This window comes from Syzygium oleosum, unplaced genomic scaffold, assembly GCF_021117445.2.
Source record: "Syzygium oleosum isolate NSW1041296 unplaced genomic scaffold, Sole_v2.1 Sole_v2.05, whole genome shotgun sequence".
Taxonomy (NCBI): Eukaryota; Viridiplantae; Streptophyta; class Magnoliopsida; order Myrtales; family Myrtaceae; genus Syzygium; species Syzygium oleosum.
This window is the reverse complement of record NW_026607489.1, coordinates 5455104-5598985: the sequence shown is the minus strand read 5'-3', so window position 1 is coordinate 5598985 and position 143882 is coordinate 5455104. Positions and strand designations below refer to the sequence as shown.

Below are 143882 nucleotides of genomic sequence, written 5' to 3'. Positions count from 1 at the left end.
TTAAATAATTTGGAAGTGGATTATTGTCAAAAGATTTTGTGAAATGCTTTTTAAAATGTATTCTTCTTGATGGAAGGAATTGCGAAAGGTTATCTATATATTGATGGATGAACCTGCTTTATAAAATAAATTATGAAATGTTTTGTGACTGATTGGTGGATTGTGGTGATGATTTTATGCTCTTGTCGTCATGACATGTGCTTATTTAAAGGTTGCGAGCATGCATATTGTTTTCAAGACATTTTACTTGGGTTGAGCCACCGATTGATATAGATGAAGAACTACACCACGAGGAATCTTGCAAGTATTGAGCGCTAGATTGATCAATAGATTGGATTATTTATGTTTGCTTTGATGTTATTGATTGAATGAGTATTTATGATATGTATAAAACTTTGTTAAAGTGATATAACTCATATCCGTTCTTGTTCATACAATATATACTAGATCTGGATAAATGTACTCTTGATACTATTATAAAAGTACATAGTGAATGTTCGATTTGCTTAAAAGAGATTTGTATTACTCACTAAGCGACAATAATTTGGTCTACAACTAACGGTGATTAGCAGAAGAGCGGAATCGGTGGGGGATTTTTGGAAGTTGAATTTTGGAGAGTCCGACCTCTTGGTGATCTTTACTCTTTAATGTAAGCACGTCCCATTTATGAGGATTACTAAACGTAATGAATTAGATGAATTATATGAATAATTCATAAACCTTACATTTAGATAGTAGAAAAAAGAGGGGGAAAGAGAGAGAACCGAACTTGATTGTTGCACAAACTGTAAAAACCCACAAATGATGTGCATGCTAAAGGACCAACTGCAATGTTAGTCCTCTGAAATTCTTAGGATTATAGATGTGAATTCGAAGAACCTAAAACAAAACCACCAATTGCCAATGTAATAGTAAATCATTAATGTACCTCATTAATTGTCAAAAACCCCTTTTATATTTATGCAAATTATATATAAACACGCACACACACACACACATATATTATATATATAACATGCTTAAACCTCTTCCTTTTTTGAGGGGGGTATGGTTTGCAGCCATTTAAGGCGTGGAATTATTACTTTAATGAAGGGGAAAAGGCCATAACATGTTGTCAAAAAAAAATGTAAATGAATATCGTAAATGAATATCGATTGGTTTCACGAGAATTACATGTAAGAATATTACTAGATGTGCACCCTCGATGGGGAGAGCATCTAATTTTTTTACATTGTAACTATTAAGCATTGTTGATTACTTCACGGTACCTGTAAATATTCAACCACCGTAGTTAGCTTATTCCACACGTGTCATGAGACTGGCCGATTAAGTATAAAGTTACGCATCGGTGACAATGGACTTGGTAAAAATTCTAAACGGAATGTGGAATATTTTCTCACTATCGAAGACTTGGAGCGGTCCGTGTATGATTTCAAATGCACATTACGCTCTTCCTTATCACATTCTACTACTCCTTTCTTTTTATTTTATTTTCATACATAGTAGTAAGAGACCTAAATGCTCCTGCTCTTGGAAATTTGACTTGAAACGAACTGGACAAAAACACAAAATGCAAACGCCCCAATAAATGTTCTTTGAATTGATGGAGTTGAAGTTGGGCTTTACGGACTAAACTGACACTGCATGCAACATACACTTGGGCTGAATTTTGTCGATGCATTCATTTGTTTCTAGCTTGTCATTGCTTAACCAGGCTCTTGGGCTTAATGACCAAGAAAATCTAACCCCTATAATCGGCCCAAAGCATTTTGACTGGAGCTTAAAGCTTAGAGCACCAAGGGAGTATAAGCTACAGAAGACACAGGAGAAGAAGTGTACAGAATTCGGCACTCAAAGAGGGGTAGCCTAGAGGGAAGAACGAATCTTGAAATTCCTTTCGATGGGGATCAATGATTATTTCAGTAATTAATATGGTGATCTTACACTTCAAAGCATGATAAAAGTCAATATCATGTAGGTTTTGTTTGTTGTCAAATAGTGTGGAAACTAACGGATCTTACAACTTAAGTTTAACATGAGAAGAAGAAATCACTAGAGGAATCGATGAAAAACGACAAGGGTATAGGAGATTTATGTGGCTCGGGAGCGACGGTACCTACTCCATGAGGAGAGTCAACTGCATAGAATTTCATTATGAATACGGAGAATTACAAATTATAATCACTCAAGTGTTTTCCGGTCTTAGATTACACTTAAAGCAAAAACCCATTAGTCTTATTTCAGAATCTCTCACGAAGCACTTACCGAAAAAAATAGACATAGAGAAACCCAATATTCCTCATGTTTGTTTTAATTTGTAATAGCTGAGCAAAATTCCGATTTTATTTGTTATTTGCTTTGTAATCAAGTTGTGCTGTTAAGCCCGTCAAATTTGACAAGTGAAAAATGTTGATCTGCCTTTTTTTTAATTACTTTCTCTCTCTATGTGACTGTTAATGTTAATTAACGTGTGCAACAATGCCCAAAATGATGTTCCCCCAAACCTTCATTGTTAACTAAACTGCTAATGTTAACTAAAGGCGGATGAGACTCATTCTTTTCACGCACTTCAATATTCTGAGGTATAAAAAGAATCTCGACGTGGTTGAAGATGTCATGATTCCCCTATTCCAATGCCCTTGCTTACATCCACCAACGGCGAACGACACCACACATTCCTTGTTACGCTGACTTCAAAAAAGGGAACACACTACGTGTTGGGAATACGCAGCAGAAGCCCGATACCTTCGTTCGGAGAGATCGTCAAGAGGGAGCTCAAGTCCGAGCCCGTTAATATATCCAGTTGGACCAATTTTCATTCAAAAGCTTAAGCCAAAGAGTTATGAGTCAACTGGGATATATTAACTCCTCAATACCACATTAATTATCCGATGTGAGACTTTTCTAACACAACTCATACGTGCATATTTAATAGTCTCCCCCTTGCGTGTGAGCTTAGTATTAGGTTTGCTCCCCTTTAATTTAGGTATTCTTCTGCATTAACTTGAATTTCCAAGTAATTGCAATGCACCCGCAACTATGCATAACAACCATCATCAACTGCTAACTTGGGATTGCATCGCTCATGATTTTTATCTCGCGTTACCAGACCAACTGTCCATGGTCACTTCTCGCCAGACCAACCATGATGACAATTTCCACCCGAAACAAGCGTTGATCATGAGATTTCTTTGTTGAGATATTAACCAAACACCTGAACAGATTGGAGGCCCACCAATCAATCATCGGCTCTGACACCAATTGTTGTGGAAGCCAACCGATCGAACAATAAAATTGACAAAATAAGAAAATAAATCGGACACCAGATTTACGTGGTTCGGTCGTAGTGACCTATATCCACGGCGAGAGCAGCATGGAATTCCACTATAGATCAAGCGATACAACGGAGATTACAACCACACTCAAGTTACTCAAACACTCTAAGTGTTTCTCAAGCCCCAATTATACCAAAAAACTCACGCAGTGTTTAGTTCCGCAATTCCTCACGAAATAATCTCTCAATCTCACGAAGAAATTATACACAAATTTTAACATAAAATTTTATGACTCGAACACTGACTTCATGAATGTAATTCACGAATTTCCTCTGCACGTCTTCGAATACCAAGCACTCGCAAGCAAGTGGCGCTTCAGGAAGTCTTCTTTGTATTCATCAACCAAGGCTTGCCCAAAGAGCCCACAACTGAATATATTTATAGCTAAAAATAAAAACCTTCAAAAGCCAACGCCAACAGGATTAGGAAATAATAGGATTCGGTCAACAAGTCCATTTTGTGGACTTTCCTCTTTTGACTTTTCATTGGCCGACTTCAAGTAGGTGTTTCCTTTTTCTAACACAATTGGACTTTCCTTTTTCAGCAGGCGAAAACTCCAACTCACATTCGAAAAGCTAATTTTCGAAACTTGCCTTGGATTCTTTTTTTTTTTTTTTTTTTGAAATTCAGATTCTCGCTTTAAACTCAAATTCGAGATATATTTTAACACTTCGTTTCTTAGTCATCAACACGCGAGAGATAAGGAGCAGAAAGGTTTCTTGGAGATTGTGCTTTTACCCTTTTCATCGAACAATGTGATGCAATTGAATCGATGATCTTGACATATGTCCACCAACTATTTTTCCAAGGGTAGAAAACCCTATCCCACCATTTGGAAGGATGCTGATGGGCCACACTGCATCTGAGGTTTCGCAATCCCGTGAAGTTATCGCATGAAACTGCACAAAAACTTTTGTATTTGGGCGCGATCCCCACATATTCTTAGAATGCGATTGAACTGGTGCTGATAAGCTTGATCTATGAAAAACTTACTCTTCACGTATAAGGATTTTTCTCAATTTCTCCGGCACGGTTGGTTCATGCCACGGAACGAAGAGGGGTGGAAATCTAAGCAAGAAAAAGGAATGATACGAAAAGGGAAAGGAAATGAGATGGCGGATTATATAGTTTTAGACGTTCACTTATGATAAAAAGGAAGATAATATTAGGTATCAAACTCGTTTATGTCAAGTATGAACTAATGTGATTGCATCAATAAGCGACCTAACCTAATCATCGACGACTCAGTTCGTTGCAAGGTTCATAAACCATGTAATACCAGCTCATTCAATTGATGCTTAGGTGGTCTCAGGTGGCCATGTATCTGCATTTGATAAGGATATTCACAAACGGTATCAGAACAAAATGAATAAGCTCTTAACTGGGTCTTGGCTCTCTCTTGGCGCCATCGAGGAGAACTACAAGGACAACACCTTAGTGTCTTCATGGTTTATGCTATCCGTCGAACTTTGCGATCGTTGCCATCAATTTGGTTGTCTCAACTGTGAACAAAATTAACTTGTTGACAATGTCCTTGTCCACGCCCAAGCTCATCTCTCCATCAAGGCATCAAACCTCGTTAAATGATTTTGCTTATGTCAAATTCCTCTCTTCAGACTTCGCAATAGTCGATGATATATAACACCTCATCATTAGAATGCGATCAATTCTTGACAGCTCTGCATTCTCTGACCCATGCCTGTACCCGATGGTATGCATGGTGTGCACAATATAAGCCCTTGCATGCGTACGGCCCAAGTTCGAAATGCACCGAAGGTAAATGTGATCTTTGATCACAAATCGAACGGAGCCCAGGATACCAACAAGAATGGAATTAAATAATGGATCCGAGTCCTCCATATCGTACTCACATATTGCGGTAGGTGTACATTGCATATCGAGAGTATTACATGTATATAACGAGTACCACAAGAAAAATATTTTTCGAATTGATTGATCTTTGAATTGGAAGGAAAGAGCCCTACTTCTCTTTTCCTATCTTTACCTTTCCTTTTGGCGAAAACAATTAAGGAGATCACATAGGCGAATGCTTACAGCGTGCAGTACTCATCAAGCCTTTCCACATTCCCCATGCTATGGGATTGAGTTTGAGTAAGTCATGCCACAATATACAACTCGTACAGCTTCTTTGGTCAACCAATCACTCCTTTCCTGGATCCATATGAATACGTACGCTATTCTCGATGATGCAGGCGCGTGCCAGTTATGAATTGACATTTCAATCTTATCCTAATGGAAAGAGTTTGATGCCATTTGAGAAAAAGCTTATTTTTTAGCCCTCTCTTTGTGGGTGGTCCAAAACAGAGAATTCATAGAGACGACTACTTAACCCTAGCTAACAACTTTCTCGAGGAAGCAGGAAAAAAATAAGTATATAAACCATCATTTCTAAAGTCATCTTTAGCACAGTCCTAGCTTTGTGTCTCGTGCCTATCTGACCAAATTGCATAATTTTCCATACGCACATGACTTTATTAGCGAAACTAGCAAAAGGAGTGAGTTGAGGCCCAAAAAAGTGGGCTGGAAAATAAGGGAGTGACGGAGCTACATAATTGATGTCATTGAGGATCTTTTTTAGGTGTGTCAACACATAATAAAAAGGAGAAGTTCGTAAAAAGTTCTTTCTTGACGACGTGTTAACAACGACTTCCGATTGGACCGACAAGTACGCTATATATGCCATTGTATCATAATCATATTTAGCCAGACATAATATATATTTTGACACTCTTTCTTTGTACATACGCTAAGGTGGATGTTCAACAATCCAATTGCTTATTAGGCAGTTGGACATTTCAGTTGAGCAATTCTTTTTAGGTTAAAGTTCGTGTCGAAGACAAATGAGAGGAGAGAACTATATGACGTGGATTGTGATGGGGCTTCAAAACAAACAAGGTGGACCCCGTTGTCTACATATTTGTGACTTGTTTGACAATGTGAATCTACACTCGCCGACAAATAGTAAATAACTGGTACAAAATGATCACTTGTCACCTGTCTTTTTAACGCTATCTTATAAAATATTTTATGTGACGACAACTCGAATACATAAAAAAATCATATTGTTTCTTCAAATCGAATAATTTTCTAACAAGGGGGCCGACAACCTGATTCGGAGCTGAGTGAGAGGCCAAGCATAAGATGCGGATGAGATAATTTAAAATAACCTCGACACTCAGAATTCTATGTGCCACTTTAGCTAAACTATCACGTTCATCGGTGTTCACAAAGTGAGATTAGATAACTCGACTTGACCTAACTTGCGACATTATTAACTGTCGACAGAGCGTTGAATGAACCTTTTCTCAGTTAACCGACCTACTTTTCTTAACAAGTTGCTTGTTAAACGAAGAATTAGGGTTTGAAGGTGGGTTCGCAAGACCTACTGGTACAATTTTATGTAGGCTCGAGGAGTACATCACGCATGATTTAGTGTGTGTCAAAGACTAGATAAATGGAGGAGGGACGAGGTCTCGTTTTGTGGGTTTCCTTACCAAAATTGAGGACTAACGTGCGAGCACGCTGAGCTCGTTACCTCATGTGGAAACCTGAAAAAGCTGAAAATCAAGGGCAAATCTTTCCCATTATTGACCGACACGTGGGTGCGCTGAGACGTGCTCTTTCGGGGTCTCCGAGGAACCCAAAGGATTCCTGTGTTGAATCTGTTGGACGAGTCATGGACCCACGTGATTTTGCTTCTTGTGGTGGTACCAAAATTGAACCCATAATAGTATTTATAATCTACATTGCCAGCTCGTCCCCCTTGCGTGTTATTTGCTTTAGTTATATGGGATTTTGACTCCTAGAGTCCGTTTGGTTGACGGGAAGTATTTTCTAGGAATCCGTTTTCCGGACTTTGATCCGTTTGATTCGCTGAGAATGATAAGTCAACTGAAAATACTTTCTGATTAAGGAAAACATTAATGTATAAAATTAGGAAAGTGAATTCCCTAACATAAGAAGGTGAAAATACTTTCCGAAATTGCTCATCTTAAATTTGTTAATATTTTATTTTTTATTTTATTTCCTTTTCTTTTTCCTTCTTCCTCCCTCCATCGGTCGCTGGCCTCGGTGACGGCCACCAATCAGCAACAAGTGCGGACCGGCCTCAGGCGAGGTCGAGCTTGCCAAATTCCGACGAGCTTGAGCCTCGCCAGCCTTGCCACAACGAGGTTGAGTATCGCCGGCCTCGGGCGAGGCTCAACCTCGCCATGTTTGGCGAGCTCGTGCCTCGACCTTGCCTCGATCTTGCCGCCTTGCAACCTGGCCCTCGACCTCGTGCCTCGACCTCGCCTGAGGTTGGTGAGGTCGGAGCTCGCTCAAGGCTTGCCATATCCTGGCGAGCTTGAGCTCGTTTGTGGCCGTCGCCGGTCGATCGCGGCAAAGGAAGGAGGAAAAAAAGAAAAGGAAAGAAAAGAAAAAAAGAAAAAGGAAAAAATAAAAAAGAAAATTTAAAAATTTGAATTTTTAAAAAAAGAAAAGAAAAAAGAAAAATAATTAAAAATTCTAATTTTTTTTTGCCTGAGATGAAGTCATGAGATTGAAATCATTTTCAAATAAGATCCAAACATCAGAAATCATTTTCGATCATATGTTACCAAACAAAGGAACATTAATCGTATTCCTAGGAAACAAAGGGAGCCTAAGGGTACATTTATTTCTTGGGAAATGAATAATTTGGAAAACGCTTTTCAAAAAATGATTGCTTGTATAGCTTAAAATAATTAGTCAATGAAAAATGTCTTCTTTATCGACAACAATTTATGTGTACATATTTTCGTGGATCTTGAAAATATTTTTCATTTATTTATTTTTGTGGGCGATACAATCAATCATTTTTGAGAAAGAAAAATTTTAAGGTGAAAATACTCACAATTCACTCCCCTTGACTCTAATCAAGAGAAGAAGATGAGAGGCCCCCTTTTTTTCTTTTTTTAATTTCACCTTATGAATTAATCACGAGACTTACTTTTATATATGCTCGTTACATGACTCTTACTCTTAAATAACTCAAATCTATCTAGTATTTCAAGGAGATAGATTCCATGAATTTACAAAACTTTTAACTAGACATAGAAACATAACAGTCATGATCCATGCATGTAGGATATTCATGAATTTGATTTAATTACTAACAATCCTTAAACCAAATTCTTTTCCATCAATAATTTCAAGCAGACTCCCGAACTTCCAAAAAGCATCAATCTTGAGAGGTTTAGTAAAAATATCTGCTACTTGATCTCCTGTCTTCACATGTGAACTTCAATTTTCTTCACTCTCACTTGTTCTTGAATGAAGTGATAACGAACATTGATATGTTTGCATTGTCATGAAAAATTGGATCTTTTGCCAAATCAATGGCATAAATATTATCAACAAAATTCTCGTTGCTTTCATCACCACAAACACATGAATATGCTACCACATATTCAACTTCACATGTTGAAACAGTAATGGTGGATTGCTTCTTTGATGACCACGTGAAAGCATTGTCACACGAGAAAAATACGAAGCCTGTTGTGCATTTTTTATCATCAATGTCTCCGCCATAATCATTATCTGAAGAGGATCTAAGCTGGAAGGATTTAGACTGATAGTAGTGTAAGTCATGAGCAACAATCCCTTTGATATAGCGAAGTATCTTTTTTGTAGCTTTAAGATGAGATGACTTTTGTTTCTCTATATATTGACTCACAATTCCAATAGTGTACATGATATCTAGTCTAGTACATGTCAAATATCTCAAGCTCTCTATCAAGCTTCTATAGTACGTCGAATCAACGTCAACATCATGTCAAACAAGGCGAACTCTAGTGTCCACATATTCATGATCTGTTCGATATTGTAGAGCCACGCCCTTGGTGACACTACCAATGAACAACTGTTACAAACGGATTATTTGTCACCTGTCTTTCTAACGCTATCTCATAAAATATTTTCCGTGGTGACAGTTCAAATTCATAAAGAATCATATTGTTTCGTGTCAGACCAGATAATTTTCTTACAAGGGGGCTAGCGAACTGAATTAGAGCCGAATGGGAAATTTGGCATAAGATGCCGATGAGATAATTTAAAATAACTGCTGCACTCAGTATTCTTCATACCACTCTAGCTAAACCGTCATGCTCGTCGATGTACACAAGATGAGATTTAACACAAGACCTGATGCGCTACATTATTATCTGCCGACGGAGGGTTGAAGGCGTGCCATTATTATCTGTCAAACTAGATAATTTTCTAACAAGGAAGCCAGCGAACTGATTCGGAGCCAAGTGAGAGGCTAGACATAAGATGTGGATGAGACAATTTAAAATAACCGCGACACTCAAAATTCTTTGTGCCACTACAGCTAAGCTATCACGCTCATCGGTGTTCACAAAACGAGATTAGATAACTTGACTTGACCTAACGCGCAACATTATTAACTGTTGACAGACCGGTAAACGAGTCTTTTTTTTTTCTAGTTGATCGACCTACTCTTGTTTTTTCCTAACAAGTTGCTCGTTAAATGAAGAATTAGGGTTTGAAGGTGGGTTCCAAAGACCTACTAGTACAATTTTATGGAGGCTTGAGAAGTAGTACATCACGCATGATTTAGGGTGTCAAAGACTAGCTAAGTGGAGGAGGGACAAGGTCTCGTTTTGTGGTTTCCTACCAAAATTGAGGACTAAACGTGCGTGCACGCTGAGCTCGTTACCTTATGTGGAATCCTCAAAAAACTGAAAATCAAGGGCAAATCTTTCCCATTATTGACGTGCTGACCGACGCGTGGATGCACCGAGATGTGCTCTTTCGGGGTCTCCGAGGAACCAAGGGAGTCCTATGTTGAATCTCTGGGGTGAGTTGATTTTGTTTTTACGGGTAGTACCAACCTGAACATACAATACTATATATAATCTATATGGCCATGTCATATCCCCCTTTTCCGTCATTTCTCTCACTATTTCCATGATAAAATAATAGCACGATGAACTTAGAATGACTAGGAGACAAGGAAGGAGAGGAAAAATCATAGGCTTATTACTACGAAAAATTTCAAATTGGTATATCTATGATAAATTTATCCCAAACTAATTTTTTAACTACAAAAATCTCCAAACTGATATACTTGTGACAGATTTACCCTAAACTAATTTTTTAACAACACAAAAACCCCAAACTGGTACATTTGTAACAAATTTACCCTCCGTTAAATTGACTTAATATCACGAAAAATCATAAAATGGTATACTTATGATAGATGGAGGGTAAATCCCCAAACTGGTACATCCGTCAATTGCCATGTGTTATTTAACTCAGAAATTTGATGGTAAAATCTAACGGAAACTAACAGAGAGTAAAATTGTCACAGGTGTACCGGTATAGGGTTTTTGGTGGTCAAAAAATTAGTTTGGGGTAAATTTATCACAAATGTACCGGTTTGGGGTTTTTTGTGGTATTGACTCAAAATCATAAATGCTTCTTATTTCCAATCTCTCAAAAAATGGAAAAAAATGGACTAATTAATATGATAAGCGTAGATCTAGTACGATCCTGAAGTGGGATATATCTTAATAGAATTGCTTCTTGTGGTAGTACGAAGTTGAACCCATAGAAGTTTTTATAATCTACATGGCCATCTCGTCCCCTTATCGTCATTTCTCTCAACTATTTCCAGAACTTCTCGACTAATCTTCGAGCTCTCAAGTGAAGTTAAAGCTAATTAGCATAGAACATGTAGACGCATTTGCGTGTTATCTGCTTTATTTACATAGGATTTTGACGCTTAGGCTCCGTTTGGTTTCCGGAAAACGAATGATTTGAAATACATTTTCCTAAAAATGATTGCTTGTATTGCTTAAAATAATTAATTAGTTAATGAAAAATGTTTTCACTTTTATCAACAATTTATGTCTAAATATTTTCGTGGATTGTGAAAATATTTTTCATTTATGCATTTTTGTAAATGATACAAGTAATCAATTTTTAGAAAATATTGATAGAAAAATTTGAAGGGGGAAACACTCACAATTCATTCAACTCGACTCTAATCAAGAGAGGGAGATGAATATGCCCTTTTTTTCTTTTTTTTATTTCACTTTATGAATTGATTACAAGACTTACCTTTATATAGGCTTGTTAAATGACTCTTACTCTTATATAACTTATAAATGTATCTAGCATTTCAATAAGATAAATTCATTGAATTTACAAAACATTTAACTAGACATAAAAACATAAACAGTCACGATGCATGCACGTAGGACATTCATGAATTTGGTTTAATTACTAACAAATATTGTTCAAATAATTCTTTTTTCGCGAAACAAAGGCAACTTTAATCAGATAATGATATACGTGGAAGAATAGATTAATGGCTTTGCAATAGTGTGTTATTATTATTTCTCAGCAAATAATTTATGAATTTCTTTTTCTCTCTCTCACCCTCTTAAATATGAGGTTATGAGTGCCCTTTATTTAATTTAAATATAATTTAATGGGGTATATTGACATTAAATATCTTTTAGTTCCGGTCTCATCACTTCTTGTATTTTTTGTTCACTTTTGTTCATGGGGTAGTTATAAAAGTACCTAACATAATCTTATCGGTATTATTTGCTAGAATATATTCTACATATGTCATAGCATTTTACCTATCCCACTTGTCGCCTCATGGACCATCTTTCATCCGATCTTCTGATTGGTGAGTCATAAGTATGAACACCACTTATAGTCAGTGACGTCCAATATTTGTGAGCTTGTAACCCATCAATCTAATCTCCAACGGCTCAATAATTAAGCACATTACATCGGGTTCATCTATTATTTTTCTCCACACGAACTCTCAGATGGAAAAACAACTCGATCGATATTCAACCCACTTTAATCCATTGATCTGTATGCTTTGTCAAGTCATTTTGTTATGACCAATGCAGAAAACTACAATGAAATTAAAACTAAGAGAAATAAAAGAACACACACACTTACGTGGAAAACCCTTGTAGAAAAATCCATGGGGAGAGGAGAAGAAAAATCCATTATGGAAATTCAAGGATTATAAAAGGTGGCTCAAAAAATCTTAAAACTCATTCTATCTCCACTTAAAATCTAATTACTTGAGAAAAACAATATTCATACTGCTTAATACCGCAGGGAAACAACTCCTGCACTAATCGGCCCAAGCCTGTAGCCCAACACTAAACCCTTTTTTTTTTTCAAGTCGGGTTGCCACAAATTTCAATTCGGGTATCATAACTCAATTTGAGTCGAATATCCGAAACATAATTCAAGACATACTCAACACATTTGTTCGATTCTATCCTCTTTTCTGCTCAACCCTACCTCTTGGGGTGCATCTTACCAATTTTACTCTTCGTATCTAGGATAACACTTGACGAATTTTTTCATCATAATTATGTCTTTGGAATGGTTATCCACATTCTGTCATCAGAGTGGATATGTCGTGGGTATGTTTCTCAATTGATTATCCCCTCCACCACAAGGTAATTAGGAAAACTTGCAACTTTGGGACGAGCTTCATCAACAGTCATATCCACTAATCGATCTCCCCCTTGCTCAATAATCTAATCCAACTTGACATTTATCCTCTCACATTGAACAAAGAATCGTGCCCATTTGGAGCTTGTTTTGTCAGTGCATGTCCTTAACCGAAAATGGAGAACGACAATAGTGTTGTCGTCAAACTTGTGGTTTTTCCTTTTTCTTTGTTTGGTCGCGCTTCCAATTTCCTCAAGTGGTTTAGTTCAAAAAAAAAATAAAATTCCTCAAGTGGTAACCTTAAACTCGTCTGGGTAGTGGCTTAATCTATCTTTTATTTAAGTCTGGTTGGTGGCGTTCCAACAATCTTATGTCAAGAACGAGCCTCTTTACGTTTGGCAGATAAATTGATATTCCCAATCTATCCTCTGAGAGGATAACGAGTTAGAATAAGTAAAACGGCACAAATCCGATAAACTACATGCAAATACTTCTGAATTGAAATCACTTATAGTTTTCAATTTGGTATAAATGGGACGGGGTTGATCTGCTTGACCCGTTTGGACATGTATTGATATGTTAACGAGTTAACGTGTCATTTATTTCGACATGACACGATTAGACGTGTTTTATTACGTTCATATCATATATAAAAACCTTTTTATCTTTAAAAGTTTACAAATATTGCACCCATATAAAAAGAATACATAGTAAAATAAATATATGTAGGGACACAAAAATCATTGAACATAACATAAAGGCAATTCTATAGTACACTGTAGATTAACATGAAGGGAAATGTGTTCTATTGTTTGGAAATTTATTAACACAAATTATCGTGTATAAACATGTTTTATGTGTTTATCTTACACCAGTTAACGAATATTTTCTAAAGAGGTAAATATGTCGTATTGTGTCAAAACCTGACATGACCACACGTTATCATGTCATGTTGCGTGACCTGCTTCATTAGATGTGTTATGTTAGTGTCGAGTTAGTTCAAAATGATTAGTAAACGTGCTGTGTTTGGGTTAGCCATATTCATGTTATACCTCATCTTAGGGATAATTGTCCAAAAGTCATAAATCTATTGTATGGCGGACAATTTGAACACGAACTTTTCAATTTGGCCAATTTAGTCATAAACCTTTTGACAAATTTTCAGTATAGTCCTTCCGGTCAATTTTGGCCTAAAATCACTGACATGAATGCCAATTGTCCTACGTGGCACGGCCAATACTGACGTGCACGATTTTTGCAATTTTATAAATATTTTATAATTTTTTTTCTTTTGCCTGTGGCCGATTGCTATGTGAACGCGTTGTAGCCCTCGTCCGCCACCCTCCGCCAAATCTAACGAGTGCAAGGGCTGTGGTCTCAACCATGAACTTTCGTTCTAGCCAAGAAAGAGAGCCATGAAAACATTCACTTGTCTACAATGCCTTTGTCCAAGCCCATCTCTCCATCAAGCATCAGACCTCGTTAAACGATTTTGCTTTGTGTAAAATTCCTCTTTTTAGACGTCGTCAGTGACATATAACACCCCATCATAGCAATGGAGCATAATTCTTGACAGCTTTGCATTCTCCAACCCATGCTTGTACCTGACGGGGGGTGTGGTGTCCACAACACGAGCCCTTGCACGAGTGTGACCCAAGTTCGAAACATGGGGAAGGCAAATTTGGTCATCTGGTCATAAATTGACCAGCGGCCGGGATATCAACTAGAACGGAATAAAACAATGGATCCGTTTCCACCATGTCGAACTCACATATTGCGGTAGGACACACTGCATATCGAGAGTATTATATGTACATAGCGATTATCCCTATCTTTACCTTTCATTTCGGTGTAGGGAATACCGCACCTTTTCTTTTCCCTACCTCTACCTTTCCTTTTGGCGAAAGCAATGAAGGAGATCATATTAAGTGATTGTTTACAACATGACAGTACTCGTCAAGCCTTTCTTTTATTCGCATAACATGGGAGCGATTTGAGTAAGTCGTGCCGCAAAATACAACTCACACAGCTTCTTTGGTCAACCAATCACTCCTTCATCGAGCCTTATCAACACGTATTCTATTCTCGAAGAGGCAGGTGCGTGCCAGTCGATGAACTGACCCTTCGATATTTTCCTAATAGAAAAAGTTCGATGCCCTTGGGAAAAAGCTTATTTTTTCCCCTCCCTTTGTGGGTGGTTCAAAGCAGAGAATTCTTATAGAGGACTATTTAATCCTAGCTGACAGCTTTCTCGAGGAAGCTGGAAAAAAGAAGTATATAAACCATCATTTCCAAAGTCATCTTTAGCAGTGTCCTAGGTTTGTGTCTCTTGCCTATCTAACCAAAATACATGATTTTTTTATAATCACATGACTCCATTAGCTACACCAGCAAAACGAGCGAGTTGGCACATAATTAATGGAGTGAGTGAGCAACATGATTGATGTCATTGAGAACTTTTTCTAGTTGAAGATAATTGTCCAAAAAGTCCTAAACATGTTATACGGAAGTCAATTTAGTCTTAAACCTTTCAATTGTACCACAATTTAGTCCTAAACATTTTTTTGTGTCAATTTAGTCCTAAACATTTTGAAAATTTGCCATGCTTAGGCTTAAATTGGCAAATCATCAAAATGTTTATGACTAAATTTGCACAATTGAAAGGTTTATGATTAAATTGGCAAATCGTCAAAATATTTAGGACTAAATTGGCACAATTGAAAGGTGTAGAACTAATTTGGCTTCCGTATAATAGGTTTATGACTTTTTGGATAATTTTTCCTTTTTAGATGTGTTAATACATATTTAAAAGGAGAAGTTCGTAAAAGTTCTTTCTTGATGACGTGCTAACTTCCGATAGGGTGATTGATGCGAAAATAAAGAAGAGAGTTTTTAGAACAAGTTTTCTATCATCCTTTTATGAACATCACATGCCAAGGCCACTCTAGAAGATGGTATAGCACACTATTCGCTGCTTAATGAGCACATCTTGTAATGGCTCAGAACAAGCGATGCATCTCTCAACTCCTTTACTAAGTCTAATGAGTAAAACTGTTTGCTTGCAATTCGAATCGGACCGACAAGTGGCATTGTAGCGCAGTCATATTCGGTAAGACTTAAAATATTTTTACCCTTTCTCTTTGTACATACGCTAAGGTGGATGTTCAACGATCCATTTCCTTATTGGGCAACTGGACATTTCAATTGAACAATTCTTTTTAGGTTAAAATTCATGTTCAAGACAAATGAGAGGAGAGAACTATACGGCGTGAATAATGGGCTGAGCCCGAGCCTTGTGGGGGGGGGGGGGGGGGGGGGTTCATGATATGTTTGGTACTCTGCAGAGCCAACACACCCAGTGACACTAACAATCAGCAACTGCTACGAATGGGTCATTCGTCGCCTGTCTTTCTGACGCCATCTTATAAACTATTTTCCATGGTGACAGTTCGTGATTTGTTCGGTATTCTGTAGAGCCACACACTCGTTGACACTAACAATGAACAGTTGTTATGACCGGGTCATCCGTCACCTGTCTTTCTGACGTCATTTTATAAACTATTTTCCGTAGTGACAATTCGAATTCATAAAGAATCATATCGTTTTGTGTCAGACCAGATAGTTTTTTGACGAACGGGACCAACGGATTGGTTCGGAGTCGATTGAGAAAATAAGCATGAGATGCCGATGAGGTAATTTAAAATAATCGCGCCACTCAGAATTCTTCGTGCCACATCAGCTAAATTGTCACGCTCGTTGGTCTACACGAGATGAGATTTGACGCTTGACCTAACGCGCTGCATTATTATCTGTCGACGAAGGGCCGAAGGCGAGCCATTTTCTGTACTAAAATCGAGCCATTTTCTAATTAACCAACCTACTTCCTTTTCTAGCAAGTTGCTCCTTAAAGGAAGAACTAGGTTTTTGAAGGTGGGTTCGAAGAACTACTACTTAATGTATGCTTGAGAAGTACATCACGCCTGATTTAGTGTGTCAAGGACTAGCTCAATAGAGGAGGGACAAGGTCTCGTTTTGTGGTTTCCTACCCAAAATGAGGACCAACGTGAGTGCACGGTGAGCTCGTTACCTTATATGGAAACCTCAAAGGCTGAAAATCAAGGGCAATCTTTCCCACTATTGACGTGTTGACCGATGCGTGGATGCACTGAGATGTGCTCTTCCGGGGTCTCCGAGTAACCCAGGGAGTCCTTTGTTGAATCTGTGGGATGAGTTGATTTTGTTTTCCGGGGTAGCACCAAGTTGAACGTACAATACTATATGTAATCTATATGGTCATGTCATCCCCTTTTTCCGTCATTTCTCTCACTATTTCCATGATGAAATAATTGCACAACGAACTTAGAATGACTAGAAGAAAAGGAAGGAGAGGAAAAAATCATATATGCTTCTTAGTTATAATCTCTCAAAGTTCAAAAATCTTATTTGAAAAATGGAAAAGATATACCACTTAATATGAGAAGCATAAATCAAGTACTTTCCTGAAGTGGGATATATCTAAATAGAATTTCATCCCACACTGTAGTTTTCACTTATTAGTATGTAATCGATACGTATTATGCGGTGTTTTTGTAATCATGTTTTTATCTGCACTCTGATCGTAGGAATAATGAAAAAGTGTTTATTGTGACTTTACCCTAATTGGGGTTGCGTAATCTGTACTTTCAAGACCAATTAATCGCCGACAAACCGATGGATTCCTGTGTTGAATCTGTTGGACAAGTCATGGACCCATGTGAATCTGTACTTTACCTCATGCTTGTTTTTTTTTTTTTTTGAATATTTCTTCATGGGCTTGCAATGAATCCAGAAGTTCATCGATCGTCATGGCATCCAAATCTTTAGACTCTTGATTGCAACGCCTATGTGATCGTACTTCTTGTTTGACGACCGAAGAATTTTCTTAACAACTCGAACATCATGAACATCTTCACCAATTCTTTTCATCTGGTTGACAATCGTGTAAACTCTTGTGAAATAATAAGCAATCACTTCAAATTCTTTTATATAAATTGCCTAAAAAAATAATTAGCAATTGATTTAGATTTTTTCATATGGATTACGTCGAATTCACCTCTTAAAGTTTGATAACGAATCTTCTTAACTTTTTGTATTTCTTGGTGAGTGTTGTAAAGGATCTAAAGCTTGATTAATGATTGACGGGGCATATTGATCTTTTTCTTGAACCTTCTCCAAGGCAGTCTTTTGATTTTGACTCAAGATGGCTATGTTCTCTGGCTCATCATAGCCTTTGTTGACAAGTTCCCATACACCATAGGCATCGAGTAGGGCTTTCATTATAACAGCCCAATTACCATAATTTTCTTTGGTAAGACAAGGGTATCGAAACAGAAGATGATTGTTTGCCGAGGCCATGACCACACATCGCAAGCTCTGATACCAATTTGATAGAATAATTTGAAGGGTGGCAACACTCACAATTCACTCAACTCGATTATAATCAAGAGAAGGAGATGAATAGGCCCTTTTTTTCATTGTTTATTTCACCTTATGAATTGATTACAAGACTTACCTTAATATAGCCTTTTTATGTGACTCTTGCTCTTAAATAACTCATAAATGTATCTAGCATTTCAAGGAGATAGATTTCTAGAATTTACAAAACATGGATCTAGACATAGAAACATAAACAGTCACGATGCATGCATGCGGCTTTCATGAATTTGGTTTAACTACTAACAAATATTATTCAAATTAACCACCGCCCGCAGCGGCTGCGTTGGCTTGCGCTCTTGTCCCCCCACGAAGGGATCGGAGTTCGAACCCCAGCCTAGTCGTTAGGGATTCTTAAGTATGGCGCCGTGGTGGTGGGTCTTGCGCTAGCATCACCCCAGGTTTACCCCTTCGGCTGTCTGCCGTGCAGGGGGTTCCTGGGTCATCAAAAAAAAATTATTATTCAAATTATTTATTTCACGAAACAAATGTGCCCTTAATCAGAAAAAGATATGCATAGAATCAATTAATGGCTTTGCAATAGTGTAATATTATTATTTCTCAGCAAATAATTTATGAATCTCTTTTTCTCTCTCTCGCCCTCTTATATATGAGATTATGAGTGCCCTTTATTTTAATTTAATTCTAATTTAATGAGGTATAATGACATTAAATATCTTTTAGTTCCGTCTCATCACTTCTTGTATTTTTTGTTCTCTTTTGTTCATGGAGCATTTATAAAGTACCTTTCATAATCTTATCGGTATTATTTGCTAGAAATATATTCTACATTTATTATAGCATTTTACATAACAAAAATTTAATCCCACTCGTTGCGTTGTGGACCATCTTTCATCCGATCTTCTAATTGATAGAGTCATAAGTATAAACACCACTTATAGTAGGTGACGTCCAATATTTGTGAGCTTGTAACTCATCAATCTAAACTCCAATGGCTAAATAATTAAGCACATTAGATCGGGTTCATCTTTTATTTTTGTCCACACGAACTCTCGGATGGATAACCAACCCAATGGATATTCTATCCACTTTAATCCATCGATCTATATCCTTCATCAACTCGTTTTGTTATGACCAACGTGGAAAATTACAATGAAATTTAAAATGAGAGAAAAAAAACACATAAATTTACGTGAAAAACCTTACAGGAAAACTGCAGGGTAAGGAGAAGAAAATTACAAAATGTTGCTCGAAAAACCTTAAGACTCTTCTGTCTCTACTTAAAACTTAATAACTTGAGAAAAACAGTATTTATACTGCTCCATATTGCGGGAGCATAGCTCCTGCACCCCTTGGCCCAAGCCTGTACCCCAAGACTAAATCTCCATTTTTTCTCAAGTCGGGCCGCCACAAATTTCAATTCAGGTATCAAAACTCAATTTGGGTCAAATATCCGAAACAGAATTTAAGACATACTCAACATATTTATTCGATTCTATCCTCTTTTCTGCTCAACCCTACCTCTTGTGGTGCATCTTACTAATTTTAATCTTCGTATCAAGGATGATGCTTGACGAATTTTTTCATCTTGATTATGTCTTTGGAATGGTTATCCACATTCTATCATCAAAGTGGATCTGTCGTGGGTATGTTTCTTAATTGACTATTCCCTCCACCACAAGGTAATCAGGAAAACTTGCAACTTTGGGACAAGCTTGTTCTCTATTCATCAACAGTCATATCCACTCATCGATCTCCCCTTGCTCAATAATCTAATCCAACTTGACATTTATCCTCGCACTTTGAAGAAAGAATCTCCATGTAGTTGCCATTTTGGAGCGTGCTTTGTCAGTGCATGTCCTTAACCCAAAATGGAGAACCACAATAGTGTTGTCATCATCCTTTTTTTAAGTCTGTTTGGTGGCGTTCCCAAAATCTTATGTCAAGAACCAGCCTCCTTCCGTTTAGCAGATAAATTGACATTCTCATTCTATTCTCTGTGAGGATAACGTGTTAGAATAAGTAAAACGGCACAGGTCTGATTAACTACATGCAAACCGTTCTGGATCGACATATGCACAGGCTAAATGCCGGAATTTAACTCATTCTCTTGTTGGCAATTGTCAACACGACCAATTACAGGACATGACAAGGTACACAATTAAATAGGATTCAATTTGGTATAAGCGGGACATGGGTTGGCCCCTTACCCCGTTTAGACACATATTGACATGTTAAGTTAACGAGTTAATGTGCCATTTATTTCAACACGACATGATTAGACACGTTTTAATACCTTCATATCATGTTTAAAGACCATTTTATCTTTAGAAGTTCACAAATATCACACCCATATAAGAAAATAATAAATAGTAAAATAAATATATACATGGACACAAAAATCATTAAACATAACATAAAGGTAATTTAATAGTACAATGTAGAATAACATGAAGGGAAATCTGTCATATTGTCTGGAAATGTATTCGCACAAATTATTGTGTATAAATGTGTTTTATGTGTTTATCTTACACCGGTTAATGAATATTTCTAAAGAGGTGAATATATCGTATCGTGTCGAAACTTGACACGACCACATGTTTGATAATCGTGTTGATCTTGTCATGTCGCATGACCTGCTTCATTAGATGTGTTATGTTAGTGTCGAGTTCGTTCAAAATGATTATTAAACGTGTTGTGTTTGTGTGAGCCATATTCATGTTATAACTCAGCTCAGGGGTAATTGTCCAAAAGTCATAAATCTATTGTACGACTGCCAATATGCACATGAACTTTTCAATTTGGCCAATTTAATCCCAAATCTTTTGACGATTTTTCAATATAGTTCTTCCAGTCAATTTTGGCTAAAAATCGCTGACATGGACATCGACTGTCCTGCATGGCACTGCCAACACTGACGTGGACGATTTTTACAATTTTAAAAACATTTTATAATTTTTTTCCTTTTGCCTGTGGCCGATTGCTGTGTGTGAGCGTTGTAGCCCTCGCCGGCCGGCCACCCTCCGCCAAATCTAGCAAGGTCGAGGGCTGTGGTCTCAACCATGAACTTTCGTTCTAGCCAAGAAAGAGAGCCATGAAAACATTCACTTGTCTACGATGCCTTTGTCCAAGCTCATCTCTCCATCAAGCATCAGACCTCATTAAACGATTTTGCTTTGTGTAAAATTCCTCTCTTTAGAGTCGTCAGTGATATATAACACCCCATCATAGCAATAGAGCCTAATTCTTGACAGCTTTGCATTCTCCGACCCATGCTTGTACCTGACGGGGCATGTGGTGTCCACAACACGAGCCCTTGCACGGGTATAACCCAAGTTCGAAACATGGGCAAGGTAAGTTTGGTCATTTCATCACAAATAGACCAGCGGCCGGGATATTAACTAGAACAGAATAAAACAATGGATCCGTGTCCACCATATCGAACTCACATATTGTGGTAGGAGACTGCATATCGAGAGTATTATATGCACATAGCGATTATCCCTATCTTTACCTTTCATTTCGGTGTAGGGCAAGAGCGCACCTTTTCTTCTCCCTACCTCTACCTTTCCTTTTGGTGAAAGCAATGGAGGAGATCATATTAAGTGATTGGTTACAACATGCAGTACTCGTCAAGCCTTTCCTATATTCGCATAACATGAGAGTGATTTGAGTAAGTCATGCCACCAAATACAACTCACACAGCTTCTTTGGTCAACCAATCACTCCTTCATTGCGCCTTATCAACACGTATTCTATTCTCGAAGAGGCAGGTGCGCGCCAGTCGATGAACTGACCCTTCAGTATTTTCCTAATAGAAAGAGTTCGATGCCCTTTGGGAAAAAGCTTATTTTTTTCCCCTCCCTTTGTGGGTGGTCCAAAACAGAGAATCATAGAGGAGTAGTTAATCCTAGCTAACAACTTTCTCGAGGAAGCAGGAAAAAAGAAGTATATAAACCATCATTTCCAAAGTCATCTTTAGCAGTGTCCTAGGTTTGTGTCTCATGCCTATCCGACCAAAATACATGACTATACACACATGACTTCATTAGCTACACTAGCAAAAGGAGTGAGTTGGTACATAATTAACGGAGATGAGTGAGCATCATGATTGATGTCATTGAGGACTTCTTTAGGTGGGGATAATTTTCCAAAAAGTCCTAAACCTATTGTACGGAGGCCAATTCAGTCCTAAATCTTTCAATTGTGCCAATTTAGTCATAAACCTTCTGACAATTTGTCAATTTAGTCATAAACCTAACATCTGGTTATTTTGCCAGAATGATTACACTGGCAAATTATCAAAAGGTTTAGGACTAAATTGGCACAATTGAAAGGTTTATGATTGAATTGGTCTCTGTATAATAGGTTTAGAATTTTTTGGACTTTTCCCTTTTTAGGTGTGTTAATGCATAATTAAAAGGAGAAATTCGTAAAAGTTCTTTCTTGATGAAGTGTTAACAACGAATTCCGATAGGGCGATCGATGCGAAAATAAAGAAGAGATGTTTTAGAACAAGTTTTCTATCATCCTTTTTTGAACATCGCATTCCAAGGCCACTCTAGAATATAGTATAGCACACTATTCCCAGCTTAATGAGCACATCATGTAATGGCTCAGAACAAGCAATGCATCTCTCAATTCCTTTAGTAAGTCTAATTGAGTAAAACTGTTTGCTTGCAATTCGAACCGGACCGACAAGTTCACTAAATGTGGCATTGTATCATAGTCATATTTAGTAAGACTTAACATGTTTTGACCCTTTCTCTTTGTACATACGCTAAGGTGGATGTTCAACAATCCATTTCCTTATTGAGCAACACTAACAATAGACAGTTGTTACGAACGGGTCATATGTCACCTGTCTTTCTGACGCCATCTTATAAATTATTTTCCATGGTGACAGTTCGCGATCTGTTTGGTACTCTATAGAGCCACACACTCGGTGACACTAAAAATGAACAATTGTTACGAATGATCACATATTCATGATCTGTTCAATACTTTGTAGAGCTACACACTCAGTGACACTAACAATAGACAGCTGTTACGAACGGGTTATATGTCACATGTCTTTCTGACGCCATCTTATAAACTATTTTCCATGGTGACAGTTCACGATCTGTTCGGTGCTCTATAGAGCCACACACTTGGTGACACTAAAAATGAACAATTGTTACGAATGGGTCATCTGTTACATGTCTTTTTGACATCATCTTATAAACTATTTTCCAAGTTGACAATTTGAATTCATAAAGAATCATATCATTTCGTGTCAGACCAGAAAATTTTCGGACAAGTGGGCTAGCAAGCTGATCCGGAGCCGAATGGCAAATAAGACATAAGATGCCAATGAGATAATTTAAAATAACCGGCACTCAGAATTCTTCGTGCCACTTCAGCTAACCTATCGCGCTCGTCGGTCTTACACGAGACGAGAATAGACACTTGACCTAATGCACTGCATTATTATATGCCGATGAAGGGCCGAAGGCAAGCCATTTTCCGTACAAAAAATGAGCCATTTTCCAATTAACCAACCTACTTCTTTTTCTAGCAAGTTGCTCCTTAAAGGAAGAACTAGGTTTTTTGAATTTGGGTTCGAAAGACCTACTATTTTATGTATGCTCGAGAAGTACAACACGGTTTAGTATGGAGGGACAATGTCTCGTTTTGTGGATTTCCTACCAAAATGAGGGCTAACGTGCGGGCACGCTCAGCTAGTTACCTTATATGGAAACCTCAAAAGGCTGAAAATCAAGGGCAATCTTTCCCATTATTGACGTGCTCACCGATGCGCGGATGCAGCACCGAGATGTGCTCTTTCGGGGCCTCCGAGGAAACCCAGGGAGTCCTATGTTGAATCTGTGGGATAAACTGACTTTGTTTTTCGGAGCAGTACCAAGTTGAACATACAATGCTATATATAATCTATGTGGTCATGTCATCCACCTTTTTCTGTCATTTCTTTCACTATTTCCATGATAAAATAATCGCACAACGAACTTAGAATGACCAGGAGAAAAGGAAGGAGAGGCAAAAATCCTATTTGAAAAATTAAATGGAAAAGATAGACCACTTAATTCGATAAGCGTAGATCAAGAACTATCCTAAAGTGAGATATATCTGAATAGAATTTCATCCCACACCTCAGTTTTCACCTATTAGTATGTACTCGATACGTATTATGGAGTCCTTCCGTAATCATGTATCTATTTGCGCTCTAATCATAAGAATAATGACAAATTGTTTATGGTGTGACTTGACCCTGATCAGAATCGCGTGATATGCACTTTCGAGAGCGATTAAATCGTGTTTAGAGCAAAGATAAAAACATAATTACAAAAAAAAAAAAAAAAAAAAAACCCCATGATACATGCCGATTAGATATTGACATTACCCATGATTGAACGGTAACCGTTACGCCATGATCGGAGTGGATATAATAATGTGGGTGTGTTCCTCAATGAATTGTTCTCCCAACCACAAAAGCAAATTAGGAAAAAACTGCAACTTTTGGGGGCAAAGCTTCTTTTGGCTGCTCATCAACAGTCCCATCCACCCATCGATGCCCCACTTTGGCCCATTATCTTAATGCAACCCCCACATTCATCCCGTCACATCGAGCAGAGAATCCCGGTATAAAAAGTTGCTGATTTGGAGCTTTGCTTTGTCAGTGCAATGTCCGTAGCTCAAAATGGGACTTCCGATTTCCTCAGGCGGCAACCTTAAAAAGAGTGGGAAAAGGGGGGGTCTTTCTCTAATCACGCTACCCTAGTACTTTCCTTCCTCCAACAGCTTTTTGACACGTGGAGGCTGAATGATTCCTCCTACGGGTCATAATGGGCTTTTTAATGTGTTTTTTTTTTGCCCCTCAGGCATGTCTAGTGGCGTTCACGCCATCTCGTTCCATTATCCTCTCGGTCAAGAAGAGCGAGACTTATTTCCGTTTGGCTGATAAATTGATGCTCCCAATCTTATTCTATGGGAGGACAACGTGTTGGAAAGTGAAGCGGCACGGCCGGTTTGTACGACACGACGAGATATGCAATTAAATAAGTTTGGGATTTGGCATAAATGGTACGCAGGTTGACCCCGCTTAACCCGTTGAGATAGGACTCGACGCGTTAAGTTGAACAAGTCGATGCGGTCATTTGTTATGGCGCAATACAATTAGATGGGGTTTAACGCGTTCAGTACTCATATTTAGAGTCCTTTTCATTTTTGGAAGTTCATCGAGATAACACCATATCAAAGAGAATAAATGGAAAAATAAAAACATATTTATGGATATAAAAGTTATGCATATGAAGAAAAACTAATTTAATCGTATACTTTGGAGTCATGTGAAGTGAAACTGGTCAAACTGTCTAGAAACATGTTAAAAGTATTAAAACAAGTCATCATGTACAAATGTGTTTTGCGAGTTACACTAGTAAACGAATAATTGTAAAAATATCAATACATCATGTCGTGTCAACACTTGACGTAGTGACGTGTTTGATAATCGTGTTAGTCATGTTGTGTCGCCCGATCTGCTTTATCAAGCATGTTGCATTCTTGTTTGGTAGTTCGACACATTTATAAAAATGTTTGTATCCAAGTTAGTGATATTCACGTTATATATCTGTTTATGAGGCTTGCTAGGTATTTCATAGACTTCCGGGTAACCAAGTCTACATGTTTGTGCCATTGGTTTATCGAAAAAGTATTTCTTTTCACAACTTTTCTTTTCTTTTCTTGTCTCCTCTTCATGCCTTCTTCCTTGATTCAGGAAAACACTCACGTCGCCACATTGTTTCTATTGTTGCTTTGTTGTCGTTATTACCGACCTCCTGTTTTACCACACAACATCATCGTTCCTATTTCTCACCTCTCTTGGCCCTATGGTTTTCCTCCATCTTTCTCTGAATGAAAGACGAAGAGAAATTGTTATCACAAGCATCGCACGACTAGCCACCTGGCCTCAGGTAACCCTAGATCAAAGACCAGCCGAGGCCGATGACCTCAGATCCGATGTCGTGAACTCAATCTTCCTAGATGACTTTATGGAGAGAGATGATGATGATAATGGCAGGTGACGGAGAATGGCGGTGAGCATAATGCGCAGGTGGAGGCAAAGGGGAGGGGGAGACGGTGTGGCGAGAGGTGTTATGGTTCCCTATATTTATTGAAAGCATCTCGATCAAATTTGAGGTGATTGATGCCCTGTCCTTCAGTCCAATCTTTTTTAAAGCATAGTTGGTAGCATGGATAATAAATTTAACAAGGCAAAAGTCATTACATTCAAATGTTTGGAGGCACTAGGTCGAACCAGCAGAGGGGTACCTTGGGCATTTCCGAATTTGTAAAATTGTACACAACAACATACTGATTTATTTAACACGCAAATTTTTTTTTTTTTTTTTGAAAGCTGGTAAGAAACCTAGCAGGACATTACCAGCAGAGGGGGGTACTTCGGGCATTTCCTAATTTGTTGGGGGCCCAAGCCAATCATTTTCTTCCCCTCCCCACCCCCAATTCCTTACTTCCCACACAGTACCTACCTATGTATTCTGAACGGTGGGTGCTTCCACGTGTCGATGATCTATACGTTTCGGCGCAGCGCCCCAAAAACCCCCTGGATTTACAACGACCCGAGCACCCGATTGGGCCACGTGTCACCCGGAAGCCAAAAACCACCGGTGGTTTTCCCAATACCACCGGTTTTTAAGGCTCTCTCCCCCTCACATGGGACTTTCCTTATATAGCATCGCATGCTCGCCTCCTCGGTACGGCCAAGGAAACGACGGCCGCGGAACCGCCATTAAAGCTCCACCTCCACACCTGTAAGTCCTCCTCTCTCCCGTCGCGCTTCCTCCTCTTCGTCTTCGTCTTCTTCTTCTTCTACCTCTTCTTCCTCTTCCTCTTCTTCTTCGTCGCCGGAGCGATTTGCCGTCGCTGTTTCCTCGCATCCGATCGCGAGCCCCGCGGCTAGAAAATCTGTCTCTCTCTCTCTCTCTCTCATGAAACGCTCGCGTAAATCGGGGAAGTCTTATCTCCATTTCTGCTTCTATTTTCGTTCGCAGTGCAAATTTAGGCTCCGATTTTTACACTTTCTCCGCGGTTCTTCGCCGGAGTTTTCCTCTCTCTCTTCGTTCCGATCGATCTTACGCGGTTTGATCTCTCTCTCTGTCTCTCTTCGGGAGCTGAAGCTCGGACGCGAGCTGGATAGGGATGGGGAGGGGGAAGATAGTGATCAGGAGGATCGACAACACGACGAGCCGGCAGGTGACTTTCTCGAAGCGGAGGAATGGATTGCTGAAGAAGGCGAAGGAGCTCTCGATCCTGTGCGACGCCGAGGTCGGGGTCGTCGTCTTCTCCAGCACCGGCAAGCTCTACGACTTCGCCAGCTCCAGGTCAGTTTTTTTTTCCGCTCTCTCCTAATTGACACGCGAACTTCTTTCTTCTCTATGCATCCGCTGATCCGTAAGGGTCTGGTTAAATTTGTTTTCTCCGGCTGTTTCGCGCGAATAATTAAGAAAGTTCTATCGAAAGAAGAACGAGAGAGGTAAGTTTTTCCATACCATTTCACTTTACCAAGCTCCAGTATGATTCGAAAGCGCGGATTTGAACGATTAGGTTTTTCTGTGGCCGTCTACGGCCGCGTGTGGTCATTCGATGCGTGTCGGTCCCCGATCGATCGCCGCAGATTAATCACTTTGGCATAGCTTTTTCCAGCTGTTAGGCGTTAACCGATCTCCGGGTGCATGGAGGTTCAGTTGGAGTGAGGTGAGAAAGAGGATGATGACGATGCTGTTGTTGCTAGGTTGCTGCACTTGACTCAGTTAGGATTTTTCTTTCCTATGCCATCTCTGATATGCTATCTTTTGGATGGTGATGTTGACATTATCACATAGAGTCACCAAAGCTAATTTCCCATTTGGTCCGGAGGATTCAAACCTAGTGAGCCAGATTTGGGTTAGTGGAGAAAATACCGGTTTGTTCGCCAAAAGTTTTGAGTACATTGTGTTACAAAATGGTAAAGGAGAACCCAATTAAGCCCTGTAACGTCGACACTAAATCCCGAGCCCATCTTTAACCTCGTGGATCAAGTAAGATGAGACGTAGATAAGTAAGCGAAACGTTTTGGGATCTTTATTGAGATTTTAGTTCGGTGGAACAACAGGCCTTCACTTTTATGTAAGGGGTGACTCCATTATCGGTTTTGATAGGACGGACCTAGTATTGATCTCCTTTAGTCCATGAATGTTAGTCATGCTAGTGTCTAAGAAAGCTTAAGATGTTTAACAGATCTTAAAAGTCCTAACCATCTCTCAATTTGAAGTCTCATTATCTATTTAGAATCTCTATCTTGCACTTTGGTATTTTATTTAGGGTACTCTTCCATATGAAATGAATCTTCTGTTCACGCTTTGCTCTTCATGTGCACCATGTGCTCTCTTATTTTCTTTCCGTACCGGCCACCATTAGGATAATAGTCCATACGACAATCTCATGTTATTTGCTGCAAAAACAGCAGTTGGGTTTCGGAAACACTTTTAAGGTGGTGTACCCAAGTCTAGCTTTGATAATCTAAGTTCATGGAAGACCATAATTAAATAGGTTATATCCTCCATCTTAGTGAATCTTTTTGCAATCTTAACCAAATCCACTATTATTTAAACTTCAAATGATATAAAGAGAGTTTTTTCAAGAGTAATTACAGCATACACAGCCAGTGTAAAAGGAAACTTCAAACAAATGTCCATATCCACTCTTGGTATTATGTATAGTGAGAGACTGAGTGTTTAAAACCCTTCAATCAAGAGTAGATAAGATGTTTGTGCAAAAATTTCTTTATACTGGCAATTTATGCCATGATTTTCCTATTTTTAGTACAATGTCTTGTATCAATATAAGTAGATCTACTCTAGCTCTTGTTTGTTGTAGGATCTTGTTCACCTCAGTTCCTCCCCTAATCTAAACAAGCGTGTTAGTAAACTCAGCCTCTACACTAAGTGAGTGATTCGCCGACTTAATAAGCTGTTCGTCACCTCGATCGGAAATCACTTATAGTAAAGTAGTACAATATTAGAGTGATTGGTTCCCGGTCTAGAAGCGATAACCGGCTCAATGACCTCCGATTCCAAAAGTTTGGAACCCAAAACGGAACCGGTCGGTTCTAGAACTGCCTGTTCCTAGTTCGACCCGGGAACCATCCATTCTTATGTTTTGGGTAAATATCAAAATTATTATCATAAAATATGAAAGTTGCACAAATCTATCATAGAAAACATTGGTTAGTCAAGTGGTTAGTTAATCATATCGAAGACCATGGTTCAAATTTTGATGGTTGCAAAAGTATTTCCTTTTCTTGAAAGAGGCTTCAAAACAAGTTCAACCCAAGAACTGGCCTGGTTGGACTGGTTCTGGCCTTTGAATAGGGAAACAAATCAGTCTAGGTTGTTTCTAGGCTTCCGGAATTGGAATCGAACCGGGGCCTTTGAATAGGGAAACAAATCATTCCTAGGCTGCTTCTAGGTTTGCGAAATCGGAACCAAACTGGTTCTCACTAGAACCAACTTGGGACTGAATTAGTTAGGTCGATTCTAGCCAGTTCCTAGGTCGAATTGGGGCCCGGTTGCACCCCCATACAACCCCGTATCTTTTGCTGTAAGACATATATATTACTTTATACAGTTCCCATCATCCAATATCCACTCATTTCCAATGAGCACCTCGATGCCACATCGTTTGTTCCATAAAGCCAATCACGTATCAAATTACCTAATGTGTCCCACATCACTCTCTAGATATGGTGTGTGATTTTCGTTCATTCTTATCCCTTTCATTCCATTAGAAGCGTGCCAGAAACCACACCTATTTATTCGGCCCAGTGTACTCTGCATGCCCTCAATGGGACAAGAAATTATAAGTCCAGTAGTGTCTGCTGGGTTTGTCATCGAAACACACACTTACTGAAGTAGACCCTGCTTGAAAAGCACGCAAGCATGACATGGGATTTCAACATAATACTAGTACATATGTCATTATACATTGAATAAAATAATGTTATATGCATAAACATACAAAGATTTTAATCATAACTGACATATTCGATCCCATGTGTGCATACTAATCTTTAACACATAACTACAACAGAAGAACAACTTACTTTTTGATGAATCCTTGAAGTTTCTTTCAACTAAACTGTTCTCCAAGTCTCCAAGCTGTCCGCAACAGCATATTTAAGTTTCAAGTAGAATAAATAGTATGACTATAAATGGAGACTTTGAGGGAAATAGGTTCCGGACATATGTGGTTTGAATAAGATTTATGTCTGTTTGCTAAGATGTTTGAAAGATGAAAAAGATCGATCAGAGATGAGTTGAAATGCATGGGTGAGCTACATTCTTGTTTTAGATGTTTTTGCTTTTGCTATTTAGACATTAAAATGATGTAAATGAAATAGAGAGGGTGGAAGTTATGCCACAGATGAAAAATGAGAGAATAAACTGGATTTTGTGAACAAATTAGGTTTCGAGTATATGTTTAAAAGAAGTCATCAATGTTGCAATCTCAGGTGATTTAATAAGGGACGAATCATATGTAGCAATAATTAGGAAGATGAGGTGTCTTGGTAAGGTGGCCATCCAATGGAAATGAATGTGCCAAAAATGTTACCTTGAGAGAAGATATTTTCAGAACAAGCCTGATGAAGAACGCAAATTCTGAAGTCATTTCTTATTCTCCACATTTCATATACCATAGAGAGAAGATTTCAGAATAGCCTGATGAAAAGTAGAAAGAAAATTCTTCCCCTTGCTAGACTCCAACACCTCTCGATCCTATAACTCATCAGTCTGTTGATGAAAACCATATAGCAAGCATCAAATGATCCCAAGCCTCTGAGAAATGATATAAGTCAAAGAATATACATGAGAATGACATCCATTTATAGCGTAATGCTTACAAAAGACGCACAAAGCATAAGCCAAACCCCCAATTTGATTACTCCATCTTTCAGTGACATTGCCGATCTAGAAGAGCAAGCCATGAAATAAGACTTTGTCTTGGGATTTTTTTTTTTTTTGGTCAAAGTCTTGGGATATTTGGTTAAAAGCAAACTGATATGTCCCGTCCAACTTCAGGCAATGACTTTTAGAGTAGCTAGAGAAGAAGCTACTGTCAGTTCACCACTTTTCCAAGGCTCTCCGCATGGCAATATCCTTTGGAGTTTTTATCATCCTCCGCTGGTGTAACAATTAGGTTCCACAGACGGCTCAATCCACCATTGATTTAGTGATTGTAACTATCCACTATTTTATTAACCACCAATACAATGGTGGATGAAGCCGCTTGTGGAACTTTTTGTTTACATTGGCGGTGTATCTTAATTAATCCACATCCTTTTAAAAACGTCCAAATATATAACACTGTAAAGGGTGCTACAGTTGACGAAATAGCGCACTAAGTGAAAGCTTAGAATTCTAAGATGAGGAATAAGACACTGTTTTACTTTGCGTACCATTTAGGTAATTAATGATTGATTTGGCCTGTTTTATGCGAGTTATATGAAGATATCCTAAAGTCACTTGTAGTCCAAAGCAAATAAAGAATATCACAATTGTCTAAATCAAGCAGAACCTCATCTCACATGGAAGAGTAAAATTTGTCTCCTTCTTGTAGTGTAGTCTCATGACTCTCTTTCACCAAATAACCGTGCAACTCTAGAAATTTCTTGACAAACTCAACTGGAGTTTTCTTTAGGAATTATACCTTGTTGGGAACTAACTTCTTGGCTTCTCCAAATCGTGTCGAACTTTTCAGGTGCTAATAGAAAATATTGAAAGATCTCTGGGTAGAATTTGAAAGATGTGTTTGCTCTTTTAAGGAAACATGTTTTTCAAAAGGGAGATCTTTCTTTAGCTGTATTTTAACTTTATCCCAAAAAGTGTGTTAAAAATATTTACATGGTTATCCTCATAAGTTGTCATTTGGAAGGATGCTATTACATAACTAACATCAAATGTACAACGTAATCTTTACTATTGTTTTCTAGTAATTTTTTTTGCAAATATATTCATTTGTTTTGAAAGTTTGGTTTGTACAAATGTCTTAGATGCGTACTATGTAAGAATCTGAATTCAAACATAGTTGATATACTTCAAAAAACGAACCTTCATAATTCACATGGCATATATTCAAATCCAAACAGTTGGTGTAAATCGAACTTTATGGAACTATTTTGAAATAACAGTTCTCTATAAATGTCAAGCTACTCTTACGTACATAAGGTTTGATTTCTATTTACGTAGACCAACTTCATCCATCATCACAAGAAAAGAACAGGCTAGAGATACACGAGAAGAATTATGTCCCTAGTTCCTTAAACCAGGAGACCAAAGTACCGAAAATGCATAAGTAGCAAGATTTGGGATATCCATGGTATTAAAATCTAATCATTCACGTCAATATTTGGGATATCCACAGATAAAAATGATCTGTTGCTTGTAACATATTGATTATCTTCTATTACGTCAAGGATAAACTGAGTTATGTTTTCCAGCTTTGGGTATGCTGTTGAATTTAAAACTATGAAACTGTAGAATAACATGGACTAGGAAATGCAGCATCATAGCTAGAATCAGACATAATACCAGTAAAAGAAAATGAACTTTTACTACATACAACCCCATGGAAATAGGCAAGCTAGAGTTGGCCTAAACCTAATGCTCACAGAAATGCAGAGAAAAAGTATATGGCAACAACATATGATGTCTTTCAATCTTAAAACCAAAGAAACAGTGCCTAGCTTTGAGCATATGTTGCCATATGCGCATTGAAGGCTCATCAAATAGGATTTTGAAACTTCTGGCCAAAGAGCTGCACTTTGAGACTTTTGTCTTATGCAAGCTTTGGTGCAGTGAAAAGCATAATAAACCATGAGCATGTTATGAGGAACATGAAAAATCTTTTAAGCACCTGTTTCTGCCTCCAGTATTTATTGACATATTGTTCATTAGTGGCAGTAATTAATAATATGCATACTCAAAAGCGTCAAATATAATAATTTTAACGCATTTTCTTCAACCAGCGTGAACCAGGTAATTGAAAGGTATGGCAAATTAAAAGAAGAGATCGATCAACCTGGGAACCCGATGGCTGAACTTAAGGTACTGTCCACTTTGCCAATTTTTAATTTGCTTGTTCAATATCATGTCATGACCTTTTCATGCGTAACTCTATTATATGGTCTCTCTCCAGAATTTTTAGTTTGTAAATATGATTCATTAGAACAAAAGGAGTCGATAGATAAAACTTTTCCTTTATCTGTGTGTAATTTACCTCGAAAATGAAGACAATTTATATTGAGACATAAAGCAAGATATTATAAAACTACAATTAGTCGAAACTTGACATATTGATTAAAAGCCTATTCTGAAGCAAGCAACATCAAAGATTAGTAAGCAAGAAGATATAAATTCGGGTGATCAATTTGAATAGTAATAGGATTCACATTTGCATCGATGTTATCTTGCTTTTGAACTCTCTATGATAAATAGATCTTTGGATATACCCCATGTTGCTACTTTGAATTGATACATATCTTATTCGTTGTGATGCTATGTTTGTCCCTTTCTAAGGGTTTGTTACTTTGAGATGTACAGTTCTGCAAATGAGAATTTAGCATCTTTTGGGAAACACTTTACTCAGAAGACCTAAGTAGCAATAGGATGTAGTCATCTTCGTGAACACCGTTTAGCTCCCTTTCTAAACTTTCTAGAATTCAACATCTCCAATATAGAATGTGTTGGGAAGTTATGAGATTTCATGTCAAGAAAAAAAGGTGAGGAAAGCTATCTTTCTGAAAACTAACTGCAGCTACCTAGTTCCTTATCTGGTACCTAAGAGTGTTAACTTTTAAAGTCTTGGAATTGGCAAAAGTATCAGATACAAGCAGGGATGAATGAAGTGGAAAGTGTATTTCGCATCATACAGCTACTTAGGCTTAAGCGTAAAGTCTATTAGACAACGATAAGGCTGACAATGTAGATGGCACGGAATGTAGGATGATCAGCCACCAAGACACACACAAAATGAATGGAGTAAAGATGAGAATGTTCTGGTGGATGTAGAGGTATTGATGAAGAAGCAGTCCATATGAGTGTGCTTCAGAATAAGATGGCATGACTTCACTTGAAAATAAGATGAGAGAAACTCTCTAAGATGGTTTGCGAATTACTAAAAGAAATACATTTGAGGCTCTAATGATGTAGAACATGAGACATTACTAACAGAGATGTAGTGTGAAGGGGGCAATGGGAGGCTATGAATGAACTTTCTGAAGTCTTGAATATAATGGAGGATATGGCAGAAGATGGAAAAAAAACAAAGTGAAAAAGAGTTCTCCGTGACCAACCCAACTTAGTGCAAAAAGGGCTTGTTCTTGTTCTTGTTTCCCTCGATGATTTAGTAGCCCTATCTATATTATCGTTCAGTAAGGTACAGCACAAGCACTCCTAAAGAACGACATGCCCACCCTTGTCGTGTTTATTACTGTTCTACTTCTACCACTTTATATGTTCCTATTCAACTGCATTTTATTAGATCAAATCCAGTCATATAGGGTCATTTGGGCATATCAGCAGACACTTCGCAAGCTACAAAATTAACGATGAACTGTTCCATCAACCAAAGTAAGTCCCAAGCACTATCCTATCCAAAGGAACTTTATTGCAAAGAAAGATCACAATACATTTCACCTAACTTATTCTCCATATAGTATAAATCGATATTTTAAAAAAAGGTTCTCCCTATTTCCACCATTCTTAATGATTATTACACTCCCTAACTTATTGAGTTCACGAAAATAACCAATGCAGAAATCACGCATTATCACGAAAACAAAAGACTGTTAGTATTAATCAAAACAATGACTTTTTATTCCATCACCTTCTGTTATTTTTCATTCGTTTTTATACAGATTCATTTCGTCTCTTCTACTTATTTATGTGCTCGAGTTGATTTCTATAAAGGTTTTATTTTTTTTGTAATGGGTTTGAACCTTGTTGATAATCTTTGTAAATAAACATGTTTTAAATGTAAATTATAATTATAAAGAGCTCATAACTTTGACCAAAGATTTCCCCTAAGAAAAAACTTGAACTAAAGAAACACAATGGGTTATTCCATATTGAATTATAGAAAAACATTGTTAATATACTTTGTTAATATTCTTTTAAATTAGAATCTCAACCATTAAATTTATGAAATTACTTGAATCTTAGATGGTTATTATAAAAAAGCAATGAACGTATAAACTTCGCCGATTTGAACATAAAGAAGAAGCGGGATAAAAAAAAAACAACATTTAGGAAAGGTTGAACAATCATTAGATTAATTTAGGGAAAAGTACCAAAAAAGTTATAAACTATTGTAATTTTGTCAATTCAGTCATAAATCTTTCAATTTTGTCAATTTAATTATAAGCCTTTTCACATTTTACCAATTGAGTCCATTCGGCCAATTTTGGCCAAAAACCACTGACGTGGATGCCGGTCATCCTACATGGCACGGGCGACGCTGACGTGGACATTATTTAATAATATTTTTTGAATTTTTTATAATTTATCTTTTCTTTCTTTTTTTTTCCTTTCATGACCCTCACCAGCCACTGGCCCTTGTCGGCCAAAGTTAAAGGAAAAAAAGGGAAAGAAAAAAAATAAAATAACAAAAAATTAGTTGTTTTTAAATTGTAAAAATTGTCAATATCAGCGATTTTCGGCCAAAAATTGATAAATTGTGAAAAGATTTATGACTAAAATTAGCACAATTGAAAGGTTTAGGACTGAATTGGCACAAATGCAATAGGTTTAGGACTTTTTGGTACTGTTCCCGATTAATTGATCTATATCAAAAGCACATTTTTCCTCTTCCATAAACCTTAACATTTATGAGGTCTTAGTGAGGGCTATTGTGGACCATTTAAATTTTAATCTAAAGCTATTTGAAAAGTAAAATAGCGTGGGCCTTTATATAATATACAATAGTTCACCATTGAACAGTAAAGGTGCTCATTGTTTGATGTACGGGAAGAAATCTTTTGTGCATAGTTTATTGTGTGGGTGATTGGAAGCCTTTCTGTATAGGGGCAGTGCTCTTTTGACACCTAATGAAATTTATTCAGAAAAAGAGGAACTTAGTTTACCCCATAGATTCGTTCAAGTATACGTTAAACACCAATCTTTAAAAAACTCCAATTTACCCCCAATCCATTTGGTCACAAGCATCAACTCGTCAATTTTTTTTTCTATTAGCATGTGCCAATGCTTGACTTTCGAGAATGTGAAGTGCATTTTTCCTTAAACTCGTCTATCATGTCCTTTTTGCCGAGTTCGAATAGATGATAGGCAAAATACGATCATAATAAATTGATTAATATGACAAATCAAGGAAAAGAAAAAACTGGGTTCGCCCCCACATTTCAACTTAGTAGAAAGCTGGGGAAATTCGTAGAAAGACCCAAAAAAGAAAAGAAAAACTAAGTTTGCCCCAGGCTGAGGATTGTTACAAAAACCGCTGTCAAAGTAATTTCTCGCCCCAAAACATGGCATGGTGGTCTTAGATGACGCAAACTCAATATCTTGAATATTTACGAGCTTTGGGTGCCAGGGAGCGAGAGAGGAATGACAATTAGTGATTCGTGCAAGTGCTATCTTGTTTGCATATGTGGAAGCAAATTATCGATCTTTCAATCATTTTCGATGGATAGATACATACTTAAGTTCTTCGCTTTAAGTCCTGTTGAGTTGACATTATTGCATTGTCATTTCATACATGAACTCACCAAAGTTTAGAAAAAGCAACAGACTTAGGAAAATCATTCTATAGTTACCTGGAGAGACTTTTTGATTGTCATGACCATGCGTTTCACATATACACTACTCCCTTCTAGTACATCGACATTGTCAGACATTTCAACCGCCCAAATCCCGGCATATCACTAGTCGTACTTGTTTATTCGGCAGTATTGGCAAAGGGAAGCAGCAATATTGAGGCAACAACTGCAGCAACTCCGAGAAAATCATCGGTACGTCTTCTCTTCTCGAGCATTTTCTTTACATTTTCTTATAGCAATGCTTCCATGGTGTGCCCGGAGATGACGATGACTTTTCTGCTAAACTTTACCAGTCACGCCTAAAAAGCATCACGCTAACACATGGTGCACCCATTAAAGGTACAAAATAAGGTGAAAACATTAATATCTGGACAAAAGAATCATACAGAAGGAAAACATATTGATGTCTCTGGCATGATAAACATAGAACACAATTTTTCAAAGCTAAATTATCGTTGATTGGAAACCCCTTTGCAACGGTTTTGATCTGTAGCAGGCCTTTCCCACATTGAATTAGAGATATTACTCTCTGTATTGACACGAAAACAGAAAAGCTAAGCACCCGGGGTCCCTCATGCTTCCTATGCAACTACTTCCTAATTGAACTTGCTAAAGAAAAGGACGTATTAGATTTTCAACCCCTTGTGCATCTCCACATCCAGAAACAAGAAAGAATAATTGGAAACAACAACTCGCTGGTTCCGTATTCCGACCCTACCGCTCTCTGGGCATTTAAAAAAGAATTAGAGTTCCAAATGAGCAAAATGCTGACCGTGCAACTTTTAGCACTAATAAACACATGGACGCCATTTTTAAAGGATAAAATCTCGTTAACATAGAACTCGGTAACAGGAAACCCATTCATACCACTAAAAGGGGTCCGAAAGTTTTTTTTTTTTTCCCTAAAAACACCATGACCTAATCTACTTTGCTATCCCAAGGTAGGTCTTCAGATCCTGGAATTCCATCTCTATTTGGAAGGATCCAGTTCAGCTAAAGGCCTCACGACTGCATTTAAAACATGGAACATTTCTTAAAGCACACAACTCCCCCCATGATTTTTGAATTACGGCAGGGCTCAACATCCTATATTCATAAGGAGAAGGTAAATGGAAAGAGAGGCAAGACATACGATAACGGAACTATAAAAGTTGCAGACGGGGCAGCAGTTTGTCATCTGCATCATGGGAAGAAAATGAGTCTGTTGCTATACGAACCATGTTTCAGAAAGAAAAGCCATTAGTGTGAGGACAGATTGAACTCAAGGGTTGTGAAATCAAGAGCTTCGTTTTGCAGACCCTGAGAAACCTCTATGTCACAGATTTGCACCTATGAGTCTTTGATTTCATTTCTTACTCCCCTCCACAAGAATCTGTGACAGTCAGATGATAGACTTGCTAGCTAAACTATACTCCCGCACGACACTGACAGGCAAATGATGGGAGAAGAACTCTCAGGCTTGGGCATCAAAGATTTGCGGAATTTGGAGAACCAATTGGAGATAAGTCTCCGTGGCGTCCGCACAAAAAAGGTTCACTTCTTACATGCTGATTCATAGGATCAATCCAACTTGCTTCTAAGGATCTTGCATAACAAGCAGACTTCATACTTTTGCAGGACCAAGTTTTAATGGAAGAAATACAAGAGCTGAACAGAAAGGTAAAGTATTTAACTCAGTCAGACCGCTAACTTTACTATTTTTCCTCATTCAGGCTGCTAAATTTCAATCACAAATCCCTGCAGGGAAACCTCCTTCACCAGGAAAATTTGGAATTGCACAAGAAAGAAAGTCTATTTAAACAAGAGAATGTGGAATTGTACAAGAAGGTATTAATCTTAACGCTACAAAGTTCTGTCAAAGTTATTTACCTCAGATTCTGTACTTGGTCTGAACAAAAAACAATCCATGTCCCAGGTTTATGGCACAAGAGATGCAAATAACGTAAATGGAGCACGCACAAGTCTTCTACCAAATGGACCGAACATTGATGAAGATGCTCAAGTACCTATCCATCTCCAACTAAGCCAGCCGCATTATCAGAACTGTGAGACATCATCAAGAACTACAAACTTACGGTATATATCTTTTTTCAACATGTATTTCAATCTTTGAAGGTCGGCATGCTTATGAAATTTTTGACCAAATTCTACTTAACCAATGTTGAAGCAGATTGCAGCTGCATTAGCAAACCGGGTGCAACGAATGTAGAAGGACATTATTGAGTCTCCATCGAGGGACCATGCAAACAAAGTAATGTTTCTTTGACTGAGATGTTGTATAAGAGCCAAAACTTATTCAGCCAGAGACATGTTCAAAATGGTCGACTAGATTAGCTTGAGCATCCATCTGATAATGATAGAAGCCCACGAGAATCGCATTAACTGTCACAAAGAAAATCAGTTCAAAATCTGAAATATCATTATGCAATGCTTAGTGAAACCAGAGTGGAAACATAGGCACATGTATTTGATCTATCATTCTCCTAGGAAATTAAGAATCGCATCGCACAAAAAACTTTTAGACGATTCAACCACATGGAAAATGTCAATATACTGAGATTTCTTTCAGCTTTACATTTGGACAATCACATGATGCAGCAATGCCCACAGATAATTTTAAAGCTTCTGCTGTTTTCAACAAACATCAAGAATGCCCAGACGAAGTTGCAGCAGCAAACAGCCATATGAGCTAAAACAGATAAAAAATTCATGAAGGTAATAAACACAACGGGCATTCAAATGTTCTCTCCTAATGACGTAAAATTTGATCATTTTTGCCAGGCGAAGAACATGACTACAAGTGTTAACTGCGAATGGCAGACTCAAGTGTCTAATGAACTAGAAGAGTTGATGAGAAAATTACAGATGCTGCTTTTCTCTAAACAAAGAGAACCTGCAGAATGAATGAATTTCAAAGTTTCTTTAAAAAAAGAAATCATCCTAGTCAGATCAGTAGCATTCTTCCTGCCATTTTATCATGGAAGGCACTAGAAAATCTCAAATTCTTCTGTCCAAAATTTTTATTTCTTCCGTACAATATGGCCGACATCATGAAATATGCAAAGTACCTTTAATGACATCTTCAGATCGCTCTTTCCAGTAAAACTTAGCCTCACATTAACTATTAATTAAAGGTTTTTAGGCCACCAGAGAGACAAATTGTTCTTGGGGAACAAAAGGCAATACACTAAGATTTTCCAAGCCAGGGGCAACAATAATGTTCACAGAATAATTTAATGATCAGAAGCTCATGAATACAAAGAATTATACTCACATATTTCTGCTTAATCTCTGTTCCAACAGTGGACAGTCCTCCCCTTTCCTTATGAGAACAGAAGTTACCTTGTATATTAAGACTTTAACATATGTTTTTCTTTATGCAGGGACAACTGGGAAGATGCTAGAGACTCTGAACGTACTATCCAACTGGAGATGAAGCACATGCCTCAACTAAAATAGCTAATGACCCAACTGCAATCCAGATGGATAACTTTAAAGTTGATGTAATCTAACAGGTGTAGTGGATGTTTCTGGGTTGAATATTAAACTTCGATCTCAGAAACAAAATGAAATCAACAATCTACACCAGAATTGTGCGAATTCATGCTCGCGAAATTATTTAATTGAAAATAAGCTGAAAATTTTATATTCAAAGGACTATCTAAATTTCTATAGAATTCATAGACACTTTGACCTTTGCATATAATGGCTTCTTTCGCCCATAGAGCCTCATTACTGTGACATGAATCTTGAATATAAATTGATTGCACTTGCTAAACCATTTTATCAATTCCCTTAAGAACGATAACAAGTTTTGCCAGAAACAGCGAAAGTAGAGAATATAGAGCGGCACCGAGATATTTTGGTATTGTGTATTTAGAAACCAAAAGCCACACCTACCATTAAGATTTGCCACCTAGTAACGTCATAATTAGAATACAATAGAATCTGCTAAATAATGTTGAAGCTGATACGCTGCAACTTACCATAACAAACAAGAACAAGTTGAAGCTTCATTTTACAATTTCAATCACAAGATTTGGTAATTTGATGTCTTTCATGGCATTGTTTATCACTTGACCCCATGATTAATTTTATATCTTTCATCAACATATGATGTAGTAAGGATCGAGTGATTTCTTGAAAACATACCAGGAAGTGAATACAATCCAACTGGGTTTGTCCATCATGCACTGCGTTCCGAACTCGGTAAGGTAGTCCTCCCTATCCAAGATCAGCATATACTGCATTTTAAGCATGCCAGTAAAGCAGTTGAAGAGAGCCTTGTCGACAGCCACAAAATATGGGAGATTTTGCTGCAAATGCATTGTTCAAGTACTAGACTCATGAGCATTGATGTGAAGCTATTTAATATTCACACAGGAAGCTATAGCAAAGAATAAGATTCTTTAATTAATGTAACCCTCCACGAGAAAGCATTCTCAACATTTTCTCAGCTATACCCAACTTGGCAGGATCCCACTTGGTAACATTTTCTGGTGGAGTGCCAAAAATATAATCCTACCTTGATACTACTAGCCCAAAGGGATCAAGATAGAAAACAAACCTATCCATCTTATAGCCCAAATAGATTTATTTGGCTTAAGCCATGCCCCAAGATAAACAATCTTGTGAGGAATTCTAGAGGCTAGAACTCATCAAAGATTTATAATTAAATAGTCCTCCCATGTTTAAATTAGTCTTCATGGTCATTCAAGTGCCATGGTAATCCCCAAAATGTAATCAATCACGAGGTTCAACCTTTACTAATAAATAAATAATACTCAAGCGTCTGAGCCCTAAAGAAATCAAAGCCATAGAAAATGACGCCAAAGACACCCTCAGGTATAGAAAGTCAATACAGAGTGGGATCCAACAGAGAGGATACAGGAGACCAACTGGAGGTTTTTCAAGTTCATCCAACATCATGCCCTCGTAAGGAACATTTAACTTCTCCAGTGGACGAATGGTGTGGAGTCAAGAGCTCTGTTCCAATAAAACCTACATGTGGATGTAATAATCAAAAAAGCATCAGTCTCCAGATAAATCCATTTGAAAAGAATACATATGTCTAACTCTACAACATAACAATGCAGGCATTAACTAATGCTACTTGTTCCAATTCGAATGCATTTTGTCACTACCTTCAAAATAGTTGAATATGCAGAGAAACCAAAAATAAAACTCATCATGATAAGGATACATAGATGATAGAAAATTGGAATTAGAAACAAATATGCTGCAGAATAAGTTAGTATAGCACCACGTGAATGTAAGATCAGAAGTTCTGAATTTATATAAGGGCACTTAGCCACATTGAAATGGCAATTTTCAGATGCTCTAGCCAGAAGATATGACTCGAGAGAGAGACTCTAAACGGGGATTGAGACAAAAAGTATACATCGTGAGGATCCTTTATCTTGGCATCTTGTACATTATATTTCTTCACAAGGATTACATGGTGGATACTTTCATGGAGGAATCTTCGTATAGGGATCAGGGATACAAATGAAGTACACATGATACAAGGACAATACAAAACGCCTTTCAGTGAAAATGACTTAGTTGCACAATTGGTCTTCCCAATGAAGTAAATGGTATTCTAATGGGCCTTCTAGAGGCCATTTCCAGTTATATTGCTTGAGATCATCGCCTTAGGTTTTTGAAAAAACAATGCAGGAAAAGAGCCGTATAGGAATAAAAAATCCCCTAAAGTGGTTGTGAAAACCAGATGAAGACTGAAAAGTAGTATGAAGTGTTTGAAACCATCTGCCACCTCCATTTTAATAAACCTGAGGAGGGTAACGACACTATTGCTAATGCCACCAAATTCACAGTCCAATCTCTCTACAGTGCCAGTCCTTGACCCCTTTTTCCTACGTGAGGCCATATAGCCATGAATGACTTTGACCTCCACGGTGTATTTGAAATCTTTGTTCATTTGCGTGCTCTTGCTTCACTCCACAAAAGGATCGCCAGCCAAATGAAGAAGTAAATAAGTAGCAAAAGCAAGCAAATTACACTAAATAGTCCAAACATTATAACGTAAGAAAATAAATAAAAAGGCTACGAAATGATAGAGTTAAAACATATTTCCCAGGTAAAAAGTTCATTCATGTGCTTCTCATCATGTACCGTCTACATTTTTTCCCCCTTGAACCTACAGTTCCATAAAGCACTACACAGTTGACTATGGGCTTTTCTTCCTCTGCTGTAACCTTCAGCTTTCACATATCTGTGTAACCTGATCCTGAATTCTTGATAAATAACATCCTCTTCATAACTACTTCAGCATCTACTTTCAAATATCATACATGTTCATTGTTTATAAGCTATCTGCATAAGACAGATTAATTTATGGTCAATAATTTTTTTTCCTATTTAAGAGGATTTGTCTTTTCTGACCAAGAATTAATGTCCTTCATTAAAACCATTGGTCTTATTTATAACGGAGGATCTTAGAACACAAAAGAAATGACATGGATGGTACAAAGATGAGATATACATGCAGTGAACAATCACCGCATGCTACTGGCATCTGGGGAACTTGCAAAGAAATTTGTTGTATACAAGTTGAATTATTGACAAAAGCATTTGTCATGAATTCTCCTAGCAGTTATTAATGGAACAATTGTTAGAATTCAAATTAAGTAGCCAACCAAATATCAAAATGCATAAGCAGCGAGAACTTTTAGTCTTTTGGCCCCCATCTTTGGCAAGAAGCAAAAGAAATAATGTGTTAAGATTGACACTCAAGTGCGAATTAAGTGATCCCACCAATTCTAACTCACACTTCTAGTATTTCCTTAAGCAAAAGCTGCAAATTCAAGATCATTCTCTAACTTCCAACAGCCAACACAGAATGGCAACATAAATGCCCTTGAGGACGACGTAAGTGGTGCCAAGCAACTCTAAAGTGAAACTGATATATGCTCCAAGGCATATGATTCCTTGAGTTGCCCAAATACAGCGAACAGATAATTAAGTCTCGTAAAGCGGTTTATACAATACTATTTACTGGGAAAGGGATTTACAGAAATCTTTTGGTGCTAGCTCACTCTTTATCTATCATACATTTCTAACCATACACCTGCCGCTAGTAGTAAATGGCCCTAAACTGACTGCTTCGAAACATATGGCGGGCAATCTCCGTTTATTTCGCGAAAAATGAATGATTTGGAAAACGTTTTCCTAAAAATGATCTCTTGTGTCGCTTGATTAGTCAATGAAAAACATTTTCAATATCATCAACAATTTATATCTAAGATCATTTTCGTGGACGACAAAAAAAATTTCATTCATTCATTTTTATAAGCAACATAGGCAATCACCTTCAAGAAAATATTTTTTCAAATCATTCATCTTCCGCGGAGCCTAAATTAGAGAACAGATATCCCATCAGTATGGTGAACAAGTGAAGTATGCAGCTGTCAGTTCCCACTACGCGAACCGTAGCCAAGATGATCCAAAGTAACTACGCACCGTACTAAAAGATCAGGATCACTCGAGCAACGACATATCTTCGTCGCGCACAAGATCGTCAAACCGCGAAAGAAAACCCTAACCGACGTAGACTTCAAAGCCATCGAACAAGGATCATCTTCCATCTTCCACTTCCAGCAATTCTCTCGCGGATTTCCGAAGCGAAATCGCGAGCTACGCATCTTACAACCAAAAGATCAGACCGCGAACAGCATCAAACCGTGCCCAAAGCCCATCTCCATCGATCCAATCGCACCGGCGAACTCAGTCGTACCTGCGCGAAGCGTCGGGACGAGCTCGAGACTGCTCCGCCGCGGCAAAGCTCAATTCCGGCGAAGAGAAGAGAGGATTCGATCGAGCTTCGTCTTCATTGCGATCGCGCTTCCTCGATGGAGACGGGGACCACATCTCTCCACCTAGCCGAACGAGATCGAGCGTGAGAGAGAGAGAGGGAAAGAGACGCAAATGACAGGCGGGAGAGAAGAGGACCGAAGTGATATGAAAGAAATGGTTTTTTTTATTTTAAAGGTTAATACCATTAAAAATCACAAACTGATACACTTATGATAAATTTACCACAAATTAATTTTTTTGATCACGAAAAACTCCAAATCGATATACTTGTGACAAATTTGCCCTCAACTAATTTTTTAACTACCAAAAACCTCAAACTAGTACACCTATAACAAACGAAGAATAAAACATAAAACCGATACATCCATCAACTGCGGCGTGTTATTTAACAAAATAATTTGATAATAAAATTTAACAGAAACAAACTAAGGGTAAATCTGTCACAGATGTACCAATTTGAAATTTTTTGTGATCAAAAAATTAATATAAGGTAAATTTGTCATAAGTATATCGATTTGAGATTTTTCGTGATATTAACTCAAATAAAAAAAAATTTGTTAATGGCGATGGTTTTGTGCCTTAACAAGGGGATTAGGGTTTGTTTGTTTTTCCCTCCCTCGCTTTGCAGCTCTGTACGATCTGACTGATCATGATTAGCGAACCAACCTGGACCTGCCGTTGCTCCCTTCTCATCTGGCACAATATTACAACGAAATGATATTGAGTTTGATTTCATGAAAATTAAATTTATTAAACAGTGTGCATGAAATTCCGGTTGAGCCCTTCGACATGGCAGATTACAATTAGATGCGCATCGAAATTATACTATAGATAGCGCATGCCTCTCTTCCGTTAATCGCGCGTATCCCTGATTCCCTGATTGATCCTCATTGATTTTGCGATATCTTGTTACTTTAAAAAGTGTCCGGTAAAGTTTGTAAATATCTTATCTACTTCTTTATTATGAAATACATGAAAAATTATACCCCGCGTATTCTTATCTTGGTATTTCTGAGGAGATTGCGAATGCACTCAAGTGCGCGCATGAAGCAGGCGTTTAATATCGCGTCGTTCTCTTTTTTCAATTACTATTGGTATCCCTCGTGACATCAATTCTCAGCATTATTCGTCTTGTTTGATTGTGAAGTTAACAGCGGCGTTAGTAACCGTGTCAGCTTATTGTCACATAGCCTACTCAAAAGCGTATGTACCACATCAATAGCCATGCTGACCTTGTTGTTGTAAATGTTGTTGTGCCTGTAGCTATGTCAGCTTGTCGCGTGGCTTGCCCATGTCAAGCTCAAACGCTTATCTATCATGTCAGCAACCATGACAATCTATTGTCGTGCAGACTATCGGATCTCTACACCATCGATTAATCGGACTCCTTATGCCTTGCCTTCACCACATTCGGGTACTTCATTCTCTTTAGACATTTCAGAGATATATAGCCGAAAAATTCTCCCTATCTCCCTTGATTCGCTCTTCCTTCTACATGTTCAATCATTTTCATCATCGAATGTGAGAGTGAGAATGCTTTGTCCTTTTCGGAAGCTCATCTTAAGGAATAGGGAAGACAGCTTTGGTACAACTGTTTCTAAAGTAAATGATATTCTAATAGAACTTTTTCTTATGGGCAAGTTAAAGTTGAATTTCCATCAATAATAACGTGGGCTGGCCAATCCCACTACAAGCCACAACAAATGGGCAATCATTCCTCAGTACTTACTAAAAACAGCTAATTGCAAAACACAATAGGAGAACGATGGAGAAAATTACCAAAAAAGTCATAAATCTATTCACTTGTGCCAATTCAGTTCTAAACATTTTCATTATGCTAATTCAGTCCTAAATATTTTGACAATTTGCCAAGTCATTCTGGCCACTTTTGATCCGAAAACGACGGTCCAATCAGCGCTGGTCGTCAACAAAGGACACCTGTTTTGCTACAAGATGTATGGAGGCAGTGCAACAGCTCGTTATCGGTTTTCCAAATAAGCTTCCATTGCAAGCAAGTTTGAGAAGAATGACCCTGAAACTAGCAGCTTGAGTGGCCTGATTTGACCATACAAAGCAGAGCAATAATTTCATTATCCCCAGCTACAAGGAAAGAGACTCCCCGATCTGATGAAAAAATCTTCCTGTAAGCTCTCTTCGTATTCTAGTCATTTTCCTAGAAAAAAAAACAACAATGGAGAGGAACAAGGGGTGTGGATTGATCGGCTGCCGGGTTATTGTAGCCTACACAGGTGACAACACCTAATTTGATGAGGTAAACTTTAAAAAAACACAAGGATACAGAGCTGTCTCCGGTAAAGTAACCTTACCTTACCACAAAGCAGAGTAATAATTTCCTTTCAAACAGGCAACGCTCGAGATGTTGATCTCGAGATTCATTTTGCTGCATGAATGACAGACAAAAAGGAGAATTTGGAGTGGATGTCTATCTAGTAGTCTTTTCTAAAGTAGGCAGCTTGCCATCCTGGGCTACAAGGGCAAATTTGGGCACATTTGGATAAAACCAAATGAGTCCATGCCAATTAACTTTTAACACATAATTCCCTACAGTAACAAGCTCTCAAGCATAAGAAGGTGTCAACGTTAGCAATTTGCGTCGTGTCACGTTAATCGTGTAATATGGAAACATAAACATGACATGAATATGGCTACTCCAAACACAACAGGATATGTTTGATAATTGTGTCAAACTGTTTGGACACGAATACGATATGCCTTATGAAAGCAAGTTACACAACATGACATGATTAACACGATTATCGAATGTCATCGTGCCAGTTGTCAGCACGATACGATACATAAACATATGTTGACCTAGGTACATGATAAACAAGTTTATATAGGATAATTTCTGTTGACACGTATAATACATTCTTAGAATACATGAGCAACGCATTTCATCTAAAGTGTTCTATGAAGTTTTTTTTTTATTTTTTTGATGTTTGATCACTTTTTTATTCCTTTCTTTATTTTGCTAGTTATTATTTTGAAATGATTGTTATTTTCATAAACTTTTCAGAATTAAAAATGCTTTGTATAGGAGCATTAAAAGTGTTGAAACATGTCTAATTGCTCTTGATTGGTCCATTTAAGATTGCATATCAATAATTGGAATTTTGATTAATATTTACTGTGATTTAAGCATATATCGAATCCATTTTGCATTCGATACAGATAAATACTAATTTAATTTAGCTCATCCAACCGATCAATATCTCTGTTCAAGTTTAATTGTTCTACCGTGAATACATCTCATAATTTAATTGGACAATTGCACTTGCAAATATTGCCGATAAGAATTATTGAAAAATGAAATATATACACAGAATTTTATATTTGGCAAATTTTCGCTGTTTACAAGTACATCAAAGAAACTACACTGAAAATAAGCCATGTTAGTCAAAATCATAAATTTTCTAATTTATCCTTTTTTTAGTTTAACTTAATAAGAAATTAAATCTTCTTATACTCTTTTTATCCGTTTTCTAACTTTTAAACACAATATAAATAGAATATAGATATCAATTAGATTATAATTAAAATCATTTTCTCTAATTCTGCATTTTTATCAGTTTAAACTCAATAAGAGATACCATCTTATAATTGAAAATGCTTTCCCAATCTATTTTTTTTCAAGTTTAAACTCAACAAAAAATAAAATCTTCATATAATTTATCTCAATATGTTTTATGAAATTTCAATCTAATAAGAGATCGAAATTGACAAATGACAAATAATTAATCTAAAAATTTAATAGTTGGATGTGCATCACGTGGCAAATGTAGAGTGCGGCGAAGCACCACGTGGCAAGCACCAGAGCGAATAATCTCTCAACTTCAATTTTAACTATATAGATAATAAATGGTTCTATTCATGTTCGTTTGATCTGTATATATAAGATAGCTTAGCATATCTTCAAATCGATCTTAAAGTCAAAGATGGACGCTGCAAATTAAAAGGTAAAAAATGGACTTCTCATCTTGGAATGAATTCTTGGTAAAAAAGGGGGTTAATAGTTAATATCACGAAAAAAAGTCAAATTGGTACATCTATAATAAATTTACTCCAAACTAATTTTTTTTTTTTTGTTGGTAACCCGGGAACCCCCGCACGGCCGACAGCCGAGGAGGTAAACCCGGGGTGACGCTAGCGCAGGACCCACCACCATGACGTCACGCTTAAGAATCCCTAACGCCAGCGCTGGGATTCGAACTCCTACCCTTCGTGGGGGGAGAGGAGCCCGAAGCCAGAGCAGCCGCTGAGGGCGGTGGTTTCCAAACTAATTTTTGAATTACAAAAAACTCAAAACTGATATATTTATGATAAATTTACCTTAAACTAATTGTTTGGACACTAAAAATTCTAAACTGGTACATGCGTGACACATGGACCCTTTGTTGGTTTCCATCAACTTTTACTGTGAAATTGCTGAGCTGGATGACAAGTGGCAATTACTCAATTGATAGCAGGTTCACGCGAAAGTCCATAACTCTCTCTATTTCTTCAATTAGCCTAATTTGAAAACAAATAGTGCACATTATCTGTCTCTCACAAAGTACAAAAAACCCTAGATCGTCTCCTAACGAACTTCATTGATAGTGCTGGAAGATGACACGCTTCTCTTTGAACCACCTCCAAGTGAAGCCATTAAACATCCTAATTTGGTGATTTGGATGAGTTAGTGAAACAAGCACGGAAAAAAAATTGAAGGCAAGAAGATTATCAGAGATAAAGGTGTGCTCGAATGAGACGAAGACGACAATGGAGCGTGCTTGATGAAGAGGAAGAGAGAGAGAGAGAGAGAGAGAGAGAGAGAGAGAGAGAGAGAGAGAGAGAGAGACCTATTTGTTTTCAAATTATGGCTAATTAAAGAAATAAAAAGAGAGAGAGTTATGAATTTTTACGTGAACTTATCATGTCAACTAAGTTATTATCATGTGTCATCCAATTTAGCAATTTCACGGTAAAATTTGATGGAAGCTAATAGAGGGTAAATGTGTCATGTGTGCACCAATTTGAGGTTTTAAGTGACCTAAAAAATTAAATTGGGGTAAATTTATCACATAAGTACTAGTTTTGGGTTTTTAGTGATCTAAAATTTAGTTTTGGGTAAATTTATGACAAGTATACCAGTTTGGATTTTTTCATGTTATAAACATTAAAATAAAATCTTGGAATGATTTTTTCAACAAAAAAATTCTGAAAATAATCTTGAAGGTGTAGGGGAGGCGGTTTATCAAAATAAAATCAGCTTTGGTTCCTCACCAACTGGTTTGGGCTCTGATTCACTTGGGCCATGCACAAAGCCTTACTTTGCCACTCCCAATCCAATCCCACGCGAGTCCTTAACCTCGCCATGAACCGCCAAATCCCCATTTGTCTCTTCGCAAGCGAGCCGAAGTTGGATAAGCACTAGCATTCCGGCAGCTCTTCGCATATGCTTCTCGAGGTCGCGCTCTTTCAAGCGGGTGAGCTCTTCTTCTTCCATCTCTAATCCCAACTTTTGTACGCCAGTCAGTTCTGAGTTCTCGGTCACTTTGTTCACGGAAAACCCACTTCAGTAGTCATTCGGAATCCGCAGTTTGGTCCGAAGTGTGGAGGTTTAGTGAAATATGCGCTTCGGCTTTTAAGAGTTTAGAGGGTTACGCATTGAGCTATGGATTTGGCAGTGCCTGCCAAGCATACCCATGAAGGGTTTTGCTCTTTTCATCAATTTCCTAGGGAAAGTAGAAGGAATAATGGTTCCAAATGGAATGTTAGGGCAGGTTCTGATTCGAACTTCGGCAGAGTTGAAGCGTTTGGCGACGGCAGGGCGCGCTTGATTGTGTTATCTGTCGATGGTGTTGGGAGTAGAAGTTTCGGAGTTTCCGAGGGATGTCGAAAACAGAGGCTTGATTGTGTTTTCGCTATTTCGAGAGTCGAAATGTTTGATTCTAATGGGACATCCTCGATTCTGGCAAAAACCCCTCGCGGGTATATAAATGGGAGGAGTTCCTCGCTGGTCAATTCATCTTCTTCCCTTGAGGAAATCGAGAGTAGCAATCATCTCCGCCGGCTGGTCCGGAACGGCGAGCTGGAAGAAGGGTTCAACTTTCTCGAGAACATGGTTTATCGTGGGGATATTCCCGATATCATTGCTTGCACCAGCTTGATTCGGGGGCTTTGTAAGCTTGGTAAGACTAGGAAGGCGACTCGTGTGATGGAAATTCTAGAAGAATCGGGGGCCGTTCCAGATGTTATCACATACAATGTATTGATCAGCGGGTATTGCAAGGCAGGGGAGATTGACAATGCTTTGCGGGTTTTGGAACGAATGAGCATTGATCCAGATGTCGTCACGTATAATACTATATTGAGGACCTTGTGTGACAGTGGGAAACTGAAACAAGCAATGCAAGTTCTAGACTTGCAACTGCAGAAGGGGTGTTATCCCGATGTAATTACATACACCATATTAATTGAAGCTACTTGTAAGGAATGCGGGGTTGAGCAAGCAATGAAGCTCTTAGATGAGATGAGGATCAAAGGATGCAAGCCTGATGTTGTTACGTATAATGTACTCATCAATGGGATATGCAAGGAGGGACGGTTGGATGAGGCGATCAAATTTTTGAATAACATGCCTTCCTACGGTTGCCAACCTAATGTCATAACTCATAATATCATCTTGCGCAGCATGTGCAGCACTGGGAGGTGGATGGATGCGGAGAGGCTTTTGGCCGATATGCTTCGAAAAGGTTGTTCTCCTAGTGTTGTTACTTTCAATATTCTGATAAATTTCTTGTGCCGAAAGGGTTTGTTGGGTCGAGCAATTGACGTTTTGGAGAAGATGCCTAATCATGGTTGCACTCCAAATTCATTGAGTTATAATCCTTTGCTTCACGGGTTCTGTAAGGAGAAGAAGATGAAAAGGGCAATTGAATACTTGGATATAATGGTGACCCGAGGCTGTTACCCTGATATTGTTACTTATAACACTCTGCTTACGGCATTATGTAAGGATGGTAAAGTTGATATTGCAGTTGAGATACTCAATCAGCTGAGCACCAAAGGTTGCTCTCCTGTTCTGATCACCTACAATACAGTCATTGATGGGTTGTCAAAGGTGGGTAAAACTGACCGTGCGATTGAGCTTTTGGATGAGATGCGCCAAAAGGGTCTTAGACCTGATATTATCACCTATTCCTCGCTCATAGGAGGTCTTAGCAGAGAAGGGAAGGTTGATGAAGCAATCAGGTTCTTTCATGAATTGGAAGCACTTGGTGTGAAACCTAATGCTATTACGTACAACTCTATTATGTTGGGACTTTGTAAGACTAGGCAAACTGACCGGGCAATTGACTTCTTGGATTATATGGTCTCCAGAAAGTGTAAACCAACCGAAGCTACCTACACCATTCTCATTGAGGGCATAGCTCATGAAGGGTTCGCCAAGGAAGCGCTTCAATTACTCAATGAGCTTTGTACCAGAGGAGTCGTAAAAAGGAGTTCTGCTGAACAGGTAGCTGTCAAGATGTAGCCCAAAACGCTCAAGTATATGGTCATTAGTGAGTTCTGGTCCTCATTTCTGCAATTTTTGGGGCACATTGTCTCTCAGGAGTCTGAATGTGTAGCCTTTTTTTACTTATCACATGAGGGAGGTTCAAACCATGTGTTGCCTTCTAAAGCAGGAGCCATTATAACATTACAGGGCGTTATCAGTACACTGAGTGGACCTTTGTTCTTTGACAGCTCATGTTGTTCCTTTGTAGCAAGTTACAGATCATCACTTTATGAAATTGCTCCCATCTGTGTTGTAATGTTTGCCTTTGCTGCTTGGTATTGTAGTCCGGTAATATAACAGATAGTCTTATTGTCCAATTCTGCTGATCGGTGGTCGAGAAAGGTTTATTGCCTTTACACAGGTCAAGCGATTTCATCTAGTTACTTAATGTAATGGCAACTTTGGTTATTTCACTCTCCACTTCATTGGAAGAAACCGACTTTAGCACAGTGGGTTGTCTGGCCTATGTGTTCTACATGATATTTATGCATTTCTGGAGGCACGGATGCTTGTTTAGTTTGCTTAACTTGACACTAGATATGTTTGATCGTTCTGTCTCCACGAGGCCTTCATCTTTCATCATTTACCAACTGATTGGGTCATCTCCTGGCTAGAGAAGAATCCTGCACACTGATGTGTCCATATGTTTAGCCTACTGTAAATTTAACCAACGAGGTATCTGTTAACAGTAAAAGCACCTGGGTTGGTTCTTCTATATGTGGTGTTGTTTTGCCCTTGTTCTTGAATAGGGTTCTTTGGCCAAAAGCTCTAGCATGTGTCTTTTTATCACTGATTTATGTAGCATTTTTAGATCTACTGAAAACACTTGCTGGATCATAAAAGATGTTGCTAGGCCTGTGGGGTTCTATTAACATCCCATATCGAGCTTCAAATTGAAGACTCTCTTTCCTTTTGATGGCACGAGGTGGACCCTTTTATTCAGCCTAACTTGAACGTTCTCTGTCTTTTATATCATCGTTTTCTGCTGCTGTGTGTGAACGAGAACTCCTGCTGGTTGGACTGCACATGGCACGCGCTCATGTCAATTTGAGCTCGACATGGCTGTGGTTTCCTTTATGTTGCCCCCCGCAAGTTATTTTGTCATTCATGGGCACTTTTGGCAATAGACTATAGCATGCCAATCAAAGCTAATCACAGGAAGCTATGACTGAATGTTCTTCGAGTCCACGTTGACAGCGTCGCGGTGTGCATGTGCCAAAGCTAATTCGACCTTTTACGAGAAGCGTCTCGACTGGATAGAACGAGAGCCCAACGAATCCAATGCTTGGTTGGGTGTGTCAAAAGTGGGAAAGGGACTCATCCCTACCTGCCAAATTGGATGAGCTTGATGAGCCATTCATGAGTCACACGGCTCAGAATTATCCTTCGTCTGGAACTTCTCTGCATAGGAATGTAAGATGTGGCTATCCCCACCACCCAAATGACCGAATGGTCCCGGATTTCATGCATTATTCTCCAGCCAAGCTTCCAAATGCTAATCATCATTTGGCTTGCTAGTCCAGGAGGAAATTATGAGCTGCAAATGATGTCGATGCCCCTGTTGCTTTTGGGTGGGTTAGCTTTAGTGATGGGTCTTTAGCTTAATGATTCTTAATTAGGTGTTACCGTCCGGTAATTATAGTTTATGATCTGGCTGCTTGATATTGCAATTCTTCGAATGTAAGTTTCGTCGAAACCTCATCCATTGATCTTATTGCTCTCTCTCTCTCTTTATCTCTCTCTCTCTCTCAAGGAAAATATAAAACGGTAGTTGTCAAACTTTAGAGTACTTGCTAAATAGTTGGATCTATGTGCTCGTCTTGCTCCTCGATCATAAAGTAGACTTGATATAAAAACGAGTAATTTGAAAAACATATTGTTAAAAATAATTACTTATATCGCTTATAAAAATGAATAAATGAAAAATATTTTCATCGTTAACGAAAATGTTTAAACATAAATTGTTGTCGATAGTGAAAACATTTTCTATTGACTAATTATATTTAACGATACAAGCGATCATTTTTAAGAAAATATTTTTCAATTTATTCATTCTCCGCGAAATAGACGGAGCCAAAATGGATAATCAGAACCGGTAGAGAAAGCCCGCCCATTGATTTTAGTTAAGGCACATATGGCCTAGATAAGTCACCATGCCAACCATGCACTCGAGAAATCCTCACGGACGAAGCAATCAGCGACGGCACAGTTAGTCTTTCTTTGACATAACACGAGAACACGACTCGAATACCATATTGGCTTAGCGATGAGCATGCGGATACAGAGGGGGCAGATCCATGTTTTCCCACCATTTTCATATTTAGGGATACGTTTTTTGTTGTCCCCCTATTTACACAAATTTCTCCCTCTACCACAAAACATAAACCCAAAAAAGCAACCCAAAAAAAAAAAAAGAAAAAAGAGTGGAGGGGGGCCTCCCTTTGGCCACCACACACTCAAAATCATTCCCACAGAAGAAGAGAGAGACAAAATATTATTCTCTTTTTATCACGTCCCTCGCTGGAAGAGAGACGGGAGAGGTTACAGACTACATTGGCCAAAGGCCAAAGTTCAATGGAAATGGAGTCCATTTCCAGCAAGAACCTCTTGTTCTCGTGCTGGGGCCGCCTCAGGCTGAAGCTCCCGTGGCCGAAGAGAAGCGGCGCCGCCGACCGGAGGAGGAGCAAGAGCACCGCCAAGAGCTTGACCACCAACCTGGAGGACTGCGGTAGCTCCGCCAAGAGCCTGGCCACCAACCTCGACTGCAAGTCCATCGCCGCCACCCTCTCCGTCGCCCAGCCCAAGCCCGTCAGCGGCTTCCGGTACGACCCCCTCAGCTACTCCCAGAACTTCGACGACGGGTCCTGGCACGCCGACGGCGACGCCCACTCCCGCGGCTTCTCCTCCCGCTACGCCGCCCCACCCCCTCCACCTCCTCCGCAGCGACACTCGAGCCGCCCCCACGAGCTGCGATGAGACGGGCGCCGGCTGCTGCATCGCGGTGGAGCCATTCTCGTGGGGTTTTCTTGAGTTGCTTTCTGTCGTTGGACTTGGAGGGTTGTGAAGAGGAGAGGAGAGGTCAGGTGTCCTGTGTTTAACCATGTGTTATGGGAAAAAGGCATATATACAATACAGCAACAGTTATTCGGCATCGGAAGGTGGTAAATCGATTCTACACTTTTGACTTTTGAATTGAATTCAAATCTATTTTTCCAAATATAGGGACCTAGGGTATATAATTCTTGGATTTTTTTTTTTCGTGAAACAAGCATGTTCTTATTATTTAGTGATTGCATATCGTTGGGCAAGTAATAAAAGGCATAATATGTATAATTTTGTTTTATTAGATATATATATATATATATTTCGGCTTTCGCCTCTTCATATTTCATTGTCTGACCAAAGAGTCAATCATTAACATGAAAAATTATGAATCGCAGTGGATCACCTAATCAAGATTCCTTGCCTAATTACTCAAATGGCATACTTTTACTTAATAGAAGCGAAAAAACAGGAGAACATCACCAATGGAATTTCCAAATTAAAAGAATTATTATAATTCAATGGCGGCACTAATTTTGCCTGGGTTGGTGGTTATCTTTGTCTTGAGCATGCTACTCGTTTCGCCGTATTTTTTTAATATTATTTTGCATAGACTTTAAGACTAAATTGATCATATTGAAAAGTTGAGAACTAAATTGACACCCGTATTGAATTCTCAATTTCCTTCTTTATCGCGAGGGCAGCTCGTCGCTGTCCCGCTTATTTCGGTTGCGGAGAACAAACCCTTCCCGAGGCGCCAGAAGAGTCCTCCTCCCTAAAGACTGGGCCGGAGTATTTGCCTACACTACCATAGTTATATTATTCTTGATGATCATTCGACGTCTTACCATCTAATATTCCGTCGTACTTAAAGCCAATCGTCATATGCCTTTTCTGATATTATGCAACGTTTTACCAAGGCATACGTCTCATGCATTATTTTAAATATCTATCATACCACCTTTTTTAAATGTGTACCACATTCGTTTCGAAGCTACGATGCTTGATCGTATTTCTGGCTAAAGTTGCGATATGCCATATTTTCAGACGACGGAGTTCTGTACTCAAGTAAAAATTGCCATACCGTAGTTTTGACACTACATGACAGATACCATGTTGATGTACATTATGTCATATCCGTCATACAAAATACCTTGGTCGTGAAGCTGGCAGCGTGAGCGACTATTATCGGTTCTACGTTTGGTTGTTTGGTACATTAGTGTAACATAGACAATCCCCTTGGGCATCATACGATTTTTGGAGTGTCACTTTTTTTAAAAGGTCGACACGTGAAATTAGACGAACTCCAATGTTTAACTTTCCTTAAATAGGGAACGGCAATGAAAAAAGCTTCCTTCACAAGCTCAAATACGGACTTTCAGCCATTTCCTCCCCACCTCCCCTCAATTTCCTTCCCTTTTACAGTTTGTTTTGTTCCAGGTTTCGGTCAAAACAAGCACATGGTTACAGAAAATGTCTACTTTAAACGTTTTAAAAGGGCACCAATAACCCTCCAGCAACGTCTGCATAATTAGTGGTTGGGACCTCAGAGGATTTCCGATTCAAGAATCGGAGGTCGTATGTTGAAATCTCACCGGCTCCGTGCGAACTGTTTGGGATAAAAGCCACCTCATAGGCTAAAACTCATGGATTTGACTAGGGGTGCGCATGACATTCATTCTGTACCCGGAAACTATTTCTACTCAGAAATGATTCTTTTTTATTCTGTGCCCGAAAATAATTTCTGAGCATTTGAAGGCGTTTGGTAACTGTCCAAAATTTCTATTCCTTGGATAGAAAAAAAGAGAAATACGTTTAGTAACTACACAAAATTTCTTTTTATTAATAATATTTTAATTATTTAATATTTTTTTTTCCTTTCTACCCTTCCCTTCTTTGGCCATGGCCGGTCGCCGGCGACCGACCACAGGCCAGGGCGTCGCGGCCCTCGCTGCCGCCCTGGCCACCTGCCTCATCGCTGGCCTCGCCCAGATCAAGCGAGGCCGAGCCTCGCCATGGGTCGCGACGGGCGAGGCTCGGCCTCGCCCGATCCGGGCGAGGCCGACCTCACCGTGGGTCGCGACGGCAAGGTCGGCCTCGCCCGGATCGGGCGAGGCCGAGCCTCGCCGTCGCGACCCACGTGAAGCCGACCTCGCCGTCAGTCGCGATGGCGAGGCCGACCTTGCCATGATCGACAGCGAGCCGCCTCGCCCAGGCGGCGAGGGCCGTGACGCCCTTGTCGGCCACAGCCTAGGGAAGAACAACACAAAGAAGAAAAGAAAAATAACTCATTCTCAAAATTGTGCCGAGAAACAAGAAGCAACTTTTTTTTACTTCTTGTTTCTCTTCCAAAACTGTTTCTGGGCACAAATTTTTGCAAAAATGTGCTCGGAAACAAAATGTTTACCAAACGCATTTCTGTTTCCAAACTATTTCTGGGAACAAAAGAATAGAAATTTTCACTGTTTGGCACGTTACCAAACGAGCCCTAGTTTGCCACTCGAGGGTGTTTTTTGGGCCTATAGGTAGCTGGGTATCTGCATACGTTCTTTAGGGTAATCCAAAAAAAAAAGGACACTGATAGAAGTAAGTTTTATACCATTTACCAACCATCCCAGATATTAAGAAGTACAATTTGCATCAAAGTGAATTGCAACAATCCAGCCTTTTCCATGTATACCAAAGACGGTGGCCTTTAGAAATTGGCTCTTACCTATCAATCATCTTATAGGACCTTTTTCACCTTTTTATGAGATCTGGAGGTGTTACATCCTCTTACTCCATAAGCATTGACATCTTCCTAAGTATTAGCTATACCGTTCTGCCAATTCACCACTTTTTAGCCTCTCTCGCTCTTGCTATTACTGCTCGCCCTCTCGCATTCTTGATCACTTCGTGCCCCCGTCGATTTGGCTGGGCCCTAGCCCATAATCAAACCCTACATCTACCAGAGGGGGGTCATACAATGATACCGTCCGTAAAAAAACCCGGCCCGTTTTACATGAGTAAAGCCCAAAAGAGTATAAGGCTGATGATCCTCGTTGGCGGCCTCCCTAAAAGTCTCCTTCAAGATTGAAAAGATTCCTAAATCCAAATTCACCCATAATGTCACTACCCGAAAAAAACTCAGGTCATAAACTCTCTTCATCTGTCGAAGCCGGCGGCCAGCACTGTTTAGACCATCGCCTCCGACATCGTTGGCTCCCCCTCATTCATTCACTCCCTCACAAGCAACCTTCGAAATGAGGTTAACATCATCAGATCAAGGTCGTCGATGTCGTGGACAACTTCAAGATGAGGTCGCAATGGCCAGGGTGATCTAGTTGACTTAGCTTTAGGTGGCATGTATGACCTCAAAAGTGGTACTAGGCAAAAGGCATGGAATGTATTCCTTAAAAGAGTCAAATGATTCAATTGTAGCCAGGGGCAAGTGACGACAATTGGAAAAGAAAAATTGCATAAATTGAGAACTGTGATGTAATACAAATTTCCGTTTTGGCCTTCTAACCATTTTCGAATCGTAAAGCATTATATCCAATATTTGTCATGATTCTCATCTCTATGAATCACAAAATTAGAAATGGTCAGTTTCAGGGTGGATAGATTCCCATCTTAGAACCTAGAACCAAATTAGGTAGGGTCAGTTCCATATTTGTGAAATCGGGAACTGGCCCACTCGATCTTGGAACCGGTTTGGTCCGGTTTCAAGATCGGTCTTGAAACCGGTGATTTCTTTTTCTTTTTTTTTAAGGTTTCTTCTACCCCTTATAAGTGGGAGTTTCTCAACATTAAAAGAAAAAAAAATTAATTTACTAATTAGGGTTTGTTTCAGAATAAAAAATAAAAAATAAAGAAATCTTAGAAGGTCCATATTGGGAACTGGATAGGTCCCCTCGAGAACCATCCAGAATCAGACGATTCGATTCTCTCCTTCTTACTCTCTCTTCTCTTGGTCCTTTCTTCGGCTTTCTTTTTGCTTTGAGGCTATGGATGACAATGGCTGGCAGACGTGGACAGTAGCGTCACCGGCTAGCCATAGACACCGGCTACCCATGCTCGCAAGTGATGCCAACACTTGTCCATGGCCGTCGTCATCATCATCCATCCATATATGGTCGACGTTTAGAGGCTGAGATGGGCGAGGCCAGATCTGGATGAGCGACATCAACGCTCTTCCATGGTCGTCGTCGGCGTCATTCGACCAAATCTAGTAGGCACGATCAGCGCCGACGACTTTGCTAGCGGCGACGGTGGGAAGGCTCAGAGGAAGGGGATGACGAGATGGGTTTTTCAAGCAAGAAGCATCGGAGGCTGATGTCAGAGGGAAAAACTGGAGGCGGCGATAGCTCGAGCGAGGGGAAGGTTGGTGTAGTTGGCATAGAGCTTTTTTGGTGACTTTTCTGGGACGTGTAGGTGGGACGCCATTGTTGTTGCAAAGCGAGCTTGAGAGAGAGAGAGAGAGAGGGCAACGGAGGAGAGCGATGGAAAGAAAAAAAAAATATGACAAGTAGGCTCATTATGGGCTCATGGTGAAAAATGAGTGGGGACTTGAACATAACCGACGTGGCACAACTGTTATACGTAATATTTTTCGATGGATCGGATGGTCAATGTCGCTCTTCTTGGTCATGTAGTTTTCACGAGTCCCGTGATACAGATGCACTAATCATACGTGATAAGATCCGGGTTTGGTTTATTTGTTTGGGATTATATGAGAATAAAAAGTACCTTTTATTACCATTTCGTGAAAATTTAAAATATCATATACAATTTTAAAAATTTATGAAAAAAATTTAAAATGGATAGCATTTACGTATTGTAAAAGTTTCAAATGTTTTAAGTTAGAAAAAAGACGGGGAAATTGTCCAATCGATCCTAAAATGATTGTGCGGATGCCAATTCGATTCTAAATTTTATAATTTTGTCCATTTATTTTTAAACCTCTGCGCGAAATTACAATGTAATCCTTCCGACAAAATTTTCTTATGAAATTGTAATGTAAAAATTGTCCAGTCGGTCTTAAAAATATTGTGCGGATGTCAATTCGGACCTAAACTTTCCAATTTTGTTGATTTAGTTTTAAATATTTGCGCGAAATTTTAATGCGATCCCCATTGCCAATGCGGCAGTTAAGACTGTCAACGATGACTGAATCATCGCGTCGGTGATTTCCAAGAACATCGACGCATTGAAATTTCACCTTAAAAGTTAGGATTAAATCGAAAAAAATTGAAAAAGTTTGGAACCGAAACTACGAAACACCGAACGGGTGTGCCAAAATTAGACAATGCCCCGCTTGCTGCTTGGGAAAGCGAGCTCGTCCGGCCTTTGTCTGTCGGGGCCCCCCACACCCGTGTCGGAATCCCACGACAACTTCAAAAGAAGTCCCCACTTTCTTATTGTTTTTTTACGAATTTTATTTATTTATTTATTTATTCATACGGAAGAAACAAATCAACCTCGCCACCAACCAACCCACCACCACCCAGCTTCTTCCTTCCCGCGACCCAACCAGATTCTCTCCTCTGCAACTGGAAGTTTGGAAGATCTCGGACTCCGTGCGCAGAGTGCGAGCGAGCGCGAGAGAGGATGGCAATGGCGTCGCTTCTCCGGCGGCTCTCCTCGCCGCCGTGCAGCCTCGCTCCCGTCCGACCCCTCGCCTGCGGCGGCGGCGGCGGTTCCCTCCGTTGCGCGGTTCGTGTCCCCCCGCCTGCTCGGTTTTTTCTCCTTGTTTTTTTCGTTGCTTTTCTTGATCGTTTGTTGTGGCGATCGAAACCCGGGGCTCTGTTCATTGATGCGTTTCCGATCTCGTGATCGTTTCCGCAGTCTTCGCTGTCGAATGAAGCGACGGTGCAGGACAAGGAGTCGGCTCGCGCCACCGTAAGCACTCTCTCTGTCGCGGTCGTTTTTGGGGTTCGGCTTCGGTTTGTCTCCTTGCGCATCCTTCTGTTCTAGATGTGATTCGCCAGATCCACGGATGAGGGGTCGAGTTGGCGGGAAAATAGTTCTGTCGATTCGGTTGGGTTGATCTTATGTTGTGAACGCGTGATTTGAAAACGAGATTGTTTTTTTTTTCTTTTTTTTTTCCAGTGGATCAAGCAACTGAATGAACCGCTGGAGGTTATCGATCCCGAAATCGCCGATATCATCGAGCTCGAGAAAGCGAGGCAATGGAAGGTGCGTCACCTCATGAAATGGGTTGCCTGTTTTTTTTTTTTTTAATCTTGGTTGAGTTGAATGTGGATTGATTTCTGTTTCAATCTTGGATGGATGCGGGTGTTGTGTATTGTACTTGGGGCGAATATAAGTACTCTAGAATATAATTTGCAGGGCCTTGAGCTTATACCTTCGGAGAATTTCACTTCGGTCTCGGTAATGCAAGCGGTTGGTTCAGTGATGACTAACAAATATAGTGAAGGGTATCCAGGTGCTCGATATTATGGAGGAAATGAGTATGTTTGGCCCCCTCACTTCTGCATATTGTGAATATTGTTTGTTTACAATTACTGTGTTTTAGATATTCATGTAAGGCATCATCAATCAGGTAGAGTCAATATTTTCCCTGTTTACATGCTAGGTATATAGACATGGCAGAAACCTTATGTCAGAAGCGTGCATTGGAGGCCTTTCGATTGGATCCTGCAAAATGGGGAGGTAACGCATTATAGCTTCGCACAACGGTTGTCGCTTGTTGTGGCCCTGAGAACAGTTAGCTTGGACTCTGAACGTTTTCCTTCTCTTGAATGAAGGGGTATCTCCATAGTCTATAATATATGATCAAATGGTATGTAGCTATAAATAATATAAAATCCAACACAGCGGATAAAATGGTGTATAGAAATCAAGGTGCAGTTTTTAGCAAGCACATGGAAGAACACTCTGTTTTCTATGCTCTTCTTTCTTTCTATTTCCCCACTTTTACTTGATTCACAATTTGGGAACACTCTGTTTTCTATGCTCTTCTTTCTTTCTATTTCCCCACTTTTACTTGATTCACAAGTTGGGCATACTGTCTCTATAGTCTATAAGACTATGCAGAGGTGAACTTAAGCATCAGACCTGTGTAAGTTAAGCCTGTATCGTCTTTCTCTGCAGTTAATGTTCAATCACTATCTGGATCACCGGCCAATTTTCAAGCTTACACTGCATTGCTGAAACCTCATGAGAGAATCATGGCACTTGACCTTCCTCATGGGGGCCATCTTTCACATGGTTACCAGGTAATTAAGAATCTTCAATGTTATCATTTTTTAATAATATCATGCTCCTGTTGTACAAAGGAATTTTATGCTGTCTCTTTATATGCTAGCTATTTTCTGTCTACTTATAAGCTTTAACTTTTTTCTCAGTGGTACATTTCCTGGGATGTTTAAACGGAGGCTTAAGCTGGGAAAAATTCTCTGTACCTGTTATATTATGAAGCTTTGCTCGATGAATTTATTCATAATTATCTCCTTCTCTTTTTTACTTGAATTTGGATACAACAACATAAAAAACCATAAATGCTGTACTCTTGCTCTTGAATCTTAGTCTAAAAAAGGCCTTGGCTTGAAAGACTGATTAAATAAGAGAAATATAGACTCCCAAAGACAGTAGTAAGTAATTCTCATACAATAATGGATGGCCCTGGCATGTGGACACGTGACATATTGTTAAGCAGTCTGAATTGTGTTTTATCTCTTTGGAACACAGTTAGTGTAACAAAGATTATTTCTATTTGAGAAGGAAGATTCTTGTACCGTTTATGGTGTTCAGAGTAGCTTCTGAAGAATTTTTGTGATGAAAACGATTTAACCAAAAAAAAAAAAAAACTGAATGGCTTGCAACTTTAACAAATTATTGCTTTTGCAAGCAGTAACAGTTTGGCCTTTAGGGTGGCTGGTTCTGATAGTCACATTCTTATTTTGCAGACAGACACGAAGAAAATATCTGCAGTTTCCATATTTTTTGAGACAATGCCGTACAGACTGAATGAAACCACCGGCTATATTGATTATGACCAGGTACTTTTGCATTTTTTTTTCATCTGTTGCTCTAATTTACGGCAGGTGAAGAAAATTTTCATTTCAGCGTGCCTTAGTTGTGTTGTACGGACTTCCACCATTAATACTTTGTAATTTTTTTTTTCTGGAAGGATATATTAATTTCAATGGGTGCACAGCTTAAAACTACATTATGTTCACCATGCACAAGTTTTTATGCATGAATGAATTGGTGATGCATTCAGTAGATTAGGTGCACTTTACATATAAGGAATCCAATGATATCCTGTACTAAAATGTGAGTCATGGTTAAGTTGTGTGGGCTCTCTGTCCTGTTGTCTTATGTCAAAATCTTCTCTTATTGATATATACTGCACGTAAATGAATACAAACATAACCAAATAATGAACACAAATGTCACAATGACATATTAGATCATTCTTTTCCTTTTTCTTTTGGCCAAGCATATATTATTAAACCACTCAACTGCAAGAATTTAACTACCTTCTGACTTCTTTATGTTTTTGGATGGTCTATTTGATGTAGCAAGCGACATCTATTTTCTTTAATATTGCAGGAAGGCTAAACATTGAATTAGCCACATTAGAGTTTTGCATTATACTTTAGAAAAGTTTCTCTTCTATTTCTCTGATAGCAATTGATGAAATTAGATTCAAGGCAATATCTGAGTATTTTTTATTTTCGAATTATGCAAATATTATGGAATCCGCTTGACATCGACTAGAAGTAAAGTTACCAAAATAGTCTAGAAAATTTAATGCTTAAAAGTGTGGTTGTGCTTTTTGTTGAATAGTTAAATGGTCTGATTTTTCAAAAAAATTCCAGATTCAACAATAACTTCGCGGAATTAGTAATTGGCTGAATTTAACTTTACTTGGCCATTACAGTTGGAGAAAAGTGCGATCCTCTATCGGCCAAAGTTGATAGTAGCTGGTGCTAGCGCCTATGCACGACTCTATGATTATGCACGTATAAGAAAGGTGAATTACCTTGACGACTTGTGTTATTCAGCTTCATAATCCTTGCCGCAATTCTCTAATACCTTTTATGCTTGCTATGCTGTTCCCTACTGGATTTCCACAGGTCTGTGACAAACAAAAAGCTATACTACTGGCAGATATGGCTCACATTAGCGGGTTGGTTGCTGCTGGAGTCATCCCATCTCCCTTTGAATATGCTGATATCGTGACAACTACCACTCACAAGTCACTTCGTGGGCCTCGTGGAGCGATGATTTTCTTCAGAAAGGGGGTGAAAGAGATCAACAAGCAAGGGAAAGAGGTGGGTTGCACATTTTCCTTATTGTGCATGCCAAACATCCAAAAGTTTGTAGCATAAATGGGCGGAAGTTAGGGTCTTGAATACTTCTGGATTGATCAATTATAAAATTATATTCTTTAGGTTCTCTATGACTATGAAGACAAGATCAATCAGGCTGTTTTTCCTGGACTTCAAGGAGGCCCTCACAATCACACCATTGCTGGCTTAGCTGTTGCACTCAAGCAGGTTTCACAAGCAAAAAGGATTTTTGGGATTGATTTCTATTTTTGTCTGTTTTGTACATTTCATGCTGCAGCAAACCATTTTAAATCATTGGTTTCCATCTGATTGTAGGCCATGACTCCTGAATACAAGGCCTATCAAGAGCAAGTTCTCAGCAATTGCTCAAGATTTGCTCAGGTGATTAAGGGCCATAAGCCATGTTCACAAGATTCCTGACAGTTGCTTATCTTCTTTTCTATCAATATCACAGCATAACTTCATGGGTCATTTACTGTGGATTGAAATGTTCAGAGTCTGTTAGAGAAGGGCTATGAACTTGTATCTGGTGGAACTGAGAACCATTTGGTCTTGGTAAATTTGAGGAACAAGGTAAATAAATTTCTTAATTTGTTTTTCCTTTTTTTTTTGTTTTTGTTTTGTTTCATGTGCTGCTTCATCTGCGAATCACTTACTTCAACACTGGGGATATTATTTCCACTGACTGATTTACACTAGGTGTAATATCCTCAGTGAGAACTTTTTATGCCGATAATGAAAGTTAGTTTCTCTCGTACACAACTGTCTCGCTAATGTTTCCTCTGGCCATGGAGCAAATCTTTTAAAGCTCTGTAGTGCGATTCTATTTCACTTGTTCACTTTGTTTCTCACATCTTAAAGTAGGACTTAAGACAATTGGGGAAAGTGTAAAATATTGATGAGATAGACTGTTTGTGCGCTTGTTCCCATTATTTGTGTTTGTCTATTGGATGTTAAGCTGCTCTGAAGGTCTCTTATCACTGCAGTTCAGGCAATGTTTATAACAGCCTCTGGTTTTGCAGGAGATCCTGATTACTTATATGATATTAATGCTTCCAGTGTTTGATTGATGGTACAGTGACAATAGTCACAGTGTCAGGAAACAAAACATATTTATTTCAAAGTGGTTCTCAATGACAAACTGGTACTCTTACATTCCTTTCATAGGGTATTGATGGCTCTAGAGTTGAGAAAGTATTGGAGTCAGTTCATATAGCTGCAAACAAAAACACCGTCCCTGGGGATGTGTCTGCCATGGTTCCTGGTGGTATCCGCATGGGTGAGAGCCTTTTCCCTTTGATCATTTTGAAGCTATCTCTTCTAGGTACTTGATTTTTTATCTCACCTTGTCTGGTGCTTCAGGGACCCCTGCGCTTACATCTAGGGGCTTTGCAGAGGAGGATTTTGTAAGAGTAGCTGATTTCTTTGATGCTGCTGTCAAGTTGGCCTTGAAGGTCAAGGCTAATTCTAAAGGTTCAAGGACTCTCACCTTTTGTCCGCTGACATACAAGAAAGTTCAAAGTGGCCATGATCCTTTGTTTGTGAGCTTATCTCAACTTTTCTGATTTTCACCCGTGCAGGAACTAAGTTGAAGGATTTTGTGGCAACCATGCAATCAGATGCCAATGTTCAATCTGAAATTGCAAAACTCCGTGAAGAGGTGGAAGCGTATGCCAAGCAATTTCCAACAATCGGCTTTGAGAAAGAAACAATGAGATACAAAAACTAAGGGAGTCATCCTAATGCAACTTCAACAATGGGTAATTTCACTAATTAGTTGAACCACACTTATTAAATCATTGTCTTTTTTGGAAATTGAAGTCAGAAAAGTTGGTCGAACAACCACCGCCCGCAGCGGCTGCGTTGGCTTGCGCTCTTGTCCCCCCACGAAGGGATCGGAGTTCGAACCCCAGTGTAGTCGTTAGGGATTCTTAAGTGTGGCGCCGTGGTGGTGGGTCCTGCGCTAGTGTCACCCCAGGTTTACCCCTCCGGCTGTCGGCCGTGCGGGGGGTTCCCGGGTTATCAAAAAAAAAAAAAAAGTTGGTCGAACAATTTTCTGCACTCCACCATTTGTCCGGCATTAAAAGGGAAATCCAGAAGTAGGGTTATACATAGGATGTTGCAAGTTCGCTTCTTGATCACAGGCATTATCAGTTTTTTAGATGATTAACAAATGACTGAGATGTTGTATGGAAGAATTATTTGTCAAATATGCTCATGACGATAATCCGAAGCATATCCTGCTTTGCAAGGTGCTTTTATGGGTTGCAAATTTGGATGGACATGATTTTATGCATTGCAACTTGCGAGTTACCAATATGCATTATCCTTGCTCCTAAATATTCCTTGTGGTGTTTTTGATACCTTAAGCTCTCCACAGATTTGCTGCCAGCACGCATAGGCCATCTCGTTTCTATTCTTGTGAAAACAGCTGGATCTTTGGACATGGCTGGTTGATCGGAGGACTCAATCCTTTTGCTTTCTACTGCAGCGGTTTTCAGGAGATATGTATACTCAGGCATGAGTCTTATTGATGTTAATGCTCAGCAATATGATGGCCTGTTAGTTTCTGATTTGTTTCCTTCTAACATACGGTAATGTTGTGAAAATTGAAGTACATTTATCAACCCAAGAAATAAGAAAAAATAAAGGGAATTTCCCTTCTAGCCACGGGGCATATCAGAGTGCAGCTGGTCTCTTAACTCAGAAGAGGGTAAGACAAAGTTAAGACATACAGAATGAATTTGTTAAATTTTTAGCAGCAACGCGAGCCTGTAACCTAGATCAAAGTTTGGCACCTTCTATTCATAGTAATACACATGGGAAACATTTCTTCTTGTGGTAAGGAACTGGTTCGAGGTTAAATGTAGTTTACCCAATGATTAGAATGAAAAGACATTGTTAAATGCTCGAACGCACTGCAAAAAAGAACTCCGCAAGAGTGGATGCACAATTAGTAGCTAGGCATGATGCATCAAATGCACAGGCTCATGGCTTGTTGTTTTGCGCCAAGAGAAATGAGCATGCACTTGCATGGTGCCGGGTTACGGTACATTGCTGTTAGGGAAGGACCAAAAGCCACCGCGACCAAAGAGATGCATGAAGTGCTTCTGATATTCAAAGCTGACAGACTAAATTTAGGCTAATTCTCTGAAGCATCTTGTCGGCATTCCCCTTCTAGAAGCTTACTGCCTACAAGAAGTGTTGAAAGGAGAAAACAAGAGCATGTGATGACGGGAAAAAGCGAAAAAGAAGAAAGCGCGAAAATGGCTGTCGAGTTGAGCAAAACCCTGATATGTTCGCGTACCAAAGCATAACTTAATAGTACTATAACATCATATGTCATTGGGAATCTTACCCTCTTCGAAACTTCGCTTTTAGCAGCAGAAGTCCTATTATTTACACTTCTCATTTGGAGCTAGTGTAAATTCTGTTTATTTTCCCTCCTCGTCCTGCAAGTTAACAAGATGAATCGTCCAGATTTTTTCAGGTTGGCAAATAAGTGTGTCATGGAACTGGTGCCCCCACCAAATGGTGATTAGTCATCCAATCCTAGGAAAAGGGAAAATACGACATCTCCCCTAGCTTCAGTGTTGTGATCCAACGAACTTGGCTCTCGCATTACAGTGTTCCATCACAGCATCTATCAAACCACGGGAATCGAGATCAATGCACTAGTTACTAACACGACAAATCGTCTCTCCAATGAGCTGTTGAAGGAGTTCACATATAACTCATGACATGAAACACGTCCAATGAAACGGTGAAGCCTAACAAGAAGTGAAGTTTCTCGCGTGCATGCTGAAAACTCTTCACAGAACTGCAACTGAAATCCAAGAAAGCACCTAAAGTGTGACTAGCACTAAAACTCAGAAGAGAGTTCTGTTGTTCTCAACCATATCCAAAGATCAAGTTCATTCCTCCATCTTGCTCCCTGTTGATCCTAGGGCATCCATAAATACCAAACTCCTAGACAACAGCCGAGAGAAGAGAAACAAATCCAGTTAAATATTGCACCTTCATCATAAAGGAGGTTGAGAGTCCTCACTGTCTTTGCCTTCTTAGTTGTAGCATTTCCTCGGAGAATCACAAAAGGAAAGAGCCATGGTAAGGAATTTGCGGTGCATACAAAGCACAATCTTGCATATTGCAATATTAGTTTCACAATTCTACATCCGTAGGACTCGCGAAATGAAGATTAGAATTAGAGATACAGAGCTTAGATATGGCCTAGTGCGCGTAGGAATTAGAACCGTGAAACTGTTATCATCTACCAATAGGAGAATAAATACAGGTGATGTAGCTTCATCCTCAAAAGTTTTGAAAAAAGGCTTACAGGTCTTATGTTAGTTTTTCAAAGTTAATTTGCATTTCAGGCCCTGCAGACATTAACAACTAATGAACCCGCATGACATGACAAGATTTGAATTCATCTACGCAGTGTTTTGCCTTTTGGGTCCCTTTTAGTTTAATTTCACGAGGAATCCCGGAAAAGATAATAGATTACTTTAGTATATTAGGATGTTGCCTGCGTAACAGCAAGAGAACCTTTTTTCCCATTCTGAAACTCTATGGTTGTCGCCAACCTTTATGCAGGTAATGGAGCAGAAGCAACGAAATCTGGAGTGGGCTGAAGCACAGCAGATAGTCACGAGCACAGACCTTGTGGCAGGTGCTAAGCAACAACTACAGTTTCTAGCTGCGGTAGATAGGAATCGGCATCTCTACGGCGGCCCGGTGTTGGACCGTGCCATTTGTCGGTGAGCAGTGAATGAGTCTCGGACCATTGAGTGACCCAGATACAGAGATTCCAAGAGTATTTGTTGCACCTTGCACAGTCATCAGATAACTTTTTATGGAACTTTAGTCCACTCCTAACCAATTTTTCAGTTTTAATCAAAGTAAAAGAAGTTTCACTCTCCCATCATGAGATGATCAACTGTGCAAGAGACTTGAAGATGGTGCATTTCTTTTTTGCACTCCTATCAATATCCATCGGTCCTCAGATTTTTCAATTTTGTGCTAATTTCAGATACAAGCGTTGTTGGCTTCCCCTGCTTGCCAAGCACATAGATTCTCCGATTTCTGAAGGACCCCTGGTGGTGCCTCTTGACTGCGAATGGATATGGCACTGTCATAGGCTTAACCCGGTAGACTCCAATAAGGCATACGTGTTTTGCTCTCTTTGAGAACTCTATCGTCCTTTTCTGCTTGTTCTTTACCCATTGAAAGAAAAACTTTCTCAGTTATGCACGTTTTCTGGTTCCCAGGTGCGGTATAAGATTGACTGTCAGGAATTGTACGGGGGGATTTTGGACAACTGGAATGTTTTATCATCTGTCCAAGGAACCTGCACAAAACAAACTGAAGCAATCTGGAACAGAATGTATCCAAGTGAACCTTATGAACTCGACATTAATGGCAACTCGCCAAAGAGTGGAGCTGGAAATACCATGGGAGCTCCGAGAGACAGTGGTTATGACTTAGTTGCAGCTGTCAAGAGGCAGAGTTCTTTCTTTTACCAGGTACGGGGATGAATTTATCAGGCATCAGAGTTATTTATCACCTAAAGGCTATGATTCTTTCAGAAGGATCACTGTACATGATCTCTAGACTCCTGAAGTCCTATTCTCACTGATCATTCTACATCTCCCTGAATTTGAATTCATACATATCACCGTTCTTGGTTAAAATTGTTTGCATCTAATGAACTCTGGCACTGGGGATACTGGGGATACAACAAGAAACCCAGAGAAACTAAAAATCGCATCTAACTAATTGAACTGAACCCTGAAATGGACGACATCCAACCAAATGGCATTATCTAAAATGTCTCTTTTACTCGTGTTACTCATACCTGTTAAGTTTGGTTCTTGGCTGGTTTTGTATGGATCTTGCCACATGATTTTCAGCTCAGGTCACTTCCTGGCGAAACACATTGAAGCGCACCTTTGGCATATGGATTTTGTCTAACCTTTCTTTGACAGTGGACAATTACTCACAGGATCGCTTCTCTTGCTCAGGTGTCCAGACCATATATGAACGACCATGTACTTCTTAAAGAAGCCGTGGCCAGATACAAGGCTTTTCTCTATCTGATCAAGAGAAATAGAGAAAAGGCAAACAGATGCTTTTGTGTCCCGACTTACGACATCGATCTCATCTGGCACACTCACCAGTTAAACCCTGCTTCATACTGTAGAGACACGGTGGCAATTATCGGGAAGGTGTTAGAGCATGACGATACTGATTCTGATCGGACTAAGGGCGGAAAACTCAATGCGGGGTTTTCCCAAACCACAAAGTTGTGGGAAGAGACATTTGGTATGAGCTATTGGAAGGCAGGAGCAATGCATAGAGGCAGCACTCCATCTCCACTGACAATAACTCCTATTCAGCTGAATACAGTGGCCAAGAAGGCGGTTTCGTCTGACGGGTTTCAGAATACCATTCCACTTCCCCAAAAAAAGCTAGTAGAGGTAATTAAACTTCCAAAGCAATCCAGATCCTTCCTATATTCCTTTACCGTATGGCACAAACCTCACGATGGGGGCTATGAAACAGTGCTCAGCACACATGTACTGTTATCTGACCGTAGAAGCTGCACTTAATATGTGGCTTTGTCCAAATACAGAAAAGCTGGCCCCACTCAAATCTTTAGTTGCGTGTCGGGAGAACTAAATGAACTTCAAATGCAGCTGTAACACCAACTGTTTCTGTTCTTTTATTTCAACATAAAGTCAGGTCTATTTACAGCATATACTTTGTTGGTATGTAGAGGAAGCTACTCAAATGTTATGCAACTTTTCCTTGTATATTTGTTGGATTTTGGAACACCGAAGAATTGCTATTACAGTTAGCTTCATGCTAGAGATGGCTCATAGACAATCCTATAAGCTTCGAGGTTATTAAAATCTGGGGCGCAACACTAGATGGAGGAAGTGTGACTTTCACTACCTTGTAATGCATAAATTGGATAAAATCTCATTTCCTCATTTTGTTATTCTTGTAAAGGTCATGGTGGGGATTGCAGCAATCAAGGACTTACCAGTTAGGCATCGAGGCAATCTCTTTGTCACCTTGAGAAAAGCAGAGCCAGATGTGCACTTCAACACCAAAAGAAGACTAAGCATACAGTCTGAATCAGGGTACAAACAGGTCGCTAGCTTTCAGTGTGAACTTGACGGAGAGCTCGTTTTCGAACTCATGCGTTATAACACTTTCACTAAATTAGAAACACCACTGGGGAGAACTTCTGTCTCTTTGACCAAACTGTTGGAGCCCGGATCTCCCCTCTGGATGGACGATTGGTTTGAGCTCCCAACAGACTTGGAGAATTTGGATTCCAGGCCTGTCTGCATCCGTATCGCCCTGTCTTTCACTCCTCCTGTTCCAATGGAATACATGTTACAAATGATTCCTGCTAATCCATCAATGAAAAGTGCTAGCTTCCTACAAGAGAGTGGCAATGAAATCATTAACATCCAGATGAGGTATATGCATTACTGACTACCTATATCATTCAATAATTAATTTGCATTTTCTTTCTAGTATAATGTAGTTAAAGAATAAAATTTACTGGAATGGAACTCACTGCTAGAATTTGCCAAGCCATTAGAAATGACAACACGGTTTGATGCATGAATCTACGTTACATTGAGCAACATATTTGAACTGACTAGGGTTTTAGGATCCAGACCGTCCTGATTATTAGTTCCCAAGGCTAGCATTCTCCTTCCTTGGAAACACAAATGGTCAATATCCCTATAACCTCACACGTGCAGGATTATGCAACCATTAATCAGTTTTTACTATTGACCGTGATAGGGATTCCAAAGTAGTTGTGGCAGACAAAAATCGGCTTCCGAGAGAGCTGATTAGAACAGCTGGAGATGGTAAAACATATCTACTTGCAGAATTACAAGGAACAGGATGGTCTCTGATGAACTCTAAATGGTTCTTTCACCTAGAGAGAGATTCCTCAGGAGACGGCCATGTTTTTAAGCTCACGGGTGATAGACAAGTAAGCATCTTTTGTCCTTCTAATCTTATTCATAGTCCATATTCTGTACGTGTAGAACTGCTCATGATGAAACATCTCAGCCAGAGATTAAATGGCGATGCAACAAGTGCTTTCGCAATCTAACAAGTCCTTCCACGAGTTCTACTATGTATCATTTCACAATGAATTACAGTTCACTCTGGAAGAGTCTGGGCTATTAATTAGCAACTCATCATTGCGCGTTCTGTGCTCTTTAGGTCATCATATGTCCTGGAAGAAAGCTAGAATATGAGGTTAGAAACTGTTGTGAGAAGGAAGATGAACAAGTAGTCATGACAGCAGTGGAATTTTCAGCGGCATATCCCTACGGGAAGCCGGTGGCATTGCTCAATTTGAAATGTGGCATACTAAAGGTAAAAACGACCATCTTTTACTTGTTTAAGACCATTTCCAGTAAAAAAGAAAATGAAGAATTGCTACGACACATCTTCCCTGATTAACAGGTGAAAGAAGATTGGATGGTACTGCCCGCAATAATATCGGCATTCATACTGTCAAATATGCTGCAACACATTACGAATAACAAAGAGAACGAGGAATGGATGGATGAAGCTCTGGATGCAAGCGTCTGCAGCAAGGAAGACAACAGAAAAGAGGTGGAAGGCAAATACTCGAGCGACCTTTATGCAGATAATTACCAATTTTTGGTGACCACCATCATGTTTTCAAATTGTGTCGATGGAGTTGGCAATGAAGGCGATGTGCAGGAACGAATAGAAACGCGAGTGAGTTTTAGTGGCAGCAATGAAGGTGTCCCCAATGCAGATAACCGCAATGTTTCTTCGGCAGAAACGGTGGCTGCTGGTGCTGGTGGATGCGGCGGTTGCGGCGGCGGTTGTGGTGGCGGCTGTGGCGGGGGGAACTGCAGGGGAGGCGGTTGTGGTGGAGGCGGCAGTTGCAGCAGCCGTTGCAGTGGAGGTCGCTAGAAGGGATATGTGATCGATGTTGAAGTCTAAACCATAGTATGTTATGTCAATTTCTGGTCCTGACAGTGCATATTACTCACGACGGAATTATATAGTTTGTTTCAAGTATTGAGACATTTTCAAACATGATGATAGTACTACTGATGTTGCAGCATAGGCACTTTTCCTCCCTCAACATGTGTCGGGAATTAGCGGAACTCAGCAATTCTTGCGGCTGAACACGACGGACGAGCAGTCCGACAAGTGATTAACTAGACTAATGTTATACTATATGGAAACCCTACATCCTGATAGTTGATAGTTAATTAGACGGCTCATAACAACATTCGCAATTCAATTCATGTAAGCTTTGCGAGTACAGAGTCTCAACGGGGTGACTCAGGAATCAGGATTTTCTTCAAGCCACAAGGAATGCAAATTGAACGTGTGAAAAAGGAAAAAGGAAAAAAATGAGTTGCAGGTTACTGCACTCCAAACTCGCTACTGAACAAGAACATGATAGCAGAAGAGAACGCTCACCAAATAATTTAATAAGAGAAGATTAATATTGAAAGGTGTTCATATATTCAATTCACCAATATAGACAATAGCTTCTATCATATCGAAGAAGATTGAGCACCCCTTCCCACAACCTTGCCGCCCTCCTGGTTCGCCGCCCCGCCGCCACCGCCGCCCCCCTGCCTCCCGTCGGCGGCCGCTTGATACGGTGGCGCCATTGATCCCGGCATGGCTGTGTAGTAAACCTGACGACCCGACCCGTCATACACCATTTGATGGAAACCCGGCTCGGGAACCTGGACCTTTGGCTGTGCCTGCATCACTTGTATTCCCTCCGTGCTGTAACCCATGAGCTTCGGCGGCTGCTGCTGCTGAATCGGTGCCTGTGGCACTGCATTGTACACCGGCTGCTCCCGGAAGATATCCGGCATCACCCTCTGCACTCCGTAGAAACCCGCCTGGCCAGGTTGTCCAGTCACCGGACGCATCGCTTGCGGTGCCCCCATGTAGCTGCCTGCCGGAGCCTGTACATAATAAACCGGCTGCTCATTTCCGGCTCCCGCAATAGTATAACCTCCGCTTGTCATGTGGCGCTCCGACGGGAAACTGGCCGGAATCTGCATCGGAACCGGAACAGCCACCGGCGCCGGAGCCGGCGATGCTACCTTCTCGGGCGGTCGGTGTCCGTAGTAGTCACCGGCGGAAGCTCTAGGGTAGACAATTGCATCGTCCACTTTTCTATGCAACAAATGAACTTCCTCGTGTCCGGCCATTTGCATCCTCCGCAGCTCCTGAATCTGGCGGTGAATCTCCGCTTGCGAAATCACCGGCTCTCCGATCACGTGCTGGTCCTCCGATCCGCAGTCTGATCCGGCCGTAACGTCCCTATCGAGAACCGCCGCCGCCGCCGCCGCCATCGCCGGCGGATCCTGCAGCTTCCTCGCCGGGAATCCTTTCTCCAAGCCGAATAGGAAGTCCGGATTCAGCGCCGCCACGGCCGCCGTCGATTCCGGCGGCGACGAGCCTTCCAGGCTCCGCATCTGAACCGAATTCAGGACGTCCACGAACCACTGGCTCCCCGACTTACCCTCGCCGTCCGCGAAACTCGCGGAAGCCGAACTGCTCACCGGGAACAGGAAGAGCCTCAGCCTCGCGGGCTTGGCCGACGCGCGGCACAGCCGATCGTACTCCAGCATCATGTGCTCCAGATCCTCGTCGTTGGTGACGGAGATCAGCGCGTCGAGGTCCTCGCCGGGGAGCTGGTACTTGAAGCAGGCCTCGGCGCCGCCGCAGAGCGAGGAGAGCTTGGACATGAAGGAGGAGAAGCGGACGGCGCGGTCAACGGCGAGGATCTTGGTCTCGCCGCCGACGTAGGCGAGCTGGTTGTCGTGGGAGCGGGGCTGGATCTTGCCGCCGTAGCTGCACATGAAGCGGACGCGGTAGCTGTTGGGGAGCGGTGGCTCGTCCCAGGAGGAGCTCTCGAGGTCGACGTCGCGGGAGCGCGGCGAGGAGTTGCCGGAGTCCGGGTACGAGGAGTTCCCGTAGGCGCTGCCGTCCATGGCCGGAAGCGACGGCGAATTCCGGAGGCGGAGATGCGCTTCTCTCTCCTCTCTCTCTCTCTCTCTCTCTCTCTCTCTCTCTCTCTCTCTCTAGGGTTTCGAGGTCAGGCGTGGGTGGTGGTGGTGGTGGTGGTGGTGGTGGAGGAGGAGGACGCCATTGGAGATGAAGCTTGGGGTGGGGTTGTTGGGACTGCACGAGAAGAACGCAAAAGGAGGAGAGAGAGAGAGAGGGAGCTGATTCGTGTTACTGACGTGGCCGATTTTTATAATGGTGGGTGGGTCCGACAGCGGGAGATAATGTTTGACAATACAAATGGATTCCTGGTTTCGACCGCTGGTTGATTTGAAAAAAATATATATATATATATATATATTTTTTTAAAATTAATATTTATATCGCTCGTAATATTTAGTTAATATAAAAAAATTTATTATCGAGAATAATTTTTGTTCGAATATTTTCGTAAACGATAAAAAAATATTTTGTTCGTTCGTTTTTATGAGAGGTATAAGAGATTATTTTTGAGAAAATATTTTTCGAATTATTCATTTTTTGAGAAACAAACGCACTCCGAAATAATCCTTTATTTTTTTTGCCACTTCTCTTATCGAATGCTCTTGACTCTCGTGGTATCCAGCTCCATCGAAACTTGAACTGGTTAGGAAACTCGACCCATTATCTAATGATACAGCTGCGTGATATAGTGAAGTTTTGATAGAGCTAGACACTTTTTGCAAACAAGATCGAATTGATAATTTTAGTTCAGTTCGATTCGATTCAATTCGATTGAGTCGAGCCATGAGGGACCTTGACATAGATCATAGCATGCGCACGCCACACGTCATGCATCTATCGATAATTGATATGAGATTCATTAAATTCAATCCGAATCGAAAGTGTATGCATCCTGTTCATACAAGAGGAAGATTCGAAGGCCGATTGTGTAGATGCTTTCGAAGTACGACCTGCGCGGCATATCTACTCTTAGATGTCTGACCTCTAATGCCTATTCATTTGGCGTCCTTATTTGGATTATCGTCTTCCTCTTATTAAGAGAAAAATTTAGGTAAGCGCAATAATTTAGACCGTCCTGTCTCTTCACGTGATAACGTATGTCATATTCCTTTTCTCTCCATTATTGAAATAGATTGAATGCGGTTCCTCGTGAAGCCGATGCTTTTCTTTTTCTTATCAAAAGCCACATCGATTTTCATCATTTATGAATGCGGTTGGAACTCAACGAATCCGAGATTTTCCCGATTATTTTTGTTTTTAATTCCTCGCGTCATATATTTCCAAATCGTTCGTCCCCAAACTCAATCGCAAAATCATATATTTATGGGTGAGATAGGGGGATTATCATCATCGAATTATCAAGGAAAAGAGAAAAAAAAAAAGAGCGCATTAAAGAATCTAATCATTTCGACTACATTCAATAATTGCGGTCGCCACCACGCCGTCGCGTGGGCCAGTGTGGGCCCCGCCTGGGCCCCTTTTGGGCTGGGCCGGGCCGGGCCCACCTGGCTGGATGAGGATGCGTGGAAGTAATGTGATGCCTCGAGAGCGACCTTTCTGTGGCTCCATTGCACGTTTTACAATTCTCTCTCTCTTTTTTTTTTCTCATTTTTATTTTCTCCTTTCTATTTATTTATTTATGTAATATTAATTGGAGAAGAGGGTAATGTTAAAAAAAATATATGGGATTTGAAATCGATGAAGAATTTGACCCACCCAAAAAAAAAAAAAATTTCCATGAAGAAGCCCCCAACGATCAATTATTGAGGTTAATAAGATTATGCTGGAATATATTTTTGCACACGTTCGAGAATATTCTCACCACTCGTGCTGTGATTGTCTTGGAGGAAAAATAATAATAATTAAGGTAACATACTAACATCACATCTTGTACATATGTCGTTTTCGTATTTTTGGACTCGCGCGACACATGCAATGTATCACGACCCTCCAAGTCAAAAAGCCTAGATGAAATGTTGAGAAAAACAAGCGAGAAGTCAAATATAATCTCTCAAACTTCGACTGCAAACTTTCATGGCTACTGCTCGAGTCCGGTCCACGTGAGATGCACGTGATTAAGCAATTATGATGCACTCGGATCTTGACGAATATTTCTCCTCCTTCGGAGATTGATACGATCAAGCGATGCCTCGAGTGAAAGGAAATCTGCGGAGTAATGAAATAGAGAAAGAGACAGGAGATGATGTTTTAACACGACTACTAACTTTCACGGCTAGTACTCGAGTCCGCGTGCGATTTGCGTGATCAATAATAATGATGGACTCGGATCTTGACGAGTGTTTCTCCTCCTTCGGAGATTGATACCATCAAGCGATGTCTCGAGTGAGCGGAAATTTGCAAAGTAATGAGATAGAGAAAGAGATGGGAAATGATGTTTTAACACGATGTTCATTGAGTTTGATTCGCTCTATCTAATGGGATCGGGAAAGAGGTATAAGATGAGATGGTTTTGCACGCGAAACTAGAAAGTTTGTACACCTCACTAGAATTTCTCTTTTTTTTTTTGGCCAAGATTGGAAGTGAATCTATCGGCAGCAAAATTTTTCGATTTGAACCTTAATTTCACTAAGAGACTCTGGTACCATGTTACTAAATATGCAATTGACCAATCAATTAAAGAATGTCGAGTGTAATTCTTGTTGGGAAAACCAACCTGGTGCAGCAACCCTTATTACTACCGTAGCTCAACTCGAGGAGTTCCATGGATGAACTGATTGGAGCCTCGATGTCTTATGAAGCTAAAACATCGTAATGAAGATTCCCGTGATAAAGATAAGGAGGTTGTTGCACTTAAAACTGGCTTCAATGATGCAGGTGAACCTTCAACATCGGACGATGACAAGGAAGAGCTCAATCTGTATAATAGGAGAGACAACAAGTGGGCATCGCCTGCGTATGTAGGGACGATTTGGAGAAGCTCGTGGAAGGATATTTGCGAAGGAGGTGCAAGTGTCCACCCCGAAGCTGGTGGAATAACCCTTGCCTGCGTTGAAGACTTCAACGTTCGGATCCAGTTTTGAACTAATTACTTTTAGAGTTTGATAGCTGGTCATTGACAAGTGCACTTGCAAATCGTGATTTGCCAACTTTGGGATGTGCAGCCGCGTATCTCACGGTGCACACATATGCTGGCCTTATGTAAGAACATTCGAGTAGCCCGTAATTTTAGGGAAGCAAATCAAGTGACAGATTTGATTTATAAGGCCTAAGGTGAAAAGCTCTCCCTAGTGATTGGGAGACCCCGCAAATTTTGACGGGACCTTATCTATTCCGAGTCCCGTTTGTCGTGTGCTTGTGGGACTCGCTTGAAGTAATAGAAGCGGTTTATTTCCAACAAAAAAAGAATACACGATTTCTTAGTTATGATACCATGTTGAATTGAGCAAACCTTTGTTTACTTTAACGACAAGCTATTAAAGAATTGCGAGGTATATATACTTACAACTCAAAAAGACTACTAGTACAATGGGCTTTAAGTTATTTGGCATTAATGTTCCGTTTGGTCCATCCTTTCTATCAATGTTTTAACAACAACCTGGTGTTTATTTTTTGGGTCAATATCACGAAAAATCCCAAAATGATACACATATGATAATTTTACCTTCTATTAGTTTTCATTAAATTTTATCGTTAAATTTCTGAGTTGGATGACACATGGCAGTTTGACGGGTATACTAGTTTAGAGTTTTACCCTCGATTTATCACGGATATATCAGTTTGTGATTTTTCGTGGTATTAATCCAATTTAATGGAGGGTAAATTTGTGACAAATGTACCGGTTTGTGATTTTCGGTAGTCAAAAAATTAATTTGGGGTAAAATTGTCACGTGTGTACCGGTTTTGGGTTTTTCGTGGTGTTAATCTTTTATTTTTTTTAGGTAACGTTTCTAGATCATGTTCGTACCGGTTCGATTCGGAACTCTTAGGCGGTCCAATTTAGTTTTATCTTTCAACCGAATCGGATTAGTTCGGTTTCATTGCGCCCCGAAACCGAACCGGGTCCGGACGCTCCACGCTAGACTCTTCTCGCCGAAAACCCGTTTCTCTTCCTCTTCGCCATCGTCACCCTTCTTGACTCTGAGGCGCAGCTCACCGGTCCTCAGTTCCGACGCCGGCGAGATCCGACGGGAGGACGACGGCCATCTCCGTCCGACGCTTCCGAAGGGAAGGGAGGAAAGGAGAAGGCGATTGATCGAAGGCGAAGCGGACCCTGCTCGCGGACCCCGTAGAAGAAGCATGGTGAAAGCGGTGGTCGGAGAAGAAGCCCAGCTGAAATCGACGGAGGACCGCCTGTCCAGTTCGTCGATTCCCGCTCAGGTGCTGCACCAATTGATTTTCGTGATGTGTGGTTCGCTTCGTTGATTGATTGTCGGGAAAATTGCTGGGTGTATCGAATTGCAGGTGGGTCTTGTGATCGGCAAGCTCAGCTCGAGCCTGGACAGAGGCTTCGTCTTCAGTTTGATCCCGACGCCGCCGAACGACGAGGGACGGCCTGCTTGTTCCCTCGTCGAGCCGGTCAAAGACGACAAGAGGAAGGGGGCGAAGCAATCCAAGTCTCAGGGATCTTCGGATTCGTCGTCGGTGGCGATAGACAAAGATTGGGTCGCTGAGCATGCGCGTCAGGTAGTTTCATCTCACAATTTGATGGGATTGTTGTGAATTTAGCGAGTCTTTTGACGCATCATTGCATGCATGTGTCGATGATGCAGTGGAGTGGATTGATTCGATGAAGGAATATTTGCGAATATAAGGATTCATGCCTTTGATGTGTACTCTACTGTAATGTAGGCGCTGTCATAATTGATCGAGTCTATCAGAATGGTTTCCGGGGCAAATTCTCTGTTGCAATATATTATTAGGCGAATTATGTTTTTTTATGGGCCAGTGGCGATTGAGAATTAGTTTTCAACGGTAAGCCGAAAGGACATGGACTAAGTCTTGTAAGTTTCAGGTGTCCAAAATGCTTGTGGGTGGCATAAGGGTGATCGGCATCTACGTATGGGCCAGTGAGAGTGCGCTCAAGAATTCGACCATAGAACTTTGCCAGGTACTCAGTCATTCGTTTCTAGTTCTTCATTTGATATTGGCTTTTTGAGTTGATCTACATCTGTGAGTGTGTTCTCGATAATCTTGTTAGTGAATAGTGTAATTTTAGTTACTCGATACTTTTCTTTTAAGTTGGTCATACTTTAGCAATCACGAGACAGAAACTGACATGTGTAAATTTTACTCCACTTGTTGCAAATCAGCATTTTATGTTGGCAAGTGTTCATGAATGATTTGACCCTACGATCTAGGCTGATTCATAAACTGATATGTTCCTGCTTTTGTAATGAGAAGAGATTATCTTTTCTAGAGCAGAGTTCATGTTCTTGGGTTTACTTGGTCGAAAATGGCATTTGCAGACCATAAAGGGAGTCGCCGGGGCAGCACCACCCTCCTCAGGGACTGATACTGAGGAAAGACTGCTCATACATATTTCTTATAGTCCAAGGAGGTATAACTCGTTCCTATTCTTACCATGTCACTTGACATGTTTGACCTTTTGCAGTACCTGCTTTAACAAGTTAAATTTGTAGGTGGACATGCCGAAATTGTGTACTGGCATCAAACATCACGTCTAGCAGCCTTAAGCCTTGTGATTTCAAAATGGGAAAAGTCTTAACTTCTCTTCAGAAATTTAGGTGTACTTACAACTTCAATATGAGGTAATGTTACACTTCACGTTTATCTTCTGTTTCTGAACAATGGATGATTTAGTTGATTTTTTTTTTTAGCCTAAGGAGTTTCAGTTTTTCAGTAAAAATTCTCGAAGCCTTTGCAAGAGAACTAATTGGTCTAATCAAAAGAAAGAGCACTCTTTTTCAGAACGACTCAAAATGGTTGACTAGTCATTATTGTCAGAAATTTCTTTATTTGCTTGGTTCATTTTGGCCTTCGGCATTGTTTCACACAATGGTTAATTGGTAGGAATAATTCCACCTCTGTGGTAATGCTGAATCGCTTATGCCTATGAAAAAAATGTTAAATTAGATTGCTGGTGAGCCGTGAGAGTGCATCAGATGCCCGGAAGCTTGGTCATGTACTTCGTAGTGGAATTTCAGTCATTGCTAAAGAGCTAAGAAGTGCAAGGGCCATAGTTGATGGAAACCTGGTAAGTCTATCAACTACTCTGTCAAAATTATTACCTTATAACCACCTTTTTTACATGCATAAATTCTTTGATTTTCAGTTTTAGGATGAGAATGCCAGAATTATTGCCTTAATGTGCCTGCAAAAGCTATAGAAATTACAGAGTTTTGCAAACTACACTTGCTCTTTCAAGCAATAAACCCATACTCCATAGTCCCAATAATTTGAAACACATCCTCTCTAATTAGATGGGAAAAGATCCTGTGAAAATGGCCATTGCTTTAAGAGCATTTCGTCTTGAGAAGGAAGAATTGGGGAAGGGTATTAAAAACCCATTCATATAGAAGGTGAAGGGTATATATATTTCTTAGTAAGATAGAGATGGAATACAGGCTAAGGCAAATTAAATGCAATAAATTATTCGTTAGCTGAACTGAACTTTTGGGGCAAAACTATAAAATGAGTTGCTGTAATCAGCTGTAGTTAGCAGAATTATGATTATACTTTGAACCGCACCGTATATATACTTGGTTGTAATTTGGCCACATATGCATTAATTTCCCTGAGAATGACTCCTTCTCATGAACCTTTGAACCTTGAAATCTTTAAAACCTCATTTCGATCACTTATGATTCGAATTTTTAATACTTGACTTTTCATTTCCGGATAGAAACTTTATTTATGAATTGGATTTTGCAACATGAAAATTCTGGCAATAGGATGTCATTCCTTAAGTAAGTCAATTTAACAGTAAACCAATCAAGGCCTATGAGAGGATTTTTCTCTCTTTGTTCTTTTTTTATTTGGTGGGATAGGCTGGTTGGGGTGTTGGATGGGATTTATGTTGAGGCCTCATTATGGACGGGTTTGACTCGTGTTTGCACTGTGTCACTGATGATTTGATTCATGTCTTGGAGGGGTACATGGGTCTCATTCTGTGACCATCTTTTCTTGGACGGTAGTTAAGTAGATGTACTGATGCATTTCTTTTTATGAGGAATTTGTTTTGGCAATCTGAAATGCTTGTTAAGGCATAGCATGATGCTGCATGATACCCTCAATGTTTGACCAGCTTCAAGAATGCTCAGTTGTGAAAATACTGCCTCAAGGTTTTGTTAATCTTAATTCCAGATGCATGTCTAGTGCCATCCATCAACTAATGTGAATTTTTTTTAAATCCTGGTGAAGCTTGATGCTTTTTCATTTTACTGCTACTCAAATTGTAATTAATCATTCTGGCCTCGAGTATACTTTATAGCAGTTTCCTTTTACAGATTCGCATATTTGCCTTCATTTGTTAATCTCTCTCTCTCTCTCTCTCTCTCAACGTCAGGTCACTAATGATGAACCGTGCACGTCAGAGGGTTTTCATGATGTCGAATTACTTCTGCCTTTTATGAATGATAAATGTTTAGAAGGTGAGTTGGACTTGAATCTGGATTTAATTTTCCCAAAGCTGCTCCGCATGTCAATCTAATTTTCTTCTTTTCCACTGTCTCAATGCTTGTAAAGCGAGCAGCTTAGAAAATGTTGTTGGCATACTTCTCTTCAGTGGTTCAGTATGTTCATTTGCTTTCCTGAGTTCAAAGGAATCAATTTTGCAAGCTATTGCTGATATCAAGGTAATATCCATTGTCTCACAGCATTCTGACTCATTATTTGTGCTTTTTCTATAGCATGAAGCTAATAATGCGTTTCTGTTTTGCCCTCAAACAAATTTAGTGCATGCGTGTGAGCACGTAGGCATATAGGTATAAGTGCAGACATTTGCATGCATAGGTTCATTGGGTTTGGCATTGACTTTAACAATTGGTATTCAAACCCCATGTTTCCAAAGGACAACAATATACCATTTTATCTGTATTTAGTAGTACAATCCATTTGTTTTCTGAAAAATTATAAAATTTCATTGGTAACTGCTAAACTGTGTTAGTGCTTTTACAGATAGATTTCTTTTCGAGAATAATTTTTAAATTGCCATAAATTGTAAAGCCCAACCCACCAAAACATAGCTTAGTATATTCCTCGGGCAAGCCTCCTTTGCAACTCCTGAGTATGAACCTCTAGATTTAGTTCCCTTTGGCAGCCATTCCAGGAGCTTTCTCCTTATGAAAAATGTTGATGAAAAACATCTCATCCCTTTTTCAGTCATTGTTTTTCTCCTTAGCATTCATGGATTTTTCATGTACTTCTAGGCAGATATTATCACAAGTCTGCAAAGTAGACTAGACATTATCCTTGATGAGGCGGACGCAGATCTAAGTCCGTCGGACAACAGTTGCAGGGAATCTAGCCCAGATATACAAATGGAAAATCTTATTTCGCAAGTTGACCTCCAGTCATTGAGGTGTACTAACAACCACCTTATGTTCTTTCTATTGCTTTGCTAGTGTAACTTTGGGTATTTGTTATAGTTGTTTCAGCACTTATTATTTTTCCAGTTTGTCTTGTTTTGTGCTGTTCTTTTGTTTTCTCTACCATTATTCAACTGTCATATCATCTGTGGAGTCGTTTCTCTCATAGCAAGATCAATGAATTTCCTCGATAATTACTTGGCAAAAGAAGCAAGGCTGGTAGAAGATGTACGAGGGAAGGAAAAGTGAACGAATTTGGATCATTGAAATTACAAACCCCAGCTTGGATGAACTCTGGTTTGTAGTGGAAGATGAAAATGAAAACTGGGTCAATGGAGGATCCAGTATAACTACTGGTTGAATTAATCTCAGATCCACGTGTAAATTGTTTGTTGACCAGAGTTTGATTGTTTGGGCTGACAAATTTTAGTTGACAATAGTTTATGCTGTTCTATTTACATGCATGTATTTCTAAGGTCTTACAACAAAAACCATATTATCTCAAGGGTAAGATTTAAAGCTGCGTCATGATATTGAGAAACTAGAGGAACTAATGATGGCACCGGAAATCTTCTGTGTTGTTTCATGTGAATTGACCTGTGGATTGCAAGATTTTCAAATATCTTCCTTTCGGCAATCATCCTAGTCAATGTTCAATAGTGGAGAGAGAAACATGGGTCCGTGTATATGAAGGTTTCCTTTGATCAGTTTTTGTTTCATAGTAAATTAAGTACATTTAGGTCCATACCCCGCCAAAAATGTAGTCGTACTTGATTCTGGATTATATTTAGCAGGATTCGAGTCTGTTTCACTGGTATCCTTGACCCCTATACTTGATCCTGGTTGTGTTTGGAATGATGATGATATGGTTTTTAAGAGCGCTGGTCTGTTTTTCCTTGCTGTCTACTTCAGAAGCTTTCTCGGGGAAAGTTTCTAGCCGGGCAGCAGAAGGCAATTAATTAACATGAAATCTGTAACTATCTTCAAGCTTATGTTGTCACATTCTTCCTTTCCTTTTCAATTTGGTTTAATTGCTTTTTTAAACTTCATGCTCACTTTTTCTTGCGCTTAATTCCTTAAACTTGCTTATGTGAACCATGAAACTGGTACTTTGAAGTTGCATCTTTACTTTGGTTTCTTTTGTACGGGTGGTCACATGTTGTTGGCTCCCACTTGATAATCCTGATCAAAGCAGGAAACCAAGCGGTCTTTCATTTCCCCGAAGAGTATTTGCGCCTTGGTTGGCTGGAACGTTAATTTGTGACTATTTACAACCATCAGAGACGCTCGAGGTTTGTGCTTGTGACTTGATAAACAAGTGGTTCAACTGTGTTCTTGAGCAATTGAAGCACTAAAAGTTGTCGTCTGCAGATTCAGAGTAGCATGATTAAAATGGTTTTTGTTCTGTTCTTGCGATGTTGTAGGTTCTTAAGGATCATTGTGCTGAGTTGATGTCTATGGAAGTTCTCACAGATTCCTCCAACATACTAGAACCGGAAGGAGAAGCCCCTGCAGTCGTCGCTAAGTGTTTTTGGGACGTAGTATCACCATTGCATTTGGATTCTAAATCTCTCTCAGAAAAGCCTGGCGCTGACGCAAAGAGCGAGGAAAGTAGCCAGAAATCTAACAAGCAATCCAGTTTTAGCGCCGTGGCAGCTATTCTCGTGCTTCTCCTCTCTGTTCTACTGGGGTTTTTGTTCCTTTCAGCGAGAGCATCTTGAAATTTTTTTTTAGCAAGAGCATCTTCAAGTACGTGTTCACTGGAAGTTTTACAGGTTTTCTAGTTTCTCTTACATTGAGATTATCTTTACTCTATCTATAGTTTTTTAGGATCTGTGAATGAGTCATTGCAAGGGAGAGTGGTGTGCTATTGGGTATTATATGCTTATCCAAATTAGTGGTTGGCTGAGGAGGAGCAGTCAATCAAGGTTCAATCTCTACACAAACTTGATTCAAAGTGGGTCGACAGCATAGCATTGCATCACTTCACTCGGCTGCTATACACCCTCTCTCTATAGGTTGATCAATTACAGCTTCTTGAAAAGCACTATTGTTATGTTCCTTTGTTGTGCTTATATAATAACGGAAAGTTTCTTCTCTGGTCGGCTTTCTCCAAATTCCAGAGAGCCACGAGAACACGAAGCTGCCGAGTAATGTCCATGTACACTTTCATGTCAAATCTCCGACGTGACATATGAAGTCAACCCAATAAGTTGACTTGGTTGAAATTCATGAGGGAAGGACGGGAAAAAAGAATTAATGACCAGGAAAACTAGACAATTTTATAGAACTCCACCTCCACTTTCGTTAATTTGGTCTTTTCATGAGTTAAGGAGTATCCCCATTCTGATGTGTATGTGCCTTTGCTCTCTTCTCCTATCATAATGCTTAATTGCCCGATGTTGTATGGCAGTTATGAAGGAGTCGTTCTGCATATATTGCGGTTTGTAATGGCAATCCTGGAACCAGTTCATCCACAACCATGTTCCTGCATTTTGAAATAGCCGACACTTGTAAGTTAAGCGACTGTCGGATTGGTATTCTATAGCAGTCCCCGTGTAAAATACTGTCGCTGTTGATCGATCCAACTATTTTGTGAACACGGGTTGCCCCGTCCAGGAAAGCTCCAATGCAAATGATTGTGTTGTGCATCAGATGAAAGTATATCATGTAAAGATTTTTATCATATAGCATGCGTTTCCGGCAACAGGAGACACCCAACCCATCAAGTAAGCATTTATAAGATGCGTACAATAACCAAAATGGTTTATATACCAGGAGAAAGCAATGACAAAACAAAGCAAGAGAAATTGCGATGTAATGTATCATTATTTGATCGTGCTCCTTTCAAGAAAATCTTATATGAGCATCACAAACCACGTTAACAATCAATGTAGTATGCAATAACTTATCTCCTTTAATGACCACCAATTCGCTTTCTCTACTTTCGAAGCAGTGTGCATAATCGATGATTGAAAGGGTTAGTAGGTTAACATCTACAAATGACTAACTTTACTATGTTAGTACTTGCATATTCATTGGATTCTACAAGATTGGCTTACCTTTTGCCACCTCCATAATTAGACGTTTTGCCCTTTTTTTCACTGACTTGACTTTGCCAACTGCTATGCTATTTACCCATGAGGAAAGCCCAAAAAGAGGATTTCATGCCAACTGGTCGCTGTTCCGCAATCTTTGGACCATCCCTGAACTACATGAGTCAGAGATCATGTTTATTATCCACATAATCCCCAACTAATCAGGAAAACCTCTTAGGATCCCTTAGACAGCTAATCGCGACATCCTAATCGAGGAAATTAGCCTCGCGATTAAGACTAGAATTAGCATGAACACGTAATTCACTTTGGTCCATTACTTCAAGTTCCCAAAAGAATTAAGAAGCCAATGGAATCAATCACATTTCTTGATCTTGTGGTGTGACTAATCTCAGATGGTGCCCTCATCAATTTGAATACGATTAGTGCTAAAATAACTTGAAAGAAATAATCCTCCATGTTTGGAAGAAAGAGTTGGGTGACGAAAACGACAAAGCATCTTAGACTTAAATGGGCCTTTCTTAAACACTAAAATAGACCAATTACGATTGCTAATGAGATTTTCTTCAATTAAGAAGTCTAAGATCGAGTGGTGAGCAAAGCTGAAAGCAATATATAATTTTTGCATTTGTTTGTGATCCTTAGGACAGCTGCACCTAATATTGCATTTTAGTCAATAAAACCAGCACAACTAGTACTAAGATCACATTAAAATAACAAAAAAGCATATAATATGAATGTATATGATACCCAGCCACTGATCTCTCACATGAATTCGTTGATCTCTTTTGAGTCGATTAAGGTTCAAAGTGCCTTTCTGAACATCAATTGCAGCTCAGGATCTTTTCGGAAGGACAAACCCTAGATGCGAATGTAGTTTGACTGCCCAACAAGTGCTCGAAAACCTAAAGTCAACATAAATATGAAGGAGACCCCCTCCCAAGAAGATTGTGTTGTATTCATTGCAATTGTGATTAATTAAAGCTGACATAGTTAGGTGGTGTTGGAGAATGAGGCGTGTCCTTTCAGTTGTGACTAGAGTACAATGGAAATGATTTACCAAAAGATTTTATACCCAATTTTGAAAGGACCACTTGGTGCGTAAATTAAGGGGACAGTACAAGCTGTTTTGTCTAGATTGGGAAGGAGGAGACAGAATTCAAGAAGCTTCTCTGTTTGCTGTATAAGCAATATGAGATCATAACACAATTTGACGAGGTTTGATTGGGATGGAGATTTTCTTCTTTCAGCTTTTATACTATGCTGATTGATTGGTATGTGTTGAGTGCAAGTTTAGTTCTTAGAAACTATAAGCATGAAAGTAACATTAACCCTTTAAGATCCAGCTGTAATTCGATGATTTGAGGTAAAAAGTGCATCTAGACAATTATCACGATGCTTCTTGCAATAACTCAGGGCCTGTCTGTTTGGACTTAAATAAAAGTAGAAAGCATTAGTTATTTTTCTTTAAAAGTTTCATATGTTATTCAAAGTTTCGAGAGTTTAGCGAGGTGTTCGAAGGTGGAAGAGTGCACAGAGGACCGGACCGTTGGGAGGCAGCCAGGCAAAAGGCCGAGCTCCCGGGTAAAAGGGCCTATAAGCCAACAGAATGCCATGACCGGTCGCCCGGCAAGGCCCCTGGCTACTGCCCATTTGCCGAGCGCTCGGCCAAGTGTGGGCGGGCACCCGAAACTCGACACATCTATCTAGAGACTCGATGTTTTGGCCTATTTTTAAGAGCATTTTTCAGAGAGAACAGGGATAATACACATCATAGACTCTTGAGGGTGCTTTTAGGATTTCTCTTTGAGAGTTTTTTGAGGAACATAGTGGAGAGATTGAGTGAAACATTATGTGAGATCGATTGGGAATCCAAAGGCTTGGGTGTAAGAGAGCTTTTGATCTAAGATTTCCGTGGTTAATAGCGGATTTATCGCCTTCCCTCTTCACGTGAAGTAGGCTCTAACACTCTAATCCACCTCCGAAATCTCAGCGTGTTAGTTTTCTCAATTTGTCGCTTATTTTTTCCACTTTTCTCACTATTGTAATGGATTGTGTGGTCCTCTTTCCGCAACCTAAACGGTATCGAAGTAGTGCATCGGCCGAAACATGAGCAAATACTACACACCGTGAGAGTCCATCTCCGGAATGAATGCTTAAACCTCTGAACTCAATAGCATCAATTCATTCAGTCGCCGTTCTTCAGGCTTCTTGCATTCCAACCCAAGTTTTTTCTTGAGCCACCCTCACCCGAGTCTATTGACCAAGACCGCGGGTTTTTATGAGATTCATCGTCAGTGTGAAATATAGTTTTACAAATTCATTGTTGAATGGTTGTCATGTGAAATAATTTGGTGATAAAGTTTAACTCCAAACACACATAACACTCATCCAACAGTTTGTGCATAACTATCTTTTTACGCACTGACCCGGACCTAATACAAGCCCCGAAATTGATATTATATCTCAATCATTTTTTGTTGAATTCTTATCTTGACGACGGCATGTTCTATAATTAGTCTATTGCCTAAAATGGACATGTACAACCATAGTTAGAGACTTGTCAACTATTGATTAGGAACACATGCACACAAGTGGGGACATGTCATGGCACTCGTGCATTCGATATGAACCACTAAATCTTGACATATCAACCGTCATCTTTTTTATTAGGGGCCTAACCATAACATACTCAAATACTTTCCATATTTAAGAGGTTCATTTTCAACCCTTGGATCTTAAGAGTCATGGGGTACCAGGTGGGGATTAAATTAACTCCTAATTGAATGCTAATTTCGTTTCCACCCAAATATGTCAACTAGGAAATCGGATCCTTGATCGATCAACACCTTCCAAATGTCCATTCCTTTGTTTTCTACTTGCGCTTTAGGCTCAAATCGATTCGACATGCATTGCATCTTTTTGACACTTGTCCTTCATCCGCGGTATGGGATCCCCCGCAAGCATAAAAACCTCGACTTTGGGCTCCAGTTACGTACCCTACGTGACAAACGAGAGGATCAATTGGGTTGAAAAAGGGTTGTGATTAGGGATCGTAATCGACGTCGGGTTGTCATTAAGCAAACTGACAAACCGTGATTAGAAAGACGGTGGGTCGGTTCACATCCACCTTGCTATTGCTTGGAGAGGGGGAGATGTTGGGCGATGTTGAGTGCTAATGGGGCAACTAAACACTAGTTGTCAAGACGAATTGGACAAACCCCATCTGGACTTGTACTATGTCCTAGTTATGTCTCTTGGTGAATATGCATATTGTGTTTCGATTACGAATTCATGCTCGATTGGTTCTTTTAATGATTTGTGCATATTTGATGACCTCTAACAACTAATATTTTAGCTCTAATTTTTGCTTCAAGAAAGGGTTGTTAAAGATAAAATATGCAAAAGAAACAATATATGCATTTTTTTATATGTTTCTATACTCTCCAAAGATGAGGGTACAAGGAGCATTTGTGGCCTTTTTTAGAAACTTAGAGAGTCTATCTAACGTAATAATATAATTAACATATCACATCCCGAAGTTCAATCAATCACAATTCATACAATCCAACTGCGAGTTTCATAATCGCAATCATTCGAGGCAAGGTATCAAAATATCTCTAAAACCCTCCAAACCCACGGTGACGTGGAGAGCAATTAGCTGGAATTTGGCTAGGAGATTTGTAAATGTCCTAGGGGGTGTGCCTTGGTGAAGATGTGCCAACTGATTGATGGAATAAAAAACGAGACGAATTGCTATGTGGCGTGCATGATGTTGCATAAAGTGACGGTCAGTGTCAATAAGTTTGGTGTACTAATGAAAAACATCATTTTCCGGTATTTAGATAGCACTTTGGTTGTTATAAGAGATGGCTATCGCGTCACGATGTGGAACCTCCCCTGTCTAGTGGTAATCATTGTAACCATTGTAACTCCAAAGCCCTTTCGACAAGTGCTCAGTTGAGCTATGAATGTTTACTTCTTGCTATGCCGAGATATAAGAAAATCACTGCGAAACAGGCAATAGCCCGAAGTTGCTGACAGTAAGAAGACTAAGCTATCCAATCTGCAACTGAATATGCTCGTAACTTTAAAGCAGATTAAGCAGAGAAGCGAAAAGCATGAAATAAGGTACCCTATACATGGCCAAAAATGAGTAGTATGCGGTGCAGCCATGAAATGATTGACAACATGGATAGCATATGTTGCGTCGAGATGAGTAAAGATAAGATATATAAGACTATCAACCGGCCAACGGAACAAAGTAGGATTCTTAGAGATCCATCCATAGCATTTATTTACTAAGCTATACTCTTTGGTTCTTACATGTGCCCCCCAAAATAATTACCTCGCACGTAGTGCCACATTCCTTAATGAACAATTTCATAAATTCTCTTAATAAAAGCATTGCTCTTTTCGCACGTAGTGCCACATTCCTTAATAAACAATTTCATAAATTCTCTTAATAAAAGCATTGCTCTTTTCTCTCTTCGATAGGTGAATAGATGCCAACACTAAACTCAACCAATAGTGTCAACGAGAGGGTAGATTCTCGATGAGTACACATGGATAAAAAATCATTGATCGTGTGAATCCCAAATGCGGATCCCACGTTATCAACGACTGTAATTATATCGTATACATGCATGAATCTAGATCCAGGGGTTTCTCATCGATGAGTGCATTATCAAAATAAAAATTCTTTCTGAAAATGGAAGCGTAGGGATGCCTGCATGCATCAATAATTTCTCTCGCAGATGCACTTTATCTCGGGTGTGGACAGTTTCTGCGAACAAAACGGCTCGTGATGTGGAGAGTTTTCCGCAGTGTCACTTCCCCTAAATTTCACGCGACCACATTCGACTCACGAAAAGAAGTTTAATCCCCGTTTACATGTCACCAGCCACGTCCCTTTCAAGAAAAAAAGGTTTATAACACTTTTCAAGTGAGGATTTCTATTTTCTAGCATGGTCAAGATCATGGAGCTACGGGTTTTGTATCCGGACTCTTTATTTGCCTCTCTAATGATCAATTTCGATGCTCGTCTACACATGAGTGGAGGAGTTGTTATCGTATTTAAGTATCGAATCCCTCTTTTTCTTTTTTTTTTATCTAACTGTTTAACCTTTTAGATTGAAACTTCTCAGATCATGTACGGAGAATCTTATGTAGAGTCATTTTAGGATTGATATTGGATAAGATTATTGGTGATAGTGGAAATTTTTTGCAAGAATCTTGGAAGAAGAGAAAAGGAGCTTAGTAAAAAGTGAGTTCCCTCTTTTCATTGCACTATTAATGGATTCTGGCGATGAAAAACACCTAACGCGAGTGTTGACCAATCTGAGAACTGCGTTGGGTTACAAGCTACAATAAAGGGAGGGCAGACTTAAATATGCGACAAGAATCCCACCTCTGGAGGGTAGAGTCCCTGCACAGGGGGAGCCTTGTGTTAAGCTGCTAACAAAAGTAGGAGTCAAAACATCTTGTGCGAGTATTGACTAATCTCAAGATTGCGTTGGGTTACATGCTACATTAAGGGAAAAGGACTTCGATATGGGACAATAGTTATCTAAAATATGCACATTAATGAAGGCCGCTATATAATATGTCATATATTTGATACAATCAGCTCGGTTCTAAAACAATTCATGGCAGGTTAAAGTCATCTCAAGCGATAGGGTAATAAATATTATCGATTACCGTTTAGGGTCGACACAATTAGTTAGGACATTAGGAGATTTTCAGCTCGGAAATTGGAGGTTCCCTAATCAAATCTCACAAGTTGCATGTAAACTACTTTAGATCGGAACCACCTACACGGTTCAAAAAGTCTTGAGTATAACCATTTCATGAGATTGCTGGGGTGTTCAATGGGTCGCATGCCCCCGAACTGTAATAACAAAAAGATAAACTGATAGATAGGTAAAAATCAAAAACCCACAAAGATCATCAATTGAGTTGAAGAGACTCAAGAGTCACCCCACCCAAAAACATCCAAATCAAGTCTTTCTTACTTCCATGCTCTAATAATAAGAGATGTTGAGGTTTCTGACATGGGGTTGGGACAAAGAAGCTATGCATAGGAGCACTTGGAGGGCTAGTGAGCAGTGACGGAAGGGTACAAACAAAACAAGAAGAATGCAGACAAATTGTTGGGAGAGAGAGAGAAAGAGAAACGAGTGGCAGAAGCCTCGTCGATTCGATTCAGTGGGCTGCTGTCCAAGCTGAACACCATGCTTTCTAGAGAGAGAGAGAGAGGTTTTGGTGAAACCGCTGATGTTGGGTGTTGGTGGCGAACCAAGTTGGCCGCTGTTTTCGTGACAATGACAAAACATTCCTGTGCGTCGGTGTGTGGCTGCGTCACGGCCTTCGTCCTCGTATCGCCCTCGCTCTCGCGCTCACTCTCTCTCTCTCATTTGGGCCCGCCCCAGATCGATCGGTCCGTTCGTCGCGACCCGGGTCTACTGCCGTGGCGCTGCCGCTAAATCCATAGGCACCGTGAATGTGCCAATCGATGGGATATGTAGCAAATCATGAACATATCACTGTTGCTGTACCAAGAAACGCGATGGAAGTGATTTTTTTTATTTATTGAATTTTAATAAACGAACGTGTTTAGGATATATTATCACTAGTGGATGCGGCGGTAGTTCAAGCACCATAGAAGATCATCGATGGACAAACCTCCTGCATTCTGTTTGATCGAGTTACGAGTCACGAACAACGATTCGCCGACAAATCGAGGCGGCTTGCTTAGCTCTTGTTTGGAGGGGAAAAAATTGAGGGAAAAACAAAAGGAATTGAATGAGAAACTCTAATGAAGAAATGACAAATCGTTTTATGATGCTTTTGGTGGCATAATTGGGTTATTGACCTTTTTTGAAATGGTGATGAAAGTATCTTACTTGGGAAAAAGAGAAGTTGCTTTTGCCAACACTTTCACCATTCACTTTTCCATCATTCCCAAACATCTATTTCTATCAATCTTTGCAGCATTTATCAAAACTTAAAAATATTTAATGCAATCTCTATGATATGGATTGCGATACCGAAAACTGATTCAATCTCATGTGATTCTTTTCGCAACTTCAAATAAATTGATTAATTTTTGTTATGACGAGAATTCAAAAGATACCTTTTGATAAGTCCAAACATTGGCAGGCATTCATTTTTTGAGAACAATTATTCCTAAAAGATGAATATCATAATTCATCATAATGCAAATTTGCATACTGTCTCATCATTAATGAATCTACGCGGTGACTTGATTTTATTCAAAAGTCTATATAATCATTATGTGGACGTTGCTGTCACATTCTAAAGTTACATTTTTTAATCAAGTGTCGCGAGACGAGACGAGATTGTGACTTTCGCTTAAAGTTAAGAACATTGTCGAAATAAAGAAGCGTACATGAATGTAGCTATTGAGACACGAAATATCGCAAGAACTAACAAAAATTCTTGGATTAGTCGCATGGGAAAAGAACAAAGCAGATACAAAAGAGCGCAAAGAACCACACCCTAAACCAAGAACCAAAACCAACACCCAAGTTAGAACACTGTAATTGCCTGCAAAATACTGCTTAATCAGTCATTAGATTCTGCGTGCTTGCTTCGCTTTCATGGCCTCTCGTGCAAGTCGCTGACATCTTTTGGCTGCATTATTATTATTTTCTCTTTTTTTTTGGATTTTTATTGGATTTCTTTTTTGGCTGAATGACTGTTTGTTTTCTTGCACTCAAAGGACATTACAATACAAGTACGTGACACCATTTACAGCGACGTGATGCACAAGATCATGTGGATGAAGAAGAGCTTTGGAAGGGCATTGGTCGGGGAAAGGCTTGTTTGAGGGAATTTTCTTTTATGATAATCTGAAAAAAGAACAAATATATTAGATTTTAAATCATCGATTGAAAGTCTTATGCATCAAGAATTATAATTTTTTTGAATTATATTTTTTTATTCTTTTGCGTCGAGTAAAAAACAAACACCAAAGTTGCCAGATTTAAGAAAATAAAAATAATGAAACTTCAAATTGATGTTAGGTTGCCTTATGGGTTTCCAAAACTTGTTGTAATAATCCAATCTCACCACCGTCACCACTATTATTATTATTAGGGTCAATACTACAAAAAAACTCCAAACTGATATATTTGCTGAGTTGAATGATACGTGACAGTTGACGGGTGTATCAATTTTGGGTTTTACCCTCTGCTTGTCACAGGTATACTGATTGTTAATTCAATTTAACCGAAACTAACGGAGGGTAATTGTCACAAATGTACTAATTTGAGGTTTTTATGGCCAAAAAATTAGTTTTTGGTAAATTTATTATAGGTGTACCAGTTTAGGGTTTTCGGTTGTCAAAAAATTAGTTTTGGGTAAATTTGTCACAAGTATACCAGTTTGGAGTTTTTCGTGGTATTAACCCTTATTATTATTAGAATATGTTTCATGCTTGCAATTCGTGAGGAGATTCCATGCACGTGACACGTAGGTAAATAATTAGATGCCCACTAGTCAAAATTAAAAAGATTTGTTTTACCTATTTGTTTATTTATATTTCTCATTCCCTCACTTGCAAGTCAAACGACACAATTCACAACATTGTCGGCTTGGGTCCCGGCTTCGTGAACACCTCTCGAGGAAATTCTTGTTGTTTTTTTTTTGGTAAGGATGGAAATTCTTGTTGTTTCTGTTGCCCTTACTCGAAATTTGTCAAACTAATTTACATTATTCTATTCTCCAGCAGGTCATTATTTTTTTTTATATAATCAATTTTTTTTTTCATTTTATAACTTTTTTGAGGATTTATTCGTGCATGTTCCAGGCAATGCATGGCGTCATCATTATATTCTAAAGGCAACACGAAGGCTATTATTAGCAGATCAATACAATGATCAAACAAGGACAGTGCTGACATAATTCTCCACGCTTAATCATTTCGCAGATGGTAAGTGCAGCTGGCTTGGTGGCTGCTGTGGAAAAATGTGGGTGTCGGCTAATTGCAAACGTGATCGATAATATTAAATGAAAATTCTTTGTGCTAATTGAAGCATTGCCATTTTTCACCTGAAATTCTTTGTATGCTACTTGAAATAACGGGATTTTATTTATATAATTGGGTTTATGCCACGAAAAACCCAAAACTGGCACACCTGTGACGAATTTACCCTCCGTTAGTTTCCGTTAAATTTACCATCAAATTACTGAGTTGGATGACATATGACTGTTGACAGGTGTACCGGTTTGGGATTTTTCATAGTATTAGTCCAATCTAACGAAAACTAATAGAGGGTAAATTTGTCACAAGTGTATCGGTTTGGGATTTTTTGTGCTATCAATCTTATATAATTTATTGTCAATCCCAAGTAGTTCATCAAGTGTTTTTTATGGAATTAGTCTTAAAATTTCTCTTACTTAGAAAGAATATTGAGTTGTTTTTGTTAGAAAATGATTTTTCTCCAAAAGTTGAAACAGTGGATATGAATTTTGAAGATAACCCTAGAAAATTAAACACTCGAGACAGTGGCTGATTGTAATCAATACGACGATATTCGAAGTGGAGAGTACCGCTGATGGTAAATTCTAAAGGGACATTTCTTGCGATAATTAATTTTCCCTCCTCTCATTTTTCATGGCTTCGAGAACCAAATTTATGAACGGGGAAGTTTAAGCTCATGAATCGGAAGTCGCATGTTCAAACCCAACGAATTGTGCATAAACTGTCTCGGATTAGGGCCACTTACATGAGTCGAAGACCTGTACTTAACCGGTTCACGAGATTTGCAGGATGTTCCATACGTTGCCAGGATGTCAGAGATGAAAGATAGAGGAAAAGATAAAGGAGCGGGAGGGATGTTGATAAGGTAATTAGTGGAGTCAACCCCACGAGTCTCTTTCACATCAATGTTAATAATTATTCACCCGATCCAGAGTAATAAATCTCAGAAACACAAAAAATTTGCTTGTTTCCATCGTAGCATGTGTGGCTCTCAGATTCGTTTCAGTAGGGGCTTTGCCTCGGATTAAACCCTAAAGTTTCGCCATTTTCCATGATTAAACTGAGTTTTGTACACACTGGCTAATGACAGGTCACATTGACAGGCTTAATTTACTTGAATATGTCCCCTAATAACCCAAATCAATTTCCATTGCTTATTATATTTGGAAAAACCCACTAGAAAACACACGCTCAGATGCTTTCTTACAGCGAATCGTATTCCGTTCTGCGATAGAAACAAGCATAAAGAAACACGCTACTTCGCTAAACTCTATAATAACTACGCTTAGTAGAGTGATTAGAATAATCACCACACGACGTACAAGTTAATCAAGTAGCTGTGCCTAGCCATAACATAATCAGATCAATGATCCTCGATGGCAGAAGTCAGATAAGAGCAAGTGGAACTTCCACGGAAGGGGTTCTTTGGACGTAGCTTTGTTCTTATATATAGTCAATATAGATAGATAGATACATGTTAATTCCAAATTAGTGATCAAGATAGCAAACATAAAGAAATCGATGACTGTTGTGTAACTTGTATATCCCATCTTGTCTACCCACTTAAACTTTTAGATGGGTTAACAGCTTTTTTGCAAAATTACATGTGATACGAGTCAGGAGAGACCTTATATTCGAATATCAGCATATCCCTTTAATAATAGTGAGGAGCTTGCTAAATTGGTAGTGTTGTGATGCAAAAAGTATCCGTGCAGCAGCCGTCCCCGAAGATAACTCATTAAGAGGACCTCATATTGAACTCCCACACTTAAATTGTTCCATTTGGGTGAAGATCCTCTCCTTCGCGCAATGCTTCCTTTGGTGTTGCGATAAATCTCGACAGTTGGAATTATTGTGGCACTAAGGGGCAGTACCGTGTGGAGTAAAGAATCCACGTCCTAAAGCACTTCATTGCATGCAATATGTGCATGCTCAGTATCATATCTGGTCATTCACCAAACGAAAAACGTAACAAGGTATGTGAAATTTGAGGGATTCCGTATCATGTCTTCCGGTCATATGCGGTCTAGATACCCAAATGGCCGAACTCAGCACAAGTGCCATATAGCCTCTCACTTTGATCGGATGCAACCTTCAAATTGAGTTAGAATAGATTCAAATCCATGCATCGAGTGAGACCACAACTATTTAGTCGAGTGAAACCCACATGACCAGCTATTATGATTGATCTGGTCCATTGAACTAGGGTCCAGGCAAATAATTCCCATGGAGTACGAGCAATAAGTGCACACAATAATTAGACAAGAAACTTTTGCCTGCTTTAATTAATTATGGGGATATATAGAGAGACAGATAGAGATCTTGATAAACAATATGAACTTTGCTTCTTTTTTTAGCAAGTCTTGACAATTGAAACTAAGCCCCATGTTTGGAATTCACTTAAGGTGTGTTTGTTTGATCGAAAGAATTTCCCGCGAATTGTTTTTTTGGACTTTCACGTGCTTGGTTTGCTAATCAATTGATGGAAAACCACTTACGGTCAAAGAAACATGCATGCTTAGAGTCAGGCAAATGAATTCCCTAACGTGAATAGGTAGAAAATGATTTCTTGATAATCATTTTCTTTTATCTTGAAGTTTTTCCCCGAAACAAACACTGCCTTTCGTCGTTGAAAACCTACCGAATGGCAAGGTCATATCCACGGGACCCTATAATACGTAGGAAAATAGAACTTAATTTCAGTATGCCATGCAAAAATGTGCCCTTCATGCACGCAGCCAAAGTTGGTCGACCGCATGAGCCAAAAGAGGAGATAGAAAAATATATTTATATCAGTAGAGAGCCAATCCAGCCCTTACAAGAAAAACAATCAATAAAGTATAGGTGAAGTGTTATAATTGTTGATTGAAGACCTATAACTTACGGCTTTTGTATATATGTATATATTTTCGTCTATTCGCCAGCTGAAGGAGGCAATGTTGAGTATGCCCCCTCGTATCTAAATCCTATAAACTAGAAAATAACTTGACAGTAGATAAACCCATGTTGGAATTATTGAATGGCAGAATATTTTGTTTTCAATCGAAATTTTTTGTGAACTTTGACCATAGTTTTAAATTAAAAAAGAAGAAGAAGAATGTGGGAGGCAGGCTTATTTCGGTTGAATCGAGTGATTGTTGCATAGTTTAACCTAACGTGAACTAGGGAATAGAAAGGGAACTGTATTTTTTCCATAAATCACAAATTGAAGTATCGAAAAGAAAATACACGAGTCATAAGAGTTATGTATAGTGCCTGAAACACCTATGTTACGTGCACTCACTATTCAGATTTATGCAAAAGTTTTAGGGTATGTTTGTTTCGCGGAAAATGAATGATAAATATTTTCTTAAAAATATTTGCTCATATCGCTTACAAAAATGAACGAAAAAAAAGTATTTTCACCATCCACCAAAATTGTTGGACAATTATTATTATTATCAATAATAAAAACATTTTTCATTGACTTAGTTATTTCAAGCGATACAAGTGATAGATTTTTAGGAATATATTTTCCAAATTTTTTATTTTTCGCGAAACAAACGGAGTCTTAAATTCAATCAAATGTCGTGTCTAATCATGATGGCCCACGAAAGCTATAATAGTGGCAATTCTTAACTAAAAGTGCACCTAAAAATTAATTTGTGAGGTAAACAACGTTTTGCCATGATGATTTTCGAGCATCCTGCCTTTGAAAATCTGGATAGCAAAATGCTGCTTGCGGTCACCAAAAGATGAAGTGCTCATGATGATAACTTTCTCACTATGTGTTTGGTAATTTCTCCAAAAATAGGGTTTGATTATATGATATAGTTTGATGCTACTAATTTGTGTTATTATGTTAGTAACCTTTGGATCTGAATAAGTGAAATGAAGTTAACTTCTTTTATGGATAGGGATCATATTCAGTTCTCACAAATTAATCATAATGTGATCCTACCTTTAGAAACATTTATCATAGAAAATCTAAAACTTCTCTCTCTCCCTAACAATACCTACATCATCCCTCTCCACCCTTGTGAACACAGGTATTGCAGCTCGTGCGGCCTTAGATCCATCACGACAAAATCACGAGGGCGAAAGGTGGGTCGCGGGGCTCTAATGGATGTGGACGGCAATGAGAAAGTAGAGGCAACAACGGACGAATTGAACAGTGCATGTCAAGGGAGGAGAAGGGTAGAATGGAAAGAACATGAAAGGAAAAAAAAAAGAAACATCAAAGAGAATAAAATCTAATCCGTTTAAGATGCACTTGTGTTAATGTGTTAACCTCTCCATGCAGTCGCATTAGAGCGACATGTGAGAATTCCTTTACTATATTGCTATGCCACACCTCATCAAACCCAGCACCAGCATTAGAGTTTAGAGCAAACATGGTTCTTATAATGGGACCCAAACCCAGCAAAATTTCTCTGAAAGAGACAGAGAGGGACGTTCTTTCATCCCCTTGTTCGGCTAAGTTCGTATATCAGAGATTAAAATCAAACGTTAGGAAAACTAGCCTGAAAGCAGTACAACCAAATAAGCAGAATGTTGATCTGAGCCCAACGAATTAACGTCGTGTCCTTAAGACGAATTTGACCCCTCAATCGCACTCGAGGATATTGGACAATCGTCTCCCAGGATAGAACGGATCTCGTTCCTCCGAAGCGGTACGTATTCGGAGGACTCCAACGAACGCAATTTTGCGTAACAATCGCACCAAATGACAATGATGAAGTGAATATGCGTAGAGTGCGTCGGGAAAAAATGAATGCCACGAAGTGATATATATTCCGAACTAAACTGTTCGGTCTTATTCAAGTGGCGAAAAATGAAGAGTTGCGAATTTTCGTGAACAGTAGCGAAGGTTCACTTGAATCGGTTCGGTTTGTGAACAATCGCGAAGGGCTTCGGTTTTCCGTTCGGGCGAACCGAACCTCACGAACAGACATGTTTATTTGTCCAAAAAAAAATAAAAAAATAAAAAAATTCTAAACAACGTATCTGTTCGGAAAAAATAAAAATCGATAGAGAGTGGACCCCAAACCGAACCGGCCAGACGGCGGCGCGCGCGCGGGGGGTGGACCGACCTAGCTTGACGTAGGTCCTCTCTCTTCCACAAAAGTGGGGTACCCCTTGGGGCCCAAACCCATTTGTGAGGCTCAACTATTTGAACCCATCTCCCATCTCTCTTCTACCCTATGTGGGACACTTTCACCCACACACTTCTCATTCAATTCTATGGGATTTTGGTTCCAAAATCCCAACAATCCCCCACATGAATGAGAAGTTCAGATATCGTGACTCTTCGTGTATGCATGAGATGCAATGTGCGATTATTCCATGAGAAAACGTTGCATCAGGATAAGTAGTCTGAGACCTTGAACTTTCCTTAGTGAAACCTATCGGACTTACATCACTCAATCGAGAGACTTGATGTCTTTGAACCGTCGACCTTTGGTGTAAGCCTAGACAATAGAAATCACACAACCTGTTTCTCGAACAAAATTGGTTCTCACCGTTGTGTTCGTTTTGGCCATGAACACCGCCTTGGTCTCATGAGTGTTTTAGAGAATTCGGCCTTTTCAATTCTCACAGAAGCGGCCCTCACTTCACACTCACATAGGTGATTTCTGAACATATAGTATATCACATACTCAATTCAGAATCATTAAAAGCTTTTGCTTAACCTTCACATATTAGTACTGTCTTCATCCGGAATGAGTAAAAATTTGACAAGATTTCTACACTCGTCTTCATAACTTAGTTGTCCCTTTGAACCTAGATCTTGGGATCTCCAGTCAACTAGGTAGGGTTTCCGCTATGATGACTTGTTTATAGGCCTTAAACCCATTCCCCTTGATGTTTTTGCAACCATCTCTCTAGTTAGGCCTTTTGTTAATGGATCCGCAATATTATCTTTTGACTTCACATAGTCAACGGTGATAATTCCACTAGAAAGAAGTTGTCTTACTGTGTCATGTCTTCGACGTATGTGTCGAGACTTACCATTATACAAGACATTCCTTGCCCTTCCTATTGCCGCTTGACTGTCACAATGTATACAAATAGCGGGCACTGGTTTAGGCCAATTAGGAATATCTTCCAAGAAATTTCGAAGCCACTCTGCTTCTTCACCGGTTTTATCCAAAGCAATAAATTCTGATTCCATAGTGGATCTAGCAATTACAAGTTTGTTTGGATGATTTCCAAGACACTGCCGCTCCCCCAAGTGTGAATACATATCCACTTGTCGATTTTGTGTCTTTAGTGCCGGTTATCCAATTTGCATCACAGTATCCTTCAAGTACCGCTGGATATTCTGTGTAATGCAAAGCATAATCTTGAGTATACTTTAAGTAGCCCAATAAACGTTTCATTGCTTTCCAATAATTTTCATTTGGACTAACTGTAAATCGACTTAGCTTGCTAACCGCACAAGCTATGTCCGGCCTAGTACAGTTCATGACATACATTAAACTGCCTAGTATACTAGCATACTCATTTTGAGCCTTACTTTCACCAAGATTCTTCGAAAGATGTAAATTAACATCTATCGAGTCTTTATCGGTACAATATCTAGATTCTTGCACTTTCCAAGAATCGTCTCAATATAATGGGATTGTGATAGAGCTAATCCTCCATATGTTTTATGGATTTTAACTCCTAAAATAACATCTGCAACCCCCATATCTTTCATATCAAATTTACTTATGAGCATGCGTTTGGTCGCCTTAACAACCTCACTATCGCTGCCCATTATAAGCATGTCGTCTACATATAAGCACAAAATGGCAAAACCATTATGAGTGTTCTTAACATATACACATTTATCACACTCATTGATCTTGAAACCATTCGACAACATGACTTGGTCGAATTTAGCATGCCATTGTTTCGGTGCTTGTTTCAATCCATAGAGTGACTTGATAAGCCGACATACTTTCTTCTCTTGACTTGGAACAATGAACCCTTCGGGTTGTTCCAAATATATTTCTTCTTCCAAATCCCCGTTTAAGAAGGCCGTCTTAACATCCATTTGATGGATTTCAAGCTTATACACCGCTGCTATGGCAATTAGCATCCTTATAGACGTAATTCTAGTAACAGGTGAGTAAGTATCAAAATAATCAAGACCTTCTCGTTGCTTGTATCCTTTTACTACAAGCCTAGCCTTATATTTATCAATAGCACCATCCGCTTTCATTTTCCTCTTGAAAATCCACTTACATTGTAGTGGTTTATTACCGGGAGGAAGGTCAACCAATTCCCATGTATGGTTTGACAATATGGATTCAACTTCACTATTGATAGCTTCTTTCCAGAACGGGGCTTCTGGCGAAGTCACAGCTTCTTTGAATGTCCGAGGCTCATTCTCTAACAGATACGTTAAGAAATCAGGTCCAAAAGACATGGAAGTCCTTTGTCTTTTACTACGTCTAGGTTCATCCTCCATTGGATCACTTCTAGATATAATATCTCGAGGCCTCTTGTTATTATCAATTGGCTCATATACTATGTTATACGGAAATATATTTTCAAAGAACGAAGCGTCCCTTGATTCAATGATCGTATTAACATGTATATCTGGGATCTCTGACTTGTGAACAAGAAAACGATATGCATTGCTATTCTGAGCATATCCAATAAAGACACAGTCAACAGTCTTTGGTCCTATCTTAACCTTTTTAGGCTTAGGAACCGCAACTTTAGCCAAACACCCCCACACTTTGAGATAATTCAAGTTAGACATTCTGCCTTTCCATTTCTCATAGGGAGTTTGTTGTGTCTTTCTGTGGGGTACTCTATTTAAAATAAAATTCGCCGTCAAAACAGCTTCCCCCCACAAATTCTGTGGTAAACTGGAACTATTCAACAATGCATTCATTGTTTCCTTTAAAGACCGATTTTTCCTTTCCGCCACTCCATTAGATTGCGGCGTATAAGGAGGAGTCATTTGGTGAACGATACCAAACTCAGTACAAATTTCCTCAAAAGGAAATTCATATTCACCTCCTTTGTCACTTATTATCATTTTAACTTTCTTATTCAACTGAGTTTCAACTTCGGACTTATAAATTCTAAAAGCATTCACAGCCTCATCTTTGCTACTAAGCAAATAAACATAACAATACCTCGAGCAGTCATCTATAAATGTGATAAAATACTTATTACCACCTCTTGACGGTATTGATTTCATATCGCATATATCTGTGTGTATCAAATCTAAAGGTTCTAAGACTCTATTGTCTACAGAATGAAAAGAAGGCTTAGAAAATTTAGATTCAACACACACTTGGCATTTCTCACTTGAACAATCAAATTTTGGCAACAGTCCCATATTCATTAATTTCTTTATCGACTTATAGTTAACGTGTCCTAATCTAGCATGCCATAAATTAGGAGACTCAAGCACATAAGCAGAAACAACTTTATTCATAACATCATTGGGTACAACAGTCATTACATTCAACTTGAAAAGACCATCACTAAGGTAACCCTTTCCTACATACATCTCATTCTTGGAGAGTACAAACTTATCGGATACAAAAACCAGCTTGAAGCCATTCTTGCTAAGAAGAGATCCGGACACTAAATTCTTGCGTATGTCTTGCACATTATTTAGTGTCACAACTTTCCCAGATGTCATCTTTAGAGCAACCTTTCCAACACCTTCAACCTTAGAGGTTGATGAATTACCCATATAAAGTTTTTCATCACCCCCCACACTTGTGTAGGACGAGAACATCGATCTGTTTGCACGGATATGACGAGTTGCTCCAGTATCAATCCACCACTCCTTGAGGTTTCCCACCATATTACACTCGGATATCATGGCAGTTAGATTGATATCATCAACACCATTGGAAATTTCTTCCACCACATTAGCCTCGAGTTTTCTGTCTTTTCTTGGCTCTCAGCCTTTGGCTCGATGTCCGGACTTGCCACAGTTGAAGCACTTGCCAACAAACTTCTTCGTGCCTTGGGTGAATCCTCTCCCGCACTTGCTAGGCATTTTCCTCTTCTTATTGGGTTTTGATCCTTCTTCAACAACATTGGCTCTTGAGACCGCCAAATTGCTGCCAACTTTCTTCTCGGAATTTCTATTGTCTTCCTCTATCCTCAACCGAACAATCAAGTCTTCAAGTGACAACTCCTTTCTCTTGTGTTTGAGATAATTCTTGAAATCTCTCCAGGATGGTGGCGCTTTTTCAATGAAGGCAGCCACTTGAAATGTCTCACTTAGAGTCATTCCTTCAAGATGAATATCATGCATAATCACCGGAAGCTCTTGAACCCGACTTAAGACGGTCTTTGAATCAACCATCTTGAAGTCCAGAAATTTACCGACAATGAATTTCTTCAATCCGGCATCTTCGATTTTGTATTTCTTGTCCAGACTATCCCATAACTCCTTAGCCGTTTTGAGCGGACTATAGACGTTATAGAGAGTATTGTCCAGACCGTTGAGAACATAGTTGCGACACAGGAAGTCAGAATGATTCCATGCATCCACAGCAGCAAGATTTTCTTTATTTGTCTCTCCAACGTCCAATTTAGGACCATCCTCATTGAGGAATCTAGCCAAGTTCAAGGTCGTGAGATAGAACAACATCTTTTGTTGCCATCTCTTGAAATCCGTACCATTGAACTTTTCTGGCTTTTCTCCGTGATTCGGAATAGGATTAACCGGAGTCGAAGCCGAAGCCATTTCTGAAATATAAACACAGAGCATATTCACGAACAGAATCGGAAATATATGACTATGAACAGAATCGATTGGTCATGAACAGAATTGAGAATTTCAATACGAACAGAAATGAAAAAATTTGTTCACGAATAGAATCGAAAAATTGTAACGAAAAATTGTATGAACAGAATCGTATTCTGAATACGAAAATTTCCGAATATTGTAATAGAATTTCGACACAAGCAGAATTGAACGATGTGATAGAAATTCGGCAAAAACTAAGCGAACATACAAAAAACAAAGGTTCGACTTAAAGAAACGGCAAACCGATATTGGACAGAAAAACTCAACGAACAACACATAAGAATATACGAACAGAACCGAAGAAAATTCGTCTTAAGATTGTTGTTCGGCTAAGTTCGTATATCAGAGATTAAAATCAAACGTTAGGAAAACTAACCTGAAAGCAGTACAACCAAATAAGCAGAATGTTGATCCGAGCTCAACGAATTAACGTCGTGTCCTTAAGACGAATTTGGCCCCTCAATCAGTACCCGAGGATATTGGACAATCGTCTCCCAGGATAGAACGGATCTCGTTCCTCCGAAGCGGTACGTATTCGGAGGACTCCAACGAACGCAATTTTGCAGAACAATCGCACCAAATGACAATGATGAAGTGAATATGCGTAGAGTGCGTCAGGAAAAAATGAATGCCACGAAGTGATATCTATTCCGAACTAAACTGTTCGGTCTTATTCAAGTGGCGAAAAATGAAGAGTTGCGAATTTTTGTGAATAGTAGCGAAGGTTCACTTGAACCGGTTCGGTTCGTGAACAGTCGCGAAGGGCTTTGGTTTTCCGTTCGGGCGAACCGAACCTCACGAACAGACATGTTTATTTGTCCAAAAAAAAATAAAAAAATAAAAAAATTCTAAACAACATGTCTGTTCGGAAAAAATAAAAACCGATAGAGAGTGAACTCGGAACCGAACCGAGCTGGCCAGACGGCGGCGGCGGCGCGTGGACCGACCTAGCTTGACGTAGGTCCTCTCTCTTTCACAAAAGTGGGGTACCCCTTGGGGCCCAAATCCATTTGTGGCGCTCATATTCAACCCATCTCCCATCTCTCTTCTACCCTATGTGACACTTTCACCCACACACTTCTCATTCAATTCTATGATTTTGGTCCAAAATCCCAACATGCCACACCTCATCAAACCCAGCACCAGCATTAGAGTTTAGAGCAAACATGGTTCTTATAATGGGACCCAAACCCAGCAAAATTTCTCTGAAAGAGACGGAGAGGGACGTTCTTTCATCCCCATTTCCAGAGAGAGAGAGAGAGAGAGAGAGAGCCCTGGCCGGGCTCATACAAAGAACCTGACAGGGCCTATGATGGTATTTTCCTCCCATCTCTCCCCCGCTTCCGAGACACACATGTGGGTCAAAGTTTGCAGAGAGAAACACTGAATTATTGTATTATTCACTTTGTTTGATTGCATATTTCGGTGAAAAAGACATCAAATCACAGAAACTCACACGAGAGAGAGAGAGAGAGAGAGAGATGAAAAAGCAGATTCCATTTCAATCTTAGACTAAGGGGCTAATAAATAGAACGTAACGCATGTTATAATGCATTTCTAATAATTAGGTGAATGCGCCTATATATACATCCACTTGGTACCAACTTCTTCAAATCAAGGCATTTCTTGCCATTAGCTCTCTCTTAACAGACAAAAGCAAATCAGCAAACACACTCCCACACAGTCTCACAGAGAGAGAGAGATGGAGCATTACGAGCAACAGGGTTTCTTGGAGGAGCTCTTGGTGGCTCAAAGAATGAGCCACAACCACCCATTTGAGACCATCCCCACGGAGATGAACGAGCTCTTCTCCAATGCCTGGGCTTTTGACCATCACCGCTTTGACGAAAACTCATCTTTTTTCTCTCCCTCTCAAGCCTTCTCTGCCTCTCCAAGCCTTGACCAAGATGACCTCAACAGCTTGTGTTTCCCATTTGGCAACGAGTATGCTTTCCTGCAACAACCCCACATGATTAGTGACTCATCCTATAGCCCGGTCACAGGTCCACAGTTCACCGACTCATCTTACAGCCCGCACGAGATCGATGCTGGTGTTCAAGAAGATCAGTTCCCACTTTATCCTTTGATGGAGGAAGACGAACCAGGTCCTGTCCGGCTTCTGACAGTGGCAGATGATTTTCAGAGCCTATATTTACAACAAGCCACTTGCAAGGTTGAGCCTGTACATCAGGAATCTCCTGAAGCGGCAGCTCCTCCTGTAGTGTTCAACATGGGCGGTTCCTGTCTGGAAGGGAAGAGCAGGGCCAAGAAGCAGGAGGGCCAACCTTCCAAAAATCTGATGGCCGAGAGGAGGAGGAGGAAGCGGTTGAACGATCGCCTCTCAATGCTCCGATCCATCGTTCCCAAGATAAGCAAGGTATGTGATTCAGATTATGCTAATGGATTTTTATGAAGTTACACAGTGACTGAGTGGAGAAAATAATCTTACGAGCTAATAAAAGTATACATATATTTATATGGAAAAACGCTGGATTATGTACCGAAGCCGGTATACAAATTGATTTGCAGACCAATAGGGCAGAGTTTTGTTGGTTGAACATGACCCACTTGTTTGAATGCCAACTTGCAGTTTATTAATCGATTCTGTTAAAAGTTCAACAACTGTTCATGTTGAGTTTTTGCACATGTACATGAGAGACAATGGACTAATTGAGTTTGATATTATGATGTACTATCTTCTGTTTGCTCTGCAGATGGACAGGACATCGATTCTTGGAGATACTATAGACTACGTTAAAGAACTTCTTGGCAAGATCAACAGTTTGCAACAAGATAGCGAACTGGATTTGAAGCAGTTGAATGTGTTGGAGCCTCTCAAGGAGATGAAGCCAAATGAAATGTCGGTCAGAAACTCACCACAGGCATGCCCCGTTTCTTGTGCTTCTTAAGTAACATCAATTTCGTGAAAATTTCAGGACTTCAGTTCGAAGTTAGCCCCAACAAAAATTTCAAGAAATCATGGGTAAAAAATTAATTTTTCTTTTTTTTTTGCCATCGCAGTTCCAAGTGGAGAGAAGAAATGAGGACACAAGGATTGATATTTGCTGTGCGGGGAAGCCAGGATTGTTGCTATCAACCATATCCACCATGGAAGCATTAGGGCTTGAGATCGAGCAGTGCATTATTAGCTGTTTCAATGACTTTGCAATCCAAGCTTCCTGTTCAGAGGTACAGAGACGAAACCCCCCAAAAAAACAGGACAAACAGTTCAAGATCCTCCAAGTTTTACAAAAAAAAAAAAAAGTTAATTTACATTGATTATGTGAATTCAGTTTTTGTGGGTCCAATAATTCTTTTTTTTTATTTATATATGGGGTTTTCCCTTTTATGGGAACAGGGATTGGAGCAGAGAATTCTGGTCAGCCCTGAAGATATGAAGCAAGCTTTGTTCAGGAATGCAGGATATGGAGGGAGGTGTTTGTGATGGCGGAGGATGCTCCTGCTTTTAGTACTTGAAAATGAGTTTTGGGAATGTGAGGCTCTAGTGAGACTGAGGCTAGAACTTTTTTTTTATTGACTAACAGAGCAGTGTAATGTCTGTTTCACGTGGAGATGGTGATACAGAAGATTTTTAACTTCTGATTTCCTGTTAATGGGCATGGTCATGAAGATGGTAATTTTCATAATTGAAGTGCTATAATGACAAAACAGCTGTTTGCATTTATCTGGGGCACAATTCTTTTAATAGATGTTCATATCTCAATAGTAAATATTAACCTCCTACTTTAGCGAGGCGAAATGGCCAAATTTCGAAATCGGCTTACATTTTCCCGATAAAAACGTGCTTAATCAATTGAAAAGCGAGTAAATTTTGACGTGAGGAGAGGAGATGAGAGGAGATTCGTCGAGTTACTAGAGACAACCCATGTGAAATTTTCGATTTTCCATGCCATAAAACAAAAAGGACAGAAAAAGATGTAAGCATGAAGGACTCGGTCCAGAATTGGCGCATGATACATTGAAAGCAATAGATGACTACAAAAAGTGCAAGTCCAAAGTCCTAAAAAGTTTGGCCAAACAAAAAAAAGTCCTAAAAGGAATTTCAACCTCCTTATAATGACATCTTTGGAAGCATCAATCTCATATTAGTACATGCCAAAATGCATTTAACTTCACAAACAAATAGAGACTTGAATGATTCAACTGGCAGGCCCCCTCATTCTTTATATATTCATCACTCTTGTCTTATCTTCCATTGCTTTTTGTATTTTTGTTCTCCTTTTCTGATTGGTTGAATGTCCGCTCCTAATGGGTTGGTCTGATTGGTGACTAAACTAATGGCCAACCAGCTTTTAGAAGCCTAGAGTTTTTGAGAGTCTATTTGATTGATAAGATCTAAGATGTGGCCTCACTTGCAAAAGAAGATTTATGAATATTCATGTTACTTAAAAGCAACCAACATGAGGAAGAAGCTGGGAATTTTCCCCCTCGGCAATTCAGGAAGCTGCCGAGATAACTTTTATTTGAAGAACCATTACTTTTTGCGTCCAGAGCTTATCTAACACAAACTTTTACAAAGTGTGAAAGATTTGAGGAAAAGGGGTACGACTACCTAACACAAACTTTTAAGATTAGAAGGCTGTTTCGTCTTGATAATACGCCAAGCGTTAGTAATTGTGAAGACCCGCTCTTAACAGAATTTTGGCTGCAACTTATTTAATCGGTACGTTGTAAGTTACCAACAATTTTATGAATATATAGACAGTTACTGAATTGCTACAAATTATCAACCATATCCGCGAATTATCAATTTTACTTGTGTGGCTTACTAAATCATTAACTTTTATAGAAAATTACTAACTTTTATTTGAGCTTACTACCAACTTTTTTGCAATTGTTTCGAAATTACCAATTATTCTAATAACTTATTAATATTTATTTGTTAAAGTTACCTACGCGTAAGAGTTGTTAACTCTTACGGAAAGCACCAGCTTAGGGCAAAAGGACACTACAAGTGCCATAAGTTGTGTACAGAGGACACTTTGGTGCCATAACTTTTTTTCGGAACACTTTGGTGCCAAGTCGGAGGAAAAGAGATCACTTAAGTACCAATTTGGCCGGAAATCCGACGTGGCATTTTTTATTAATTTTTGACGCCGACGTGGCTCGCCGGAGGATGAGTCAGCGTGTATAGTCAGCATTTTTTTATTTTAAATAATTTTTTTCCTTTTTTTTTCCTCTTCTTTCCTTTTTCCTTTCTTTTCTTTTTTTTCTTTTCTCCCCTCGCCGGCCGGTTGCCGGTGGCCGGCCGGCCACCGGCGAAGCCCAGGAAGGACTGGGCGAGGGCGGTCTTGCCCATGGCCAGCGAGGGGTGGCCTCACCAGATCTGGGCAAGGCGACCCTCGCCGGCGACAGGCGAGGCCGCCCTCGCCGGCCATGGGCGAGGGCGGCCTCGCCAGACTGGGCGAGGCGACCTCGCCGGCGACCGGGCGAGGCCGCCCTCGCCCATGGCCGGCGAGGGGCGGCCTCGCCTGTCGCGCCGAGGGTCACCTCGCCTGTCGCCGGCGAGGGTCGCCTCGCCCGGATCTCGGTGAGGCCGCCCCTCGCCGGCCATGGGCAAGGCCGCCCTTGCCTAGCCCTTCCCGGGCTTCGCCGGTGGCCGGGCAGGCTATTGGCAACCGGCCGGCGAGGGGAGAAAAGAAAAAAAAAAGAAAAGAAAGGAAAAAGGAAAGAAGAGGAAAAAAAAAGGAAAAAATTTATTTAAAATAAAAAATGCTGACTGTACACGCTGGAAAAAAATTATTTAAAATAAAAAATGCTAACTGTACACGCTGACTCATCCTCCAGCGAGCTACGTCGGCGTAAAAAATTAATAAAAAATGCCACGTCGGATTTCCGGCCAAATTGGCACTTAAGTGATCTCTTTTCCTTCGACTTGGCATCAAAGTGTTCCGAAAAAAAGTTATGGCACCAAAGTGTCATCCGTACACAACTTATGGCACTTGTAGTGTCCTTTTGCCACCGGCTTAGATTTGGGTGATTTACCAACTTCTTACAAGTTAATTCCCAACTAGTTTTAGCTTTACTAACTCTTATTTGAGTGAGTTACCAATATCTATTTGGTTGTTCAAAATATCAACGGTTTTAATAATTTACCACTATATATTTGGGGAGCTTAAATTACCAACGCTTACAAGAAATTACCAACTCTTATTTGAGTACTTTTTAGCAATGTTTATTTGATTTTTTGAAATTATTAACTGTGTTTCGGTAGTGTTTTGTGTGTGTGTGTGTGTGTGTTCCGGTAGTTTGACAACAATTACTTATTAAAGTTTCCAAGATGTTAAATTTACAAACTCTAATAGGAAAAGTATTAGCTTTTATTTGAGCACTGCTGAATTGATTGTTTCAAAATTGTCATATGTTTCAATAATTTACCACCATTAGCATATCAACTTAAGTTACTAACTCATCTAGGAAATTTCAAATGTTATTTGAGTCTATTACCGAGGTTGATTAGACTCTTCGGAAATTACCAATCGCTCCTATAGTTTACGAACGTTTATATGTTGAAATTATCAACAAGTTAAAGTTATTAACCCTACGTAATTATCAACTATTTTCAAAACTACCAACTACTCCAGTGCGATATTTGAATTAGTTACCAACGTCTATAGAATGTTTTAAAACCACCACCAAGTCTAATAAACCGGCAACTTTTTTTGTTTTTGCTAAAATAACAAACCGGCAACTTACCAACTGGAAAAAGGTTAATTACTTATATCCAAAATTATCGACTCTTATGTAAATTTGTTATCAACTTTTATTGAATTTTTTCTGAAATACCAACTATTTCAATAATTCACCTACACTAGTTTGGAGAGCTTCCCAACACTTTAAACTTACTACTTTGGGTTAATACTATGAAAAACCTCAAATTTGTGCACTTGTGACAAATTTACTCCAAACTAATATTTTGACTACCAAAAATCCCAAACCGGTACACCTATGACAATTTTTACCCTCCGTTAGTTTCCGTTAAATTTTACTGACAAATTTCTAAGTTGGATGATACGTGACGGGTATACCAATTTAGGATTAATTTTACCCTCCGTTTGTCATGAGGGTACTGATTTGCGATTTTTCGTGATATTAATCCAATTTAACAAAAGGTAAATCTATTACAAGTATACCAATTTCGGGTTTTTTGTGGTCAAAAAATTAATTTTTGATAAATTTATCATATGTGTACCAATTTGGGATTTTTCGTAGTATTAACCCTACTACTTTCATGCGAAATTACCAACTCTTTTCAAAATTATTGATGTATCCCGATAATTTACCAACATCCATTTCCGGAACTTAAGTTACCAACTCTTACATGAAAATATCAACTCTTGTTTGAGTCACTTGCCAACTTTTATTTGATTGTTTCAAAATTACCAACTATTTTAGTAAGTTTTTCTTTTTGGTCAAAACTATTTTAGTCAGTTACTTACATTTGTTTGGGGAGCTTATGAACGTGTTGCAGTCAAACAAACATTAATATATAGACTAAAATAAGAGTAGGTTAATTTTTTTTATAAGAGCTAGTAACTTTAACATGCTGATAACATTCGCAAGTAAATGTCGGCATATTATTAGAACAGATGACTTCAAAACTATTAAATAAACATTGGTAAGTCCAATCAAATAAAAGTTAGTAAAGTTACAACTAGATAGTATTTGAGTTAGTAAATCGCTCAAATTATATTGATTATTTGCTTTAAGAGTTAGTAACATTAGTATGATGGTAACCTCGGCAAATTTATACTTGTACGTTCTCGGAACAATTGGTAATTTTAGAAAATTCAATAAAAGTTGGTAAATTGATTCAAATAAGAGTTGGCAATTCACTATGAAATTAGTGACTTTAATACGTTGGTAAGCTACGCAAGTAAATAATGGTAAACTTATAGAAATAGTTGATGATTTAGAAAAATCAGATGTGTCGGCACTCCTATAAAACTATTCGTATCTTATTAATAGGTTACACTTTGAAAAACTATGGGTACTTCCTTAGAATCGTTGGTAACTTAATAGCATGTTACAAGCTAAATAATTAGCCAGTCAAAATTTAGGTATTGATTGGGTTGGAAATGCCGTTTATAGAATTACTAGCACAGAACGATGTTTTGTATTTTCACGCATGGAACTCTAAGAATTCGAGAGGAAACGAAGTCTAAAAGTTCAATGATTGCATATCTAACTTGGTAGTCCCTGAATTTCTGCTAAATGTTTAAAGAGGTCTCTCAAAAAAAAAAAACTCAATGGCCAATCGAATCTTTTAACGATGTCCTTCACACACACACACAAAAATAAATATATATATATATATATATATATACTTAGCCATGTGGGCTATTTGTCCATTGAATAGACATAAACCAAGCCCAATTTTCGACTAACTTGCTTGAACTGAGGCCCGGTTCCTAAATGCAAATACATCTTGATGAATAAGAGGGGAAAGAATTAAAGAAAAGAGAGATAGATCTTGTTAATTAGTATTTCTTTTCACATTTTCTCTCCAAATAAAATATCCAAAATTGCTCGAATCATCAAAACAAATCCCTGGTGGGTGCACTAGCAATCCTCTGGACTTTACATTTGTCCGTATGATCATAGTGAACCTCACTAAGGTAGGTAAAGTGCAAATTGAAGAAATATAACACTCCTCATGAACCAAATAAGACATGGGCTTTGGTGTATTGAGGAATTGAACCTGCGTCGTGTACATCATCCAGACGCACATCCGATGATGGACCGAGAGTTCGAGGCTAGAGGATAGACAAATTTTTTTTTTTTTTAAATCTCGTAAAGTGATTTCTTGACCAATAGTCCCTTAGGTCCGCCAATGTGCTAACACAACTGATTTTGTTCCCCCCCCATTGGCTAGTGCATAGTGATGGAGAAACGTGATAGGCTGAGTAGTGATTTCATATTCCTACCCGAGGCCTTTAAAATTTGGCTAGAGGCCCGATTAACACGTAGTCGAACCCTAATTGTCGTACAGCCCATCATGTTAGGGGAGATCGGTTCAAGGGTTGGTAGATTTCAGACTTGGAATCTAGAACCTACTTTGTTAGAACTGATTCCCATATATTTGAAACCTGAGACCTACCTTTTTTGCCCTGGAGCCATCCCTGAAACCTACTTTGTTTATTTGGTCCGGTTTTAGGGTCTACCCGAGAATCTACTTTTCTTTTGTCCCCTTTTTTGGTTTCATTTTTTTACAGCACGACAATATGAGTAACAAAACGATTCAAAGTAAAAGATGAACGAGGGCAAACAAGCAAAGAAAGTCAGGAACGAGCGAGGGTTGCGAGGCTTGAACAAGCGAGGAGGAGAGTGAGGCGCGAGCGAGAAAGAGTTGTGAAGTGTTTGAGTGAGGTTGGAGAGAATAGAGAAAAAGAAAGAGATAAAGAAAAAGATGCCACGGGAAAAATTAGGGTTTTTAGACTTTATGAAACCGGTTCCAAATTTGGTCTGGTTCACAGGTGGTTCTTCACTCTGAACAAAAAACCAGACTGGTTCTAATGAGGATCTGGAACCGGACCGATTTTCAGGGGTGTCCGGTCTGGTTGCTCAGCCCTACCTCATGAGAGTCCAAGAGCATCTCCATATCTTTTTATCTTGCTTGGGGCAGATGTTCTCCCTGTGGTTAGCAAGATGACAGTGAATCTAATCTTCAACTTTTTTGCCTTGCTTTTACTTTGACGTCTTACGAATTATCCTCACCGGCATCTTATCATCTCACTGATTATCCTCACTGCCATCTTCCTAATTATCACTGCCCAACTCGCTGATTGAGGGTTTGGGTAGTGCAGAGAAAGAGTGTGTTTCGAGAGAGAGAGAGAGAGAGAGAGAGAGAGAGTTAGCTAAGGACCATCCATGTGGTACAAAGTAACAGAAGCTTATTTTGCTGTCCGATGTGAACCTCCCCGAGCAATGTCACTTTGCTGGCTACTCCATCATCCTTGGAAAGAGTATGCCGGAATGCCGAGCTGAAAGAGCGTAACTACATGGGCTCGAGCGATTATCCTGCAGAGGATAGTTCCGTGGTTCCCGCTGTCTTAGACAGTTGCAAGATCGCCCTCGACCTGAAGGCTATTGAATTGAGGCTCGGACTTCCTGGATTCCAGTCTCCAGAAAGAGATGCAGATTTTCGCGCCCTAAGCTCGGCGAAGCTTGAAGAGAAGCCCTTCTTTCCTTTACACCCTTCAAGTGATGGTGATTACTCTTCACAGAAAAATTGTTGCCTCAGGCAATAAGAGAGGCTTTGCTGATGCTATGTCTGGTGCTTCAGAGGTGAATCGACTGCTTTAATGGATCTAAAAGTCCAGGGTTGGGACCAGACATATATTCCTTCATCCAAGGAAAAACCATTCTGGCCTTCTAGGTAGTAAACATTATTTCTTATCACTTCACACTTTAAAGGACATGCTTCAAAGACTGAACTTGCGAAAAGGAGTTTCCTCACGAAACTAGTTTCCGTAATTGCACTCCCAGTGTAGTCTTTTTTATCCCCTTCCCCGTGGGTCTTTCAATGACCGTGTTCTTTCACCGGCAATTCGAAAATCTTCCATCCCTTACTTGGGAGTAGTCAATGCAATGTGAGACGTAGTAAAGGGCTGGGGAGTCCTTCGTTCCAACCTAACAAAGGAGGACAAGTCGCTTGTTGTCTAGGGTGAGTACTCATTAGACGAAATCTTCAAAATAGCGTAAGATGCGAGTAGCTAGCAAATAAGTAAAGAACAATTTCAGCGGCAATCTATTTTTTTAAAATGCTTTTGGCATATTTTTACTTTCGTTAAATGTTGTCATGATGGAAAATCAAGTGACCCTGACAGCTTCTCCAATGAAATTCCACATTCCTTCTCATTTCAATTTGGGAAAATGAGAAACAGCTATCGTAATTCTGCAACCTTCCAAAGTTTGTTCCTGGATTTCCAGAATTTGATAAAAAGGCAGGCCGCCAGGCTTTGTTTTCCGATGCAGTTTGGATTTCCTGGAAAATCAAAGCCAAAGCTGGAAAATTCTCGCTGAATGAATGCACCTTCCTTCTCCTGTTCCTTCACCGATGTGCTGATAATGATAAGAAGCTATACATATGCTGGCAAAGTTCATGGCAAAACGCGAGGCAAACGTCGTGCGGTCACCCCGGCCGTCTCCAAACTTAGGACTGAAAGAATAGCTCAGGCCTTGAAAACTGCGAATCTCCACCAACCAAAGTCGAAGAGATAGCAAACCTCACACGTAGACCCGTCAAATGAGCATGCCGGATCTAAGTAACCCGTTTTGACTCATTTCCATTTAATGCAAGTATAGTGATTATACCCAATTCGACCCATATTGTTAAAACACTTTCATATTTAACCCAAATTACGGAAATAGTGCAGAATCAGTGAACGTGAGATCGAGTAAGGATGAGAGACTCATAGAGGTGGATTGTGTATAAGTAAGTTGACCCATTTAACACTCATATTATCTTCAAACTCATTTATGACTCATTTACTAATATAACTAACTAATATAACAACTCAACCCATCATATATGAATTAATGAATAGGTTTATACCCATTTTGACAGGTCTATTCACATGTTTGCACTAGAAATGCCTTATCCTGCCGAGGAAACTCGACCTAACGATGGTTCCGAAAGTAACATTAGCCTTGCACCTGGTCCAAAGTAAGCATAAAGAAGCTATCGGACTTTATGGTTGTCATTGAGCTAGTTATGGTCTCTAATTTCCTTTTCATGGCTGGGCACAAGTTGTAGGTTGGCCACCTATACGATCATTCAGGAAGAATTCCCTAGCTAGTAGCTACCACTTCGAAGCATGCCGGAGAAGTCGACAGAAGACCGGGATCCGGTGCTTTGTTCGTCAAAGTCGGCACGGACGGCACTCCATGTCCGAGCAAAAGTCGGCTTGAGAACGTTACGGGGCGTACCGTGCATCTCACCTGCATCTTTCGTCGTAAGAAATACGATGGGCCGGATAGTAATTGCGCATTCCTATCCTAGAGGCCCAATTTGAACATGATTGAACCCTAATTGCTGTAGGGCCCATCTATGGATGGAACTCTAGCCCAATAATTGGAGGCAACATCCCGTAATATCTGCTCACGGGGGTCCAAGAGGATCCCTCAAATCTTCTCTCGCTTTGAGCAGATCTTCTCTCTATAAAGAAGATAATTTAGCCATATCCTTCGATCTTCCCATCATCTTCCATCGAAATCACTACAAAAAGACGTCGGATGATAACTTATAATAACAGTAACTTCAATTGAATACTATAGATAAATGGTTCGACAAGATGTCAGCTATTTTTACTTATGAATGAATGTTATCGTCGCACCCGGTGAGAATTAATTGGGTGCTTGATAAGTCTCGGATAGTCCACTGACATAAAAAAAAATATTAGACGAATAATGTTAGTATAAAGGAAATAGTACATGCGATGAGTAAGGCAAGTAAATATGTTAAAAAGAAAGTTAACCCACAATAGATGTAGAAAAGGGTTCGAAATTACTTTAATTGTTTCATGATAAAATTAATGATTTTGTGGGTCAAATTAAAAGTTACGTGAAGTTTCGAGTCCAAATTGAAAACCAAAAAAAGTAAAAAAAGAAAAGAAAAGGCGGTACACGAGCTTCGGCATCATAGGAATGAAAAAGTAAGAATGTAATTGATTTTGTGGTGCAAATTTTTCACAATTTTGAGATGAATAGGAGGAACAGAAAGGCAATGATGATGGCGTGCTAGTGGCGCTAGCGGGAGGGTAATGTGTCACGGATGGCAGGATGGATGATGATGATGGTGATGATGATGGTGCTGTCGCTCCCCCCCATACGAGTCCATCATCATCATGATGCATGGCAATCGTGCCACATGCCCATGTCCATGTCCATGATGTACTTTTTCGTGGGGTGTATCTTCTACGGATCCGAGCGTGCGGACTGTTGGTGGTAGTTATTCGATAAAAATAAGCAAAAAAAAAAGAAAAAAAAAGAAAATAGAGGGTGGAATCATTTGATTTGCTGGCAACTGGACTTCACGAACCACCTGGCGCGCGTGTCGCCACTTTTGCCCCCACACCCCGTCACTTCCATCTCCCCTCCCGGCACGATCATTGCACTTCTTATGCCTGGGTCCCACTCAAAAACATAATAATAATGATGATAATAATGATGATAATAAAATAGAAATACATCGTACCGTGCATGAGCCTTTCGATCACCGACCGCTCCTAAGTAGGGAAAATTAACAAAAAAGTCCTAAACTTTTCGTAATTGTGCCAATTCAGTCCTAAACTCTTTTTTTTTTATCAATTCAGTCTTAAATCTTTTGCAATTGTGTCAATTCAGTCCATCCGGCCACTTTTGGCCGCCCGACGCTGACGTGGCAATTTTTAATAATTTTTTGAATTTTTTTTTATTTTTTTCTCTTTCTTTTTATTTTTTTCAACTATTTTCTTCCCCGGTCGCCGGTTCGGCGACCAGCGAGAGGCTGAGACCGGCGAGGCTAGCCCTCGCCGACACTGGCGAGGGGAGGCCTCTCCCGGCGATGGCGAGGCCTCGCCAGATCTGGGCAAGACCTCGCCGTCGCCTGGCAAGCTTGACCTCGCCCGACCATGGCGAGGCTCGACCTTGCCCGGCGACGGCGAGGGCCAGCCTCGCCCATGGCCGGCGAGGGCCAGCCTCGCCGGCCTCTCGTCGGTCGCCGAACCGGCGGCGACCGGTGACCGGAGAAGAAGATAGGCGAAAAAAATAAAATAAAATTCGAAAAATTATAAAAAAAATTATTAAAAATTGCCACGTCAACCGGCCGACGCCCACGTCAGCTCCGGCCGGCCAAAAGTGGCCGGATGGACTGAATTGACACAATTACAAAAGGTTTAGAACTGAATTGGCAAAAAAAAAAGGTTTAGGATTGAATTGGCACAATTGCAAAAGGTTTAGGACTTTTTTGGTAATTTTCCCCTCCTGAGTGATAAAAGAAAGAAGAACTCTGTCTTGTTTCTTTTTCTTATTTACCTTTCTCCCGTATGTATAGAACCGAATCCGTTCACTCTCTAGAGAGGATCACGCATCCTTAACTTTTCCGGGAGTCTTTCATCGGTGGACGGTGGTTGTGAATGAATGGTTGATTTTCTTTTCAATCTTTTCGACCTTGGCTCATTAGGCGCAAGCCAGGAAGCTTGAGCAAAAAGAACTGCTTGATTTGATTGGATCTCAGTAGCCCCGAGACGATCGTCTTAGGGCGATTCTTCAGTTGACGGGCGCGCCTGTTGCACTCGCGGTCTCCAAAAGACGAGCAGTGAAAACCGAAAAAATCGATAAAAGCACTCGACTTATCAAGGTTGATCAAACAAAATCGACTTACTGAACGATGTGTCTAGTTGCTATCGACTGTCGGATACGCCTTACTCGTTTATTTCCCCACACTCACGATCCGAAACATCACTTACCAAATCGATTTCCATGGGCCAATTTTAGTAAATCCGTGTAGAAATTGAGTGTGGAACGTAGAGATCTTTTATGGACCTGATCAGATCTTTAAAAGACTCAAGGAAAGATAGGGGAATGAATCTCTGGTGCAGTGAAGGGGTCTTCCCTATAAGTTCTCTTCATAATTTCTTCTCTCCCGGGAAGAAAAACAATAAGAGGAAACTTAAGGGAAACCTCGGGGCGGAGATAATAAACTTCACGTCAGCCTCGATCAGCTACCGTCGGACAAGCGGATGTAATAGCCTCTCACACTTCGGGTGACAAAGGTGGAAGCTTTGCTTCGTACGTTGCCAGGGCTAAGTCAACCAGCTTGCCGGCTACGTACACCTGGTTGGTGGTACCTTAGTACTAAGTTGACGCTTTAGTAACTTAGTTACCCGAAAAAGACCCTTAGCTATAACTTCACGTGTTGGTGGTACTTTTGTACAGAGGAGCGCGTGGTGGTGGGGGTGGGGGGGAAGTGCAGAGGGGGGATGGGGAAGAAGAGGGAGTTACGCGTCGCCATCGTGGACCGGCAATCCAAAGGAAAAAAGCCGCTTTCTTGTCTCCCCCAACGCACGATTTGCCCTCCTGTTTTTCCTTGTCCCCTTTAACCTCCATCCCCCCCTCTTTAATGCCCCTCCCTCCTCCTCCTCCTCCTCCTCCTCCTCCTCCTCCTTCACTCTTTCCCCCTTTCCCTCTTTTTCTCTCCCTAATCCTTCTTAGGAAAACAAATTAAAGATTGCAAGGAAAATATATATTTTCTTTTTTTGGGTGTGCATAAGATACACCTAGTAAAAGAAACACGCATCGTCTTAGGGATCTGACTGGAGCGGCGATCGACCGGTGCAGCTGATTCGATTGGGTTCGATAAAGATGTTCGATTCGGTACATTGATTGGTGTAGCCTTGTTCGATTAGGTTAACCTTGGTAATGCGATGAGGCTTTTGAGATCGTCGATTACAGGTGAAGAAGTGAATTAACGCGGTGAGTAAGAGATTTTGACAGCCAAACCCGAGATTAGTTGAATGCATATTACACGGGCAACGTCCCTAGGGCGAGAATGAGTTCATGGGTCAAGCTCTTTATAGAAATTCAGGCTAGGGCAAAAAATGGCTCGGATCGACATAATACGGGTCGGTTCGAGCCAAAGGCCTTTCTACCTATTTTTAATTTAGACAAAATCAATTGCTTATCAAGGTTTAAAGCACCAACATTCAATTATCAAATAATTAATATGGAGTTCCTTAAAAATTCATAGTATTGATTAAACGAATTGTAAATCGCACAACCATGCTTTATCATAGCATAACTCTATATTCCACCAGAGTACAAAGTTTAATAAGTATAGTTCAAAAAGCTCTTTATTAACCGCATGTTTTAGGCCACTTTCTAAATTCGATCGCTAAAGCCACATTATTTTTCGATTCCATTTGATGTTAGATCAACGGATAAATATTATCTATGGATTTACTATAGTTTATGACTTTTTTGACAAAAGCAAGCATTCGAAGATCTAGTGATGTTTTCTAGGTTACAACTTGATCCGTACAATCAATTTTCATAAGATTTGATGAGTGGACACAATCACATGTCTAAAATCCCTTGGGTAAGACCGAGAACGCTAAACTTCACATGACCTCAATCCAATCAGGCATGATTTTGCTAACAAGCACGCGATTTTGCTGATACAGGGATGGGGTGAGGCTAGAGAGTACTAGATCTGGGATTCGAACCCATGAGCACTGTACACATATATATAGTAAAGAGGAGCAAAATCCAAAAAAAAAACATTAAACATAATTTTGACATTAGGAGTTATTCAACACGTACATTTACGCGGAGCTAGATCTCAAAAGGCAATAATAATGCACTAAACTCAGTCCGAACAGTGAACTTGGCAATTCTTGAAGAGGGTTCATTCAAAGATTAGACACAATTGCGACGCATGAACAAACTTTCTTTTCACCTCCCCTTAATGGGAAATGCGTAACTCCACAAGAGCTTCATGGTGTTGTTACGTTCTGGGGAAAATTTTAAATAAAGGGTTGAAGTGGGGACCGTTTTCTCGATAATCTAGTCCCAAATAAGTTTTGATACTTTTCGCGTTGTTTGTTCAAGGTAAGCAAGCCGCGTTGGAAAGCATTGTCCTCGCGAGACCTCATGAAAGATGCGTGCAAACTGCACGAAAGATGCGTGTGAGCTCCACGAGCTCGCCGCCCGGTAAAGATTTCACCGGTCGATGAGTTTGCGGGTCTTGTTTGAAATTAAATTTGCCACTTCAATGCCTTATTTAAGACAATATCCACTCTAGACCATCTTTTGAAAGAATGGCCCAATTTCAGACCTTGATTTGAAATTTCCTCACATTTTTGCATGGAAAAATAATGTCAAAATATGCTTCTAATTTCGTATATACTCCGGGTGGAACCCTCTTCTTATTTATTTTTTTTGGGTGCAAAAAGGGCTAAAACCGAATAAAAAAATTTAACTCGTAAATCTACCGTCCCTATTTTATTACCCACTAAAACATTTAAGTAACTCTCTAAAAAGCAATGAGAAAAATTTGGTGGTCAAGCGCTTATCAACTTCGAGATCAACAAGCTAGTCAGTAGGGCAATTTCCTTTCCGAGAGTAATGTCACAATTTAAACTCCCGCTCAGCAGTCTTCCTATATTTTTAAGCAAAGCTGGATTTGCTATTATCAAATTTAGTTGGCCTACACAGCGTGTGATTGCAGTTTTGGTGGTGGGATCTATTTCAATTGGTACATGTTAGTGTGAGTGAGTGGGGAAGGGTATTTTGTTTTTTCTTCTTTTTGCCCCCCCTTTTTTCTGGTGGAAATAAGAGATAATTGGTTTTCAAGTAAACATGGGGCAAATGAAAAATAAGAAGGGAATCTTCATGTTTAAGATAGGAAAGTAATGAGTGGGAGTGGTTGAATTTGATATATATATGGCCAGACAACACCGAGCCTTTCTTTTCCCCCTCCCCTGTTCCTCATTATCTTCAGGCTATTTTCTTGTTCTTTTTTTTTTGGCATTTATAATGGGAGAGGAGAATCTAATCTAATAGTTTCTCCCCCAGTGTCATACATAGCAATTGGGTCATCTCCGAGTACTAGAAAGGGATCGAGAATTCGGGATCGAGATCTCTCAAACTCGATCCCCATGCAGTTTCTCGAGACCAAATCGTAAGATCGTGAATGAATTTTTATAGATTCCTCGGATCGGGCGTAATTTGGACACGGAAGTTAGCTCGGGATATCCACAGGCAGGACGGGTTTTTTTTTTTTTTTCCTTCCCATTTGGGGGTAAGTTGGTCTTTTGGGGATCCTATACCCATGATGGAGTAGGGAATCATTGCCCAAAAAGTGACAGACATTATTTTTTTTTTATGAACCCTTATCGACTTATCCTCATTGAATAATTCTTTGCCTAAGATTGACAGAGAAGTGTAATTGATTCGGACGTCTCATGTGCATCTGCCACGAGTCATGAAAGCAGAGAATTTTGGCACTTTTTGGAATTAAAAGATTGTCAAGTGTCGGTTTTCCTATTTATAGAAACTTTAGGAATATTACCCTCATGCAATTTCATGCACGAAAGCTAGTAATTCTTTGAAGACAGGAGGATCCATGATGAAAGTCAGAAAGCAACCATGAATTAGAGGGAATTCATGGGGAGAACACAGTTTTCAAGCCTCGGTCGAATTTTTAATCTTTCGATCGATGCAATCAGAGTTACGAATTCATAACAACATGAATATGGGAACTTTTTGAGCAGACTAACTTTTTCCCCCTTTGGAAAAATGGTTTTACAGAACATGGGCATAGAAAAAACATCATTGAAACGAATAAAAACGAAAACGAGATAATAAAAAAAAGGATCAATGCGACGAAAAACATCAAAGTGGGCACCCGGGACAAATTTACCTCCCGTTAGTTTCCGTTAAATTCTGATATCAAATTGCCGAGTTGAATGGCCCGTGGCAGTTGACGGGTGTACCAGAGTGTACGGGACTATGGTTTTTCGTGCTGTTAATCCAATTTGACGGGAACTAACGGAGGGTAAATTTATTATAAATGTATAAATTTGAAGTTCATGGTTATCATGAGTATATAAATTTGAGGTTCTTCGTAGTATCAACCTCGTCAAAATCGACAGTTCCGAGGAAAAACCAATAATATACGGAGGGCATTTTGGTCAATTGGTGGGGGAGAAAGAGAGAGAGAAGGGGTGGAGAAGAGAAAGGAAGGGGTGTGTTTTTTGTTTGGGGCACATTTTCCTCGAAGCGTGTGCATATTTTAATGCTAGGAGAGGCTCAAACATGGGACAGCAAAACTGAAGCCCTTCTGCTTTACTTCGTGTGCCAAATGGAGGGTCCTTAGCCTCCTCTCTCTCTGTCTCTCTGTCTCTCTCTCTCTAGCTTGCTCGGAGCACACTCCTCCTCTGTAGTCTGTACTGCCCAGCAGTCCACCTCCATCGACCCTTCTTCTCCTCCTCCCACCGAAATCTCGTCAGGTGAACGTCTCTCATTCTCACCTCACCTTCGCTTTGCAAAGTCCCTGGCTTTCCTGAGCACGAGCTCTTCCCTGTGCTTTTCTTTATGTGGGTGTTCTTTTAAGCTCCGCCCCGGCATGTCGCTCGCCCCTTTCTGGAGCTGTGTTGGGCTAATTTCGGTTTTTGCGTGGGGCTCTGTTGCTTGATCGCCCGGTGAATAGCGGAGAATGGGGGGAAATTTGAAGTCTTTTTTCTTTCTTTGTTGTGCCTGATGTGGTTTCGGTGGAACTTTAGGCTCTGTGGCCGATGCTGTTTCTGGGATACAGTTCCGATGACATGGTATTGCAGTGGCAGTGAGTCTCTGTGTAAAGGTTACGTGCTTGTGTATGTTTATCTAGTGTTCAAAACTTTAAGGAACCCAAGATCCATAGATTTAGCCTTAAGGGATTTTCTCTGTGTGTGTGGAGATTCTCTCTTGAACTGTCTTAACGAAACATGGTTGTCTTCTTTTTTTTGAAATTTCTTTTCACTTACATATTTCATTGATAATCTGCGGTGGTTGAGTTGCTAATTACCCCAGACTCAGCTTCCATCTGCCCCTTCTTTTGAATTTTAGTTTGACTGTGGAAAGGTTTTAGTAAGTTGACGTTTTTCTGGGTTATGACTTTTGTGCCTCTGTGTTATGGTATCCACTTTCTCTGTTCTTCGCATATTCTGGGTGAATCGAGGAGCGTTTGCAGTGCGAGGATTGTTCAATATGATCCTGTTGAAGATAATCTATGTTATCGCTTAATATTGTCAGCAAGCATGAGTGATCCACTTAATCGGGTTCTGTGACTGTTAAGTTTAATTGCTTTCAGCAAGGTTTAGTCAATGGCATGAATGGTGGAGCGGTTTGCTACTCTCGTGATGCATCAATTATATCAGGGACTTATTGTCTTGACTTTGCTTTTTGGTTTGCAAGACAAGCATTGCCATCTATTTCCAAATGTTTCCTATTTTTGGTTCGATGCATTTAATTTTGTGGGTTTTATAGACTAGTCCAGATTTTTCAGATAAACTGACATGACGATGTTTCCAGTTTCCTAGGTTCTTTAGCACTCCAGCAAGTCACGCGATAAATAGAAATCGAAAACTTTGATGTCCCCACCACTTCTTAGTGTTGGGGAGGAGGAGTGTCAAAGCAATGTCACTTTACTTGCTTCTCCGTCCTCCTTGGAAAGTGTATGCCAGAATGCTGAGTTGAAAGAGCGTAATTACATGGGCTTGCGCAATCGTCCTTCAGTGAACAATTCTGTTGTTCCAGCTGTCTTCGACGGTTGCAAGATCGCATTTAACCTGAAGGCTACTGAATTGAGGCTCGGACTTCCTGGATCCCAGTCTCCAGAAAGAGATGCAGACTTTTGTGCCTTAAGCTCGGCGAAGCTTGACGAAAAGCCCTTCTTTCCTTTACACCCTTCAAATGATGGTCACTATTCTTCGCAGAAAATTGTTGTCTCGGGCAATAAGAGAGGCTTTGCCGATGCTATGTCTGGTGCTTCAGAGGTGAAGTGACTGCTTTAATGGCTCTGAAAGTTTAAGTTGTGGTCAGTTTGGAAGAACCTTTTAATTTCTCTATTTCTTTTTGAATTTTTTCAGAAACCTTTTGCACTTTTGCGGCAATGTACTTTGTTAATTTGTTTCTTGACTGTTCTTGTTTTTTTTTCTGTTAAATGTTGTTGGGATTGAAAATCAAGTGACCTTGATAGCTCCTGCGGCCTTCTAAAATGAGAAAAATGAGAAATAGCTATTGTAGTTCTGTGGCCTTCTAAAATTTGGTTCTAGTTTTCCAGAATTTGATAAAAAGTTGGGCCACCAAGCTTGTTTGCCGTGCAGTTTTGATTTCCTGGAAAATCAAAACAAAAGCTGGAAAAGTTCTTGCTGAATGAATGCACCTTGATTCTTTGTCTCCCGTTCCTCTACTGGTGGGCTGATAATGATAAGAAGCTATATATGCAGGCAAAGTTCATTGCAAATCCAGAGGCGAATATCGTGCTGTCGCCCAGGCCATCTCCAAATTTAGGTCTGAAAAATGGTTCTGGTCTTGAAAGCTTCGGATCTAGACCAGCCAAAGTCAAAGAGATACCAACCGCACAGGAAGCACCAGAAAAGCCCTATTGTACCAAGGAAACCCGACCTAACGATGGTTCTGGAAGTAATAATGGCAGTGCACCTGCTCCTAAGTAAGCATAAAGAAGCTATCAGACTTATGGTTTTGATTGACTTAACAATGGTCTCTAATTTCCTTTTTCATGGCAGGGCACAAGTTGTAGGTTGGCCACCTATAAGATCATTCAGGAAGAATTCCCTAGCTACCACTTCGAAGAATGCTGAAGAAGTCGATGGAAAACCAGGATCTGGCGCTTTGTTCGTCAAAGTCAGCATGGATGGCGCTCCATATCTGAGGAAAGTTGACTTGAAACATTACAGTGCATACCAGGAGCTGTCTTCTGCCCTTGAAAAAATGTTCAGTTGTTTCACTATAGGTGAGATATGTCCGTGTATTGATCTGATGGCAAAGAATGAAGTTGAAGAAAGAAAGAGTTGTGCACTTAGACAAATTGTTCAAGTGTCTTGCCACATATGCTAATAGTTTTTCCAGTTACTTGTATCTTTTTCCGTCGTGTCAGGTGCTCTGGGCCGGGAGATGCTAAGTGAGAGCAAGCTGAAAGATCTTTTGGATGGAGCAGAGTATGTTCTGACTTACAAGGATAAAGATGGTGACTGGATGCTTGTGGGCGATGTTCCTTGGGAGTAAGTTTTCGTCCTCCTACACTTTGCTTCTCTGCTACCAAATCGTGATTTGTTGCTATAATTAGTCTTTGTAGGCCCACAGGCCTTGTATACTTGTAGTTTATCCTGTACAAATCACAACCAATGCAAAGTTAAATATAATATCGAGTACAGAAAGCACTGCTATGAAGGGACTGGTACTACAATAGCTGCATAAATTTCCTTTATACCTTTTTTGAGTTATAAGTACATCATTTCGAGGTTTTTTTACTTGTATAGGTCTGTTTTTGTATTTGAATAAAAGAATCTCAATTTGTTTCAACATGAATTGACGTGCCTTGTTTACAACTGCATAAGTGACATAGCCTAACTTGAAATACAAGCATTTTTTTTATCAGAAACGTGTAGTGGAGACTGCCTCAGTCCCAAGTCCAAAAGCATGGACACAACAAATTATAAGGATCGTTGCTACTTTGATGCTTCAAAAAATTTACTCAAGGCTAAATTATGCGGTGGCATCTATTTTCTTTAGATGGATGAGAAATAAATATTTCTGTTTCTTCTAAAGGTGCTTTGCTGTTAGCCTGTAGGAGTTGGTCTGATGTCTACGTCACTCAAATCACTCAATGTTATTCCTTTATCCAGTCCTTTCACCGCAAGAATGTAACATCAACTTTTGCAAAGCATTTATTTTGTTTATTTGGGCTATTTTTTGTGAATACCTGTCTGGTAAAAAGTACTTGACTATAGTTTCCCAGTATATGTCACTAGGTTTTATTTGGCCTCATGTTTTTTTGTTTTATGATTGGATATGCTAAATCTTTGCCATGGTTACAAGGTTGGCTTCTCCTATCTGGCTCACCCTTGAGGTTTGTGGCAGGATGTTTTTGGACACATGCAAGAGACTTCGGATCATGAAGAGCTGCGATGCCATTGGACTAGGTAGGCCTTACTTGTTTTAAGCCATCTTGAGACAATGTAGTGTATGAGTCATAGCATTATACAGATCTGATCACGTTGACATACTTGAAAATGAAGAGCAAGTACTACATATGTCATTTGGAAGGGCTGAATCGAACCACATCCCCCTTTTCTGCCTATAGACTGATGAAATGAGAAACATATACCAATTAAAAAAGGGCGTTCCACTGCACAAGGCTCTCTGCACTTGAGGGTTTGGGGGAGGGGTTGATGTACACAGCCTTACCCTGGTTTCCACAGAGGCTGTTTTTGTGATTTGACCCCATGAACTCAAGCCACAATGTAGTAACCTTTTACTGCTACACCAAGGCTTGCCCTCTGAAAATCTTATACCAATAGCTGGACTTTTTTAGACTGAAATTTCATAAAGAAGGATTTGATAGTTTTGAAAGATTTACCACCAAAATGGTAGCGCGAAAACTATGCAATTAAGCCAAGGCCTTACAGTTTAAGGAAGCATCAGTGCCTGTCCCTTTTTTTATTACTTAGTTTGCTGCTTACTATCTTGAATGTCAAGTACCATCTCTCCTCTATGATTTCCCTTGCTGGGGGAACTATCCTGGGAAATCCTCTTTCTCTTACTTTCTGTTCAGACTGAAATAGAAAAATATTGGGTTGGTCCTCCATTAGTTTGATCTCGGAAGCATCTAAAGCCTGGTTTTCTTCCAATCCAAGGACTCCAACATTCTTCTTTCCTTCAAGAATTGATCGTACTATAAGCAGATGACTGACCCTTTCTTAACGGAACTCCATCAATCAGTTGTATTCTTTTTTCCTTGTATTCTTCCTTGCTTTATTATGGAATAATAGTGGAAGCTATCAAAAGAAGAAATAAGAAAGAAGCCATTATAGTCAAAGAGAAGAATGCTGTACGACATGATAAATAAATTTATGAAGTTCTAGAAGGTGGAAACATATAAAATATTCTCGAGAAAGTAGAGAAAGAAAACCAAACACAAGTTTGGTTTCTAAAAACATTTTTTGCTTTTGGTTTTCTGGAAAAGTCTTTGGTGCCTAATTACCAATTTTCACAACGACTTGTTTTTCATGCTTTCTCTACTTATGGTTCGAAATGGGTAGGAGACGTAAGATCTTCCCCGAAAATAGTTCTTTTTTTTTTAAGTTTCAAACAATTTAAACATTTGGAATTTGCTGGTTTTCTAAAAAACCATTTTCTGCTTTTTGAGAATTTGTAATATTAGAGGTTGTCAAATTTTTTTTCCTAATCAATTCTGCTTTAATGAAAATGAATACTTAAGGATGTTTTTGGTTCATGAGATGTTATGAAGATTTCAATCTCTTTCCTATTTGAGAATGAAAACCATGGAAGAAAAAATTCATTTGATGACACTTTGGAAACAATTTCAAATATACTAAGGATTTTCACCTTTGATTCTTGGAAAACGAATGTACTAGTTCCAATCCGAAATGAGAACAGTTCTCATCTTCAAAGCTTTGTTCTTAAACAATCAAGGAGCAACTCCAACTGCCAAAAGTTCTTATTTAACTGGCTTTCGTGCAAATAGAATCAACGCATTTCTCAGAGAAGTCTCCTTTGAAACAAGTCCAGCTCTACTTCAGTTGATGAATTTGTGGTTTAGTTTTCTTGTACGTGGGCTTTTCAATATTACACTTCTACTCTGGGTTCTTGTTGATGTTGTCATCTATGAAGCTTCAATTCTTGAAGCTTTTGAGGTTTCATACTTCAGCTTTGATTGAAATATGAAGCTTCTTTTGAGACTTTATTAAGCTTCCACGAAGCTTCGCATCCAATGGTAAGGAAAGAATACACATATTTCGTCGATGTAAGCTGTGGATATTCTTATACATTTGGCTGTGAGTTTAAAACATCCAACTTATTAAATTGGAAACCATCTTATTGCAACAAACACAAGAGTTAAAGAATCGTATTCGTGTTTAATCTTCTATTGTCAAAAATCATATTAGGTTCACGCAGGTAGGTTCCAACATTAGATCTGTTCTTAGTGACACGTTCGTACTGATAATTTATATTAGATTTGATTAACAGATGGATCTGTGTCACTATCTTGGCATATTTTGTACTAGTTTGTCGGAAGAAGTAGAAGAAGATGTAGGGGTTTTCTTTCTTTTCTTTTTTAAAAAAACACTTAAGACAGTGGGGGCCTAAGTTTGGAAATCAATTAGAAACCAAATGCAGAATATAGTCGTGAAATCTCTCCAGAGGCAAATGTACTCCAGACTCTGAATGTCAGGTAAAGATAGAGAAAACGACTCCGTAAGTCATGGTTGAGGGCACGTGGTTCCTCTTGAAAACAATGACACAGGTTCTCTGATTTTATTATTCTCTAACTTCATGTTGTAAATGATGCTAACAAAACAATTTTTTTAAAATTTTTTTATAGTATGCTAGTGGCCTGCCTGAGGTCTAGAAGAATTATCATTGCTGTAAATGCAAGTGGAAGACCAATATACTTTACAAATTATTGTTTAATTGTCAGTAATGAGAAAGCTTGCCTTGATTGAGGCCACCTTGTAGATTTTCTATGGCGTTATATCTTGGTAAATCTTTGAATTTATCCGAATTCTCACTTGTTTATGATGCTTGGTTTATGTGAAGCTTTCGTTTTGTCTCACCGCATTGAAGCTGCCAGCATCTGGGTATGCTTAAATACAATACCCAGTGCTTGTGTAAGATGATGCTTTCTGCTCACCAGCTTAACATCATCATGCTTGCACGTGGCGGTATCCTTCACAAGTTTTTTCAACTGAAGTGAGATAAATTTGTTATTTTTCCATCCCTTCGTCTCCAAAATATGTTGAATGAATACTAATTAAATTTAGGATATCTTATGTAAACCTGATCTCTTCCACGTTGTACATTGAAACACGCACTTGGGATAAGGGGAAAGTCGGCATCTGCCAAATTCACTGCATGGCACAAAACCATTTTAGAATTTTGTACTTCCAGATTTGAGATCGGATCGGCAGAATTTGGTGATGTCCCATCATCCAAGTCTGTGTTTTGTTTTTGTCCCTAGATTTCATGAAGAAAATAAATCTCTCTCACTAAGAATCTCTCTCTCTCTCTCTCTACAGCGCCCAGGGCAGTGGAGAAGTCCAAGAACAAGAACTAGCTAACATTGCTCGTGATGACAGTTATCATCCGACAGTCCGTGGGGTGGAATTTCGGCTCAAGATGAAAAGTCACTTGAACCAGAAAAAGATTGAAAGTTGACAAGTAAGATATCAGATCGTCTAATGACCGTGTATGGCTGCTCTACTCCGTAGCTATGTAATTCCTTTCACTTGTGAGGGACTCAAATGTCCCTCGAACTACGTTTCTACTATAGTTTATGCAGAAAAAGAAAAAACTGTCAAGACTTGTGTTTAAGACTTTCTGAAGTATGTCCTGCTCCTGAATTTCGAAAACCCTGTAAACCTGTCCGTTCTTAATGTCTAAAAGTGTGTTCTGCTCTCTGCGTGCGGTAACAAAAAATTTCCATGCTTTGTATTCTCGATAACCTAGTCCTGGATGAGTTTCAATACTGTCGCCTTGTTTGTTCAAGATAAGCAAGCGGCAGTAGGAATACTACGGCTGAATGATGGATTTTGTTGTAATTGTTGTTTTTGTTAGTACCACTCTACTGTTGCATTCATGGACCAGAAAGGGACTTATTTCTTGAAAGGAAATGCATTGGTTTGCCCTTCTGTCAGATTGCCTCAAATACACCATTGGGCCATGTCCAAGGATAGATTTCGTCTCGACATTTAACTACAGATGAATCTTCTCTAGGTTTGGTCCTTAACCCTACCTAAATCAGTACCTGTGCAGCTCGATCTCGTGCATGTTATTGCCTCTTGTGATCGTAGCTGATGTATCTGGTATGCTAGACACTTAATTCGTCCGATTGTGTTATTCATAAATGTTGCGCTAAAGTAGTTATGCGTGGTCGAAATGTCTTTGTTCTTGAAATCGACTGCAAGAGAATGAGGATTGTATGGCAAAATCTCCTCCGAGGATTACCTAAGAACAAGGTTTTGCCTGGAGTGAGGAAGAACATGATGCGTGATTGGATGTTCACTCATAAAATTCATCATTCATTGTAGTACTGCACCATTTGTTGCATATGGTGTTGGGTGGTCTTAGGTCTCTTTCGCCCCAAAAGCTAGTTTAAAGGGTGAATGAAAACCTCACTCTTATAAACTGAGCACTTGCCTCTTCCACAATCGATGTGAACCCTAACAATCTTCTCCTCACATGTGGGGCCTTAGGTCAGAGCAATAATAACTCGTATTTTTCCAGTGTGATTATTATGTCCATACTTGTTGGTAACTTAGGCTTTGATATCAGTGATGGGTGGTTTTGGGCTTCTCTTATTTCAAAAGTTAACTCAAAAGGTGAGACTTTCAATTACACTTATAAATTGATCACATGTCCCTTCCACGAGGGATGTGTGATGTGATAACCACAACAATCTTTCTCTCACACATCGAGCCTTAGGTCAGAGCAACAATAACCTGTATCTCTCCTATGTGACTGTTGAATCCAAATTTATTAGTAATCTGGACTCTGATACCAGTGTTCGGTGGTCTTGGGCCTCTCTTATCACTCCAAAAGCTAGTGAAACTTTATCTTGCACTTATGATCTGACCACCTGCCCCTTCCACAACCGATATGGAATAATCCCAACATCTGGTGCATTCAAAATCCGCGATTACGGCTCTAAATTTTTTTTGGTTATATGTTGATCAGTCCAAATTTGTCTTGCATCACCAAGAATTATTTTAAGTGATCAACATCACAAAGTATGTGGCAAAGTGTCGTCAGGTACCTTCAAAATCAACCATAGTAGTTAGGGAAATTATTGATAAATACATGAACATTTGTCTTTAGTAGAGTCCATTCTTTATTGCCATAGATTCTCTTATCTATGGGTGGACTGTCGCCGTCTCTAGAGGGAAAATGAAGATGATCCAAATTATTCTGATGGGATGACCTCTCTTGCTCCTTTAACTAACCATTTGAATCTATTGATAATGACATATCCATGCTATATCGTGCAATTGATTCTTTGTCCTCTGTTTCTATGATTGGAACGTGTAGGCCCTCATAAATAAATAGTTCTTGATTTATTTTTTGTAGATTTTTTGTTAGAAAAATATATTGATAATGACATATCTTGCAACAAACTTTTTTACTTTCATCGAACTGCCACTGAAAGTAGAACCGATGATTTGGCTTCATAACATTTCATCATGCACTTGGAGCGTATACATCCCTTGTTTCCGGCTGAGCTCGAACAAAAGTCATTCTCTCCAAGCATTGTTGAGCAATGCATCCGATGCACGAAATACCCATTATTGCTTGATAGCGAAATAGCTCACGTACTGTCACGTGAATTGAAAGGATGTCATCCGTTCTCAAAACATGCAATGATTTCTCGACCCTAATGCAGACCCATGAAGTTTTTTCTGTTCTTAGTGACACATGCTCAGATTGTAGATGAGGCTGAAAACTGAAGATCCATTATTGCACCCTGTCTGATTGCTTTGTGCCTCTTGAGCCATATCGTGGTATAATGTACACCGCAAGATCAATGAAGGTTCACTCATTCAACAAGCAGCCATATGTTTGCAATGGTTGGACCGTCCTGTCATGGGCAGGGACACGATCATCCTGAGATCCACATGGAAACGTACGATCGCGTCTTTGATTTGAGACTTGGAGCTGCTTCTGAAAAGCCACCTGTGAACCAGGGGTGCATCACATAGCAGCACCTAATTTCACCGGTGAAGAACAGAGGAGGGCTTGTGTGATCTTGTGATTGAATGCATGGCTTTTCATGCATCCGTCACATGGCTGATGTGATGTGATTGATAAATCCTTCGAACCACACGAACAATTTCGTATATGAATTTCGAATACCATCGTGATTAAATGACCGACTTCTCCACTTGTGTCAGTATCATGTGGTACGCAAAATAACTTGCGATGTCTAGGGTGGATAGGACATGACCTTCATTACCGACCGCTACCGAGTCTTGCACGGCTCCAACATGATCGTCTTGCTCTTTTGAAGAACTCCGATGAAGGCTAGAAGGAAGATGGACCAAGCTTACCTCGATAAAGCCTCCAAGCGGATCAAGAAATGAGTAGATCAAAATAGATTACTTGTTGAGTTTCGAACCCTAAGTGCATCTTTCACATTGCATCCCTCACGCTGCACCATGATACCCAAAAGTCTCACTCTTCTGCATACCAAGCAAGGGAAGAATTAGAACCATGACATTCTCCCTTGTAGGCTGCTTGTCGTCGCTTCCTTGTGTCGCTAGCACTATTACTGCCAATGGCAGCACTCACCAAAGAGAAATAGACCTGTACTTTCCTAATAAGTGCGACACCTAAAGCTAACTGCAATCCATCGAGAATAACACCATGCCAAATGCCTCGTCGTTATCGCAATAGCATCACCCCCACACCACAACTATAGTCATTGACTGCTCACCTCTCTCCCTTGCTTATAAGTTTTAATTTTTTTCTGTTTTTATTTCACATAGAAAAATTAAGTAAGGCCCACCGTGACGTGATGTTGACATGAATCGTCACATAAGCAATTTCCTTTCAAATGTTCAATGGTAAAACCAATATAAACAAACAACTTATTCGAGGATCAAGTTTACATAGGGCCCATTTAATTATGTTTATCTTGCCGCGGCAACCGTCATCGTCACTTGAGCTAGTTGAGTTTCAAAGAGTCAAAATTTGTCATCTTCTAAAAACAATATAGTGATGTCGATTTCGAAAAAACTGTGGGTTTAAAGTTACATATGTTGAAAATATTGAAGGTTAACGAATTTTTTTGAGGTTGACCTCACCCAACCTCAAGTGGCTCCGCCACTGGGTGGCTGCTCTCAGGCGACGACCATGGCGCGTTATGGTGATGGCGACTGGCGAGGGCGACCATCTGAGTAGAGGAGGGATAGTTGATGGTGGCAGGAATGAGAGAGAGAGAGAGAGAGAGAGAGAGAGAGAGAGAGAGAGAGAGAGAGAGAGAGAGAGAGAGAGAGAGAGAGAGAGAGAGAGAGAGAGAGAGGAGAGCTTTTCGGAAAATTCAAGGGAATGGACTAATTTGGCTTTTTGGAAACTACTGAACACAATAAACGTGAAAATTATTCAAAAAGTTATGAACTTATTATACGACGACATATTTAGTCCTAAACCTTTCAATTATACTAGTAAATATTTTGACAACTTACCGATTTAGTCTTGAACTTTTCAATTGTGTCAATGTAGTCCTAAACCGATGATTTGCCACTTTAGTTCTAAACCTTTTAATGATATGTCAATATAGTTTTTTCGATTAATTTTCCAAATAATAGGTTTAGGACTAAATTGGTAAAATTTCAAACGGTTTGGGACTAAATTGACACAATTGAAAGGTTTATGACTAAATTGGTAAGTTATCAAAAGGTTTATGACTAAATTGGCATAATTGAAAGGTTTATGACTTAATTGGCTAACGTACAATAGGTTTAGGACTTTTTGGACAAATATATCTGCCATAAACTCACGTAGATTTTTTTTGGACCATTCATGGACCACCCATATGCATACAATAATCTCATTTCCGGTACTCTTGAGAAGCTCCAAGAAATTGCCTCCTCAACATCCTCCATTTAGTCCGGTCCTCTTGGAAAAGCTCGAAGAGATTTCCTCCCCCGACATTAAGTACCCATGAACTCCGAATGTTCACATTCAATGCCCCGATAACATCAGGAACACGTGCTCCCTAATTGTGAAGTAAAAAAGATTGATCGACCTCATCAGAAGGTCATGCTGATCACACCTACATATGATCAATTAACTCCTCAAGTAATATAAGGTGGGTAGGGATTCCGGTAGTTATGATCTCAATGCATGTGCCAACGCTAATGCCAACGATTAATCCACCAACCGCCCATTAATTAGAGTTTGAACAGTTCTGAGCCCACAAATCAATCTCCCATCAATTATTTGAGTTTCAACTAATTCTTGTCAGTTCCATGAACATTCTGGTATCAGTTCTTGACTTCTTGATATGGTGATGGGCCAGTTGCACGTGACTTCCAGTTTTTTAGTGGTCTTATTCTATTGATGAGCGATCTCCAACTTGTTCGAGGTTTGCCCTGAGCAGATTTTCTCCTGATTCGAGCTCTGATTCGTGGGTGATTCGTTAAAGCAGTCTCTCTTGCACGATCACCACCCTCAACAGGCTGCTTTCGTCTCCGATGACAAGCCACTGCTGCTTTGCCTCCCGTAGCCCCACCGTCGATGCGACCCCGTTTCCCTCAAGGGGCGCGAGGGCCACCACTGGCCCATACTAGGTCCGTCGCTGCCAAAAATGTCACCTCTCTCTCTCTCTCTCTCTCCTCGATTTATGTGGTGGAGCGAAAATAGTAACGGCGGCATGCAAGAGGTGGCGGCCGAATGGTTTGGAGGTGGTTAGGAGTGGATGTGTCGTGGTGAGCTGGTGGGAAAAGTGCCAAAAAAGTCCTAAACCTTTTGCATTAGTGCCAATTTAGTCCTAAACCTTTTTTTGATGCCAATTCAGTCCTAAACCTTTTGCATTGGTGCCAATTTAGTCCTAAACCTTTTTAATTAGTATCAATTTAGTCCTAAACCTTTTGTTTTTGTGCCAATTTAGTCCTTCCGGTCAATTTTGACCGGAATTTGCCGACGTGGATGCCTGCCAGCCGGCGGCTGGTCACCGGCGCCGACGTGGACAACTTTAATAATATTTTAATATTTTTTTAATTTTTAATTTTTTCCTTTTTTTTCTTTTTTTTTTCCACTTTTTTTTTTGGTCTCTCCCTCCTTCCTCTGGCCGGTCGCCGATCCAACAACCGGCCGAGGCCGCAGGCGGCGAGCTCGACCTCGCTGCCACTCGGCGAGGGCGAGCCTCGCCTTGGCCTGGCGAGGCTCGAGCCCTCGCCAGAGGCCGCGGCAAGGGCGAGCCTCGCCATGGTCGGGCAAGGCCCGACCTCGCCGGATTTGGTGAGGTCGCTGGGCGAGGATCGACCTCGCCAGATCCGGCAAGGTCTCGACCAACCAAGGCGAGGCTCGCCCTCGCCAGTGGCCGGCGAGGTCGAGCTTGCCGGCCTCTGGCCGGCGACCGGCCAGAGGAAGGAGGGAGAGACCAAAAAAAAAAGTGGAAAAAAAAAAAAAAAGGAAAAAAAAAAATTCAAAAAATATTAAATATATTATTAAAGTGTCCACGTCGGCGCCGTGATCGCCGCGGCGCAGCATTCACGTCGGCAAATCCGGTCAAAATTGACCGGAATGACTAAATTGGCACAAAAATAAAAGGTTTAGGACTGAATTGGCACAATTAAAGGTTTGGATATCAAATTAGGACTAAATTAAAAGGTTTAGGACTTTCACTTTCCGAGCTGTGAGCAACCTATATGATAAACATGTTTACGTAATACATATGTAGTCCTAACTTCGAGTAGTCTACGGGATACAAAAGATATGATCGTAAACTTAAATACTAGATTAGAGTTTCAACCAATTGGTTTAGGTAAAACTAAGTCGATTGGATGCTTAAAAGCTCAGGCAGTGATGGGAAAGGCAACTACCTGAGTGCACGCTTGAAGGAACTGGTCTTAGTGAGGCAAAATCTGAGATATCAACTCCATTGAATTCATGTATAAATCAATCCTTCATCAATTAAGAGCAATGGGAACATGGCATGTCAAATTATATGGTGTTGTTCCATTGTAAACGTCATGGTGCAATGTAGGACAGAATTTCCAATTTGGAAGCACCGCATTAGCTAAGGGAAATGAATCAACAAAAGGGCCATCAGACTTTAGTGTAGACCATCAATCCATCCAGTACATGTGCTCTCAAATTCCACCTTGTTCATATTCTAGTATCTCTTATGGCCACCAATAAACAATATTCTTGGTATATTTGACCTAGGGCCATCTAAAGGATTTCATAAATCCTAATCAATTGTAAAAAGCTTATTCGATGTAAATCACCCCAAAAATGAGATAATTTGTTTGTTTTACAACACGACATGACACTTCGCATAATGTAAAGGGTGTATTATTTATATAGGGTTAATATCATAAAAAACCCTAAACTGGTACACCTGTGACAAATTTACCATAAATTATTTTTTTGACCACAAAAAACTCCAAACTGGTACACTTGTGACAATTTTACCCCGAATTAATTTTTTTACTACCAAAAACCCTAAACTGGTACACTTGTGACAATTTTACCCCGAACTAATTTTTTGACCACAAAAACCCCAAACTGGTACACCTATGACAAATTTACCTTCCACTAGTTTCTGTTAAATTTTACTGTGAAATTGCGAAGTTTGATGACACGTGGTAGTTGATGGGTATACCAGTTTGGGGTTTTACCCCTCTATTTGTCACAAGTTTACCAATTTGTGATTTTTCGTGATATTAATCCAATTTAACGGGCACTAACGGAGGATAAATTTGTCACAAATGTACCAGTTTTGGGTTTTTAGTAGTTAAAAAATTATTTTGGGATAAAATTATCACAGGTGTACCAGTTTAGAGTAAAATTGTTACAAGTGTATCAGTGTGGGGTTTTTGATGGTCAAAAAAATAGTTCGGGATAAATTTGTCACAGGTATACCAGTTTGGGGTTTTTGATGGTCAAAAAATTAGTTCGGGGTAAAATTATCACAGATGTACTAGTTTGGAGTTTTTCGTGGTATTAACCCATTTATATATATGATCCATGGTGCTAATGTACGTTAGTGCCACTTATTCAATTTTGTTGGTCAAAGCGTTGTTGGGAACCAATCATATGATTTCAGTTGATGCTGCTCGCTTGTTGTATTTGAAAAGCCAAAAAATTCCTACAGAAAGAAAATTCAAATTTCTGAGAATAACAAGTAACATCCCCCTTTGAACTATATGAGGTTCCACGGGCATATGCAAGTGCCTCTTTTCTCCTATAGATTTATATGCTAAAAGAATGTGAGAGAGAAATTAGTATATTATTAAGCACTAAGATGTTATCTCCATATAGGATAAGAATTTCACCATAAGAGGCTGAGATTTGAGACAATGATTGGACTCGACTGTGGTCAAATTGGACCGTCTTTAAGCAATCGATAATTTATTTTTATTCGTTTGATTTTTGATGGGGCAGGTATTCGAATTCCTTTGGCTTATCCAAGCTCCAACAACATATCTTTCCTTTTTTTTTTTCCTATTGAAATCTTCTAACTATGAATGTTTGTATTTATTTTGATTTCAGTATTATATTTAAAGGCATTCCCTTTGATGAGGATGAGTCCGAATAGTCAACTTCTTTGAAGTTTCTAAACTTTTTCTAAAGTGCCGGAAATAAAATTCCCCCTGTTTTATCCTAAATATATGTTGTTTTTTCAACACCCAGAAAACCTTACAATCTACGAATGGAGAACTTACGGAATTTATACATGGGGAGGGCATTGACAATGCTTCAACACTGTAAATGGAGATTTCTTTTATCAAAAAGATAGTTTAGGATAACAAGTTAACTACAAGACTAGTACTTGAAACTCAAAAGGATCAGTGTACGAAGTTGGTTGCAAAACTAAATTGGCAAACCAGAATTGGCGGTTAAACATAAGTAGGACATATTTTAACACCCGAAAAGAGAATACGATCTCAGTTTCTAGATAAATTTTGTAAACTATTATCTCGATAAACCTAATATATACAAAAAAAAAGGGTGACCAGACATTATGTCCATCAATCTTGGGATTTCATAGAAGGAAAGCCGTTCACATAATCCTTAACGAAATTTTCAATAAACAACTTTTCCCGTAAATTGCCCCAAGAGGAACTGCATCGTGTTACAATCGAACCTCAAATCACACTCCTTGTGATGTAAAGTGAACCTAAATATGCTAACATCTTCAAACTGTCAATTATGTTTGATTTAACTAAACAACAACATCATCATCAGTCATCATCGACAAGTGTATATCCAACAAATTCTCGAAACCCTAAAAGTCTCTTCACACCCCACACCTACCATTCTAGCCAAGTTAATGCACTTCAACCTAATTAAGTCGCAAAAACTGGTCAGACTTTGCTAACCCCCCCAAAATCGTGCGAGAGTAGAAAACTTGCTCCCTCGGATAGAAACCCTCGAAAAAAGGGGGACTAAACTAGACGTGGACGAAGAAGCAAAATCACTCAAAGCTGTTCTACTTTCCATGCGGAACGCTTTCTGGTGGGAGATGGATTAGATATAATGTAAAGTTGCAGTGAAAAGCAGCTTTTTCGGGAATTACATTTTTGCCGAACTTAATGGGAAAAACGGTGGGAAAGTGAGTGATTAAAGAAATGATTAGGTTAAGATAAGATGATGATTCGGTTCTGATTGCGAGTTGACATTTGATGGCACCCCTAGTTCAGCAAAATTCGATGTTTTCGATGAACTCAAATACGTAAGCAGAACGAGAGAGAGAGAGAGATTAGATGGATGAACGGCGTTGTGTTGGGACGTCCGCTTTTTGACCTTGAAACAGGAACGAAGAACGAGTCAGTGAGTGTGTTGGAATTACTTGGGTTGTGTTTTCCATTCATATATATATAACTTAAACATTAATCTGAAATGAAGTTAAAAATACAAATACATCTTATAAAATGAGAGATGCTCGTACTTTGAAGTATAGCTTTTCTTTATTACTAGAATTCATGCATTCTTTGTCCATTTCTCCCTCTCTTCCCTCCACCCTTTCCTCCCCAATAGAAGCTGAGTGCAACATTCGTTGCCTCGATCGAAAGGTGTTCCCAAAACTCCCGTAGATGTCGGTATGCACTGCTAAAGTGCCTATACCTCGATTCGGAGAGATCGTCGAGAAAGAGATCGAGTTTGATCCCGTCACAATATTTAATAACGTTTGCTTTCACACTAAAAATTTAAACAAATGAGTCGTGATTGGGAAACTAGAATGCATCAACTTTCAACGTGCACCTCAACACAAAACCTTAAACCCATGTGGCCACTGCCATGGAGACCTTGACACTAGGGTCGCCAATCACCGGCAGCGACTGCATCGTGGTTGTCCGGCGAGGGGGAGCTATAAATTCGTCCATCCATCGCAGCACACTTGACATTATAGTTGTGGGCGTGTACGTGTGTTCAATACGTTCCATATCGATAGCAACGACTGATGAGGACACATGCTGAGTTACTGCTTGCTATCGAAGAGAACTCGAACTTCTCATATGCGCGCTTGACTGCGATGCTCTGCGCCCATCGAGAAGGCACCCTTATTAGCTTAGTCGTTGCGGCGGCCGTACATGATTCCCCCCCGCGATTCAATTTGCGTCGGAGTTGGTAATAAATAATGCAGTTCGATACAACCTCAAGTCTTGTAATAAGCTGTGATCTGTAGTTATTGCCTTAGCCTCCACAGTCATTGATTGGCCGTCGGCGAATTGCAACTGCGATACAGCTAGTAGCTACTTGGTTCATCTTGGCAAAGAGGTTTCTATATCATGGTTATCTTTTTCATGGCCATTTTAGGATTTCTCAGCTAGATTATAAAAAAGCGATATTTCGCTCACGTCATTGTGGGGTTCATTTCTAATTGAATTTCGGGAAAATGTCAAATAAGCACCCAAAGTGGGTCTCTGTTCTCAAATAAGGACCCCAAGTGGACAATGTTTCAATTAAGGATCCAAAGTGCCCAAACTAGTCTCAAATAAGGACTCAGCTCGCCGACCGGCGACCGTCAGACATTTTTCGACCGGCGACGTCCGTCGGCCTTCGCCGGCGTCGGGCGACGGTCGCCCTCACTTGGGTGGGCGAGACCCGCCCTCGCCCTCGCCAGATCAGGCGAGACCCGCCCTTGCCCTCGCAGGATCTGGCCTCAGGCGAGGGCAGCCGTCACCCTAAGCCGGCGAAGGCCGCCCTCGCCTGAGGTCGGCAGACGTCGCCGGCGATGGCCACAAGAGGGAAGAGAGAAAAGAAAAAAGGAAAAAAAAAAGGACAAAATTGCCCCTATTTCGGCGCCAGAAAATGTCTGACGGTCGCCGGCCGGCGAACATTTGGCCAGCCGGCGAGCTGGGTCCTTATTTGAGACTAGTTTGGGCACTTTGGGTCCTTAATTAAAGTATTGTCTACTTAGGGTCCTTATTTGAGAAAAGAGACCCACTTTGGGCCTTTATTTGACATTTTCCCTTGAATTTCACACGACGCTGTTGCTTAAGCATCTCGGGAAGTGAAATGATCGCGACCGCTGTTGTTTGAGCTCGGCGATGTCTTCCGACTATAAGGCTCGCGACCATATAATCGCTTCACATTATTTATCGGAAACCGGCGTGTTTAGATTATATATTAGCTTAGATAAAACCCTCTACAGCGTGAGCAAAGCCTCCAACAAAACACTAAAAAAGCTGAAAAAAGAAGAAGGAGAGAACATATTTGATTTGGGACCTCATACCGGATTGTGCAGTGCACCTACAAGAGGGACCTCTTCTACATGCCGGTCCCAAGCCACTAGCAAAAACCAATCATGTAAATTCATGTTCCATAAAAATAAGATGAAAAAAATCATGTAGTTGTATGAATCCTAGGTTCTCTCCATTATCTAGTACAACGTCCATATTAACCTAATAACCCAAAAAATATTAACAAAAGAATAAAACATAGATGACACTATTGATGCACAAGATTAACAGTAGCCCATCATTAATTATTGATTCGCCAACCATTTCAATCAACATAATCAAGAATCCCTAGCTAACGCAATGAATGTAGTTTCGAGTCGCGGACCTCATGCCTTCTATTAATCTCCTTATTGAGGATCCGTTTGTTTAAAAGAAAACTATATAATTTTC

At 39.7% G+C, this 143882-nt stretch overlaps 8 protein-coding genes, 1 long non-coding RNA gene and 1 pseudogene across 19 annotated transcripts; 8 read left to right on the top strand and 2 right to left on the bottom strand.

Annotated features, from left to right (window-relative positions):
• The first annotated feature begins 27023 nt into the window (after positions 1-27023).
• On the top strand, positions 27024-40749 carry LOC115676489 (MADS-box transcription factor 23-like). 2 transcript variants are annotated; one of them, XR_004005148.2, is made up of 10 exons: positions 27024-27094; positions 27461-27664; positions 33346-33424; positions 37280-37341; positions 38581-38680; positions 38767-38808; positions 38893-38976; positions 39065-39225; positions 39320-39400; positions 40533-40749. XR_004005148.2 is itself a non-coding variant. In XM_030599436.2 (9 exons), exons 2-9 carry the CDS (start codon positions 27483-27485, stop codon positions 39333-39335), a joined length of 726 nt encoding a protein of 241 aa, XP_030455296.1. In that variant the 5' UTR covers positions 27024-27094; positions 27461-27482; the 3' UTR covers positions 39336-39488. The 2 variants fall into 2 exon arrangements, 1 of the variants encoding a protein (XP_030455296.1); XM_030599436.2 differs by lacking the exon at positions 40533-40749 and having other exon boundaries at positions 39320-39488.
• On the bottom strand, positions 36658-45119 carry LOC130138181 (uncharacterized). Of its 5 annotated transcripts, none has more exons than XR_008816583.1 (3): positions 44906-45119; positions 37773-42150; positions 36658-37674 (listed from the first exon to the last, which is right to left on the bottom strand). It is a non-coding gene; the product is annotated as an uncharacterized LOC130138181 (long non-coding RNA). The 5 variants fall into 5 exon arrangements; XR_008816586.1 differs by having other exon boundaries at positions 36658-37448; positions 39019-42150; XR_008816584.1 differs by having other exon boundaries at positions 36658-40620; positions 41302-42150.
• A 5242-nt stretch (positions 45120-50361) lies between these two features.
• LOC115676488 (pentatricopeptide repeat-containing protein At1g09900) lies at positions 50362-52995 on the top strand. The gene has a single exon (XM_056311701.1). It carries the CDS (start codon positions 50660-50662, stop codon positions 52520-52522), a length of 1863 nt encoding a protein of 620 aa, XP_056167676.1. The 5' UTR covers positions 50362-50659; the 3' UTR covers positions 52523-52995.
• Positions 52996-61067: 8072 nt separating this feature from the next.
• LOC115676454 (serine hydroxymethyltransferase 2, mitochondrial) lies at positions 61068-67556 on the top strand. Of its 3 annotated transcripts, none has more exons than XM_030599379.2 (16): positions 61068-61282; positions 61415-61468; positions 61679-61765; positions 61919-62040; positions 62166-62242; positions 62684-62808; positions 63499-63591; positions 64479-64571; positions 64675-64872; positions 64993-65097; positions 65206-65271; positions 65386-65463; positions 66058-66169; positions 66253-66363; positions 66471-66650; positions 67271-67556. In XM_030599379.2, exons 1-15 carry the CDS (start codon positions 61178-61180, stop codon positions 66617-66619), a joined length of 1575 nt encoding a protein of 524 aa, XP_030455239.1. In that variant the 5' UTR covers positions 61068-61177; the 3' UTR covers positions 66620-66650; positions 67271-67556. The 3 variants fall into 3 exon arrangements, with proteins under 3 accessions (XP_030455239.1, XP_056167873.1, XP_056167874.1); XM_056311898.1 differs by having other exon boundaries at positions 67261-67556; XM_056311899.1 differs by lacking the exon at positions 65386-65463.
• A 1230-nt stretch (positions 67557-68786) lies between these two features.
• On the top strand, positions 68787-74032 carry LOC115676453 (glycine-rich domain-containing protein 2-like). 2 transcript variants are annotated; one of them, XM_056311565.1, is made up of 9 exons: positions 68787-68997; positions 69487-69650; positions 69923-70040; positions 70161-70415; positions 70914-71369; positions 71905-72383; positions 72718-72913; positions 73150-73305; positions 73396-74032. In XM_056311565.1, exons 1-9 carry the CDS (start codon positions 68995-68997, stop codon positions 73876-73878), a joined length of 2310 nt encoding a protein of 769 aa, XP_056167540.1. In that variant the 5' UTR covers positions 68787-68994; the 3' UTR covers positions 73879-74032. The 2 variants fall into 2 exon arrangements, with proteins under 2 accessions (XP_056167540.1, XP_030455238.1); XM_030599378.2 differs by lacking the exon at positions 68787-68997 and having other exon boundaries at positions 69481-69650.
• A 369-nt stretch (positions 74033-74401) lies between these two features.
• Positions 74402-76158, bottom strand: LOC115676457 (uncharacterized). The gene has a single exon (XM_056311566.1). The coding sequence runs from the start codon at positions 75933-75935 to the stop codon at positions 74475-74477; it is 1461 nt and encodes a 486-aa protein (XP_056167541.1). The 5' UTR covers positions 75936-76158; the 3' UTR covers positions 74402-74474.
• Positions 76159-80010: 3852 nt separating this feature from the next.
• LOC115676456 (uncharacterized) lies at positions 80011-86519 on the top strand. Its single transcript, XM_030599381.2, has 11 exons — positions 80011-80289; positions 80374-80595; positions 80924-81019; positions 81378-81469; positions 81552-81680; positions 82006-82126; positions 83438-83522; positions 83617-83726; positions 84300-84451; positions 85654-85750; positions 85883-86519. The coding sequence occupies exons 1-11, from the start codon at positions 80209-80211 to the stop codon at positions 86177-86179; spliced, it is 1482 nt and encodes a 493-aa protein (XP_030455241.1). The 5' UTR covers positions 80011-80208; the 3' UTR covers positions 86180-86519.
• Positions 86520-107878: 21359 nt separating this feature from the next.
• Positions 107879-109963, top strand: LOC115676330 (transcription factor bHLH93-like). Its single transcript, XM_030599207.2, has 4 exons — positions 107879-108655; positions 108993-109160; positions 109300-109467; positions 109637-109963. Exons 1-4 carry the CDS (start codon positions 107981-107983, stop codon positions 109721-109723), a joined length of 1098 nt encoding a protein of 365 aa, XP_030455067.1. The 5' UTR covers positions 107879-107980; the 3' UTR covers positions 109724-109963.
• A 6250-nt stretch (positions 109964-116213) lies between these two features.
• On the top strand, positions 116214-118303 carry LOC115676327 (auxin-responsive protein IAA9-like; annotated as a pseudogene).
• A 6794-nt stretch (positions 118304-125097) lies between these two features.
• Positions 125098-132480, top strand: LOC115676376 (auxin-responsive protein IAA9-like). 3 transcript variants are annotated; one of them, XM_056311498.1, is made up of 7 exons: positions 125098-125291; positions 126360-126815; positions 127269-127492; positions 127569-127795; positions 127940-128063; positions 128923-128984; positions 132102-132480. In XM_056311498.1, the coding sequence occupies exons 2-7, from the start codon at positions 126411-126413 to the stop codon at positions 132137-132139; spliced, it is 1080 nt and encodes a 359-aa protein (XP_056167473.1). In that variant the 5' UTR covers positions 125098-125291; positions 126360-126410; the 3' UTR covers positions 132140-132480. The 3 variants fall into 3 exon arrangements, with proteins under 3 accessions (XP_056167473.1, XP_030455137.1, XP_056167472.1); XM_030599277.2 differs by having other exon boundaries at positions 126352-126815; XM_056311497.1 differs by lacking the exon at positions 125098-125291 and adding an exon at positions 125343-125623 and having other exon boundaries at positions 126352-126815.
• The last annotated feature ends 11402 nt before the right edge of the window (positions 132481-143882 follow it).

Bases quoted from the DNA above. Each gene is read 5' to 3' on its own strand.
- LOC115676330 (XM_030599207.2), top strand. From the start codon at position 107,981: ATGGAGCATTACGAGCAACAGGGTTTCTTGGAGGAGCTCTTGGTGGCT. The intron at 109,161-109,299 runs GCATGCCCCGTT...TTGCCATCGCAG, and splicing joins CGGTCAGAAACTCACCACAG to TTCCAAGTGGAGAGAAGAAA. The intron at 109,468-109,636 runs GTACAGAGACGA...TTATGGGAACAG, and splicing joins TCCAAGCTTCCTGTTCAGAG to GGATTGGAGCAGAGAATTCT.
- LOC115676376 (XM_056311498.1), top strand. From the start codon at position 126,411: ATGTCCCCACCACTTCTTAGTGTTGGGGAGGAGGAGTGTCAAAGCAAT. The intron at 127,796-127,939 runs GTGAGATATGTC...CCGTCGTGTCAG, and splicing joins GTTCAGTTGTTTCACTATAG to GTGCTCTGGGCCGGGAGATG. The intron at 128,064-128,922 runs GTAAGTTTTCGT...GGTTTGTGGCAG, and splicing joins GTGGGCGATGTTCCTTGGGA to GATGTTTTTGGACACATGCA.
- LOC115676453 (XM_030599378.2), top strand. From the start codon at position 69,481: ATGCAGGTAATGGAGCAGAAGCAACGAAATCTGGAGTGGGCTGAAGCA. The intron at 70,041-70,160 runs GTAGACTCCAAT...TCTGGTTCCCAG, and splicing joins ACTGTCATAGGCTTAACCCG to GTGCGGTATAAGATTGACTG. The intron at 72,384-72,717 runs GTATATGCATTA...TGACCGTGATAG, and splicing joins ATCATTAACATCCAGATGAG to GGATTCCAAAGTAGTTGTGG.
- LOC115676457 (XM_056311566.1), bottom strand. From the start codon at position 75,935: ATGGACGGCAGCGCCTACGGGAACTCCTCGTACCCGGACTCCGGCAAC.
- LOC115676456 (XM_030599381.2), top strand. From the start codon at position 80,209: ATGGTGAAAGCGGTGGTCGGAGAAGAAGCCCAGCTGAAATCGACGGAG. The intron at 80,290-80,373 runs GTGCTGCACCAA...ATCGAATTGCAG, and splicing joins GTTCGTCGATTCCCGCTCAG to GTGGGTCTTGTGATCGGCAA. The intron at 85,751-85,882 runs GTTTGTGCTTGT...GCGATGTTGTAG, and splicing joins AACCATCAGAGACGCTCGAG to GTTCTTAAGGATCATTGTGC.
- LOC115676454 (XM_030599379.2), top strand. From the start codon at position 61,178: ATGGCAATGGCGTCGCTTCTCCGGCGGCTCTCCTCGCCGCCGTGCAGC. The intron at 62,243-62,683 runs GTAACGCATTAT...CTTTCTCTGCAG, and splicing joins GGATCCTGCAAAATGGGGAG to TTAATGTTCAATCACTATCT. The intron at 65,272-65,385 runs GTGATTAAGGGC...TGAAATGTTCAG, and splicing joins ATTGCTCAAGATTTGCTCAG to AGTCTGTTAGAGAAGGGCTA.
- LOC115676489 (XM_030599436.2), top strand. From the start codon at position 27,483: ATGGGGAGGGGGAAGATAGTGATCAGGAGGATCGACAACACGACGAGC. The intron at 38,681-38,766 runs GTTCACTTCTTA...ATACTTTTGCAG, and splicing joins GTGGCGTCCGCACAAAAAAG to GACCAAGTTTTAATGGAAGA. The intron at 38,809-38,892 runs GTAAAGTATTTA...AAATCCCTGCAG, and splicing joins TACAAGAGCTGAACAGAAAG to GGAAACCTCCTTCACCAGGA.
- LOC115676488 (XM_056311701.1), top strand. From the start codon at position 50,660: ATGGATTTGGCAGTGCCTGCCAAGCATACCCATGAAGGGTTTTGCTCT.